Here is a 141,788-nt window from a genome sequence, read left to right as displayed (position 1 = left end):
ATGCTAATCATATCATCATCATAACTATCATTTATTCAACCCCTGCGGGCTGTGCTAGAGATAGCACTAGACCCTTGAAAATGTCCTGTCTTTCAGTCCTCATAACCACTGAAGTAGGTAATGTTATTCTTTTTTTGCCATTTTGCCAAAAATTAAACCATGGGTCAGAAAATTTAAATCACTAGCCCAAGATAAAGTTAAGCAGAAAAGCTACAGTTTAAAACTGTATTGGTCTTACTCCAAAGCTCATGGCCTTTCTTCTCTGCCAGAATACCTCCTGATAACATGCCACGGCCAGTCCTGTTGGCTGTCCACCCAATATCCCTTCTTGCTTTCTTACAAGCAGAACCTTGACTGTGTATGGAGTGACAACAGGTCAACCGAGGCAATGGACCACAACCCATCTAAACCACTCACGATGCTGTTCCCGCTTCCCCATCTCCCAGCATTGCAGCTGGGACTACCTATCCGACCAAGTTTTGGCCAATAAGATATACTTAAACATCATCTGAGGGGCGCCTGGGTGGCTCAGTGGGTTAAGCCTCTGCCTTCGGCTCAGGTCACGATCTCAGGGTCCTGGGATTGAGCCCCGCATTGGGCTCTCTGCTCAGCGAGAAGCCTGCTTCCCCCTCCTCTCTGTCTACTTGTGATCTCTCGCTCTCTCTCTGTCAAATAAATAACTAAAATCTTTTAAAAAAACAAAATAAAACATCATCTGTGGGTTAGGTAGCAAGAGGTATTCTCGGGAAGCAAAAAAAAAGACATGAACCCTTTATCTCTGCACACTCCTCACCTGGCGCCTCCCATCCCTGCCTTGAACCAGGGTGTGATGGCTGAAGCTTGCAACCATTAGAAAAAGGCCACTGACAGCTCAAAGAGACGAAAGCCCCGGCGTTACTATCTTACTTGAGCCAACTCAAGCAGCCACATCCCTCCAGACTTGATGCTACACAAGGAAAATAAGCCACTGTTCCCTTGAACACATAGTTGAATTTTCCATTTCATGCAGTTTGAAAATATTCTTCACAGACCCACATGCTGCCCTCCCGTATCATTTGCTGTTTGGACTTGATCATTATTTCACACCTATACTGTGAGCCTTGTCTCCCTAATCATGCAGGATGCTTCTGGAAGGCTCAGTCTACGCTGTATATTTTTGTTATCATGGGGTCATAGGCATGCTACCAAATTTTGCTTATCATCACGGTTTTCCGGGACGTTCCATGTACTGCTTACTTCAGTGTTTGTGAGCAGGGAGTTCTCACCATCAAACTGCAGAAATATGTCCCAATCTGTGGGTATTCCTCAGAGTGTCAATGTGAAAACATGCATCAAAACACTTGGGACTGTTTCTTAAATGCAGATTCCTGGGCCTTCCCTCTCCCCCCGCCCCCGACCCCCAGTCCCACCTGAATTAGAACCTCTGGGGTTAGAGGCTGAGAAGGCACATTTTTAATAAGTTCCCTTGGGCAGTTTTGATATACAAAATGTGATATACATTTTGATATACAGAAACATTTGGTTGATAAAGAACCTTGGTCCAAAACCTAGGCGAGGTTTGGCAGGATTTGGCTGTACCCAGTCACCAGCGCTTCCTCAGTGGCCCCCCGCCTTGCCCCAGGGGCCCGAGAAGCATAGAGCTGGCATGACTGCTGGAGACCCTTCCCTGCACAATATGTGTGAAGCGGTTGTGGGTATGCTCTTTGGCATCCTGGGACGAGGACACTGACAATCAGACGCGCTCCAAGTAATTGCAACCTCTTGCAACTCCATCCCCCGGTTTTCAAAGAAAACCATGGTGCAGGAAAGAAGCCACAGAGGCCAGGGTCCACTGTGACCATCGCCATCGTTCCAGAAGCTATCAGAGGATGGGCCATGTTGAGAAGAGGTGAAAACTAAACCAGGGGAACTTACACAGGGATACATAAATGAGCACTTGGGACTCCTGACCCAAAGGACCAGAAGAGGACTCAGGTGGCCCTTTTGGATTACTTATTTATTTACTGCCTGCCATTCTGTGAGTTCACTACTCACACAGAGACAGAAGGCTGGGCCAGGGCATCCCACACTTTTTCTTCCAGCCACAAAGTCCTAGCCTAGACTATTCTCCCAAAACTCCGAGAAAGCAAGTACCTGGTCTCCCAACAGAGTCCCCACTCCTCTGATCCCTCTTGACACGTATTTTATTTCATTTCTGAGGATCATTTTCCCACATGACAGGTGCACACAGACATGTATTCTAGGGGACCAAACAGCCTATCACACACACACACACTCTCTCTCTCTCTCTCTCTCTCTCTCCTTTCAAATTGATGACCTTCCAAACAGCCAAAGTTAAAATCATGGAAGGGGGGGGGGGGCAATTTTAAAGTGAATCAGAGAGTGGAACTTATCCAGGCAGGAACGGGGGCACAGGGCTCAAAGATTCAGCAGGGACGGAAGAGTTCGGGCCTTGGAAACTCCTGGAGTGGAAACACAGGGAAACTCCCAGCACCACACATGCCCACTTCTCCAGAGGGAGAACCCCTTTCCTATGCTCCCAGCCTGCACAGCCACTACCCTCAGCAAATGCCAGCTAATGGGAGTTCCCAAATTTAATCAAGCCATGTGTACAGCTGTTTTGAGGGAGAAGTGAGTGGAACCCTTCAGATGTTTCCAACAACGTGGATGCCCAGTGATTACGTGCACACCAGACATTTTCTAAAGCTCCTGAAACCTTCCTCCTTTGACCAAACTGCCTTGGGAAGAAATAATTTCTGCCATCTTCTTTCTGAGTAACTTTGCATCCAACCCCATCCCCCCAAACTGCTTCGAACTCGCCCTCAAGTTCTGCTGGAGACAATGTTACAACTCGCCAGAGATGACTCCTCCTCCGACCCCTTTCCCCGCGGTCCCACCACGGATTCAAGAGTATTTTCCCACACCGCTTGCGTGTGCCGATCCAGGCACATTTTCTCTTATCTTTTTACACGTTTCAGGCCTGCAACAGCTCCCTGCATCAAACGGTTTGATTGGAAACTCAATGGGGATTTTTTTTTTCCTCTTTACCCCCTGACATGGATACCACTGAACTAAAACAAAAACAAAAGAACAAAAACAAAATCCAAGGGGCAAAAGCGGGCCAGGGAAGGAGGCTGAGCTCGGAAGAGGTCTATATTTATAGGCAGCCCCATTCTGCGAGCAAAAACCACCTTTGACCACCTGCAGAATGCGCAAGGTCACGTGGGTTCTCTGCAGCGCCTTAATGCCTTACCCAGCACACAAGCCCCCGTGGCATATAAACAAACCCACAAGCGGAAAAAAGAGAGAACTCACTCCTCGGAGGGGAAGCGAATGATAATAACAGCCGCAAGAATAATAATACATAAGGAATTACAATTACTACTACTACTACCACCACCCAGCCAAGCGTAGACGACAGCGGTACAGTAAAGGGACACCCAGGGCAGGCTTTGCAAAGAAGATAAATCACAGGAGACCCAATCGTGCCCACCTTGATACCCTCCCACACCCTCCCGCCCCCCAACAAACAGAATCAAAGGAAAGGGGGGTGGTGGGGAGCAAGGAGAGGGAAGGAAAGATTGCTTTCCCCCCCCCCCCCACAGGCAACACCTACCTCCAGGGTCCGGATCTCTTTTTGTGTGAGGTCGTTGGAGGTGGCACATTTGGTCCTAAGCCCTTCCAGGTTGGAGATGCTCAGGTCTATCATGTTTTGGACCAACTCGCACTGCTGTAAGGCTTTTTGCAAACTCAGAGGCTGCTGCTCCTCGCTTTTCGTCATGTTTTCCTCATCCATCGCTTGCTCGGCAAGCCCCCTTCCCCTCCTCCTCCTCCCAGAGAGAAAAAAGGGGGGGGGCGTAGAGGTAGTCTACCCCCTACGCTCTCCAACCACTGCGACTTCTCAACAATGTCTCATGAAGAAGAAACCCAACATCTCACACAGGGTTGAGGGGGTGGGGTGGGAGGAGGGGACAAGAGCCAAAATTTATTATTTTATTTTGGGGTATCAAGCAGACTCCATTCGAATGTCTCCTCTTTTTGAGTCTCTGGTCCCTGAAAAGGAGAGATGCTGTTTCTCCGAAGCAAACCAGGTGATGTGATGCTGTCTGTACACTTAGGGAGGAGGAGGAGGAGGAGGGGGAGGAGGAGGAGGAAAAAGAGGAGGAGGAGGGGGAGGGAGAGGAGAGGAGAGGAGGAGGCGAAGGAAAACAGCGCTCACTCTTTACACACCGGCTCCGTGAAGGACAAATGTATATATTTTTGGCTGGCTGGCTTTTATGTCAAAAAAAATCTGCTTTGCCCCCCTCCCAATTGCAGTGACAGGGCATTGTCCACCGTTTGGAGTGCTTTAGCGCGTCCTCAAGATGCTGTCTGCATTGCTCCCGCGGCTGCGGCGGCTACTGCGGCTGGCTGCTGTCTCCTCCTCGCGCTGCTGCTGCTGCTGCTGCTGTTGCTGCTGCTGCTGTTGATGCTGCTGCTGCTGCTGCTGCTGCCGCCGCCGGGCTCCGGGGTTGACGGCTGCTGCATTCGCTCCTGCCTCGCTCCACACCGACATCTTGCCTGTCAATCAAAGGGCGGGGGGAGCGAGCGCCGGCGAGGGATGGAGAGCGAGCGAGGGACCTGCGGGGAGCGGGTTGGTGGAGCGGCGCCGTGCGCGCAGCCGCCCCGGCCCGGCGCGCCAGGGACCCGCGGGAGGAGGCGGCCGCGGCGCGCGCAGGCTCGCGCACCTGCCCGCGGAGGGGCCGGCCGGAGGCGCGGGCCGGGCCGGGGCGAGGGGAGGGGAGGAGAAAGGGAAGGGGGGGAGAAGGGGAGCGGAGGGGGGCGGGATTCGCGGGGATGCGGAGCTCGCGTGGCGGAGTGCAATTACTACCGGGCGTGCGTGCGAGCCGGCGGGCGGGGGCGCGGGGGAGGCGCGCGCGGCGGGGGAACCGGCGGGGAGTGTGCCCCGGCGCGGGGGCTGGGCGCGGGGGCGGCGGTGGGGGGAGGGGGGTGGGGGGCCACTACTACGGCACGCTCTCGCGAGATGAGGCCGGAGTGCTGCTCAGCAGGTGCGCTCCGGCTGGGAGCAGGTGTGCACCCAACTTTCAAACCCTTAGTGCGTGCTGGTTAAACGTCAGCGTGAACCTGGGCACGTCCTCTCTGGCTTTCTGGCTCGGGGTGTGTGTGTGTGTGTGTGTGTGTGTGTGTGTGTGTAAAACGAAACAAACCTGATCATCTTCCGTGAGCCCTGCGTGTGTGCGTCTGGCTGTCTCTGTCTTTCTATTCGTTTGTCCTTTCTTGTTACTGGAGAAAAATGAAACAAATCTGATAATCTTCCATGAGCTGTAGGCTGCTGCTTCCCAGGGTGCGTGCGTGCGTGTGTGTGTGTGTGTGTGTGTGTTCATTCCTTTGTCCTTTCTTGTTACTGGGGCAAAGTAAAACAAACCTGATCATCTTCCATGAGCCGTAGAATGCTGCCCACCCCCGGAATTGGTACCCCGGCCTGCAGTTACCCAGAGCGGTGGCTTTTCCATTTGGAGGGGGAAAGGGGCTTTGCCTTAATCTGACTGTTATGCCCTAGGTGTCCTGCACTATCTGATCCCCACCTACCTAAAGGACCTTACGCCAGCAAACTGTGGCCCCAGAGCTAAAAATGGTTTTTAAATGGTTGGGAAAAAAAATCAAAAGATTTTGTGATGTGCGGGAATTATAAGAAATTTTAATTTCAGTGTCCATACACAAAGTTTTATCGGACCACTGCCACCCATTTTTCTATGTCTGTTTACTGCTGTGTTGTCACAGCGAAAGTGAGCAGTTGCAACAGGCACTGTATGACTTGTAAAGCCTAAAATATACGTTATATGGCCCTTTCCAGAAAAGTCTGCCCACCCCTGACCAAATCACCAAACATATTCTTGCCTCAGAGTTCTTTGCTTTCTATATCCTCTCTGCCCAGACCACATTTCCCTCAAATTCTCTCCTGGTTGGTCCCTTGTCACTCAGTGTCGACTCAAATGTCATCCCAGAGAGGCTTCGTCTTCCTGATCATCTGAACTACTGGCAATCCCAACACCCACCGCTCAAAGGATGTGTTCAGGATAATTAGCAAAAGGCTCCTCTTTCTCCCGGTGAACAGAGCTCCATGCCAGGCAACTGGGTTTATGGAGCAGAGTGACTCAGAATACATGGTAAAATATGTGTCCCTTAAAGGAAGCCACTTGAAAAGTAAAGAGAACGACGCCAGTGATGGCAAGCTTTTTTTTTTTTTTTTTTTAAGACTGTGGGCCATGAGGTTTTACAGCTCATACAGAGCTGAATCAGCATTTTCTTTTCTTTTCTTTTTTTTAAGATTTTACTTATTTATTTGACAGACAAAGATCACAAGTAGGCAGAGAGGCAGGCAGAGAGAGAGAGGAGGAAGCAGGCTCCCCGCTGAGCAGAGAGCCCCATGCGGGGCTCGATCCCAGGACCCTGAGATCATGACCCGAGCCGAGGCTTTCACCCACGGAGCCACCCAGGTGCCCCTGAATCAGCATTTTCAAAAGCCCTCTGTCAATGAGACACTCAAGTGCGTTCTCTATGTCCTCAGTCTTTTGAACTAGGAAGTTCATGGATTCCAATTCTCTGGTAAAATTCACCTTTCAATTCTTTTCTCCTTCTTTGGCTTTGCGTCTCTTGAACATATTAATCATGGTTATTTTAAAGCCCTGATTTTATTTCAGGGCTTTGGTCACCTGCACACTCTGTTTCTATAGCCCGTTTTCTATTTGTTTTCAGGGATTTGGTCCTGTCTCTTGGTAGACCTTGTAATTTTTGTTGCATGCCATACAACATCTGTGTATGAAAAATACATACCAAGTCTCTGGGTGATCTCCAGGAGTCCTAGAGAGGGCTCACCCTTTTTCTGCAACCAGATGGCATGGGGACTGAGCATGTTAATCCAGTCAGGGGCTGAGCTGGGTGGAGGCAAAGCTGCAGTTCTTATAAGACTCCTATATAACTCTGGCTCCCACCTCTACGGCTTTGCCTTTCAGAGATTCCAAATGAGAACTTTTGGTCTTCACTGAGGTCCTTCCCCTGGTCCTGTGCTCTAATGCTTGTAGCCTTCGCATGGGAAGAATGCTGGATACACTGTTTTTCTTCAGGGGCTTTCTGTTTGGCTTCTAGCCTCTTGGCCTGCACTGTTGCAGAATTTGCCAAATATCTTAAGGGGAAAACCACTTTTCTACCCCTCCCATCTCTCTAGGATAGTCCCTAATTTTGTCTCTCCAGCCCTAAGACACCACCAGAATTCTGCCGGTTTCTCTGGCCCTCAGCAGCAGCATCCTTGCCTGGGAGAAGTCTAGATTTCAAGTGCCGAAATTTGCAAATGCCCCAGGAAAAAAGTGGCTGCAGTTTGTCAGCCCACCTCCACGTTCCAGAATCTTGGCCCCTCTAGTTCTGGTTGCTTTGGCAGCTCTCTGAACACCTTTAAGTAGGTGATGATGATGATGATGATCTGACTTGGCTTTTCTAGTTGTTCTCAGTGGAAGCAGAAGTTTTAAAAATGGAGGTAGCCCATAGTTCAGAAGTCATCAACAGGCAGGGCTGTAAGTAGCACACAAAGGCATTCCGTTTGCCCCCGCTTTCTCAATCCAATCACCACCAGCATGTCTTTCCAATTAATTGCAAGCGTGGACAATTGTTACACTTCAGATCCATCCAGCCCCCTTGAAGACCTTCCCTAGGTTTGAAAATGCCCACCTTATGAGTTCCACCTCTCCATAAGAGAAACCAAAGCACTCTTCGAGAACCTTCCTTGCAACCAAGTTTCATGTGATCTGGACTCTACCATTACACACGTCACATGAGATTTTTATACTTGGAAGCGAGCGACAAAGAGGAGCCAATCTGATAGTGAGCACGGCATCCAGTGCGTCGGTGTCGGGCTGTCCTGCCCCTGTGTAAGCATGGGATCTGTGCTGAGAGGCATGGCATGGCATTCACAGGGGCCGTCTGATGGAGCGGTTTGGGCGTCGCTCCCAGCTGGACGGTCTGAGCCCAGCACTGTCGTCTTCCTGGAGACCCCACCCGCTCTCTTAGGCTGCCTTGGCCAATGTAACAAAATACCATTGATGGGTGGCTTCCACGACAGAAATTTATTTGTTTCCCAGTTCTGGAGGCTGGAGATAGTGGTGCTGGCATGTTCGGGTCCTGATAAGAGCCCTCTTCCTGGATGTCAGAGGGAGTCTTCTTGCTGTGTCCACACAGCAAGTCCACACAGCTCACATGGTTCCTCTTCTTATAAGGCTCTCATCGCTCTTTTGAATTAGGGCCTCACCCTTTGGCTTCACCTAACCCTCATTACCTCCCAAACATTGTAAAGGTCCACTGAGGGGGTTAGGGCTCGAGCATGTGAATTTGGAGGGGACCCAATTCAGTGCATAGTACCCCCGTTAAAGCACTTGTACTTGATCCACCTGGAGTATACTGTGTCCTTTGCAACAAAGAACCCTATATTCTTACCAATAATGTTGACATCAGGAGACACTTCCAAAAATGGATCTGGGAAAACAGGAAGATGTGGCCTCATTGGGCAACAACTGGTAGATCTGAGAGATAGCTGTCCCTCTCAGTTGGGACACAAGCTCTCGAGTTCACCATGGACCCCACCTAACCCCCTTCATTCATTGTATCTCCTGCTTGGCCCCTGTTGGCATTTGGTTGCCCCTGGGATAGTGTAAGGTGGTTTGCACCCCAGAGCAACAGAAATCTCATGGATATCAAGGTTGGAGAACAGGAGTTGATGGCTGCACATTGTGCTATGGTTGCTGGGACTTCATTTTGGAACGTGCTTGGCACTCTGGATGCTGCATGTCTCACAGCACCTTTATCCTTTTTTTTTTTTTTAAAGATTTTATTTATTTATTTGACAGACAGAGATCACAAGTAGGCAGAGAGGCAGGCAGAGGAGGCGGGGGAAGCAGGCTCCCCGTTGAGCAGAGAGCCCCATGCGGGGCTCAATCCCAGGATCCTGGGATCATGACCTGAGCCTAAGGCAGAGGTTTAATCCACTGAGCCACCCAGGCACCCCTCACAGCGCCTTTATCAATAGCGGAAATAAATTCTTCTTACTGGGCTATGAAAGGAGCTGAGCTTGGAAATATCACATCAGATCCCATAGCTCTGAGTTTCAGCTGTAAGAAGAGGCTCATATTAAAAGTCCAGTCCAGTCCGATCCAAACTGTACTCTCATATGCAGTTTAATACCTCTTCCCCACCCCCTCAGCTCTGCTCCACAGTTGTCTCAGGAATCTGCAGTGGAGATGAGAGCAGGTGTGTCCTCTCCTGTCCCTTCCCAGCTCACCTTGCCGGAGCATAGGAGCAGGAGAGCAAGAGGAAAAGGGACCCTTTGCTGAGAATGGGTATAGTTCTCTTGGATGTCAGATGCCCCCACTGCCTGCCTTGGCCTGACAAGTGCTGGTTGCACTGGGAGATCTTTGGAGAACCCTGTCGGGAACTTGTGGGGGCCCAGTGCATTGCTGGGTGACCTCTTGCACACCTCGTTTCCATTCAGACCCTGGGAAGCACCCCCACATTCTTTTTCTGAGGTCCTTGCCAAGTCCTTTTGGGTGCGTCAGGATGACTCAGACCTACACACATACTCTGGGATATAGGGTGCACCTTTGCCCTCTGCTCTTGCTTCTTGCCCTATTGTCATGGACAGCCCCAGGCAACCTTCAGGTGGCACTGAGGTGCCAGTCACCGCCCCCCTCCTTGATGCTCCCAGTCTCATGAGTGATTTGCTTTGAGCTCTCCTCTCCTGGCTCAGAGATCAGAGGGGAGAAGAAAACCACCTACAAAGACCTGTCAGAGAAACGTCCTCTGGATAAAATCTGACCTTGTTTTATATAGGCTGGAAGCTGATGGTTACTGATGGTCAAGGGACGGGTCTGGTCACCTTTTGACAGGAGGAAGTATTGTTACACATTGCCTTCAGCTTTGAAGCTTTAGCTGAAGTTCTGGGTCAACAGGAAAAGTCTCATTCCACATCTCGTTATATTAGCGATAAGCTGTCCCCAATATTTTCTAAGTTGCATGGTGAATAGGGACCCAAATTGGAAAGTAGCACATTAGGAAGTAGCGGGGTGGCCGACGCCCCTGGAACAGAATGAAACTGACACTGACTTCTCCTTGAAGGGCTCGACATACCGCCTTCCCAGGGCATTTCTTGCTTTCTTGCTTTCTTGCTTTCTTGCTTTCTTGCTTTTCTTTTTTCTTTTTTCCTTTTTCCTCCTGATTCTTTGCTGGGGGATCAAGCTCAGGATGCCAGCCCCCAGGATACAACCGAATCTTCCATAGCTGCAAGAGGACGATTATTGTTCTGTTCGAACTCAGTGATCCCCAAAACATTAATGGCTCTTAAAAAAAAAATACCTTTGAGGAGTGTCGGCAGAATGCTCCTGTCTTTAACCTTGTGAAGTCTTTCCAACATCAGAAAATGGACTTTTTCTAGCGTTCTCCTCCTTTTGGCCTTTTGCCTCTTTGTTTCTTAATTTTCCAGTGCAGGCAAAGCAACAAGATCCCTCTCTTGATGGCAAGATAACTTGAGCTCGCGGTAATGGACAATTTAGTCTGGTGATTTATGCTAGCTTTACAAATTAAGCACTCAACAATGCAGTGAATTTTTCAGAGACAGCACCCTCAGGATGGGAGACGATGTATACTGTGACACCGGCCGACTCCTTAGTGTACATTGAAGGATATCGCTGAAAATTGCCGTAAAGTGAGGCCATTGACCAAATTTGCTCCTTTTTTTGCTTTTTAAGATTATTTATTTATTTATTTCACAGACAGAGATCACAAGTAGGCAGAGAAGCAGACAGAGAGAGAAGGGGAAGCAGGCTCCCCATGGAGCAGAGAGCCCGATGTGGGGCTCGATCCCAGGACCCCGGGATCATGACCTGAGCTGAAGGCAGAGGCTTTAACCCACTGAGCCACCCAGGTGCCCCCCAAACTTGCTTACTTCTTACACCATCTTGCACTCGGAAGAAATCATCTGCTCTGCTCGGGTACTGGGGGTCACGGCTTGTGGGGCAGATTGAGGCCATGCCCACTGCCCCCAGTCTGGGACCCTGAAGGAAACAACACACACGGGCATCCATCTGTGGCAGCCCCGATGACGTTCCAGATTCTTTTGTTTGGTTTCTATTGCAGCCAAATATACATAACATAAAATTTGCCACTGGTGACATTTATTACACTCAGGATTATGCAACCATCACCACTCTATACTTCCAGAATGTTTTCGTCACCCAGAGGAAAGTCCCGTCCACATTTAGCAGTCATTCCACATTTCTGCTTTCTTCGGGCCTCTCAAGACCACTAATCTTTCTCTCTCTATGGACGTTTACCTCTTCTGGATTTTCCGTAGAAGTGGAATCTTACAATATCAGCCCTTCTGTGTCTTGCTTCTTTCACTTAGTGAATGTGTTTGACCTTCGTCCATGTTGTAGCATGGATCGGTGCTCTGTTCCTTTTTACAGCTGAGTAATATTCCACTGTAGAGAAGACCATATTGATATCTGTCCGTCTGCTGGTGCATATTTAAGTTTTTCCATCATCTGGCTATTGTGAGTAGTGCTGTTATGGACCTTGTGTACAAGTTGTTCCAACAGTGTCATGCATTCTCTTGGGCATACAAGCATCCCTTGGAGATGGATTTGGTTCCCAACCACTACGGTAAATATTACAAATGTTGCAATAAAGCCAGTCACGTGAATTTTTTGGTTTCCCCGTGCATATAAGTTATGTTTACAGGGGACTGCAGATATTAAGTGTCATAGCATTATGTCTTTAAAAAGCAATGTACATACCTTCATTAAAAAATACTTTAATCCTGGGACGTCTGAGTGGCTCCGTCAGTTAAGCCTCTGCCTCCGTTTCAGCTCAGGTCACGATTTCCTGGGTCATGTGATTGAGTCCACATCTGGGTCTGTGCTCAGTAGGGAGCCTGCTTAAAGATTCTCTCCCTCTGGGACACCTGGGTGGCTCAGTGGGTTAAGCCTCTGCCTTCGGCTCAGGTCATGATCTCAGGGTCCTGGGATTGAGCCCTGCTTCTGGCTCTCTGCTCGGCAGGGAGCCTGCTTCTCCCTCTCTCTCTGCCTGCCTCTCTGCCTACTTGTGATCTCTCTCTGTCAAATAAATTAATTAATTAAAAAAAAAAGATTCTCTCCCTCTGTCCCTCCCCCAAATTGCACACATGCGCACATGCTCCCTCTCTCTCAAACAAATAAATCTTTTAAAAAATAATTGATTGCTAAAAAATGCTAGACATCATCTGAGCTTTCAGTGAGGTGTAATCATGGATCACAGATCACCATAACAAATATAATAATGAAAAATCTTGGGGCGCCTGGGTGGCTCAGTGGGTTAAAGCCTCTGCCTTCGGCTCAGGTCGTGATCCCAGGGTCCTGGGATGGAGCCCCAAATCGGGGGGGGGGGTCCTCTGCTCAGCGGGGAGCCTGCTTCCCCCTCTCTCTCTGCCTGCCTCTCTGCCTACTTGTGATCTCTGTCTGTCAAATAAATAAATAAAATCTTAAAAAAATATATTGAAATATTACAAGAACTACCCAAATGTGACTCGGCGACACAAAGTGAGCAAATGTTGTTGGAAAAATGGTACACACAGACTTGCTCAATGCAGGGTTGCCACAAACCTTCGATTTAGAAAAAACACAGTATCTGCAAAGGGATAAATAAAGGGAAGAGCAATTAAATGAGATATGCCTATATATCCAGGAGCAGGGATGATGGGTCATACGATAATTCAGTTTAACTTTTTGAGAAACTGCTAGACTATTTTCTATAGCTGTTTGCGCCATTTAACATCCCCCCAGCAACGTGGGAGGCTTCCAACTTTTCCACATCCTCCCCTCCTGACTCTTCTTACATCGACAGCATCTCTTGAGAAAACATAGCAATGGGACACCTAGCAAAGTCTGCACGCACACATGAATTTCTTGAGTGCCTATCATGTGCCAGGATGGTGCAATAATATGAGATTTAAATATAATAAAAAGAGAAGAGTGCATTCTTCAGTTTTCTTTTAGTTGGAAGAGATGAAAACCCAAAATGAGCAAAAAAGTGATTCATATAACCAGGAAGTAGAAGGGAGGAAACTCACTGCATCGTCCCATTCTGTCCCTGTCCCTCAGTCCTGCTTTCTTCCATGGTGGCTTCCCTTCAAGGCAGCTTTTCCCCAGGTCGTGGCTAAGATGGCCACCGAGAGCTTAGCAACCCTATCAGAAGTAGAGTTCCTTCCTCCTTACTTCTGATTTAGTTCCAGTTAACTTAAGTTGCAGGACTGATTGTGCACTAACCTGGTTCAGGCCACGACTTCCTGAGCCAGTTGTGTCAACCAAGGGGATGGAATGTGCTGACGGGCCAGGTCTGGGTTGCCGAGGACTGGTATCCACTCCACCCAAAGTGTGTTGTCTGAGACTAGGGGATGGCTGGCGCCCCCAAAGGAAAAGGAGAATGCTATTGTCAGAAGAGGGAATGGATGTTGGACAGACCAAAGCCTTGACAATATTCCATTATCCTTGAGGGAGTCATGGTCTAATGGGGGAGACCCATGCAAATGCATCCTGTAATTATACGATGCTTCTGGAATAAAGGAGAGGAATCCATTACCCCTTTGCAAGGGAAGGGATTCTGGGAATCTCTGTCATGGGCATGAGTCTGAAGCTGAGACTAAATAAGGAATAGGAATCCTCCAGGCGACATCAAGGAAGCTTGTGCCAAAGCCCAGCTTCCTGAAGTCACTGCCATTAGAGACAATTGCAAGAAACAGACTTGTCCCAATGATTTTTGAAGTCGGTCAAAAATACTAAAACTATTGGCCTTGACTTGAGAAGGCTTTTGCTGGTGGATGAGACCACTGCCAGACCTCCCTCTACTGGTTTACTAGATGTGGGGCCTTCCGTGTTAAAACCGGGACGATCGAAGGCAAAGTGGGACAGTTTGGTCCCCCTATTGTTAAGTCCCCGCCTCGTGGACACGTAAGAGCGGGCTCAGAGTTGGGATTAGTGCTGTGGGGGCAGCTGTTACATAAAGATGATCCCTCTGTTGAAACAAAACATGCCCACAAAAGTTCACAGCAGCACTATTCACAATAGCCGAAAGGTGGAAACCACCCAACTACCTGTCACCTAATGAGCCGGACAAACAGAGTGTGGCATATCCATACAACGGAATTGTATTCAGCCGTAAATAGGAAGGAAGCACTGAGGCGTGCTACAACGGGCGATGAACTTGAAAACATTATGCAAAGGAAAGAAGCTAGACACAAAAGGCCACAGCCTGTAGGATTACATTGATAAGAAATATTCAGAATAGGCAAATCCACAGAGAGAAAACAGGGGGGGTTGCAAGGGGGGGGGGGGAGGGGATTCATAGGTATGGGTTTTCTGTTTGGAGTAATGAGAAAGTTCTAGAACTAGATAGAGGTAATGGGTGCACAACATAGGAAAGGCTATTCAACTTTGGGGCCCAGAGTCTCCGTCCCATTCCAGTCTCTGCTCCCCCAGCCTTCTCCTAAGGTCCTCATCTGCTCTACCTGCTCGGTCCCATCCCTGTGGCACTACAGGGCAGGACTTCCAGTACTTGCACAGAACAATGAGAAAAGAGGCAGATGCTAAAATATGGAAATCAGGCAATCGATATGGTGATTTCCATTTTCATTCCTCCGGAAATGAGAGGTCAGTGAATTCCGTTTCCCAAAAGTGTTACATGACTTTCCAAAGGGTTAGGAAATTTCCCCTTCATGCAACGTCTGTGCATGGGAATCATCTGGGAAACTTTTTTTTTTCTTCAATGTTGGTGCCTAGATCCTACCCCCCACCCCAGAGATTCTGATTTATTTGGTCTGGGGCGGCATTGGGATTTTTAAAAGCTCCCCGGGGTAATTCTGATGTTGAGCCCAAGCTGACACCTACGGCTTTACATCTTCCTTTTCAAGAAGGGCCCCTCTTCTGGCCTCAGACATCACAGAGCAAACGACACACACATTGAGAATCTTTACAGCTTTTACTTTAAAGTAAGTGTCTTTTGTTGTTGTGGATAGCTACCCCTGCAAACATATGCTACCTTCAGCTGCTCCGAAGTTATCTTGACGGAGACAAAAAAGCATAGGAATTAAATAATCTACGTTTTGGTAAGGGACTCTGTGGCTTCCTTATCAACAACAGCATCGAAAGCACCACATAAAAACCTGAAAGTGAACCCTGCCTTTGTTTCACTGACATGAAGGGCTCCTGCCTATACATAGTGTGCCATAGACTAAGGAAACAGTCTGATAAAGGACACATGCTGGGGTGCCTGGATGGCTCAGTGGGTTAAGCCTCTGCCTTCGGCTCAGGTCATGATCTCAGGGTCCTGGGATTGAGTCCCGCTTCCGGCTCTCTGCTTGGCAGGGAGCCTGCTTCCCCCTCTCTCTCTGCCTGGCTCTCTGCCTACTTGTGATCTCTGTCTGTCAAATAAATAAATAAAATCTTAAAAAAAAAAAAAAAAACACATGCTGTTTACCTGGGCTGGAGTCTTAATGGCTTGTCGCGTGAACCTGTGTGCATTGTTCAAAGTGATCACCCCTTTCCAGAGTGCCACCGTGAGGCTGTTGCTGACATCCCAGCCGTTCATTTTCCATGGGCCCCTGCTTGTGAGCTCCTCCACCAGTTTCTCCCAACGGGACAAAAAAGCACCTGCTGGCAGGACAAACAAAACCCGTTCCCTAGTCTGGACATACTGAAGGTGTGCTACCTTCCCTGGCCCGCGCCATTCCCGCATTCCGCGGTACCCGGGCCAGAGAAGAAGCCCATGCCCTGCCCGGCCAGCTGACGCCGCAGGCCACGCCTTGTGCACCTGCTCCGCACACTGTACCACAGCTGGCCGGCTGCATCTTGTGGCCCAGGGTCGGTCCGAGTTCTAGCACCCATTGGTAACTTCAGGTGGGAGGTCGGGGGCGGGAGGGAAAAGAAAAAGAAGAAAGAAATGCATGTGGTAAATGACCAAAATTGCCCGCATTGTCCTGGACGAGCCTCAAATCCTCCACAATTCGATTGCCTTCTGGAAGGTACAGACCCTGAGTTCATTGAGCCTTTTTTTGTATTTGAGTCTGAACACGGGAGCTGATGGCCCTTTAGAAGTCTCCTCTGTGATTTCTCGACTTTCCTTTTCTTTGAAGAAATGGGGAAAAAATGAGAAATGCTGAGTGGGGCAGATCATAGGTTTTCCCCTGTCTTGGGCTTTTGTGCACAGAATTGGATAAATCAGTACCAGTTTAGTCTACCTGGTAAATTGAGAACACGTTTTATTTTTGTCATAGGAAGTACAAATGTTGGCTTTTAGTTTTGAAAGACAGGCCTAGTCCATGGTTTCGACTGAGCGGGAAGGTTACAGACCTCGGACCAGGGACACTCACCTAGTCCGTATTCTTGTATTCATTTAACTCAATGATCAATTAATTTCTGATTATAAGCAAAGAGTCTGATCTCCTGATAGGACAATAGGAATCTGCAGAATTGGAGGGGGTTAGGGACCTTCATCGTCACACATAGAGGCGGGTCCAGGGGAGGGAACTGACCACTGCAGGGAAAAATGTTGGCTCTGAGCATGAGCTGATGGTCAGGTTCAAATCCCAACTTTGCCACCTCCCAGCCCTATGACCTTAGGCAAGTGATTTCTCCTCTCTGTGTCCGGGTTTCCCCACCCATAAAATGAAGGTAATGTATCTGCCTCCTCAGATTGTGCTGAGGATGAAATGACTCAATGCGTGTGAAGTGCCTAGAACACCGCCTGAAAATTAGATGTGACCGCTTCTGCCCTGGAAACCAAACCCACTGGAGTCACACAAAGGCAGAAGCACACTGTGTCCTGCCAGACTTAGAGGCATGTGGCATTCTTCCTCATCTATTTCCAAAATATCTATAGTTTGGGCTCCTGGGTGGCTCAGTGTGTTAAACGGGGTATCTTGGTTTCCACCCAGGTCACAACCTCAGGGTCCTGAGATCGAGCCCCACGCGTGGGGTTCTGTGCTCAGTGGGGAGTCTGCTTCAAGACTCTCTCTCTCCCTCTGCCCCCCAAAAACAAACAAATAACCTTTTTTTTTTCTGATGTTGGGTTAAAATGGGAAGATCCAATTCAGAATTTCTGCAAGTGCCATGTGCTGACTAGTTCGCATCAGAACCACTTGGGTTGCTTAATCAAAATTACAAAGCCCAGGTCCTGTCTCAGACCTACAGAGGCTCTTTGGGGTTCAAGGCCTGGGTATCTGAATTCTTAACAAACATCTCATGTGATATAATGTACCCTCGAGTCAGGAAAGTATGATTAGCATCAACAAACAGGGATACCCGTGGAGCCTAGATCTTGCTCTTATGAATCTAGGAAAGCAGTGTCTCTCAAACGCCGTTCAAGCGTTACCTTTATTCACAATTTTGCCCAGTTATTTGATAACTGGTAATAGCGTATGCCTACAATTTTCTGTTACGTGACTCACTATTTTTACGAAAGCAAATTCATTTTAAAGGGGAAATTTATTTCATTAGTGCAAATGAGAAACAGACATCTTGTCATAACTAGATGATAACCGCAAGAGTAAATATCATTTTTTAAAATAACGTTATTAAATTCTACCTAGACACTGTTACTGGCTGGAGCTCTGAAATCTGCTGCAGTATTTGTTAAATAGGAAGAAATCAGCAAGCACCAGAGAAGTGTTCCAGACCTGGAAGCACCGCATACAGACTTTCTCCTTGATGACATGATTGAGAGGGACTCAAAGGAGAGTAACTTCCTCACCGGGTGATTCAGTGCCGTTGAACGTTGTGTCTAAGCACTACCTAAAGTCATTTCCTAGTGAGTCATGGCGCACTTGGTGCAGAACTCCAATAAAGCCTTCTCCTGAAGTCTACTGACTCTGGATTTGCAAGAGTAAGAACAGGGGCACCTGGGTGGCTCAGTGGGTTAAAGCCTCTGCCTTCGGCTCAGGTCATGATCTCAGGGTCCTGGGATGGAGCCCCACGTAGGGCTCTCTGCTCAGCAGGGAGCCTGCCTCCCCACCTCTCTCTCTGCCTGCCTCTCTGCCTACTTGTGATCTCTGTCTGTCAAATAAATAAATAAAATCTTTAAAAAAAAAAAAAAAAGAGTAAGAACAAAAACAAACACAATGGCCCAGGCTACTTGAAACACCAGTAAGCATGGTACGTGCGGTCCGTGAGTCTCCAGGACCTCCCTCAGATGTCCCTCTCAAAGGGTGAGGGTGTCACAGATTTGGATTCGGATCCAACAACCCACTGCCTGTGGTTTGTGACCCTGGGCAAGTCTCCAGAAACTGTCCTTTCTACAACATAAAATGACATGATACTTGCTCAAGCCAAGATGAAATCAAATGGTGTTTGAAAAGCCTTAATGCAGAGGATGACGCATGGTTGCTGTTCAATAAATGGTAGCTTTCAGAAATTACCAAGACTTCATATTTTTAACCATTTTTGATAGAACTCTTTGAAGAACGCTCTTCTATTTCCTAAATACAGTGAAACTTGATGACTCAAGGCTATCATTTTTTAACATCTCTGCAGTCATTTTATTGTCACTGGATGCATTTCTAACACCTTCCCATATTCACCTCTTGGGGCATTCCACATGTGCAGTGGGCTGATAACCAAGCCAAAAGTCCACCAGTAGAGAACGGATTAAAACACAGCAAAATTACATGGGTAGCCAATCAAAGTGCAAAAAGATACTCTAACAGTCATCAGAAAAATACCGAGATGCCCAGGTGGCTCGGTCAGTTAAGCAGCTGCACGCAGCTCAGGTCATGATCTCAGGTCCTAGGATCAAGTCTGCTTCTCCCTCTCCCTTTGCCAACCCCGCCCCCACCACTCAGGCTCACTCGCACTCTCTCTACCTCTCTCAAATAAATAAATTTTTAAAAAAAGAAAGAAAAATACAAATTCACACATTGAGGTATTTCTGGTCCATCAGCATCACAAATATTAAAGAGAGCAATATTATCCAAGATCAAGGAGAGAATAGCAGATAAGTACTCTCATACTCTAATGAGTGGTAGTATAAGTGAGTACAACTCTTTTGCGGGGCATTTACTCTTTGACCTAGCAATTCTATTTCTAAAAATCTATGCAACAGGGGTGCCTGGGTGGCTCAGTTGGTTAAGCGTCTGCCTTTGGCTCAGGTCATGATGCCAGGGTCCTGGGATTGACTAAGCCAGCCAGGCACCCTTACCACAATTTAAAAAAAAAAAAAAAAAAAAAAATGTAGAGCTAAGCCAACAATTGTCACTTTTGAGTAGAACTTTGATGCCCTGGCGACTTTTTTCTGTTTATTTCAGGTTCAAGATTATGTGTAATAGGGGGACAGGGGATATCACCAATCTTGTCTCAAAATAACCAGAATGTTCCTGAGTTTTTTCATTGTTTCTCTTATTCGTCTTCATTCCCATCAAAATACTAACAGAAAACTGCTAATGTTTATTGAGTAATTAGTAATTAAACAATTAGGTATTATGATACAAATGCTCTTCATAAAATAGACAGATTATGAAGATTCAATAAGATAATATGTACAGGGGCACCTGGGTGGCTCAGTGGGTTAAAGCCTCTGCCTTCGGCTCAGGGCATGATCTCAGGGTCCTGGGATCGAGCCCCACATCAGGCTCTCAGCTTGGCAGGGAGCCTGCTTCTCTCTCTCTCTCTGCCTGGCTCTCTGCCTGCTTGTGATCTCTCTCTCTCTCTGTAAAATAAATAAATAACATCTTTAAAAAAAAAGACAATATGTACAAAGTGCATAGGTTCCTTAGTTGTTATTTTTGTTATTTTTATCTCATTTAATTATGAAATCATTCTTATGACATAGGTATTATTGATATCCCTTCTGTATAGTCAAGAAAAATCAAGGTTCAAGAAGTTAAATAATTTATCCAAGATCACATAGCACATAGCAGTGTTGAAGATAAAAAGCAGTTTGAGACTCCAAAGTCTGTGTGCTTTACCACTAGGCTGAGAACACTTTGTCAAGTCTTCAATTTCATGAGATGATTCTAACTGTTCCTAAAAGTGCACCAAAGCAAAATTTAATATTTTAATTAATGTTTTAAATTTCAATATATCATTTACTTATTATTATAATCAAATACAGTATATACTACCATCTTCAAAGTATTTAATGATTTATTCTAAAGAATATAGTTGAAAAGCACATGGTTTAAAAGACCCCTGTATCCTACCCCTCCCCTATCTCAGCTTTCATGTCCTCTTCCCCAGAGGCAACCACCCTCAGACCATATAGTTTTTCCCCTGGTACTTATCACCGTCCTTCTAGATAGGAAACTAATACTACAATTTCTTGATATATCAGTTTTAGAATGCCTATTGATTCATTTCTCGCACATTAACACCACTCCTTACTTACCCTCCTCCTATCTCTCCAACATCATTATACAGCCATTTGGGAGTAGAAATGTTTGTATTATGACCATATAAATTTTGTTTTCTACCAAACCAAGTAAGATGAACTATGACCATGTTTCCTTTCTTATAAAACCCTTTGTTTTTTCCCTAGAGTTAATAATTGACTTGGTTTTTAATTTCTCCAAGTATTGTTTCTAAGTTATTTTTCAAGAGCTCCAACATCTCTGCTATAGGCCTATCAACAATATTTTCTACATTCTAAGAATCAGTTTCATGTTTTTCCTGGGGATCTCCTCTCAGAGTCTGTTTTCTTGCTCCAATCAAGACAAGTTGTTCTCTAGGGCCTACTGCACAGCTGTCATTTTGAATCATCTCCTTGCCATTGTCCTCTGAATTTCCTTTTCCTATTGCCCATTGTGAATCTACTCTTCCTTCGAGTCTTGTCTCACTCTTTCTTATTTTACTCTCATTTTGTTAGAGTACATTTGCAAAAGCTTATTGAAAGAGGGCAAATGGAAAGTAGTTTTTTTAAGTCCCTGCATGCCTGAAAATATTTTTTTGAAACAGAAGGCTTTTATGTTTATTTTTTAAAACTATTTTTATTAACATATAGTGTATTATTTGAAAATATATTTTTTCTGATGTTACTCTCCAGTGATAGTTTGGTTAGATATAGAATTCTAGATTGGAAAGCTGGTGACTGCTCTCCCCTCAGGTATGGCACATCTATAACTAACACATACATTTTTTTTTTTTAAAGATTTTTATTTATTTATTTGACAGAGATCACAAGTAGGCAGAGAGGCAGGCAGAGAGAGAGAGGAGGAAGCAGACTCCCTGCCGAGCAGAGAGCCCGATGTGGGGCTCGATCCCAGGACCCTGGGATCATGACCTGAGCTGAAGGCAGAGGCTTTAACCCACTGAGCCACCCAGGCGCCCCACACATACATTTTTTTATTCCTTAATTTTTTTAAAAGATTTTTTTTAAAGTAATCTCTATACCCAACATGGGGCTTGAACTTACAACTCAAAATCAAGAGTTGTGTGCTCTACTGATGGAGCCAACCGAGAGCCCCAACATTTTTTTGTCAGATTCTATGCCTGGCAGGGGGGCTTAAACTCATGACTCCAAGATCAAGAGCTACATGCTCTATGGACAGAGCCAGCCAGGTGCCCCTCCTTAATATTGTTTTAGTAAAGATTTTGGAAAAGGCAAAGACAAATGTACAGTATTTAGCTTTTCGTGTTTAACTGGAAATCCCTCCAACAACCTTTTTTCTCCCAATATTTGTTGAAATCTCTTATCCACTATTGTCTCTCCTCCCATTCTCTTTGTCCTGGTGAGTTAGTACATTCTCATCCCTTTATTGTGTTTTAGCCAGATTTGGGGAGGAAAAGAAAATAAAGGTGCCTCCCAATATGCTGGTTTTAACTGGAAATTCCACAATGACTTACTAAATAAAACTTAAATGTCTTGAACCATATCATAAAATATTCATGCATATGAACAGAGGTGAGGTCTCCAAAGGATGAATTTTGTACCCTCTTTTCTCTTTGCCTGAGGAGAGAAGACCACCTTTATACTCTCCTGTGAGGGCTATAGTCCTCAGCTTAACTTGGTTAACACCTAAACAAGGGAAATTGCTTCCTATGCACTTAAAATTACAAATGCAATTAGACTTGGTTTTCCTATTTATAGACAAAGCTTTACAAAACATTATGAACAAAAAACATTATAAACAAAGCTTTAAAAAAATAAGCAGGATATGTGGTCCCTGCTCTAAATCAGATTTTTGCTTTTATTTCTATTTTAGTTTATTTTTAAGAAAGGGATAGAAGAGTAGTGAAGTGCATTTGTGAAAGGATTATGAATAAAATACCAGTATTCTGTATTTTTATTTATTTACTTATCTATTTATTTTTAAGATTTATTTATTTATTTGAGAGAGAAAGAGAGGTACAAGGGGGTGGGTAAGAAGCAGAGGGAGAGAATCTTCAAGCAGACTCCCTGCTGAGCACAGAGCCTGACACAGGGCCCGATCCCACAACCCATGAGGCCACAACCTGAGCCAAAATTGAGAGTCTGGATGCTTAACCAACCAAGTCGCCTAAGTGCCCCTAGTAGTCTCTATTTTTAAAGAAATTTAAGAGTTAAAAAAAAAAAAAAACCAACCCAGACAGTTAAATAGTGGTCTACAATCTCAAAGGCACTGTCCTTCACTCTCAGATGGGTTTCTGCTACAGGTGGATTTTTCTGGAAGAATATGGAAACAGAGTTTGAAGAACAAGAGTTAGCATTCAACATCTGTGAAAAGAAGCAGGAGGAAGGGGCGCCTGGGTGGCTCAGTGGGTTAGGCGTCTGCCTTCAGCTCGGGTCATGGTCCCAGGGTCCTGGGATTGAGCCCTGCGTCGGGCTCTCTGCTCGACAGGGAGCCTGCTTCCCTTCCTCTCTCTCTCTGCCTGCCTCTCTGACTTCTTGTGATCTCTGTCTGTCAAATAAATAAATAAAATCTTAAAAAGAAGAAGAAGACGAAGCAGGAGAAAGCTTGTGAGATAATAGAACATATTCATGCAAGTCTCTCGCTCAGTTCCTGACACAGGGCTCCTGAAACCCTTTTTATTTTCCTAAGTGATAAGAGCTCTTGGAGCATTTTTTGATCTAATGAGGCGACTCTGGCCTCCTGGATGGGCTCCAGGATGGGTGCTGGTCACTAGAAAGACCAAGCCAGGATTAGAAGCTTGGAATTTTCAGCCCCACCCTCTATTCTCTAGAGAGGGCAGAGGGGCTGGAAATGGGAGTTAATAATTGGTCATGCATGAGGAAGCTTCCATAAAATCCCAATACTCTGAGGTCTGGAGAGCTTCCAGGCTGGAGAACACATCGACACACTGGGAGAGTGGCATACCCCAACTTCCTGAGGACAGAAGGTCCTACACTCAGGACACTTCTAGACCCCACCTTATGCATCTCTTCAGCTGACTTGTCCATCTGTATCCTTTATCGTGTCCTTTCATAAGCTGGTAAATATAAGTAGCTCTTTCCCTGAGTTTTGTGAGATGTTCCGGCAAATTAATTGAACCTGAGAAGGGGATTGTGGGAACTCTGATTTATAGCTAATCAGTGAGAAGTACAGGTGACGAGCTAGACTTGCAACAGGCATCTGAAGTGGGAGTTGAGGGGACAGTCTTGTGGGACCGAGACTTGAACTTGTGGGATCTGGTGCTATGTGCAGATAGTGTCAGAACGGAGTTGAATTTTAGGACACCCAGCTCGTGTTGCAGAATTGCTTGGCGCAGGGAAAACCCCCACATCTCTGGTGTGAGAAGTGTCGTGAGTGTGGTAGTCCTGCGAGAGTCAATGAGACACACTGGAGGGAGAACTGGTTTTTTTCTAAACAAAGCAGAACTGGGCAGAGAGAAAGGCCCAACTGTGACATGCACCCAATAACGCCCCCGCCAAAACCACAGGACACTCTACAGTGATGATTGCTTGTCGGGGTTGGTGGGAGTTGGGCCAAAGGAACAGGTTCCTGTAGCCCCATCCTACTCTTGCTTCCCACAGTCACTCAGTATGAAGTGCCCCAGAAAGGACGTGACCTTGGATGAACAACTCTCCACAGCTGCGGCTTGAAGCCCAAGGAGCTGGGAGCAGAGCCCATCTCTTGACTGTACTCCCAGCAATGGGAAAGCAAGTCTTTGCTTGAATAGGGTCTGAGCAGCCCCTTTCTTTGTCCACCATTACTGTCTGAGTCTCCTATAGCTGCTATAATAAATTAGCATAAACACTGTGACTCAAAGCAACACAAATTTATGATCTTACAATTCTGGAGGTCAGGAGTCCAAAATCATCCTGTTGGGCTAAAGTCAAGGTGTTGGGTCCAGAGGAGAATCCACTGCTTTACCTTTCCCCTCCTCAAAAGACTGTTCACGATTCCTGGCTCATGACCCCCAGACAGCAACACATTACTCCAACCTCTGCTTCCACTGTCACACTTTCACTATTCCCCTGCCTTCCTCTTTCCCGTATAAAGACCCTTGTGATGACACAGGGCCCACTAGGATAATCTAGGATAATCTCTGGATCTCAAGATCCTTAACATAATCCCATCTGCAAAGTCCCTTTTGCTCTGGGAGGTACCATAATCACAGGTTCCAGGGATTAGGGTATGGATATCTTTGGGGACATCATTCTGACTACCAAAATTACCAAAGACACATTCTAGAGTAGCTGGTTAAGAGTAGCACCAACCAGATACCCTAGTTTGATCCCTACATTTGTCTACAATAATATCTCATGTAAATCCAGAGATTCCTCTGACTCAAGTACTATGCTAAGTGCTTGATGTGAATATCTCACTTATTTCTCTCCACAGTTCTGAGGTAGGTACTATCATTATAATCTTTATTTTGCAGATGAGGAAGTGGAGGCCCATTGAGGTTAAGCTATTTGCTTTTGGTCAGACCACTAGTAAATGGAAGAATCCTGATTTAAACCCTGGTCTGCCTGACTCCAAAGCTGGTACCCTTAGATCATGTCTTTCTAACCCTCCTTTGCTTGTTGCTAAGATTAGGTCTTTAAGCTGCTCAACACAACCACCTCCCCTCACCCTACATGCCAGCTCAGGGCAGCACACGACAAAGGCTCAAATAAATACTTGTTAGATTGAATTCCCCAAAATTTAATCTCTTGCCAGTTTCCACACAACCATTAGGGTATTCTCCAATTCCCATATTCTTATTCTCACATCCAATAAACTTTTATTGGGCATTTATGTGCCAGGCACTGGAGAAATTCAAAGATGAATAAAACATGTGGCTCATTTCCAGGGAGCTCACTTTCCAGTGAGGGAGTCATGATTTTGACCTTAGAATCATTTTTTATTTCCCTCCTTTTCCATCCCTTTGGACCATCAGCAATGAATTTGAAAACAGGAAGCAGCATTATTATTGTTTTTGGACAATTATCTACAACAGGAATCTGAAGAACAAGAAGAGGAAGCTGGAAGCTCTTTGGGGCTTTTCTTCATATTAATATATATTTACTGTGCACACACACATATGTAGGGGTGATTTTAGGTTTTGTTTCCATTTTTTAAAAATGGAAGCGTGTTCTATATATATTCTTATGCTTGTCTTTCCACTTAGGAATGCACAGTAGGGTGCATTTCCAAACTTGCTTCCTACTAAATGTTTTGTTCCCTTATTGACACTCATCAAAAATAGTTTCAAGTGTTTTCCCCCAAAACTTACAGGATAAGAACTTCCTTTTGTTTTGGTTACAACAACCTTGAGGAGTGACAAGTCTACCTTGTACTAAACTATCTGGCACTCCATCCCCAGAATGGTCTTTCCAAAGCCTAAATTTGCTGGTCTCTTCTCTCCAAAATTTCCCCATTGCCTGCAGGATAAACTAAAATCTGCTCTGGTTGGCCTAGCAGACAAGGATTTTCAGAATCTGCCCCTAGAGCTATTCAGCCTCCCATGGTGGTCCTATACATACAAACCAGGCCCCCCCCTGGCTTTCTGTACTCTGCAGTAGTGGTCTTCTTGCAGGTTCTGAACTGCACCAGCCTGCCTTGAATCCAGGTCTTCCAACATCTCTCTTCTCTGCCTGGACAGCATTCTCTCCTTCCTCCATCAGGGTAAATTCCAATCACTCTTTGAGTCTCTGCTGAAGCCTCACTTCCTTAAGGTTTTCTTAGGCCCTTCTCAGCCTGCATCTTTTTTTTCTTTCCTTCATCCTGGTACATACGTTATGCTAGAATTTAACTGCAAGTCTGTTTTGCCTGCAGTTATCTCTGCCCCACTGGGAGGTCTGTCTTCTTCACCTGCTGAACAACCCTCCCCATGCCCCCATTCCAGGCACCACACAGTTAGTGGCACATTGCAGGTGTTGATAAATGTTTGCTAAACGAGTGATAATGAATGACTCATGGGGAAATTTTACTGCTTCTGGTTAATATACAATGCGTAGGTGCAGTCTCATGTTGAATATTTGGTTCCACTGATAATGATAAAGAGAAAAAATCACCAAGATGAAGACATCCTAGTTTCTTTTTCAAAAGCACTTCATCTATTTTAAGGGTTGTTCTTTTCTTGTGTTTATTCATTTGTGGCTTTAATCATTGTGAACCAATTTATTTTAAATGGGTCTTTAAGAAACCAGTTATCCAAAACATTTGGGATCTGATCTTGTGGTTTGTTGTTTCTGTTGACTCTTGCTCATGGTGGATTGTTTCCTTGTGTGTTTTGTAATTTCGAACACAGAGGTTTTATTTGTGGGAATCCAGGACATCTAGACTGAAGGTTTGCATTTAAGAGTTTGCTTAGCTCATTTCTTGGCTTAATGGTTTCCCAAAGTAAATTTGAACCCTGAACCTTACATGAGTAGAGTCCTACTGTGAATAATTCTAAGGGGGTGTTTCTTTCCCACTCAAGGTCCAGAGTAAAAGAAATAGGCTTCCTTGTTATCTCCCTGTGTTGGCTGGATGAATTTTTCTAGTCCTTCCACCCTTTCCCCTAAGGGTATAGCTCTTTGAGGGTCTTTGAGTGGAGGCCACAGTGCCCTTCCCCCAAAGTTTTGTACCCTGTACTTTGGGACTTTTACAACTGAAACCCCTCCCCTGCTCCATGCAGATAAACCCTACCAGTTTAGTTTTCACCATCTGTTTTTCTGACTCCTTGAGATTATTCCTGTTTTCTGGTGGTGTTATATTTTATCCAGCATTATCTAGATGACTATTAACTGGGGAAAGTTTTTACATTATCTAGTCCAAAATAATGCCCCAAAATGGAAACCCAGTAGACTTGTTTATAGGCCTTGCCCTCCATCTGTGAGCATGAGTCTGTTTTTTTTTTAAGTCACATTGTTCTCCTGTTATTTTCTGTGTATTTACCACTCTTCTCCTATTCTCTCCCTACTTTTACAACAGTTACATTACAGAACAAAATGCCTTATGCTAATAATGTCTCATGTATAAACTAGACTTTTCTTCCCTTAGTATTTGGCTCCTATTACTGGTTCTTTTTCACCTCCTTTCCTAACTATCCTTTTATGTAATTTTCTAGTGAACAGACACCAAATATAGCTAGTATCTGATCCATATGTCACCTGCTAATTTAAATGTTCTTTTCTTAAAAAAAAAAATCTATCCTAATTTTGCAGATAAAAAAAAAAATCCTGAGGTCGACAAAACTGCTAGCAATGTTTCCATACATACCATTGTCAAAACGCTGGCAAATTTGGTAACATGAGGTGGCCAAGTTTAAAAAATTCAGTACTAGTACTGCAAGACATATTTATAATTTGAATAAAAATTCTAACTTGCTTAAAACATGGTCTAGGCCTAGATAAATTTCGTTTGGTCTTAGGTCTAGGAATACATGTGACACAAGTATTTCTACTGATATGCAAGTACATCAAGTGTACTTTATACAGATAATATTTGCAGCCCCAGAGTGCTTCACAGAGGGTCTGGTTTGTAAGGCTCTTCCTTCTTACTCATAGCTTCCTTGGAATTTCTCATTTACATAACAACCAAGTAAAAATGAGATGAGTATTGAAGAAACTACTTTTGTCATTGTTCTAGTCAAGGTTACACATTAGCTGACTTATAATAAATCACTCTCCGTAACAGAAATATCAGCAACTGAGATAGTCTATAAGCGTAGCCACAAAACTTTTTCAAAAGGACTTTTAAAAAAACTCCCTTAGTTATGACAGCTTTGGTTAATGAATATTCTACTTGTCTCTTCCTTTCAACCTCCAAAATGTTTTAAGAGTTGGTAAATCCCAATTTTAAAAACTTGAGAAAATTGTCGCTGTGATGGTCCCTATTGCTCCCACGTAACAGACCACAGCTAAATGTAATGGATTAATATAACAATCGTTTTATTTGCTCGTGAATCTGCAAGAACTAGGGCAGGGCTCAAAGGGACAGTTCATCTGTGTTTCACATGGTGTTAGCTGAAGTGGCTTCATGTGGGGCTGGAGGTTCCAAGATGGCCTCACTCATAGGGCTTCCGCTGGAATGGCTTTAACAATTGAGTACTGCATAGGACAGCTGGGCCTTCTTCCTTGTGGTGTTAGCTGGACTCCCTTATGTCTCTGGGGCCCTCTGCTGTCACCTGAGTTCCTGGAGTCCCCTTTCTCCAGCAGAAAAGCCTTGACTTCTTGACACGGCAGATGGTATTCCCTCCAGCTAATGTGTAAACTTCCAGGCCTCAGCCTGAAAGTTCTGGAACAGCATTGCCGCCAAGTTCTCTTGGTAAAAGCAAGTCAAAGAACAGCCTCCAAGGAGTGAGGAAAAAGACTCCAGCTCTTGGGAGGGGAAGATGCGTGCACCCCCTAGGGATGGGAGAAATGGGGAGCAACCATCTTTGCAGACAATCTACCATGGTTACTTTATTAATGTATTTATAAATAACTGGCACCCATTCTGTTTAGAAAGTTGAAACAAATCAAAGGAGAAGTTTATCAACTATAGCTTAGTATCAGTATTGAGACAGTTTATAGTAGTTGGGACTAAAGATGTCAAGGTATTTTCCCAATATAAATAACCTTAGGGCAGGGCTTGAATGTCACTATTCTTTTTCAGCACTTAAAATTTCAAGTAAGAAGGTCTTGCTTGGTTAAAAGAGTAAAGCTTAAGCTAAAGTCACCTAGTCCTTAAGATCTGGGGGGATCTTTAGTTCATTGCCTCGGTGTGTGTCTTCTCCCTGGTGGTCACATTGGAGGGGTACAGGGAGACATGAATAAATGCTGTTGTTTTCTTGTTCTCATAACACCATATTGCAGGCTTGGACCAACTTTCTAATCCCACTAATTGTTTTTTAAAGAAATAACACGATTTTGATTTTGCAAATTTTATCACACCAAGTTCTTCACAATCGGGTACACCAAGATCTTACCATTGAAACCCTTCCTGGTGTTAAGCAGATGGATAATTTTGAAATATGTACGTATGGAATTAAGTTCCATGACTATCCAAATACGCCAACTATTTCCATGGCATTTGGAATTATGCAATGGAAAACATTTCCAGTGATGCCTTTTTATGTGTTAATTTTGCAAAATTTATTCTCAATTATAATTTCAAATCACCTGAACAACAGAAGAAAATTAGAAGCCATATCAAAACCAAGAACTTATTTGAATTTAGCATTAAGAAAACATCTTAAGTTAATTAATTGGCACAAACTGAAGATAACCCATATTTAACAAGCCAGTTCTGGTTGACATTTGTCAAAATATGACATACTGAATATGTTGTTTTTGTCCAATATCCCTTACAAATTTAAGAAAAAAATTAAAGCAGAGGGTACAAAATAATTTACTCCCATGAGATTCAGGAAACTTTAGTTAGATACTCCTTTAAGAAGGAAATTTGCTTTCGTTAATTTTTTAAAAATCTGTACTTTGAATGACCTTTAAATTTTAAGACTTTTGTCAAGACACAATTGTCCAATCTTCATACTGATGAACATGCCAGATAATTTAATTTCCTGCACATCTGCCAAGTATCTTCAGATTGGAATAAGACTGAATTCTAAGGTATCTCCTTTTAAAAAAAAAAATACACTTTCTCTTAAGTTGAAAGAATTTTTAAAAGTATATTTTGAACATCTATCTCTTTGAAACACTTAAAATATCTCCGAGTTTAAAAATTCTTCACGTTGACTTGGGACAGCCTTGGCTCTTCAATTTCAGTACTATTGTCTTGTTTTACTTTTCAGTATTGCATTTAATTTAAAATAAGTGTATTTTTAAAAATCACATTGCCATTGAACTTGGGCCAGATGCTTTGAAAGAGTGAGTTTAGGGGGGTTGGGGGAACAGGAAAAATGTCTATAAATAGTTCTTTCTGTAGCATCTACTGTATAATAAAGTGTTGTGTAACTCTGCCATGCAACGTAAATAATGATAGTAATTTGCATTTTCTTATTACTATTCATCCTCGAATTGAATCTGCAGTCTTTTGCCAATATTAAGGTCTATTTCTTACTTCGCTACATCCCCAGGGTCCCTGCTATGATGAGAGAGGAGAGAGAAACGGTCCCTTTGTTTTGCACGCAGATTGTACAGCAGGTAACACACTAAATGCTTTTTGCCTTGCAATTCTGTTCCATAGACCCAAAGGCAGTGTTGTCCATGCCTGGACCAGTACCGAACAGAGCCAGGATAATGGAACTACATTTCCATCCCTTCCTTATTAACACCTTTTCCTCTTTTTCAATCAAGATGGTCCCAGAGTCTAGTCCAGGGCAATGATGCTGGGCTCAAACTAGAGGGAAACAGGGAAGACTCCAGAAGAAGAAATATTTTTAAAATTTCACCAGCCCAGAGGACCTATTATTAGTGTGACAGTATAATGTGACAGAGAAATTAATGGACTTACTTTCCACTGTGGACTCATCACCAAAAACTAAGGGTTGTTGTTTTTGTTTGTTTGTTTTGTTTTTGTTTTGTTTTTTCCTTTTCCCCAAGCAATTAAGCCTCAGAGTCCTGGAGCATTGGGTTTGCCTGGCTCAGGGGAGCTTAGACGCCTAGGAACTTTTGGACTTGGAGTTGAATTATCAAAGTGCTAAGCCCCTAGCAAGGAGGAGGTTGGGAGTGTTATGTGAGAGGCCAGTGGTCCCGCTCCCTGAAGAATTCCGTACTTAGCGATGCAGAACAGTGGTGAGGAACAAGGTGGTGGGAGAGAGATACATTATGTGGTATCTGGGGCTTCTCAGCTGAAATCTGCACACCAGCTGCTTGGAGACCTTGTTAAAATGCAATTCTGATTGAGGAGTCCTGGAGTGGGTCCAGAGATTCTGCATTTCTAACAAGCTCCTAAGGAGTGTTGATACTATTGGTTCTGGAACCTCGCTTTGAGTTAGTAAGTGGGTGAGAAGGAGAAGGTGGCAGAATTTCAAAGGAGGGGCCCAGGGAAGTCTAAGCCTCAAACTTCATGACAAAGAGCATCTATTCCAACAGACTTTAGGAACAGCTGAAGACTAAAAGCCCTTCCTCAAATATTCTGGCCTATTTTCCTACAACCTCTTCGCCTTCTTGACCCCAGGGAATGGAAGGAACCCAACGCCCACAGAATGAATTTCCACGCTCCCTTGGTTTGAGGAAGAGACAGTGGAGGATCTTAAGCCATATTCTATGGAATTTAGAAAAATTAAGAAATGTGAAATTTTTTGAGCCCGTGGAGCAAATTAATATGAATCACCCTTTCAATCTCAAAGTTAAAGAGCATCAGATTTGGGAATCGAAGAAGAACCATTCCTTAATTATTCAACGAACACACTTTAGGGGACGATGAATGGATTTCCCTAAACCCTGATGTGGGGCATTCTGGGGCTTCCGACAAAGAGAAAGTCCTTGAAGGCAGCGAGTGCCCCCAAAAGAGCTGAGGAATTTACAGTCCTTATCAGTCAATGATTTGGCTGTGGTCACCAAAGAAAATGGCCCTTCCTCTACACAAACTCTTCAAATTCCCCTTTGAGATTTTTTTCCTCCTTCAAGTCCTTGCTCTTCATTTAAACATGATTTCACCAGTACAAACATGCTCAGGAGAAAGACCCAGTTTGATTTTCTTCTGCCAGCATCTTCCAAAGATAGCCTCGCATCCCATTCTCTCATAAGAACAAATCTTAAAAATAAACTAAGGCAGTAAGTGCTGTGTCCAAAGCCAAGTTTGTTCCAAAGCTGAGAGTAATAAAATCCAGGGCTCCCTTCCCCTAAGTCAATTTTAAGAGCAAATGCTTTTCGTTGGTAATTTTGTTTGTAACTTCTGATGCTGCCATCTCTAGGACCTACGGTTTTATTAAAGCATTTCCAAATCTGGTTCTGATTACATAAGAAAAGTTTGTGCCTATGCTCATCAGTGTCACAATTCACATGGAGCTACCGGCTTTATTTATCCTTATTTCTCCAGAATGTCTACAATCTAGGCAGAGGGTCAGAAGGAATGACTGTGTCTTCTGCCTGATCATCTGTATTTCAGAAAGAAAAAGTCACAAAATGATCCAGCATTTGTGCTTGACCAGCAGTTCTTTTTTTTTTTTTAAATTAGGTGCCAATGTTTAACATACAGTAATTTCACATAAAAATCTAAATTTTTGATGGCCCTTAAAAAAATCGTACACCCTGGCAACTTATGGATGCCATTCCTCATGGCTGAATATTGGCCTGCCCATTTCACAAATGCCAATACTGAGGACCAAAGACATATTAAGTAACTTGCCTTAAGGGCTATGCCTTTAATTAATTCAATTAATAACAAAACCAGCAACACACAAAACCGCACAGACACACATTAAATGGACACCTCTGTTTTTCCGGCGTATGCGTGTGAGTACCCATTCTCTGTCTTAGAAAGTGATGGCAAGCTCCAGGACTGAGAAGCGGTGGGAGTGGAGGGCAGTGGTTCTCAAACTCCAGTGCATCAGAATCCCCTGGAGGGCCTGTTACAGCACAGATGGCTGGGTCCACCCCCAGAGTTTCAGATTCAGTGGGTTTGGGGTAGGGACAAGAATAATTAACATTTTTAACAAGTTCCCAGGGGATGCTGCTGCTGCTGCTGCTAGTCCAGGGACCACACTAGCTGAGCTCGCTAAGAATTTGGGCTGTTGTCCTGGTTAGATCCAGTTGCGACCATTATACCAAGTCAGAAAACCTACTAAACTTTTGGGCAAGTTACTTAACAAGTCTATGAAGTGGAGCTAACGATAGTGGCTTAGGCTTATTGCAACAACTGAGTGAGTATAATAAATGTAAAGCAAAGTACATAGAACAGTGTCTGGCCCCTAGCAACTGTCTAAGAAGTATTAGTTATTATTGCTCATTCCTTCATGGAACAATTATTGATTGATTGCTTCCTCTGAGCCATGCACCAGGCACTAGGAATATAGTGGCAAATGAATCAATGCCTTGCCTCCCAATGAGCTTACAATCCACTGGGGAGGCACACAACACATGACCTTGTAAATATATAAGATAATGCCACACAGAAGAATTCTGCATTCCAAGCAAACCGAAGAGCAGTTGCACACAGAATGTTATGAGAACTCGGTCTAGTCTCAGTCACATCTTCCAGCTCAAAGAGCTGGTGGCACCGTGTTTCTAAGACAAAGGCCCCTTAGCAAAATGATTATATATACATCATTAATTTTTTATTACATAGACTTACAATATATTTTACATTGTATATGTAATATTGATATATATGTTTTATATATCAATAACATTTATGTATAATAAATATATTTTGTGTTTTAAATATGTTTTATATTTTTATATTCATATTTATATTTTACATATCCTAGGAATGGCTCCCATGATTATGGGGGCCAAGACGTTCCAGAATGTGCTGTCTGCAAGCTGGAGACCCAGGAGCCAGAGGTGTAATTCAGTCTGAATCCAAAGGCCTCAGACAAAAGAGCACTGGTGTCTGAGGGCAGGAGAAGATGGATACCCACCCCAGCTCAAAAAGAGAGCCAATTCGCCCTTCCTCTGCCTTTCCGTTCTCTTCAGGCCCTCCGTGGACTGGATGATGCCCACTCGCACCGTCTAGGCCCTCCTTGCTCAGTCCACGGATTCCAACGCCAACCACTTTCAGAAACACCCTCGGAGACACAGCCCCGGCATAATGTGTTACCAGCCCTCTGGGCGTCCAGAGTCCAGTCACGTGGACGCATGAAATCAGCCCTCGCGGGTATAGTCACACCAGCCGATTCTTGAGTAGGTTTTGCCTGAGAGGAAACATTTGAAACAAGAACAGGGTGGGTGGGGAGTGTGCTGGAAGGGGAGGAGAGAGTAAGGCGGCAATGTGCCGGCTGCTTTACACGTGCTGTTTGATCCTGGCAGGTACCTTGGAGTAGAGATTACAGAACACGCAGAGTCCCAGCTGGCCACGGTCATACCACAGGCCACAGATGACCCTCTCCGCTTCCGAATTTCCAGGCAGGGGCTAGCGTGAAGTATGACTTCCCTCCTGTATTTGCCTCACTGCCCCTCTACTCTGCTCCTAGAGCAGCCGCTTCTGATTCAGAACCCTTCTGACCCCAGGCCAGCCTCCTCTTTTCTCCCTATTGTCTTTCTCACAAGTTAAAAAAAAAAAAAAAAAAAAAAAAAAAAAGCTTTATTATGGATAAAGTATGTAATCTGTAAGATGCAATACATACTTGTCATACTCATGGCTGGGAAATACAGACCAGCAAAGTAGAAAAAAATAAAAGTGGTCCAAAACCATCTCATTGCAGAAAAAGGCACTAAAATGTCATTACTCGTTCCCCTATCTTCAGATCCTAGGGATCCTGTCCTCTGTGCTTAGTAGCTAGCCCTTTCCAGTTACACCTTATTAAACTAACTGGGAGTTTGGTTTTGGTCTTCAGTCTGGGGTTGCTCCTGGAGCTTGGCTCTCCGTATTGGGTTGGGTGAGGGGCATGGACTGGGAGGTAGACCGGAGTTGTGCGTGTTTGGAGTTGTTTATCGATTCGAAGTACTCACCTCCCAGCTTATTTCGAGCCTTTTTTTTCCTAGGGCATCTATATTCAAGAACTGGCCCGGTCATTTCGGGTTGTTTTCCCTCGGGGTTTTTCAGCGCTGGAGGCTCTCTGTTGCTTCGAACTCTAAGTGTTTGTGAACTTTGGGGGTAGCTGGAACTGGCTTTCGCCGTGGGACGTTAGTTTGTAACGATGACTGGCCGCTGCAGGGGGTGACCCGGCCTCTCTTGCTTCCCCCGGCCTCAGGAAGCCCGGCCGCACCGGCGAAAGGGCAGCGCTGGGCTGAAAGGGCCGATCAGGAGGGAGTCGGGCGCCCGGCGCCTCCCGGTAACCTAGTAACCGGCGCCTTGGCAACGGAGAGGGGGCGGGACCTAGGGAGGAAGTCGGAAGCTGGAGGCTACATCTCGCGAGAGTTCCTTTTGCGCGCGAACTCTAAGTGCCAGTGTGCCTGGGCCCGCTCGCGGCTAGTGACTGTGCAGGTCACCGGGCCCCGCGGCGACCCCAGCGGACCTGGACACCTTTATCACCCCGCCATGGAGACCTCAGCGCAGCAGGAGCAGCAGCAGCCCGTGGCGGCCAAGATCAGAAACCTGCCCTGGTAGGAGGAGGCCCGTCTGCCGCGGCAAAGGGGATCGGTGGCCGGGGTGGGCCAGCGGCCAGGCCGCCGCCCGCCGGACCTCGTCCTGCCGCCCCCGGCCTGGCCCGGACGGAGTCCCAGATTTTCGCCTTGACATCCCCAGCTCCCCAGCCCCCTCCGTTCTTCTAGGACGTTTGCCAGGTCTTCCCGCTGCCCTACTCCCATCGCCACCATTCCTTTTACGCGCTGCGGGTGACAGCCCTGGGGTTAGATCCCGCATCTTCTGACTTTGCATCGGCCTTCGTGCCAAAATGCTCTCTACTCTTGCCGGGATCTCCGATGCAATTATTGCTCAAATTCTAAACTGAAATGATCATGATGATAATAACGCTTCCCAGTTAAGTTGTATTTAAATGGCTTCTTATTAGATTAGCAGGGACCCTGTTAGATGTTCTATCTTTACAAAGACCCTAGAAGGGAGGTGGTTATTATTCTACTTGTAAACCCAAAAGGTTAAAGGACTTGCCTCAGGTCCGGAGCTAGAAACAGGTTGGGATTTGAACCCAGGCGAAGTGAGAGCTTGCACTCGTAACCATCCTACTTTCATGGTTGCCTCTGAATGTTGTTTTAGAAACTGATGGGATCCGTCCTGATGTCTTTGAAAGCTCCAAGTTGGTCTTGTCTAAGAAGGAGTTCAGTTTGTTTTTATCGTGGAAAAAAACACATAACATACCGTTTACAGTTGTAAAACATTGTAAAGGGTATAATTCCGTGACTTTAAGTACTTTGAGAATGTTGTGCTACCGTGTCACTCTCTAGTTCCCAAATTTTTCACTTACCGCAGATGGAAACCATACTTATGGGCAATTACTGTCCATCCCCACCTTCCCCTTCCTGCACCGCTAATCTGTCTCTGAATTTGCCCATTGTGGCTGGTCATATAAATAGAATCGATATGTGGCCTTTGGAGATGCGGCTTTCACAGCATCATGTTTTCGGGATTCATCATGTTGTAGTGGGTGTGGGTGCTTCATTCCTTTTTATGGGTGGATAATCCGTTGTATGGATCGACCACCACTTACTTGCCCGTTCATCTTCTGATGTATATGTCTGATGTCAATCTTTTTAAAAGATTTTATTTATTTATTTGAGAAAGGGAGAGCGAGCGCGAGCATGAGGGGGAGAAGCAGACTCCCTGATGAGCAGGGAGCCCAAGGCAGGGCAAAATCCCAGGACCCTGAGATCAGGAATTGAGCCAAAGGCAGATGCTTAACCGACTGAGCCACCCAGGTTCCCCAGTGAGTTCAGTTTTTAATTTACTTTGAAATAGTAGGTGCCCATCCAGGTTGAGATTATTTATAGGCAGATAGCTGGAAAGGTAAAATGAGAGCAGTGCTGTGGGCATATTGGGCTATAACCTTGCTGGGGCCAGGCGTGGTGGCTTCCCTGTGCATTGTAGGATGTTTAGTGACATTCCTGGTGCCTATCCACTGGAGGCCTGTAGCACCGTCCAACCAACTGTGACAACTAAAAATGTCTCCAGATACCACCAAGTGTTTTCTGGAGGATGAAACTGTCCCTGGTTGAGAACCAGTGGTCTGTATTCAAAGTTAAAGGACTTTATTTCCCTTTTTCTTTTCATTAGGATATGAAAGCGTTCTTTTTGCACATGACAGACAGCATGTTCTTGCATTCATATGTATTGTAATCCATGCTACATTCTATTTCAGGGTTGAAAAATACCGGCCACAGACACTGAACGATCTGATTTCTCATCAGGACATTTTGAGTACCAGTAAGCATCCGTGTGTCAGTTGCTGTCATTCTAGTTGGAGGACCTGTATAAATTTCTTGGTGATGTCTCTGCTGAGTAATAACCTTGAAGTATCTGACTGAGCTTTATGGAATGTTGCTGTAAGAGCCGAGTCCCTCAGATTTTTCATTGTTGCATCTGCCTCTCCTTTGAACGTGAAGTGCATTCAAGCCAACTCAAGGGCCCAGGTGAATGAGGCAACTCTTGGACACTGACGGGGTCTCTCTTTCTTCCCGATCCTCAGTTCAGAAATTTATTAGTGAAGACCGCCTGCCGCACCTGCTTCTCTATGGTCCTCCGGGGACGGGAAAGACCTCCACCATCCTGGCCTGTGCAAAACAGCTGTACAAAGATAAGGAATTTGGCTCCATGGTCTTGGAGGTAAGTAAGAGGATTTTTCGCGCTCTGCAAAGAACTCGAGTCTCTTAGTTCTCTTAGATTTGTCGCACTTTACAAGTAAGTTGCTGTGCTGGAGGTGGGGAAAGAAACAGACAAAATATCTCGAGCGGCTTTTGTCTAGAGTCGACATTTGGGCCTGGATGGGCATTAGCTAGAGGGCAGTGGTAGGGCTGGATAGTTTTCTTTGCCTTTGCCAACTTACACGCAAACACTCTGGGGTCCCTCAGTGAGTGGTCACTTGGTGGCTTGCTGTCTTTGACGTGCCCATCCAGAGTTCTTCTCCGTATGGCTCCCTCCCGTCCTTGCCCTGGAAGGCTGAATTGTCTTGACTATAGGCTGCCTTGTCCTTTGGCTCCCCCTGGTTACGTTTGGCCAATAGGGGCCCTGGCAGGAGTCGGGAGAACAGTGCCTGGTTCTGTCGGGGGGGTCACCACAGGCTGACAGCATCCCCACCTGCTGGGCAGATCCCACAGCCTTCTCCAGCTGCCAGCACCACTCCCCCACTCACCTCTTAAGACCTGGGGTTGGTAGTGGGCCCCAGCAGTTGCAGAGGAGTTGCACAGCTCTTGTGGTTTCCCCACCCCCGCACCGTTTCAAGTCTCTCTACATGTCATTCTCTTCAAATCCCTGAACTTGCGTATGCCATCTGTTTGCTCTGAGAGTAGACTGATGATACCCTTAGATTACAAAATTGCAAATATTGTCTATTGCAAGAAAAAAATGTCTAACTAACTTTTTCATTATAGATCTTAGAACCTTACTGCTACCAGTGTTCTTCCTTCAGTATGTTAAAGACTGGTAACTTCTGGGTTGCTCTGGGTTGTGGTGGCTCAAATCAGCATGATTCTGTTCATGCCAGAGGTGCTGTTCACTGTGGTCAGGCCAATGAGTTACTCCGCCAGAGTATGTCAGTGGTTGTCCTCCAGTGCGGAAGGAAACACAGTCATTTGCCTTTCAGAACGTAATGTAATGGTGCAGTGAGTTGTGAGTTTTAAATACAGTTGTGATCTTGGTTGTTAATAGTGTTTATTTCATAGCTGTCGTTAGACCTAGAGACCTAGCTTGCCGAGCTGGAGGGATGAAAAGATAAGTAAGTTCATAGATGACATACAAACATGTTTCTAATTTACTCTGGCTTCTCTCTCCCGCATTAGCTGAATGCTTCAGATGACCGAGGAATAGATATCGTTCGGGGACCCATCCTGAGCTTTGCTAGCACAAGGACAATATTTAAGTAAGAATTATTTGCATAATTTCTCTCCCTAGAGACTCTGATCAGTGAGATGACAGAGCTTTATTTTTTTAATCCTCCCCTTTGCTTGTCTGTAAAGGTACAAAATGACTTCACCAAAAGTAGCCATGAAAAAGAGGTACAAAGATGCTAGTAAGAAATAATTCCAAAATAAAATATGACCTAAGTCTATATTAGCAGGTTGTTTGGGAAGCGTTAACTTCATTTGATTAGTTAACCAAAAACTGTTTACATCCTAAGACCAGATGAGCTAGTTTGAATTTGAACAAAAATGAATTGAGATCGGGAGGGATCACGGGGAGGTGGTAAACAAAGGGAAAGATGAAAAGACAGGCATGCGCGAGGGCGAAGGTGGTGGAGAAAAGCAGAGCCAGGCCCGAGGAACAGGACACCATGTGTGCACAGAAGAAAGGTGAATGTGCCAGGGGGAGCAATGTAACAAAAATGCCCAAGTCAGACCTCAGTTCCTCTAAGAGCAGAGTGACAGGCACGTCCTCTGTGTGACCACAGATGCCTGCTTTGCTCAGGTCGAGGAGGAATGGACTCTCTGAGGCAGAGACTGATGGCACAGCCTGAAGGCACAGCTTCTGGTTCGGCCCAGAAGTGGAGGTGAGAATGAAGACCTCTTCAGATGGTGCCATTTGTTTTCCTAGGAAAGGCTTCAAACTAGTGATTCTGGATGAAGCGGACGCCATGACTCAGGATGCCCAGAACGCCTTGAGGAGAGGTAGGAAGCACTCCCGGAAATGGTGTGTTGGCTCAGGAGTGCCTTTGAGAGAGAATTAGGCTCTTGGGACATGAGACATGCGGTGGCTTGTTGACCGATTTCATCTTCTGGCCCAGAGAAATCTGCTGACCTTTCTGTATCCCACCTGACGATCTAGACCAAAGTTCTCGGTACTGGGGGTTTCCCTTTTCAGCAGCTGAAAGATAGAGGCCCTGGTGGGACTTTAAGTCTGACCAGACATTGGTGTCCCATCCTCTTCCCTGGGGTTCAATGTGGGGTTGGGAATTTGTAGGGGGTTTTTTTGTTTTTAAGATTTTACTTATTTATTTCTCAGAAAGAGAGAGAGAGAGAGAGCACAAGCAGGCAGAGTCAGAGAGAGAAGCAAGCTCCCTGCTGAGCAAGGATCCCGATGCAGGACTCGATCCCAGGACCCTGGGATCATGACCTGAGCTGAAGGCAGCAACTTAACCGACTGAGCCAACCAGGCGTCCTGAGAATTTGTAGTCTTAGAATGGGGGGTGGTAGATATGGAAAGTCTGTTGTTCCTAAACTCCTGGGTAGAACTTTCTGCTCTTGGTACCCTAAGGTAGATAGTAGCCAGGAAAACAATTCTGGAAACGTAGTCACACTCAGAAAGTTGACATGACTTCTGTATTTGCCGAGGGGCTGATCTGGCAGGGAAGGAGAGTAACAAATGAGTTGTCTATCTTAGGGCCCTGGTGCAGTGGATTTCTTTGAAAGGACACTGGTAATCTCTCTCGTTAAGATTCTGAGGTAATCAGCTAGGAGACAGGAACGGTCTTGCGGAGTTGGGAGAAGGAGTGGGTTTAAGGGGAGGAGGAGGACAGTTAGAGTGTCTTCTGATCTTAAAAGCTTTGGCAGCCTTTCTTCAGCATTTGCTCTGCACAGTGACTGTCAATCTGGGCAGGTCCCCGTGCGAGAACATTGGGTAACTACAGAACACACCCGGTGTTTCCTAAGCTTGCTGAATTTGACTGGCGCTCTGTCGAATGTTCTAAGGCTTCGAGACAGAGTCCACCGGGAAGTCCACAACAAGCCACCCCCTCGCCCCCATTAGAAGGTGGGGCGTCATCAACCTGCCAGGTGGAGTTTTATGCAAAAGGACAAAAATACTGGATTTCATAGCGCCGCAGAGCAGGATGGCAAGGATGCCAGAATCATGGCACCTCAGAAGGAAGGGACACATTTTATAAAATCTCATTGAAGTGGCATGTCTGTCAGCTTTGGGGAGGAGGATGGCTGGCTTCCAGTCCTGGCCACCCCAGCCACAGCCCCTCGCTCCCATAGCGCCCTGACCCGAGGACGGCCTCTGCTCGTACACGTGAGCATGGAAGAGTGCGGGGCCTCCAGGGCTCTGGAAGGCTCAGAATGGACAGGAGCTGGTTTTCTTTTCCCTTGCCAGTGATTGAGAAATTCACGGAAAATACCAGATTCTGCCTCATCTGTAACTACCTGTCAAAGATCATCCCCGCCCTGCAGTCCCGGTGTACAAGGTTCCGATTCGGCCCCCTGACTCCTGAACTCATGGTCCCCCGCCTGGAACACGTCATAGAAGAAGAGAAGTAAGTACAGAGGAAAGCAGGAAAGCCGAGGGCCTTGGGGACGGGGAGGCAGGGCCCTGGGCTGGCTGGCGGGTTTACAGTCGAAGGTGATGAGGCGTGTTAAGAGCTAAGGCGGGTGCCTGGCCCAGAGTCAGCATCGGGGTCTGCGAGCTGCTGGCCCCCCGGCGTCTCACGGACAGCCTTCGCAGGAGGCACTTGGTTCTTCTCTTGATTCCATCCTCCTCCCCTGGAAGCTGTCCCGACTTCCTCCTACTCTTCTTTTGTCATTGGCAACTGCGTGCTGCCAGAGTCCCTTCTGCTAAGATGCCTCCAGCCTTTTGGGACTAGAAGGGAAGGTACTGAGACATTACCTTCTGTCTAACCAGTTGCCAAGCCCGTAGCCAGCCCAAGCTGCTGCTTTTTGAAGCGGGGTGCTCTGCCTCCGTGACCACAGCTCTCGCCAGCGCACTTGCCTCTCAGAACAGAATTCAAGGCCAGTTGCTCAACACAGCAATGCTTGGTCCTCGGTGAGGGTCTTTCCCGACTCGGGGTGGGTGGTCACTGCTAATGTGAAGCCCACAGCCCTGAAGACCAGAGCGAATTCGAGATCCCCCACCGATCGGGAGAGTACTCTTAACTGTGTCCTTCCCTTTTCTCTTCATTATTTCAAAGCCTTAGTCGCTCCCTTGGTGAATGCTCGTGCTTTCTGAGGGCCTCTTACTTCCTCCTGCCTCGTTCCTTTCAGAGTGGACCTGAGTGAGGACGGGATGAAAGCACTCGTGACCCTTTCCAGCGGAGACATGCGAAGGGCTCTGAACATTCTGCAGGTACGGTGCCGCTGGGGCAGACCTCGAGCTGCCACTTTGGAAGTGGTTTTCGAGAAAGACAAAAGCAGTAGCACAGCCAACCTGTAAATTCAGAAATCGAGAAACGGGTAGGATCTCAATCTCATCATGTACCACTGATCTCCCCCCACCTTTGGGTTTTTTTTTTTTTTTTTTTTTCCAATTTCATATCCCATTTTATATTCCTAGATATAATCATCCTTTAGAATTATAGCTTGTGCTTAGTTTCTTAATTTCTTTGAGTTTCTCAAATAAAGATTATGTGCTATATTACAATTTAAAATACATATATTCAGAGAGAAAAAGTAAGAGAGTGAAGGAATGAGTTAAGGAATGAGAAGAGAATTCACTGTAACTTTTAAAAGGTCACTTGATGTATGTGGCAAATGCACATTCTTAGGCCTTGTCCCAGCATCCTACACATCTTAAGTTTTTCTGTTTTTGTTTTGTTTTGTTTTGTTTTAATTTAATTACCACCTTTGGGTTTTGAGTAACTGAAAGACTAATGTGCCGCAAACCAGGGAAATCGAGGGACGGGCTCTGGAGCCGGAACACCTGCTCGGCTGCCTCAGCTCCCTCCTGACCCGCCTGCAGCGTGGTGGCCGCTGTGAGTGTCACGATTCTCCCCCTCTGTCTGCACAGAGCACCAACATGGCCTTCGGGAAGGTGACGGAGGAGACGGTCTACACGTGCACCGGGCACCCCCTCAAGTCCGACATCGCCAACATTCTGGACTGGATGTTGAATCAAGACTTCACCACGGCCTACAGAAGTATCCTTTCTCACGTCGTGCTTATGGTGCACGTACCTGAGGCCCGAGCCTGGCCCAGGAGCCCAGGCCACAGCCAGCACCCATACCCCGCTGGCCAGAGACAGCGGCTGCTTGTGGGGCTGGTCCGCTTGCTGAGGGAACACGTGTCTGGGGGTGGAGCGGGTCCTCGTCTTTAAGGCCCTCACGTTCTTCCCGAAGGAGTCTGACGTGGGTACAGCTTGAGGCCCCCTTGCTTATGGATGCGAGCAGCAGGACAACCTTGGTGCTGGGTCTGGCAGATGTGCTCATTCTTTTATTTTTTTAAAGATTTTGTTTGACCGATAAAGATCACAAGTAGGCAGAGAGGCAGGCAGAGAGGGAGGGGGAAGCAGGCTCCCTGCCGAGCAGAGAGCCCGATGCAGGGCTCGATCCTAGGACTCTGAGATCATGACTTGAGTGGAAGGCAGAGTCTTAACCCACTGAGCCACCCAGGCGCCCCAGATGTGATCCTTCCTGAGTGGCAGCATTACTCTGGTTCTGCTGTGAGATTTAAAGCCAGGGGCAGTGAGAGGAGGCCTTCTGGGGGATGCATTCGGCTCTGTCCTCTACTGGGCAGAGACAGGTCTATCAGAAAGCACTTGTGGAAGATGAAAACCTAGGACAGGTTACAATTGGAGCCCACCTGACACAGCTAGATTCAGACATCACGTTGGGGTGAGAAGATTTCCCAGAAGTCCCCCCCAACGGGCTTGGGATTCAAATTGCCGTGCGGGGTGTTTGCTCCGGAACCCGGCCCTTTGCCTTAACTGTTCGTCTCTAGATATTATGGAGTTGAAGACGCTGAAGGGGTTGGCGCTCCATGACATCCTGACCGAGATCCACCTGTTCGTGCACAGAGGTAACTCAGTCTTCCCCAGCTGAGAAGCTGCGGGAGGCGGTGAGCGGGGCGGTTAAGGGCGGGAGCGAGGGAACACGAGGCTTCGCTTTTGAAGCAGAGAAACGGGAATGAAGCATAAACCTGGCCCCCCAGTTTTTGTTTTCTCTTGTTGCTATTTAAAACTTTGTTCCAAAAGGTATTTGTTCCAGGGTATTTTCCCCCAAAAGGGAAGAAAGAGGAGGAACGTGTGTCTAGGGCATAAAGCAGAGCAGTCTGAACTAAACCGTCCTTAAATTCCATACTCTGCCGTATCTTCTGTACAGAGACCTGGTTTTCAACCTTGGCAGTACGGAGGAATCACCCAGACCAATCACTTAGCCGTTTGGGGGCATCCGGATTTTCTCAGGCTCCCCGGGTGACCTGCCATGCAGCCTCCTCGGGGCAGCTCCCCCCCCCCCCCCCCCCCGGCAGCCAGCTGCCAACAGTGGGGTCCGTGAATGTCCTGCCCGTGCCTCTCAGGGCCTCACCCAGGCCAGCTGACCGAGAATGTGGTCGTTTGGAGCCCAGCTCTGCACTTGGATTGTGGACAATGAGTAGGAATAGATTTAAAGATCAATGATTTGTTTTTAAAATTGGCAGAACAAGTGAGAGCTTGGCTTTCCCGTTCATTCTTGAGCTGCCCCGTTCCTAAAGCAGCGTCCATACCTCTTCTGGGTTCTTGTGATCACTTTGGAACTTGCTTGCAAAATGGGTAAAAACTGAAGACTCATCCAGTGTTCACTTTCTTAGAGGTGGCAGCTAGTGACCTGATGCCTCCAGACACCTTTAGTGTCCCCTGATGTTTAAGCTCATAACTGTCGTGGGACTTTTTTTTTTTTTTTTTTTTTATTGTATTAGGGAGTGGCAGACCCTCACTCATTTGAATTTGTTTCTCCCCACAGTTGACTTTCCATCTTCAGTTCGAGTACATTTATTGGCCAAAATGGCAGACATAGAGTGAGTGCTTCCTGATTTTGATTCCTTTCCTTTTTTTACTCTCTTGTGCATTTTTTCTTTCTACCTGTCTGCTTCCAACTTTGTCATTCCTACGTGGCATAATCTAGTTTTTGGTGGGAGCACTGAAACAAACACGGGAAGGGTTTGATTTGCTTGTTAAATATACGAATGAACACAAGGACAGGTTCGGCTCAGTAACATGTTGGAGATAAAGGCCTCTCCTTAGACCTCAAAGGCTTGGTCCACATTGGTTCGAGAAGTGCCGTTACCTGGACGCCCACTTCAGTTCCAGCATCGAGGTCATTTGGGGACGAGCAGCTGCCCAGCTGTTATTAAAGCCTTTTGCTGTAACAAAGCATATTGGGAGGCAAAGTAAACACAAACTCCATGTTCCACTAATGCCATAAATAGTCATTAGCCCCCAGTGAAGCTGGCAGCAGTCATGTAAGTGCACAGAAGCATTGGGTTCAAAACAGACGCCAGCATGGGACCAACTGTGATTGGCTATCGTGGGCTCTCACATGCACACGAGGTCACTTCTCCCTACGTGACAAACATCATGATTTTGCTTTCACTGGCTGGGCCCTGGAAAGGTGGCAAGATGAATCACCAGTGTCCTGCTTTACTAACTAGGCCACAGAACCACAGTCCATCATTCTTGTAAGTGAATTAAGGAAACCTTCTCTCAGTGCATTTTGTGAGTGAAGAAATAAATCCTTATCACTTCAGTTCCGCTTATGTCTAGATAGCTAGCACAAAGTTCAGAACACTGCCATTGATAACTTTTTTTTAAATTCAATTTTTCCTTACCAGCTTGAGTGGAATTGATAAATGGAGTGTTCAGGGCAGAGAGGAAAATGTCAGGGGACACCGAAGGTGACCGGCCTATTCTCGTTCTCTTGTCAAGAGGCAGCTGACCACGATACTCTATTCTCACCTTTTGTTTGATTTCTTTTAGGTACAGACTCTCTGTAGGCACCAACGAGAAGATTCAGCTGAGTTCCCTCATTGCCGCTTTCCAGGTCACCAGGGACCTGATTGTCACAGAGGCCTGAACACGGGGCCTGTTCGCAGCCATTCGCGGGCCTCGCGGAGACCAGACGGTGGGACTGAATTAACAGCTGGGCACGAACACCACGATCGCCCCAAGCTTTGGGAAACTCTGTTCCCGGCGTGGTTGGGCCAAGGTTCAGAAAGTAGCATTTGAGGCCGGGCAGAGCAGGTAAAGAACAGCTGTAACGCCCAGCTCTCTGCTGCACTGCCCACTTGTGTTTTATAGGGAAGAAGAAAGCGCAATGAGCTTTTTGGGGTTTTTTTGTTTTTTTAAAGCCTTAAGGCTTTTACCTTTCAGTTGCTTGGAAGGCAGGAAATCGGCCTGTTCCATTTTGGTCTAGAACCTAGGGCTTCCCAACCGCCCGTGGGGCAGCGTCTTCTAACTCCAGGTGAACAGAGGAGCCCCACATGGAAGTGCACAGATCTTAATGGGGGCGCAGTCTCCGGATCTGCTCTGAGTAGGTGTCAAAGAAGAAAAAGAGACGTGCATCGATTTCTGGCCCAAACTGCTGTCCTCTTATAAATGGGCTCAGCTGTCTTACTTTAAAATTGTCTTTTTATTTCTGCTCTACTAGCACGTTCCTAATTGTGGCAGGGACAGCAGGGGTAGGGACCTGGGGCTTCTGTCAGTGCGGGCGGGGCAGGTGCGCTGGGGCTGGGCTCCAAACCCACCCCCCAACCAGCACCAATGCGGGAAGCACAGGGCCCTGTGGACGGGGTGGCAGTCTCTCTTGCAGCAAACAGGTTGCCTTTGTTGATCGCATTCTTTTCGGTAAAAATAAAGCAGCTTGCATGCTGGCTGTTCAGGAGCGATTCTTCCTTCCCCAGTCAGAAAGACGCGGACTTACTCAACTTGCCTGTATGTGAGATCCTCCCCCCCACCCCCATGTCAGAGATCACGCTTCCTTCAGAGGCTGCTGTCTCTGAAGGTGTCAGCTTCTCAGACTATCAAAAGGGAGAGGTTGGTTATTTCCCACATCCACGGACACCTCGCTCCCCGAGCAAAGTCTGAAGCTAACGGCCAGCGGGGGCCTCAGGGAAGCCACCCAGAACCTCCTGGGCTGTGCCGGGACGTTCAAGATGGCCCCAAGGAGTAAAACTGGCCCCAGCCGTTCCCCACTGTCCTCACTTGTTTTAAAAAGGTCGTATTTTTTTTTTCTTAGTGGAAAAAATGAAACAACCAAAAGCTTTTTAACTTTTCCTTCAACGAAAGCCTTTCATCTCGAAAAGAAATGTTTTTTTTCTCCAGCAACAAAGGCGGTAGAGGAGACGCTTGTACTTTTGCGACAGGTTTTATCACGTTAACACTGGCCTCCACAAAGCACCTAGTAAGAAAGCCAAAGGATAAGATGTTGCATTTCTTTTAAAATAATTTAAAATATATTAAATTTTCCAAAGGCAGATTTCATTGCAATGAGGTGTCTTGATCAGAGAACTACATGCCGCTGAAGGAGAACAGTACTTTCAAGGAGCTATTTTTGTTAAGGGGGAAGAGGTGAAACGGGCTGACTTGTCCGATGAGGCAAAGCAGCAAAGTCAGACCTCAGACGCGACAGTCGGCCAAAGGGGCGACAACACCAATTCTCTACGCCACGAAGAAGAGACATCTTCACAACCGTTCGACTTAAGAACTATGGTTTTTAGATACCAGGGGGGAAAACACAGTTGTACCTTAACATCTGTTGAGAAAATACAAATAAATAGGCTACCACCAGCAAACCACCGACAACTCAGTCTCCATTTTGGACAGTCATGCAGTTGAGGAATACGTCCTTGTGTAACCGGACACACGCGTTTGTCATCTCCTGCACATGCACACCACTGCTTATCCAAAAAAAAAAAAAAAGCCATTTATAGTGTATCAGTCAGGAGCACAGCCTCTGAGTCATCTGTAACTTAGGGAATACCTCACAGCGGACGGCTCCATGAAAACCTGGTCCTGCTGGTCAGAGGGGAGCTCGAGGAAGGAAAGCACTTGCCACCAGCAAAGCCACTCTGACACAGCGGGAGAGAACTTTCAACAAAGTCACCACCGCATCTGAAACACGACAGTGACAAGTACCAGGCAGAAGCCAACACTTGCCCACTTGCCAATCGAGGGAATGATCCACCCAGCAGAGAGGCTCTCGAGGCCTGGTTACTCTGCGGGTCAAATCAACATGAGTCACGCACTCTGGGTCGAAAGGATTTTAGAAAGTGTTTGACGCAGCCGTTTCTAAGTGGGCTGAGGATCTGGGGTTAGGCTCTGCCGCCACGGAGCCGGGATCCCCTCCACGACTGACTGCCACAGGCCACGCAGAAAACCTGGATGACTAGTCCACCGGAAGCTGCTTTTGCTCTACTCTGGTCACCATGTCAAAGAGAAATTCTATTTCAATCCAAGACCAGCCATTTGGCCCACTGTTCCCGCTGTTCCTCTGCCAGGAAGCTTGATCCTGCTACAAGAAAACAAGTAAGACTATGGCGCATGGCTTAAAAAGTCCTGTATGTGAGGAACTCTTTCATTTTCTTGGGGATCGGCAGTGCTAGCACTTGGTAGGTGGTCAGGAAACTTCGAAGGGCTTTCCGGCATAAGTGCTTCAGTGAGGACAGGACCCGAGGAGCCGTCCAGAACTGGACATGGCCGTCCCTTGTCCTGAAATGGAACAGAAACCGGCGCTTTAAAAGAGACCTTAGAAACACATGTTTTCCCAGTGAGGGATACTAATGTTTCTACTCTCACTTGCATTAGCAGGAGACACCCGGGGAGTGCGATGCGCGGCCATTAGATGCAATCCTGACGGTCGAAATCGATGTAAAGGGTGTGATGCTGAATAATTCAGGCCGCTGAAAGGATCAGAAGGACTCAAGACACCTCTAATACCCACGTGCTACCCGTGAGCTCGGCCCCTTCTGAATCACACCGTGAGTTCAAATGCAACAGAGGGAAGAGTGCCGCCTCCTGAATTATAAATGCTCCCCACCAAGGTGGTCTCTGCCCTAAATGGTTTCCCAGAAATTCTGCATCATCCCGACTCAGGCCTCCTTGTGGACGTGGCCCATTAAGTGGCATGAGTCTTAACTCTTTCATTACTCTTAGATTAACTATTAAGAGTAAATGATAACCTATCCTGGCAAAATAAAATATTAGAATTTTATGTGATTTCCTTAAAGGCTTCATCATAGGCAAGAACATTCTAGAGGCCTGCTTTCCTTAAAAAGCTAGCCGGTACACTCAGCAGAAACTGCTCCCCATCTGCTCAGCTATCAGACACATACCCTGTGGCGATAACTCCACCATGTGGAAAAAATGTGCAGCAAAGACCATTGGTCATAGGAGCAAATGCGATTGGAGTTTTCAGTTCCAGGGCCCAGATCCTGAGGAGTCTGGACGAGAGAGAAGAGAAACACTGGCACGTTAGTAGCCGTGGGGCCGGCTCCAGAGGGGGATGCTACAGTTACTTGCGGGGACTTGCCCTGAGGCCACACCCCCAGATGTCTCTTTGTTACCTGTCATCTGCCACCGTGGCGAGGTACAGGCCTTCGGGAGAGAAGCACACAGATCTCAGGGAGCTGATGTGCACATCACTGTCATCCATTGGGGGGTCAAGCTGGGCGTGGCTGTGGAAGAAGAAAGAGGACGGTTGGCCTGGGGTGATGGCTACTCTCCACCCTCCGCGTCCTCACTCCAGTGCTGGGGCTATGATAAGCTCAAAGACCCGTCCTCACCCCCTCTGGAAAACCTCGGGAAAAGCAGACTAGGAGAAAAAAAAAGCGCATTTCCTAAGTGTCTGGCAAAAGGGGCTGGAGGGTTACTCACACTCCCTGTGCTCATTTCCTTATGCAAAGTAGGTCAGCCCTCACTTTAATGCTGCGGTACAAACTGAAAGTCTTTTCTTGGCTGAGATACATGATAATTATAGGCTACCTATTATTTGCTTCAGAAAACAACAGAGACAAAGAGAAAAAGATGCAAGTTTGTAAGAACATTGAAAATTCATTTTGGAAATTCCAGTTTCGGTAAGAGGATTGTTCTGAACTTGCTACTACAGTTATTAGTAAATGGAAAGAAAGAGTCACTTTGAGGTTTCATGAACGCTGAATCCAGAGAAGTACACACAGCCTCCTACATCGGGAGCCCCGAAGGCCCTCGGGTCTAAACTGAGAATCTAAGTGACAAAGAAGCGCCACAGCATGAGCTCCCCATGCCTTTCACCCAGGAACGCCCCGCCCCTGCCTCCCCCGCCCTGGACCCTGCGCGGGCCATGCCTAACCCAAGGCAGCTTTCCCATCAGTTCCCCCGCAACAAGGTCCGAAGGAGAGACCCCGTCCTTACTGGAGTAACCTAAGCCTCTCGCCAGTATAGGGGTCCCACATGATCACGTTGGTGTCGTAAGAGGCCGTGACGAGCAAGGCAGAGTCGGGGGAGAAGTCACAAGAGACAACACTGCTTTGGTGGCCTTCTAGCTTCCGGATTAATGTGTAGGACCGCATGCTCCACAGAAACACCTGTGCAAGGGAACAGGTGCCCGATGAGGGGCAGCAACAACGAACAGTGAGTGAAGGACACGGCAACGCCAGGCGAAGCCAAGCTCTACCCGCCCTGCTTTCATACCGCTCTCCCAGAACGCATCACAGGGGCTTGGGGAAAGCTCCGGGTCTGAATTCTCCAGGCACCTGACCAGTGCACAAGTTTAAGGAGCCTGGTCTAAGGGAGAAGAAACCAGCCTCAGGAAGTCTATGGGCTGAAATGTATCCAGAGGCTTCTCAGTTCTGCTTCTGAGCCCTGTTTGCAAAATCACAGTGTGTGCCGATAAAGCACTATGTGGTCCTTTCAGTTAAAAGCAAAAACAGGGGTCAGAGGTGAGCTGCTGGGCTTCCAACAAAGCCGTGGCACCCTGCCAAGCCATTTTATACCATGTGTTCACAGAACGGTGGGAACCTGCCCCACAGCTGTACATACGTCTGACACAGTTCACCTGAAATCTTTCTGAGAATCATGAAAAATGGGATTTTATTTTGTTCCCTTGAAAACGCGCCGTCATGTAGTTCCAAACCCCAAATGAATGATTAACCACCCAGGCTGTCCCACACAGTGAACTCTTCACTTTCTGAGTCAGTCACAGCAAAGCGCTCGATGCAGATGTGAGATCAGACACACACACACTGTTCCCGGCTTGTTCTTGGGTTTATAATACTTTCTTAAATGACAGGCTGGATTTCAGCAAAGTTTAACAAGTAACCGTACATTCTGATTTGAAATGGAAATCCCCATTACCCCGGTTCACATTAAATGGTTCAAAGGAGGGAAATTTGGATCCATACAGGGGGCTGCAACTTTTAAAATCTGAGACTCCAAGGGGAAAGGAAATCTTAAAAGCACACCTTTACCATGTTGTAAAGGCAAGCAACCCTCCTCCAGTGATGAGGGCTTCACTTCTCTTGGTTTGTGTCCACACGCAAATCAAAAGGGGGACAGCCCTGCCCGACAGCATGCCTCCTGCACAGGCTAATCTGGAGGCACCGGCCTTATTTACCCCGTTCAGACCTCCCGGGCTCACTGCACTCGGGCAACGATGGAGATGGCACCCGGCGCTGGGCCTTACCGACTTCTCTCCAGCAGCAGAGCACAGCATGCTGCAGTCCGGAGAGATGGAGCAGCAGTACACCCACTGCAGGTGGCCCGAGAGCACCTGGATCTGTTTACCTGCACAGAGAGGGGCGCACGGTGAGCCAGTTCGAGAAACCACGTGGCTGCTGGACTGGAGGACCGGGAGCCATGGCCCACCCACCCAGAATCCCCACCGGGTTCCCTATCGGCTGAGCCCAAAGGCCCACCTTTTTAACATAGAGCAAGATGCCAGGACGTGTCATTTAAACACCTGAAGTCTATTCGTAGGAGAGTGTAATCCCCAAGGAGATCACTACCTTCTGTTTCACCAAAACCCGCAAGATGGGTGGGATAAAGGCTGTGCGCACATCACACCTGACAGATCCCTCTGATAGCAGAGAACATTCTTTTCTTTCCCCTCCCACCCCGACCAGCTCTAGTACTTTGGAGCACCCTTCCAAACGCTGAGAATGTTTTAGCTTCGCTTCTGTCGTTTACACTCCTGTAATGGTCTCCCCCTCTTCTCAGGGGTCCCACCGCACCCTCTCACTCTGACCAGGGTGTGTGGATGAGCAACAGTGCAGAGTAATGAGGGCCATGTGCTCTGTGGTCAGGCGAACCTGGCTTTGAACCCCGACTCCACTGATTACCAGCACCTGCCCCAGGGCCACTCACAAAATTGCTCCAGTTCTGAGTTTGAGGAAAAAATTAAAGGCCCGTCCATTAGCATAAAAGAACAGGTAAATATATAGAATATGTCTATCCCGTTGATTCAGATGGTATTAAGATTTAGATTTTCCATGTTTGGTGGAAAGAAATGTGAGGAATATGAATCATTTTTGTGGAACGATGACCCCAAATTTCATAAATATAAGTGTCTTAAGTGTCTGAGCAGGACACTGAGGGCAATATGGAAGGCTCTTAGCATGGGTCATGAGGCTGCAGAAGGATGTCAGGGAAGGCAGTGGAGGGGAGGATGAGATAGGAAAAGAGATCTGGCAGCGGGGTTGGGGGGACAGTGAAAACTAATATAAAAAAAAAAAGGAAAAAACTTTTATGAACATAACAGCCATGCAGATGCGTGTAAGTGTCTGTGTATGCGTGTATGTACGTGTATGTAGTATTTTTGTAGTAAGTCATGGTTTCTTCAGCTATCACGTTAGAGTAGTACCAACCCCTTCCCGGGAGGCTGTGAGTACTGAACAAATTTAGGCAGGATGGTGGGGCAGGGCCCGGTACCAGCAAACACTACTTTATCCCCTCCCCTCCCGAGAAAGCCCTAGTGTACTCGCCCTCCCCTGGTCCCCTTCAGCGAGTCCTGTCTTCCCAATCACCAAAAGATTTTAAAGTCACTTCCAGAATCTTCCTTACGTGGTGGCAAGCTGACTCTGGATACACATTACAAATGGTATTGCCTTGGAGAAGCCTTCCCAGTCAGCAAACCTATCTCATGACTTCAAGTTCCGCAGCTAAGGGCAGAAACTACCAGAGTTCTCTTGGTGACCAGATGCCATCAGAAGAGGACACCACAAGCACCTGCTTGACAGTGTGACAATCATCAGGCTGGATTCTCAGAGGGCAGGAGTTGGTCCCCTCTCGTGGCTGTGGGGAGCTGGCACAGTCACGGTTAAGGCAAGAGTACCAGTGCCTTCACATTATCGGAGGCAAGTGTGCCTCTCTACCAACCGTCCACATTCCCATTTCCCCCTGCCACCCCCCTCCGGCCTCTGCATCCCTGCCAAGTTGGGGAAGAAAGGGTTGGCAATAAATTCCTCTTCCCTGTGTCACCTTTCCGGTTAACAATCAGTACCAGAAAAGTATGGGCCACCTCTGCATACAGTTCTGCTCAAAGAAGAATTCCACAAAAGTTGACCCTCTCTAGCTAAGAGAGTTTTTCTGGGTAAAGAGTCCCCTTCACAAACTATTTCTAACAGGAAGTAACCAACATGGACGACTTCCTCTAGACTGGTGGTTCTCAACCCGGGGAGACTATGCCCTACACGTGGATGGCGGGGCAATGTCTGGAGACATTCAGGCTGTCACAACTAGAGAAGATACTTCCGGCATCTAGTGGGCAGAGGCCAGGGATGCTCCTCAACATTCTAGAAGGCACAGGGCAGCCTGTAACAAAGAACCAGCATGCCCAGAAGGTCAACCGTGCCACGGCTGAGGAAAGTTACGCTGCAGCATGTTTTCAATAGGAGTGGTTATCAGCCACGGTGAAAACTGGTTCTCAGTAACCAAAAAAAACCTTACTTTTTTAAATATACAAAGCATAAATATGCATTCAGCGCATAAATGAATGATACATTTTTGGTATTAGTATCTCATGGGGATGAGCAGGGTGTGTGATTAGAGAAAAATGTCTTACAAGCGTCCTTAGGAAAATCAGGTTGTTCTGGATAAAAGTGAGAAATGGGCAGAGAGAGTACTTTTGGAGCTGCCCAGGAGTTCCGTCACTTGCATACCATGTTTATTCAGGTCCCAGATGCGAAGAGTCTTATCCCGAGATGCCGAGACCAAAATCAAACTGCCACTGGGTGTGAAGCTCAGATCTCTCACGACATCTTGGTGGCCGGAAAGATTCAAAAGCAGGAGCCCTGGTGTGGGAGCAGGAGCACTTGATCAGTGGGAGAGGCGGCACCGGGTCTGCTGGACATGGCTACACCCCTGAGCCAAGTGGGGGGCTGGTGGCCTCTCTGGTCCCTGATGAGAACATGCATGCACCCTGGGACCTTGTCCCAGCCAGAAATGACCTACCTGTCTGTACCTCCCAAATCTTGATCTGCCCATCATTGAGTCCCGTAGCAAGGATCAGGCAAGAGATATCTGGCACTTGGGGATGGTGGCGTGCCCAGAGCTTCCTGCTGGGTGGAGAAGACCACGGGCTAAAGGCCAAACCCCAGACAATTTGCCCACAATCCAGAGTCTTCTCCTTCGGGCTGCCTCGCCCTTTTGTATCATTTTTGCTGCTTCGGCTTTTGGCTTCAAACCCTTTAGGGATGCTGGAGGAAGCAGAGATTCCTTAATGAGTTAAAAATCGTCACCAAGTCAACCAACTATTCAATCCATGATATCTAAGGTATTAAGGCTCTAGAAATAAATTGGGTTTTGGTGAATTCTGGCATGACTTAATTTTGTTTTAGAATTCATGTAACAAAGACTTCATTAGCCTTGATACATCCCATTCGTGATAGCCCTGCGAAAGGGTGACCTGCCTTGTCGGGTAACTGGATCACAAAAGCTCCAGGGAGCCCTCTACTTCCTCAGAAATTTCTCTCAGGTTTGGTGCATGGAAAGAAAGGTGCACTCGGTTTTTCCCGTGAGGAAGAAAGCCTGCTGTGGGTTTGAAACTAGGACAGAACTTAGAACTTGAACACCCATCTGCACTCCCATGCCTGGCGAGTGCCTAGCTTCGAAAAGCCCAACGAGCAGGAAAATAAATCCTTTTCTGGCCCACACAGTTTGCTTGGTACAAGCTGATTTCCACCTTCACTTGCTATGTTCCAACCTATTAGTGAGGCTCTCTCCCTTACTTTTCTGGGTCCATGCAGCACAGGAACCGACCAGAAGAGAGATCCAGGAGAGAAAGCCCACAGAACTGGGCAGAGCTGCACTGACCTCAAAGACCCCGGAGGCCTATTTTACATTCTATTTTACATTCTACTTACGGTGAAATACAGGCCCAGATAAGCTCCATGAGACTCACTTCCTGAGCTCTAGGCCCTGCCCACCACTCTCCTAGCAGACCACATCTCAGAGGCTTGAGCAGTTGGACAGCCCTGGGATTCAGCCCACACGCTCCCAAGTTTCCAGTCTGCAGTTATCAGTGCAAGTATTAAGTCCTACTTTTCTGTGTGACCCTGACCCCACGCTGGGGTGTATCAAACTCAGGGAAATGAAAACACTGAAGCTGGCGCCCAGTTCCGTGAAAAATCCTATATTCGATGTGTATGTAACTGGACCTCATTTTGCATTAGACTTGTTCCCCCAAAGTTGGAAATAAGTCATATTTCTGCCAAATGTGTGGCTGAAATATATTGAAGAATTGTAACCAAGCTCACCAATAAAATTAGAAGGGAGGAAGTGAGGCAAACATAGGCTCTATCAGCTCTAAAACTCTATTAGTCCACATCAGAGCTTGGCAAGCTATGTCCAGGCTAGCATTCTGTTTTTATAGATAAAGTTTTATTGGAACCACGTTCATTTGTTCACATGCCATCAACGGCTGCTTTCACACTGTAAGAGCAGAGGGGAGGAGGCTTGACAGAGACCGGGTGGCCCTCAAAGACAAAAATCTCTACCATCTGAGCCTTCAAAGGAAACACGCTAACCCCAGGTCTCAATGGCCCAGTGGAGTTTGAGAACTTGTTGTCCTGACAAACATATGAATGTGACAATGACTGTCTCTTTAACTGACTCTGCTAACTCCCCACACCTCACAGAGCTGCAAGGCCTTGGCACAGGGGCCTGAGTGGGCCATCCCTGCAGGGAAAGCTCTGTAGGACAGCAGGGTGCCAAGAAGATACAGTTCTTTTATTTTTTTTTATAAAATCCTAAATTCTGCATTTGAATTAAAGAATGATCTGGAGCTACTTTATGCCACAGGAATTAAGGCACCTCTGCATATTAATTAATTTTCATATCAAAAATTTCATTTCTCTAGAAAGAGACACTAAACCCTCCATTTTAGGGGTAGAGTTAACTTTCCTAGGGTCACGAAATCATGGGCCGAACTGGAACTAGAACTCAAGCCTTGGGTATCCAGGCATACGGCTCGCCAGAACCCCTGGGCCTGTGAGTTTGCCAAAGAGTCAAGGGATGAGTTACGTGGGAGGTGGGGTGTGTACACACGGGGACAGAACAGCTAAGTGCAAGGCAGAGTCACTGGGGGAATTTAAATTCAAGTTTCTAAAAACTGTATTTCTAAAAGTAGTACAATTATTTGGTTAGTACGAATTATTCGCTCAGTACCCAAAGCACTATTATTTTTTTTTTTTAAATGTGTAACAATCCAAACAAGAACCTAAGGACTTCAGATTTCTCCTTTTATAGGACTTTAAAAATAACAGTATTTTCAATCATAAAATTAATAGAGAACTGTGGGAAAAGTCTGGAAGTAAGACAAATAATAAAATGAAAATTACCCATAATCCTAACACCACTCTAACCGCAATAAGTATTTCACTGTAAGTTTTTATTTGTGCACATATACATATATTTTTAAAAGACAAATCTGGGATATTACATATATGGCTTCATAGCTTACTATTTTCATTAAATCTTATAAGCATTTTCCTAAGTTATTATTCTTTAAAATGTGTGATTTTTCCCTAAAACAAGTAACTTTTCACATAACACACTGAACAGTAACACTTCTCTCATTAAATAAAGCAACAGATACACAAAAAGGATTAATACTCAAATTTCCATTTTCTTGAGTTCATACTGGACAAATACATTTACCTATAGTCCTACAGTGATGTATATGTTTGAATATAAGGGCGATTTTTAGGAAAACAGAATGCCCATTTGTATGCTTTTTGAAAGATTCTTTTTCAGACCATAAACTTGGACCGGACTGGATATAAAGTCGAGGCTCTTGCATTTAGAGTAGAAGATCAATAAAATAACGAAAGCCCTTGGCATTCTCATTACACTGATAAGAACGAACTGAAAATCATGATTTAAAAAAAAAACAAAACAACAAAAAACTCTCCGATGGCTACAAAAAATGTCCTCTGGCAATGCCGTGAGCTCTTTACTGTCCTCTCATCACCGGATTCCAAGGGATTTCTGGTTTTTCACTACTACAGAGCTAATTCCGTGATGAAAATCAGTGTATGGAAATAGATGACCCCATTTCCGAGATTCCTAGTAGCGGGAGGAACATTCTCAAGGTCCCTGATGCACACTGCCGACAGCCAGATTCACACTCCGCACCCCAGCAGCGCCCGGAGTGCCCATCTCGGCAGGCTCTTGCTGGCCAGACCTCTCATCACAGCGGCTTTCAGACTGAACTGACAAAACACTTGAATCTAACGTGCAATTTATAAGAACTGCCCAAAGCAAAACAAAGGAGACCCTCAAGGGCAGGAGCCGTGTTTGATTTATTTCAAGTTTCCAAGCCCCTAGGCTCCGTGTCGGGCAAAGATTTCCAACAGATGCTACCTGAGCCCTGTTCCGGCTGGGCCGTCCGACCTGGAGCTCACAGCACTCGGACACGGGGCCCTGCCCAGCCCAAAGAAAGAAACTAGTTAATAACAGAAACTAAATTTGGTCCATAAAGGAAAAAACAAAAACCAAACTTCAATATGGGCAAAGGATATGAACGGATGTTTCTCCAAAGATACAGGAGAGGCCAAGAAACACAAGGTGCTCTGCTCAGAAGCCATTAAGAAATGCAAACCCAAACAATGCGATGCCACTTCCTACCTTACAGGATGGCTCCGCCAGAACCAAAAAGCCAGGCAAGTGCTAGTGAGGCGTGAGGGTATGGGGGATATGGAAATCTCACACACCGCTGGTGGGATGCACACTGGGCCAGCCACCTTGGGCACCAGTCTGTTTTCCAAGCACAGAAACACTGCAAGCCTATGTCCACGCCAAAAAACCCCCCAAAACAAAAAGACCCGTATGTAAATGTGCACAGCAGTATTACTCCTAACAGCCAAAAAGGGAAAACCGCCTAACTGCCCAGCAACGGACAGATGTGTACACAAGGTACGCGGTCTCCGTACAATGGGATATTATTTGGCAGTAACGGGAAATGACATTCTGATTACAGGCTGTCAGAGGGAGGACTGAAAACATTCTCCTAAGTGCAAGAAAGCCGTCAGAAGAGACTCCACCGTGCACAACTCGACGTATATGAAAAGCCCAAATAAGCAGACCTATGAAGACAGAAAGGGGATTCGCGGCCGCGCAGGGCTGCAGAGAGAGACTGGAGGGTAACAAGTGAGGGGTGCCCGGCTGCCCTCTGCGGCACTGCCAGTGCTTCTGAGATTAATCATGGTGAGAGCCGCCCAACTCCCTGAATGAACTGAAAGCCACTGAACTGTGCACTTCAAAGGCGTGGATTGTACGGTATGTAAATTACATCTCAATAAAGCTGCTAAAAAGTAACAGCAGGGCTAACACGATCTCCACAGAATCACCTGTCCCACATACCAATCGTGGGGCTCTGGAAACCCCCATGATCCATTTCTGAACTGTTGGCAGCCATTCTCCCACTCCTGTTCCTGGGGGGAGGGGGTCCGGGGGGAACCCCCGAAGGGCAGGGAATCCTATGGGAAAGCGCTCCAGGTCCCCCATCGCGAGGACTCCCTCCAGGCTTGGGGGTACAAGAACTTACAACTGCTCCTCCAGCGGCCAGGGGATCAGCTTGACGATGCAGTGTCCTTGAGACCAAGCGAACCAGGAGCCGTCCGGAGAGAAGGCGACGCTCCAGGTCTCACAGCTGGACTTCCAATCGAACTGCTGGGGGCGCCCCGGCTTGAGCTCGGCCAGCAGCAGCGGTTCCTCTGAGACAGGAGACATGCTTCAAACGCACGCCTGCCCAGGGCCGGGGCGGGGGAGGGGGGGGTAAGCGGGGAGCCAAGCTCCAGACCACCTTGCTGACTCAGAACCCGGAAAGCCGCTGTCTCCCCAAGGCTAGGGGTGATACTCTGGATTCCGGGAGGGAGTTGTCATTTAAATGACCTGTGGCAATAACAGTAGCCACAGGCCACATTCCAGCGCGGTTACTCAGCCCTGGCTCTGGCCACTGCTGGTTAACCATGACTCAGAGTAACCTTTGTGCGAGTGAACCCAGTGAATGGAGGCCTCATTTTCCTATGAATGCCTGAAGAGGAAGAAAGGAAAGCCCGCCCAGGCTGGGACCTGGCTAGATGGTGCAGATAAGGAGGCCTTCCAGTGTATTTAAGGTCTCCTCAAAAGAACCTGCCACCGGAGACCGGTGGCAGCAGGCACGTCAGAAACTCAAAGGCTCCCTGTTGCTCACCAGCCTCCACCCCCATCACCAAGGCTAAAACGTTCAGCACTTGCCCTCTTCTCCCTGCCGCTCAGACCTCTGGATCTGGCCTCCCATTTCCACCTCTGTTCCGGTTTAAACCTTCATCCCAATCTTGCCCAGATCTTTTATGAGACTCCCCTGATTTTCCTGTCCCCAGGAACCCTGATGAAACTAAAACACGTACCACATCCCCTCCAATGCATTCCAAGGCTCCCACCTGCGTCCACCGTAAGGGCAGCGAAGCCTGGGCCTCCTACCCCATAGCATGGGCCTCCCCTCCTTCCCGTGACTTCTGCCCATGGGCCACACTCCAGCTGTGGGGGTCACCTGGCCATGCCCCAAGTAGGTTGGACTTAGGAGACTCCCAAGCACGTATCCTAACCGCTACGGAAGCAGAAATGAAATCCCACCCTGCTGACTTTATTTTCTGCTAGAGTTATGATGAATTTCCTTCTGGCCCGCCAGAAATTAAGCACACTGTTCATACACCAAAGTGACTTCATTCTCATTTTTCTTAGGGCCTAGCAGCACCTCGTGAAGAGGAGGTGCTGGATTGGGGTTTCTTCTGCCACCTGACGGGCAGTTCCTTGTTCCAGTCTCTACTCCAATGGAAGGTTCTCAATGGCTGACAAAGCTCTTAGGTTAAAGGCATTCAGAATCTATTTTTTGTTGGCACTAATTATGATACTAATATAAAGACTGGCTTCCACTCTGAAGGAGGTTGTTTCCTGATGTCTATGTTTCCCATCAGTGGTTTTGTTCGCGACCTTGACCCTTTTATACCTTTAACCAGATAGATACTAATTTAAACAACCCTATTTCATTTATTGTACGACACACATTTATAAGTCTTCTCACATTTTGACCTTGCCGAGATCAGGATGTGTCTTACAAACGATGAATTTTTTAGAGTTAAATAAGCAGTATTTTTTCTCGGTGATAAGAACGAACCATGGTATCTTGGGTTTAATGAAACAGATGGTAAACATGCATATATAGCGAGATGCCTATCTGTAATACGATATTTATATATGTATATATATAATACCTCCTAGAATATGCATTATAAGAAGATGTGGGTATTACCTTGTTTTATAAAATCAATATGTTGCTGAAGAGTCCGTCTTTAAATAGAATTTTAATCCATCAAGACTTTGGTGGCTTTGCTATTTCGAGAAAAGTGAAGTTTCCTTTGCAAAGAGAATATTCATTTCCTGAGGTTCTATGTATAAATCTGGGTTTGAATACCTTAGGTCTGTCTAAACTGGCATTTCTATAGGCCCAGGTAATTCTCCTGAAATCTGTACATGTTTGTACATGGGATCTTTTCATTTATAGAATTACTTGTCTCTTGGGACGTCTGGGTGGCTCAGTTGGTTAAGCAGCTGCCTTCAGCTCAGGTCATGATCCCAGCGTCTTGGGATCGAGTCCCACATCGGGCTCCTTGCTTGTCGGGGAGCCTGCTTCTTCCCTCTGCCTCTGCCTGCCACTCTTGTCTGCCTGTGCTCGCTCTAGCTCCTCTCTCTCTGACAAAAAGATAAATAAAATCTTTAAAAAAAAAAAAGAATTACTTGTCTCTAGGAACATACTCCTTTGGATGGGAATATCTGCATGGTAAGAAGTTATTTTACATTTTAAATCCAGAACACGTCTCTCAATGTTACCCAGCAACCGTGTGGTGTTGTCTTCATTCTCATTATTCCTAGATATTTTCTTGCGGTGACCTAGCCCTAATCTGTCAATGAATCCAGTGGTTCTCAACTGGCTGTGTCCCCTGGGGACACGTGACAATGTCTGGAGACATTCCTTCTGCGTTGTCAAGACTAGGGGTGGCACTACTGGTGTCCAATGAGAAGCAGCCACAGATACTGCTGAGCACCCTACAGTGTGCACAGGGCAGCCCCCCACAATGAAGGATTATCTTGCTTAAAACATCGGTAGTGCCAAGGCTGAGAAATTCCGATGTAGTTAAACATTAAATGACATCGACTGATCCTGAGGTGCATTTTTATCTACCGTCTTTATTCCACCCTGATAATACACTTGGTTCACTACCTCTACAACAGGCACATCATTATCTATCCTTTTGATACCACGGAGGCCCTGAGCAATATAAAGAGGGGTTCTCCCCACTTTCCTTCTTTTCTTTACTTCCCAAACCAAATCCATTCACAAGCCTATCAAGACTGTCTCCAAAAGGCCTGGCAAACCTAACTTCTCTCCATCTCCATGGCTACTATTCTGATCTATGCAAACCACCTCACCAACATCAACTCTAGCTAAGCACCCTTGCGACTGCTCTCCTAGCTTCCAAGCTACACCCCAACCTCCAATTCATTCTCCTAACCTCCTAGAGTGATCAGTTTCAACCACTCTTAGAATAAAATTCAAGGGTGGCTCAGTCACGTGAGAGTCTGCCTTGGGCTCAGGTCATGATCTGAGGGTCCTGGGATCCAGCTCCGTGTGGGACTCCTCACTCATCCAAGAGTCTGCTTGTACTCTCTTTTTCCCTCTCTCTCAAATAACTGAATAAAATTCAAGCTCCTTACCATGTCCTTGATGTCCTGCATAACCTGGCCTCTGGCTTTCATCTCCCACCTGGGCTTGTAACTCTCCCTTCCCTGCTCCTGGCTCTAGCCTTCACTCCACCCCTTGACTGCTCAATTAGTTCCGACCTCAGGGCCTTTGCACCAGCTAGTCCCTTCACATGGAACGCTCTTCCATGACTGACACCTTCTCTTCATTCAGTCTCGGCTCAAATAACAACTCCTTCGAAAGCCCTTTTCTGACCCCAAGACAATTTCCTTCACAACCCCTCCTCACATCATGTTCTTTACAGCACAATCACCATTATGTAGCTATCAGTCTCCCCCCAACGAGGACATCACTTCCACGGAGGCAGGGACCTTGTATGTTATCCTTAGTGCCTAGCAGAGTTTTTGGCAGAGAGCATGCAGTTGGTATTTGCTGAATAAATATACATGGTAGACCTCTTTATATATAAATAAAATGAAGCCCCTTAAACTATTATGTTTCCTATGCCAAACATTTCACATGAAATGCTTCTTAAACATGAGCCATACCCAGATTTCACACTCTATTTCTGTGATTTGGAGATTTAATCCCCTGCTATTTCAGGCTCAGGAATCCAGGAGCTAAAAGAAGAAAAAACTCAGTGACTCCTGTCTCTTCATTTCTAGAACTAAGAAAATTCTGAAGAGAGTCTGGGCCCAAACTAAACTTGGTTGCTGGCCGAGGGGGAGAGGGGTGGAGAGAAGCCATAATAAGTGCAGAACTTAAAGAAAACAAAACCCAGAACTTAAAAAAACAAAAACCAGAGCTGAGAATCCAGCTTTCATCTTGGATTGTACCTGCCGTGGTCCTTTGTGGGGAAAAGGCCCACAGATCAGGGTGCTGTAGTTAAACACTGGGATGTGTCTGGAGGACCAGGCTGAAAGGAAAGATATTATCAGCTTCTTCTGTGCAACGAGATTCACTTGAACACAGACATGGAAGCAACTGACTCCAGCCAGCAGGAAGCCCGGTGATTTGTCCTGCCTCACAGTCTTGACAGTGGCTGTTCCATCGGCCGGGAAAACTGCCTGGGAGGCCCCAGATCCTTGTCTGACTGCTCCATCTCACCGTCCAGGTCTCAGTTTGATGTCACCTTCTTGGAGAACTTCCTCTCCCTCCCAGTTCAATGTTCTTTAGGGGTGTACCACTCACTCAGCTTGTCTTGACTGCTTACTTGCTTTTATACATTTCCTGTCTAGCTCTTCCCCACCCTCGCGCCAAACCTCCCTCTCTGCCCACTGCAACTGACCTCCACGGTCCAACACAGTAACACCAGCCACCCTTGACCGCTGACCGTTTGTTTGCAGAATACCAAGTCTGAAGGGAGATGGGCTGTTAGGTATATACCACACACCATATTTTGAATTTAGTACCAAAAAAAAAAAACTAAAATAGATCAATAATTGTGAGTCCATGTTGCAAAGATAATATTTTAGACAGGTGGGATTGACGACTACAATTTTAAAATTGGTTTCACCTGTTTTGCTTCTTTTAATGCAGCCACTAGAAGATTTCAAGTTACAGATGTGGAATTATTATTTCTATTGGCCAGCGCTGGCCTAGAGAGTGCCTGGCACACAGTAGATACTCAATAAATATTTGTCCAAAGAATAAAAGAATTCTAACCACTGTGCTGAAGATATCTACTGTTGGCCATTGTAATCCCATTACAATGGCCTTTATTCAGTTTCAAAAGAATGTAAAAGTCTCTGGCCTCTTTTTTTTTTTTTTAAACAGCAACTTGGCAGCTCTCAACAGCTCTGCCCACACCCCAAAACACAGCCGTCAATCATTAGGGAAAACTCAGAACTGGAAACAGATTCCAGCTAAAAAGGGAGGCTAGCTACAGATCGCTTTCAGTTTTTAACTATAAGGAGTCAATGGAAACAACAGCGGAAGCTATAAAAAGATTCACATAAGATTCAGACAAACAGTAGGGGCCATTTAAAAAGTGGTAACACACTCACTGAAAAGAGAGCCCTTATCTAGATGGGAAGCCTGAGAGAGTTGCCTCCACACCATTTACTGAATGCCTGACTACAGCAAACAAAGAAATGTCATTTCCCAAATTAAAAAGTTACACCACCCCAGGGAATACCCTGATCTCAACCTACCCACCCACAATCCCCGGTTCCATCAAACTAGCCAGGGAAACGCAAACATCAACAATCAGAATTCTCCGGAGCAAGATGAAGCTTGAAACTCACTGGAAGAGTACCAAGAGATTTCTGGAACAATTCTGAACCCTAGGCCTTGACCCCTTCTGAGAATTTTCCCTTAAGAAACTGCCTTTAAGGGACGCCTGGGTGGCTCAGTTGGTTGGACGACTGCCTTCGGCTCAGGTCATGATCCTGGAGTCCCGGGATCGAGTCCCGCATCAGGCTCCCGGCTCCGCAGGGAGTCTGCTTCTCTCTCTGACCTTCTCCTTGCTCATGCTCTCTCTCACTGTCTATCAAATAAATAAATAAAAAATCTTTAAAAAAAAAAAAAGGAAAAAAAGAAACTGCCTTTAAGCATGGACGTATATTCAAGAGTTGGAACTCCCAGAATAAATCCCGAGTCCACCCCCAAATTCCTGTATAGGTAGGGTTTAGAGGCTAGGTGGTTGAACGGGAGAAGACGGAGGGATAGTCTGGAGGTTTTGTCTTTGCCTAACAAGCACACTGAGACTACACGTTCATTCGGGCTGGCTCTCCAAGTATATCCGATAGTCTCAGACTTCCACAGTTTTCAGATGACAGCTGTTAACAAGGACAGAGGCATGCACCTCACCCATCAATGTCTCCTAAACTTGCCCTATCAGGCATGCCAGCACGGATCAGCATCCCCAGCCCCACCCCACCCCTACGAATGCGTCTCCGCGGGGAGAGGTTCGCAACAGATTTTTTTTTTTTTTTTAATAGGGACCCTTGCCTTATGAATAGGCAAGTTTGGGACGCTCCCCACCACCCACTGGGGCACGTACTATTATTATCCCATTTTGCAGATACAAAACAGACTCGGGTTAAGTGGCCCGTGCGCGATCACACCGCTGGTAAGAGGCAGACCTGACTCCCACCCAGACCTGCAAGTGCGTCACCTGGCACCTGGGCACCCGCACCCCGGGTTATCACCCCCTCAGGGCCTGGCGCATCCCGCGTACCCCACCCGGGCGGAGGAGTTGGGTCCCGGGAGCCCCCCACTGTCCTGGCGGATGGGGATCCCCGGCAGGCAGTGGCCCGTGCTCCCCCGTCCTGTCCACCGCGGGCGGGAGACGTGGTGGCGGCCGCTGACAGCGAAAGTGAAACAAAGCTGGGCGCCGGGCGCGCCCCCCGCCGCGGGCCCGCGCGGATGGCCCAGGCCCCCGCGCCCCCGCAGTGCCCCTCCCACGGCCGAGCCTGCGCCCCCGCCCGCCACCCCCCCCCCGGGAGAACGGGCTCGGCCCCGCCCGGCGGGAACCCGCGCACCCCCAGCCCGCTCACCTCCGGCCTCCATGGAGGACGCGCGCGGCCCCGCGGCAGGCGGCGGGCGCCTCAGCCCCCCGGGCCGCCGGCCCTCATGCCACCCCCACGTCGCCCGCCCCCGCCCCCGCCCCGGCCCCGGCCCAGGCCCCCGCCCTGGCCCCGCAGCCGCCGCCGCGCCCGCCGCCGCCGCCCGGAGAGGCCATCAGCTGCTTCCCGTCACATGGCGGCGGGCGCGGGCGGGGACGCGCGGGAGGCGGGGCGCGGCGAAGGGGCGGGGCCGAAGGGAACCGGCGGGGGGCGGGGGGGATGGTTGCTGAATAAAACGCGGGAGGGCGGAGGGGAAAGCGGGGCGGAGGGGAAAGCGGGGCGGTGGGGAAGATAACACCGGTGCAGGGGAGGCACAGTGTATGGCTGAGAGGAACGCGGGGGCGGGCGGACAGGACAAGACGGGGGAGCGGGGCCAAGGGGAAAATCGGGTGGGCGGGCAGGTGAGCGCCGACGGGATACAGTTCGGGGGGCGGGGCCAAGCGAAAGCCGGGGGCAGGTGAGCAGGGCAGACTAAAAACGGGGGGCTGCGGGGACGAAGAGAAGCGGGGGAGGGGTGAAAACGGAACGGGGTGGAGGGGGAAACCGGGAGCGGTGGGTGACAACGGGGGGCGGGGGTGGGTGCTGGAGGTGTGGGCAGAAGAGGGGGTGCGGCGGGCCGAGGGAGTCCGAGGGAGGGGAGCGGAGGGCTGTGGAGAGAACGGGGGCAGATGGCGCGGGGAGAAAGCCCAAGGGGGTGGGAACCAGGTGAAGAAGGGGGCAGCGAATAGGGAGGCGACCGTCTCTCGAGAACGAGGACCTGAAGACACTGGGGACCAGAGGGACTGTGGGGACAAAAACGGGGGCCGAGGAGAGAACTGGGGGGAGGGGGTCCGGGAACCCCTTAGGCCGGTGACAAGGCGGGAACGAGCCTGGAGAATAAAATGGGGGCGCTGAGGTCGGGAGCTCAGAGGTTAAATGGGAGCCTTGGTGGAGGAGCCCAGCTCAGGGGCTGGGAATGAAAGCGGAGGACGGGGCAAGCCGCCGGTTTTTAAAAAATGGGAACCAGAGAAAGACAAGCCCGGCGGAAAATGGAGGGTGAAAACGAGCGTGTCAAGGTTAAAATGGGCGGCGAGAAAGGGGCAGCGGGCCAGACAGAAAAAGGGGGGGATCCAAGAAGAGTGGGGGTCCGAATACGGACAAGCTGGATAAACATAGGAGGACGGAAGTTCGGGGAAAGAGGTGTTGGGGACCACAGGGAGAGAAGCGAAACAGACAGGGGTCCAGTGGGGGCTCAGAAACCAGCTTGGATTCAACCCAAGAGTCTTCAAAGGGAGGGGCTGGGTGGAAAGTAACACGGGACACTGAGGTTAAGGTAGGAAGCATGGGTTTGGTTAGAAAGGATGTAAGTTAAGGTGGAGCCGCCGTGATAAAAGCCTGAGAGCAAGGCCAGGGCAACCTGGAGGGAACCTGGAGGGAGCCTGGAGGGCAGTAAGGAAAGGGGTGGGAGGAGGAATGACCTAACAGGGAGACTGACTTGAAGCTTCCTCTAACAACTGCGGTTTAGCCTGGGCCTAGAACAGGAAAGTGGGAGGCACCGTGAGATCTTGTGGGGGTTACAATTAGCTGAGCCCAGTAAAGAACTTCCAAGGCCACCCACAACTACAGGACAGCTGATAGAATTCATCTTTTCAGGCAGCCCAGCAGATCCCCATTCTCCCTGAAGCCACTACCCCAGCCCTTTCCTGTTAGAAAGCATGCAGTCTGACCAAAAAGAGGCATAGACAGGGAGGGGGGAAGAAAAAAAAAAATGGAAGAACGAGTTTCTCAAGGAGATCAGGAAAGGTGCGGGAGTCTCAGTGTAAAAGAGTATCTACAAAGAATAAAATGGCCACAAGAACTTTGTGATTACCAACAGAGGGAAAGCTGCTAACAAAACAAAACAAAACTGGGGAGGCAAACCCATTTCTCCAAATCTTTGTTTACTAATCAAGTCTAAATCAAGATCATTAAAGCATTTATTTAAAAATAACTTTATTCCATAATCTTTAAAAAAAATCCATATTTTAACCTCAGAATAAATTTCTCTTACTCCCCCCCCAACACACTGCACACCAAATATGAAAATGTAAATAATGCAGAGGGATCTGCTAAAATTATTCTTTGCAGCAGTTCCTGGTCACTCCCACGGTGAGAATTACCAGTTGGCACTTACTGCATCACAATGAATTTTACCTGGCCAGGATGATATCACAGGTTCCGGTGAACCTTCCATCATGGGTTGTCTGCAGTCACAGGGCCTGTATGTGCTTATGACAATCAGAACTAACATCAAAGCCACAGGATTGGCCGAGCCCTTTCCCAGTGTCCCCTTCTGAAAGGTCGGTTGTGATAGCCGTTAAGTATTTATCTTCCTGGTTCTGATAAGTAGATCTTAAGAGTTCAGAACACCTGATAAGATTGTGTAACAGCATAATGTAACAATTTGGACTTTGCCACAGAGTTTGTAACCCACCGCCTCATGCTTGTAGTTTTAAGGATAAGTCATCTTAAAATAGAGGAAAGCCCTAATTTCTTTAACAATCCTTAAGACATGAAGACTGCCAGTTCCTGAACTCTGAACTGACCCAGGACTCAGATATGAGTGACGGAAGTCTTGGCTCAGCTAACACAGGGTGTATAGTGTTTGGCAATAAGATCTTGAAGCACACACCACACCACACCACACCACACCCTCCACCGCCATTGCTAGTGGAAAAACCCTGCCCCAAAGATTTCCCATCATCAGGGAGGTGTCCCATCTCGTGCATGTGCAAGAGAAGAAATTCTGGAAAGCATCTCAGTGATCTTGAAGATCATTCTCTGCGTTCCTAGTTAGGGATTTTTTTTTCCTCTTTCTTTTCTTTTCTTTTTTAAATATGGGTGCCTCCGCAGAGTGAACTCTCAAAGTCAGGAATTTAATCATGGAAGATTCCAAGGGAGACAGACTCTGAGCTCAGTGACTTTAGAAAGAACTCAAGTCTCCTGTTCTGAAACACTAACTTGGACTGGCCAGAGTGGCTAAGCCCAGGAAGTCCTGGGCAGCAGCAGCCCCAGCAAGTAAGACTCGCAGTTTGCACCTAATTCCTGAGGAGTGGAAACTGCAGGCAGCTCCTGCAATCCACGCGGCTGAGCTGGGGTGATGAGCTTCTCATCTTACTGGAGTCCCGGTCCGTGTTATTTGGAGAAAGGAAGCTCTCCCTTAAGCCCTAGCTCTTGCCCGGCAAGTGGGATGTGAACATTAAAGAACACAAACTCAAGTCAGACTTTCATGCTCCGCACAATCTTTTGCACCCTCATTACGTCTCTGACACGGAAGGGGTTTGGACGAAGTCAGAAAAGAACCATCTGCGGACTGCTCGGGGATCGGGAAGCAGCAGCTTACGTGCATCAGATGTCACTTCCTTCAAAACTTTGCCTTATTGATCAATGCATCCTCACACTCTCCTTAAGAAGGAGGAAGGAAACAAGTTTTCCCATCCCCATTTCCAAGACCGGGAAGCTGAGGCCAGATGAACTAGTCGGCCCAAGGAGTACTTCTATCACCCTACTCCACTGCAAAACATTTCCCCTGCCTTCTTTCAAAGCCACAGGAGAAAGAGGAGGATGGGGACATCGGCAAGCTACTCGGGTATCATCTAAGAGGCTTTTGTACCAATAGGAAACTCTGCAAAATGAGAGGTTCTAATGAAAGGCACTTCCTCTTAGGGGCCCCTGCCTCTTTTGAAAAGAACTACACCTCCAGGGAAGCCAACAGCATCAGGAGAGCTCCGATAATGCTCTCCTCTGAAACCATCCTACAAAGAGCCGAGAGGCCCAGGCGGCAGCTTGGAACCCACAGTTGACATAGTGTCTTCCACTAGAGAGGGTGGGGGAGAGGAGAAAGGACATCTGCTGAATACCCGCTGGGCACTTTCCCATCTGCAATACCTCCCTCAGTCCTCACCATACCCTGTAAGGCAGGTAGGATTTTACCTATTTTACAGATGAGGAAACTGAGGCCCAGGGAGAGGTAAAGCAACGTGCCCAAGGCCAGGAAACCAGTAAGGAGCAGGGCCCACATTCAAGCCCAGCTGTTTGCAACTCCAAAACCTGAGCCAAACTGCCTCCCTCTGACTGGCACCAGTAGCAGACACCTCCTCACCTTCTCCAGGGAGGTGACATCTGCCTGGTCTTCCGGCTTACCCGGGCATTGATAAGGGAGGTGTCCCTATCACCCCACACTCTTCCCTTGTGTGTATGGGGCAAGCTGGTCACGGACATCTAATAGTGTACTGGGAGCACTGAGCACGGAGGCCAGGTGCTCCCCCCAACTAATGTCCCCTCCAAAGCGGCATCAGTCAACCTGGATAAAGCCAGAGTCACAGTGAAGGAGGCACCTGAGATGCCAAATACACCTGGCCCCCCCACACACTGCCCGTTCCCAACACATTTAACATCCATGAGAAAAACAGCAAATCAAACCAATTTAGGGAGAAAGAAAAAATGGGAGGAAATCTGTGTGTGTGTTTCTTTTTTGCTGAGCACCCCACACCACTTTCAGCCCTCAGACGGGGGTGCGAGTCAAGTCAAAGCAGAATGAAAAGCTCATCTTCAACGCAGCCTTCCAAGCTTGTAAGACGGGATCATGGAGGACAGTTCTTTCTTCAAACTGGTCTGTCTTCTTCTTGAATGACGTCAATCCGCTCCTGACTGCTGTCGTCTGGACAGGAGGGAAAAGCAGATCCAAGTCGGAGAGGGCTCATCGAGAGGTCCCTCCGTCCCCACCATCTGTTTTCAATCACTGCCCTTCCTAGTCCTTCACTGGCGAGCCTGGGAACTGGAATTCATGGGGGAGCGAGTGGGGCAGGTGCGCGTTCCCCTTTTCTCCTGTTCTCTTCACTCAAGCTCCTCTAGACGTGCTTGATCCGGTCTACCCAGCATCAGCCGGTTGCTGCCATTCCCCTCGCCTGGATACTCCCTCCCCTTTCTGCTTATTCAGACTGGACCGTCCTGAAAGACTTGCCTCATATCCTCCTCCGGCCATTAAGTGTCTCCCAACCAATGCACCCCTCAAGGCATCTCACCTCTCTCTGAGGTCCTGTGATTTTTAAGCCTGTCATTTATCTGGTAATAATCAAATTCCTCCCTGTGACAGCTCCTCTACTGCTCTCTCAAAGTCAGGGTTAAATCTTGCTTCCATTTTAAGTGTTCCTCAGTACACTCTGACTGGTCTTGTAAAGCTCCCTGACTAGGGTTATGATCGTTGTTTTGTTTTTTTTTTTTATTCCCCCAACAATGCCAATAGTGTGCCTTTCCCAGAACAGGTCCTTGGTACAAGTCTGTCAGTTTAATTGTAGTGTGGGGCGTTGACAGTCGATCCTAGGTTAAACTACCTTCCCCACCCTTTAAAAAACTAGACTCATGGGGCGCCTCGGTGGCTCAGTGGGTTAAAGACTCTGCCTTCGGCTCAGGTCATGGTCCCAGGGTCCTAGGATCGAGCCCCACATCGGGCTCTCTGCTAGGCAGGGAGCCTGCTTCCCCCTCTCTCTCTGCCTGCCTCTCTGCCTACTTGTGATCTCTGTCTGTCAAATAAATAATAAAAAAATCTTAAAAAAAAAAACAAAAAAACTAGCCTCACCTCTTGGGGATTCTTACAGGGAATCCCACTGCCCCCTAGCAGAGTGCTTGGAAGGAGAAAGGACTCACCTTGCAGAGCCTGGAGTCCGTTGCCCATCCAGTCGACATTCCCATTCACCAGTGCGGTCACTCTGTGAATGTGGCCATGCTTACGGATTTCTTCTGGTGACTCCTCCCTCTCATTTGTTTCTTCCTCTTCTTCTTCCTCTTCTTCAGCACCATCGTCCTCCTCTACCTGTTCCTCTTCTTCTGAATCCACCAAAACCATGACATCACCCATGTCTTGTCCCCTAATTTCCAAAAGGGGAGAAATAATCAAGAAGTTACCCCATTCTTTTTCCGCCCTAATATCAGCTCTCACTGAACAGAAAACACTAGATTTATGGCAACCTCTTTGGTAACATGGAAAATTCTTTGTGTGTTCACCTCGTTTAAGAGAGGATAGTGTGTAGGGGCGCCTGGGTGGCTCAGTGGGTTAAGCCTCTGCCTTCAGCTCAGGTCATGATCCCAGGGTCCTGGGATCGAGCCCCACATCGGGCTCTCTGCTCGGCAGGGAGCCTTCTTCCTCCTCTCTCTCTGCCTGCCTCTCTGCCTACTTGTGGTCTTTCTTTCTCTCTCTGTCAAATAAATAAATAAAATCTTTTAAAAAAAATAGAGGACAGCATGATTGTAATGTCAGAGATATTGACAGATTCCTGTAGACTATGCACATTTTCCCGGTTTTATTACTTCCCCCTGCTCCGTGGGCAGGTGACTCTTTATCCCAGGAACCTACCATTTTAGTTCCCCTCACAGCACTCTCTCAAAGTCATGGTTAAAAGTCATGGTTCCGTTTTAAGTTTCCCCAAGTTTTCTTCCGTGCACTCTGATTGCTCTTGTAAAGTTCCCTGCTTACAGAGTACACGAAGGCTACATTCCTTTCCTGAAATACCATTTATTTCTGCTCTACTTACTGAAATGTCGCCTCCTACTCATCCTTCAGGGCCCAGGTAAAGTCCTCTTCCACCCCGCAAGCCCTGAGCTGTGACTGCACTTGGAGTCCATGCCCAGCAGTTACAATGAATTCTTCTCTAGTTCATTGCTGGTTCTGCCCACCTGGCCAGCCTGTACATTTCTTGAACATGCCCTGGGCCAGTCACAGTGCCAGGAGCCTTACATTTTCATATAATCTTCAGTCTCCTGCTGGGAAACGGATGAGGAGACAAAGGCTCAGAGAGATTGAGGGATTTTTCCAGGAGCACAGGGCTCGGGAGTGTGAGAGGTACAATCTGAACCCAGGTCCCCTAGTTCCAAAGCGTTTTTCCATGATGCTTGCTGCCTCCTCCTGTGAGAAATAAGTCTGGGGAACGAAAGACTCACTGGGAAGATGGTGCTCGAATATGGGGCAGTAAAGGTAACATTTTCCTGTGAAAGATCATCCCAGAACAGCAATATCCCTTCATAAACTGGTTAAGAGGGACAAAGAGAAGAGTTCTTTGCTCCAACCCAGAATCTCTTTGGGAAATGATGACACACGTTCCATTTAGTCACCTTGCCCCTACTGAGCTTTCCCTTTTTTTTTAAGTGGGTTATTTATTTTTTATTTTTTTTTAAGATTTTATTTATTTGACAGAGACCACAAGTAGGCAGAGAGGCAGGCAGAGAAAGAGGAAGGGAAGCAGGCTCCCCACTGAGCAGAGAGCCCCACGTGGGTCTCGATCCCAGGACCCTGGGATCATGACGTGAGCCGAAGGCAGAGGCTTTAACCCACTGAGCCACCCAGGTGCCCCTAAGTGGGGGTTTTTTTTTTAAAGATTTTATTTATTTATTAAAAGATTTTTGGGGTGCCTGGGTGGCTCAGTGGGTTTGGGCCTCTGCCTTCGGCTCGGGTCATGATCTCAGGGTCCTGGGATCGGGTCCCGCATTGTGCTCTCTGCGCGGCGGGGAGCCTGCTTCCCTCCCTCTCTGCCTGACTCTCTGCCTACTTGTGATCTCTGTCGAATAAATAAAGAAAAATGTTAAAAAAAAATATATATATATATATTTGAGAGAGAGAGCGAGAATATGAGATGGGGGAGGGCCAAAGGGGAAGCAGACTCCCCCCTGAGCAGGGAGCCCAATGTGGGACTCAATCCTGGGACTCTGGGATCATGACCTGAGCTGAAGGCAGACACCCAACCAACTGAGCCACCCAGGTGCCCTAAGACTGTATTTATTTTAGAAATAGAGAGTGTGCAAGCATGGGAAGGAGCCGAGGGAGGGCAACAAGCAGAATCCACGCTGAGCGCCAAGCCTGACTTAGAGCTCAATCCATGACCGTGAGATCATGACCTGAGCCCAAATCAAGAGTCAGACGCTTAACTGACTAAGCCATCCAGGTACCCCCTGAGATCTCCTCTTGGGAGGGACTCCTGGCCATGCTCAGACTAGTCTTCCAAAACATGCTGTGAGACCAAGACTTATTCTTCCTTTCAGCTCTTTTTAGAAAATTAAGTAAAATAAATGCACCCATGCCTGGGCTCACACTCACACCGCGCCTTTATGATTCAGTGAGAGCCTGGCAACGTGCCCCACCCTGAGGTCTGGCATTATGACAAGAGCATAGACTTTGCAATCAGTGAGACATGGATCTGAACGCAGGCACTGCCATTCATTTCCTGGATGAGCTTGCAGAAACTACTCTACTACCCTGAGCGTCCATCTCCTTATGTGGCAAATGGAGGTGCCACCACTACCCTGAAGAGCTTATGAAACAGTCTCTAACGAGGCCTAGCGAAGGCCCTCACCCAGGGTCTGGCCCATGCAGGGTCCTCCACAGTGGCTGCCATTACTGCTCTTGCAAAAGAAAAACACAGCAGCGAACACAGACCATGGAAATGGGTTTTTGACTCGATTCTAGGAACACTCACCTGAAAGTGTTTCCTACTGAAGGGAAAAAGGAAAAAAAAAAATTAATATCCAATAACATCCACTTCAGCCTCCCAAAAGTTTTTAATCTGACATTTACAAAAGAATGGAGAAATGAGAAAACTGACCCAACATGACAGGTGACAGGGTGGTCAGGAATGGTATGCTTAATTTATTCATTATTGTACATCTGGACCCAGTCAAGAAGCCTATAAAATGGGACCTCAGGTAGGACTACAACAGGGGCCTCCTTCCCCCTGCCACACCCTTTCAAGAAGCCTCAAAAGTAAACAAAGGGGCCCAAGAAATCCTTACCTTTCCAGCAGAACACAGGGCTGTAATACAAGATAAGCCCTGAGATAATGGCCAGTCCCAGCAGCAGGAGGCTCACAATGGTTCCCACAATTCCCCCGATATTTAAAGGTTCTGCAAAGACAAATCACACTGCTGATTCTTCCATCTGATACATGTACTGGTCAAACAGCGACGGCTCCCTTCCTCTGCCTGGATCTTGGTCTTGTTTTGGTTCCATCATCTTCGGCAAGGCACGTGACCTCTCCATAAAGCAAGATAAAATCTCATTTCCCAACCTCAGAGAGTTTGTAGGGAAGCAAATGAAGTGTGTGATGCAAAGGAAGACTGGAAAGTTAAAATCTCCAGACATCGAGACTGTTTACAAGGCCATAGAAATGAAGAGGGGGAGCTTGAGCTATTGCCGCTGTGATGAACAGTGATGAAGGGAGCAGATGGAGAATCCGAAAACAGACCACACATAAAAGAAAATCTGATAATGACACATTAGTGAGTAAAAGAGGAATTACTCAAGAACGGTGCTGGAGGGGCGCCTGGGTGGCTCGGTGGGTTAAAAGCCTCTTCCTTCGGCTCAGGTCATGATCTCAGGGTCCTGGGATCAAGCCCCGTATCGGGCTCTCTGCTCAGCAGGGAGCCTGCTTCCCCCTCTCTCTCTGCCTGCCTCTCTGCCTACTTGTGATTTCTGTCTGTCAAATAAATAAATAAAATCTCTTAAAAAAAAAAGTGCCAGTTTGATTATTTAAAAAAAAATTTTTTTGATTATTAAAAAAAAAAAAAAAGAATGGTGCTGGAATCCATGGCTATCCAAATTTGGGTGAGGGAGAAATGAGATCCCCACACCTCACACCATTCACAAAAATCATTTCTAGATAGAGTACAGATTTAACTGTAAAAGGCAAAACATTAAAACTTTTCAGAAGTATAGGATAGTATCTCTGTGGCCATGGGGGAGATAAGATTTTTTGAGACGTAGAAATTGTTAATGATATGATTCATAAAATTAACTGCATGAAAGTAAGAATGTCTGCTAATCAAAGGATAGCAGAAAGAAAGCAAAAAAAAAAAAAAGGCAAACAAGCTAAAAGGAGGTATTTGTAACACGTAAAACTAACAAGGGATTAGTATGCAGAGTTTCTAAAGAACTCCTACACATGGGGCGCCTAGGTGGCTCAGTGGGTTAAAGCCTCTGCCTTCCGCTCAGGACCATGATCCCAGGGTCCTGGGATTGAGCCCCGCATCGGGCTCCCTGCTTCCCCCTCTCTCTCTGCCTGCCTCTCTGCCCACTTGTGATCTCTCTCTCTGTCAAATAAATAAATAAAATCTTTAAACAAAAATTCTCAAAAAAAAAGAACTCCTACATATCTACAAGAAAGGGGAAGATGTCAAAAGATACAAGTGAGTATTTCACAGAAGAAACACAAATAGCAAAGATATGAAATAATTCTCAATCTTCTTAGTAACCACAGAAGGGCCAATCAGAATGACAGTAAGATTCCATTTTACAGGAGTGCCTGGGTGGCTCAGTGGGTTAAAGCCTCTGCCTTTGGCTCAGGTCATGATCCCGGGGTCCTGGGATCGAGCCCCACGTCGGGCTCTCTGCTTGGCAGGGAGCCTGCTTCCCTTCCTCTCTCTTTGCCTGCCTCTCTGCCTACTTGTGATCTCTGTCTGTCAAATAAATAAAATCTTAAAAAACAAAACAAAACAAAACCAACAAAACCAACAAACAAACAAAAAAGGTTCCATTTTACACGTACTTAATGGGCAAAAATCACAAAGCCGGAAAGCGAAAATGTGAAACAATTCAACACTCTTAGATACCACTGTTGTGAATAGAAATTGGTATGACCGGGCGCCTGGGTGGCTCAGTGGGTTAAGCCACTGCCTTCGGCTCAGGTCATGATCTCAGGGTCCTGGGATCGAGCCCCGCATCGGGCTCTCTGCTCAGCAGGGAGCCTGCTTCCTCCTCTCTCTCTCTCTGCCTGCCTCTCTGTCTACTTGTGATCTCTGTCTGTCAAATAAATAAATAAAATCTTTAAAAAAAAAAAAAGAAATTGGTATAACCACTTTGGAAAATAATTTGCTATTATCCCAGAAAGATACAAATGTGCAGAACCCTTCCTTTCTCTTCCGTCCACATATATCCTAGAGAAATATTTGCCTGGGGATCTGCTATATATACGTACACACGAGCTGGGTAAAAGATTTTCATGGCAACATTTTTTTGCTCATCAGAACAATGACAACAAAATCAGAAACAATACAAAGGTCCATCAGCAGGAAAATTAGTAACTTAGTTGTGGAATCATGACACAGCAGGAAATCCTGCAGGAGTGAAGAGGTACAACATATAATTACAATTACAGTAAGAACAAAATGTGGAGTGGAAACAGCAAGCCTTTCACTAGGTAGTAACATTTTTCTTGAATAAAAAAATTCAGAATAGTGCTTACCTTTTTCAGGAGGCCCAGGATGAGACTGGAAAGGGGTCTAGAGGTAGGGTTGGCCGAAAAAAATATAGCATGCCCATTTAATTTGGATTTCAGATAAACAATGAGTCCTATTTTAGAATAAGTATATCCCACGGAAAATGTGGGATATACTTACACTAAAAAATGCCTTGTTTTTCTGATATGTAAATTCAAGCAGGCATCCTATTCTTTTTTTTTTTTTTTCTTTTTTAGCTTTGTTGTCATTTTCTAAATCTGGCCACACTACCTACAAATAACTAGCATTGTAGGCACTGCTCTGTATCCTAAGCAGGATGGTAATTCTCAAATGTTCATTTCGCTATTATGACTTACATTTTTCATATTTTTAATATATATATTTTATATTTATAATATATATATATTCTTTGGGATGCAATTATTTTTTAAGTTCTATTTTATTATTTTTTAGTAATCTCTACAGCCAATGTGGGGTTCTGACACACGACGCTGGGATCCAGAGTTGCACGCTCTCCCAATGGAGCCAGCTAGGCGCCCCAACGTAATTTTTTTTTTAATCCCCATGCAGTGTTAGAGATTTACAACTGGATAATAGTTTTTCCACCTTGTCAAGTCACAGTCAAGCAGGTACACCTTCTCCCTGATGGCAGTGACCCACGTATGGGGAAGAACCAAGCTGTCCCCATGCTGGTGCCTGGTCCTCTGAAGCCCTCCACCATCCTCCTTTGGGGTCCACTCCCTCACTCACCTTTCACGCTCAGCCAGATGTCCACCTCCCGCACCCCCACTGGGTTCTCCGCCCGACAGACGTAGTAGCCCTCATCCAGTGCCTGGGAGCAGTTGCGGATGGTGAGAGTGGAACTCTGGCCGTCCTGCGTGATGAGGTAGCGGTCATTGGGCTGGATGGCCACCTCGGGCTGGGTGAGGTTCCTCAGCCACAGGATCTTGGCAGGCGGGTAGGCTCTAGACACTTGGCAGGTGAGTGTCACACTGCCCCCCACAAAGCAAGTCTTCATGGGCTCGGAGAGAAGGGAGGGGCTTCCTGGTGACCAGAAAGTAAAGAAAAACAAATGTTCAGGGGGATTCAAGCCATGGCCTGAGCTTTTCAAGAATGTTATTACCTTCCTGATTAAGCCACTCCAGGAATTTCTGTCCTGCACTTGGACTCATGTAATAATAAAAGCTAACATTTATTAAGCATCTACTATGGTCTAGACACTGTTAAACGTATTAACCCCATTTTGCAGATGAAGAAACTGAGACCCAGAGAAAGTTAAGTAACTTGCTCCAAGGCACACAACTAAATTAAGTGGGGCACCTAGGATTTGGGGTGAAATCAACATTTTTATTTTGGTCCTAGTTTGATGAAGCGTGAGGGGGTTCCTGGGACATGGCGCTTTCAGTGAGAAAACTGGGAAAGTCTTGGGCAAACCAGGATGAGTTGGCTACTCTTAAGATTTTATTTACTTAGTTGAAAGAGAGAGAGGGGTTGAGAGAGAGAACATGTCGGGAGAGGAACAGAGGGGGAAAGACAGAATCCCCATCAGACTCCTGGCTGAGCACCGAGCTGGACACGGGGCTTGATCTCACAACCCTGAGATCACGACCTGAGCCAAAATCAAGAGTCAGACACTCAACTGACTGAGCCAGCCAGGAGCCCTGAGTTGGTTTCTCTTGTAAGCCCAAGTTGCCAGACTTCTGTAGCCCACATTCCCCATCTAAGCTCTAGGCTTCCCTGCATCACAGCCACGCTGCTCATACAAAGAATGAGCGCACAACCTGCCAAGAGCGCTCTACGAGACAGTAAGGCAGCTGCATTCGTTTCCTTTTGCTGCTGTAACAAACCGCTACAAACGGAGTGATCGAAAACAACACAAATTTATTCTTTTCTAGTTCTGGAGGTCCGAAGTAAGAAGTGATCCTAGGGGGCTGGAATCAAGGTGTGGGCAGGGCTCATTCCTTCTGGCAGCTCCAGGGGTGGGGGTGCAAATCCATTTCCTCGCTCTCACAGCTTTCCGAAGCCACCCGCATTCCCTGGCTCCTGGCCCCTCCTTGCATCACTCCAACCTCTGATATCTGTCATCACGCCTCCTGCTACTGAGTTCAACCCTCTTGCCTCCCTTTTAGGAGGACCCATGTGATGACATGGGGCCCATCCCAATAATCCAGGATAATCTCCCCATCTCGAGATCTTAATCCCAGCAGCAAAGTCTCTCTTACCATGTAAGGGAAAGCCCCAGGGATTAGGACACGGACATCTTTGTTGGGGGAGCATTAGTTTGTCTATCACAGGTCTGTCCTAGACAGATCCCAATGCAGTGTCCCTACAGCCTTGGGGTCTGCTCTAAGTGGGACACGGAGAACTGTAAGGTCTCCAGTAGCGATCCGTTTATTTTCTTTGCAGCAGAAGCCTTTTCCCCAAACATACGCCCTCCTGGGAAAGGTCGCAGATTTATCTTGGGTGATATATTAAGCCTATATTTTCAGCAGCTGAAGGATACAGAGTGGCATGTTGGGTTCCTGCCCGGGAGAGCAAAACCCTACACTTTCCATCCACAGTTGTTCCAAGGGAGATCTAGGGTTTCACGGTTGGCGCCCTGGGAAGAAGGAATGGGGGCATGGATGTGGGGGGGCAACGTGGGGGTGTGGAACAGCCCAAAGCCTCTCCCTCTAAATCAGGTCAGCAAAAGAGAAACCCCAAACCCAGGTTTGCTCAGGAAACTCACGTTACACCCCTTTCTGGATCAACCATCAGGCCCCTGCCCATTATTAAATCCCACCTTCCCCCCTCTGCTTAACTCGTATCTCCTTTGGGGTCACAAAGCCAGCAGCACTGACAAGCCTCATCAGTATGTTGGAATTCGGAGGCCCCCACAAACCAAAGCTTGAGAAGTGCTCTCCTCATTCTGTATAAAAAGCAAAGCGAGCTATCCTCCTGGGATCCCCCCCACCCCCTGCAAACAAAGGTCATATATATATATTTTTTTTTAATCTTTTTTTTTAAGATTTTATTTATTTACTTGACAGACCGAATCACAAGCAGGCAGAGAAAGAAAGGAGGAAGCAGACTCCCTGCTGAGCAGAGAGCCCGATGCGGGGCTCGATCCCAGGACCCTGGGATCATGACCTGAGCCGAAGGCAGAGGCTTAACCCACTGAGCCACCCAAGAGCCTCAAAGGTCATATATATTAATATGCTTTTGTCAAACACAGCATTAACCCTCAAAAATGTGAGTCACCCCCACAGCAGGTGTGGCACCTAGACATTCAAATAGTTTCTTTCACTTAAGAGGATGCTCCGTGCAAAAGTGGGTTCAGGGGTGGAGGGGGGGGAGCAGGGCCCTCAGAGATCTCTAAGAGATCACAACACATCAGCCTTCATACCATGGGCTGGTTAGGGCTTCAGTCTCTCCCGATTTGAGCGGTCTTCTTCAGTGTAGGGGCCTACAAGGAATTTAAAGAGAGATGTGGGCAGGACCAGTCCCCCCAAAGTGTCACTTCTCATCGTTTTGGGAGCTGCACTGTTCTGCATCCCAAAAGTGGGCATTAACATTTTGTTTCTAGTTTTTTTTAAGTATGCTCCATGCCCAATGTGGGGTTTGAACTCATGACCCTGAGATGAAGAGTTGCATGCTCTACAGATCGAGGCAGCTAGGCACGCCTACCACTGCTTTTCAATGGCTTACTGCTCCCGCCAAGTGAAATGATCCAGACTCTCACTCCCCAGCTATTCAAAGTGCAGCGCCCAGACCAGCGGCATCAGCACTTCCTGACAGCTGGTTAGAAATGCAGATTCTCGGGTCCATCCCAAGCCCACAGAATCAGAATCTGCCTTTTTACTAGACCCTCAGGAGACTGGATGGACATCAAGGCTGAGATGCCCTGGGCTCACGTGACCAAGAGGGAAGAGGGGAGAACTGTTCAATGTCAGGGTCAGGAAGGTTCTAGGCTCTTGTACCTGCTTCCTCTCCAGTCAACTCTTTTCTCCAGACACATTTCTTCATCCTGAGCTCAAATCAGAATCACCGGCCCAGTCTCAGGGGCCATAGGAATGGTGACTGAGCTAGAATCTGCATAAAGAAATGAAGGGATGGGCGGGGGGGAATCACACCAAATCTGTCACCTGCTGCTGCCATTTCCCCCCTCTGTCAGGGTCAGTCCGTTACTCAGCTGTTTCTGGGGTCTTACTGTCCACACACGCTTCGGGAGTCCTCACTACACACCACTCTGAACGTGCGTCCTGCTTCCAGCTGTAGGGTCAAGCCCAGTGCCTCTACTCCATCATCCACGAAATGGAGTGCTGAGCATCTGCTCAAAACTCATGTCCACCTGGAACCCCAGAATGTGACCTTATTTGGAAACAGGGTCTTTGCAGATGTGACAAGCTAAGGATCTCAAGATGAAATCCTCCTGGGTTTAGCGTGGGCACTAAGCCCAGGAGCTGGTGTCTTGGGAGAGGAGGAGAGGACACAGAGAGACACGCATAGGGAGAAGGCCACCAGCCAAGGAAGACCCGGCAGCTCTCTAAGAGGCATGGAAGGATCCTCTCCTGGAACCTTCAATGGGAGCATGACCCTGCCAATACCTTGATTTCGGACTTCTAGCCTCCAGCTCCCAGGGTGACTGACCGTGTGGAAAAAACACTGAGCACAGCACCTTGCACATGCTTTGCACTCAGTAAATGTCAATGTCACTATTACTATGATATTACCTGTTTCATGGTTCTCAGACTTCTCTCTCCCGGTAAATTTTAAGTCCTTCAAAGGTCAGGACCCGGTATTTCCTCCATAGGACCCAGTGCCCTGCTGAGTACATAACTCTTGCTCAAAAAGATTTGCTGGACTAGGTCCTGAGGAAGGAGGTCCCCAAGGGAGGCAAGGGTTCTGGGGTCAGACCAGCCTGGGCTAAGTGACGGCTTCAGTCACTTACAAGCTGGGTCACTCTTGGGTAAGGCAGTTCACACCGTGTCACATCTGCAACTTACAAACTGTCCTGTCTAACCCACAGGCTATTGTGAGGTCTACAAACAACATGTTGGATGATCTGGAAACAGGCAAAGAACTTCCGAGCCCAGAAACCCTAAAAGAGCAGGACTGACAGAGGGAACCCCTTCAAAATCAGAAACTGTGAATCACTAGCAGGGATGAGGCACAAATGTAGTATAGGGGCCAATGGGGACAGAAAAATACCTATGACAGGCCTGACAGTTCTATGAAATTAGTTGACAGTTAATATAAAGTGTTCTTAGGGAATAACAGGAAAAGATGAACTCAATAGAAAAATGGACAAGATATGAACAGATAAGTCATGCATAATATATAGAGACCCAAGAAACATATAAAAATTGCCAACCTCACTAGGATCAAAGAAACCCAAATCAGAACAGTTATGCCATGTCCTAATGAACAAATAGGAAAAGTCTTAAAAAATTAATGATTTAATGGTAACACTCCATGTCAATGGAAATACCAGGAATGGAGTACTCACACATAGTCTTTTCAGACAGGAGTCACGCCCGTGGGTAGGGGTCTTGTGTGGTGATGGAAATGTTCTGGAAGTACACAGCAGTGACGGTAAGTACAACAATGTGAACGTCCTAAAAGCCACCACATTATACACTTTGAAATAATGACGTTCATGTTATGTAAGTTATATCTCATCGAAAGTAAAATTGCAAATTACCAGTTGGGCTGGATTTGGCCCGTGGGCCATCATGTGCCAAGCCCTGTTGTAATGCAGAAAGTGAGTCTTGGTCCCTTCTGTTGCCCAAAGCCGGCCAGGCACTGGACACAGATGTGACCGCTGGGACATGTTTGTTGAATGAGTCAGTGGGGAAGAGACGACCATGTGAATGCCACTTGCCTGAGAAAACGAGCAACTCCTAGAACACCAAGGCTCTCTTCTCAGCAGGCCAGCGCTCCATGGCCGCCTCTCTGAGGATTATCCCGACGGGCCGAGAGGACCCTCACCGTGGCCAGCAAAGTCTAACACTAGAGAGTGTGGCAAGTGTAAGCAAGAGTCCTTGCTCACTGTTGTATTAGATCCCCGGGGCTGCTATCACAAAATATCACAAACTGGGTAGCCTCAAGCAACGGAAATCCATTCTCTCACAGCTCAGAAACTCAGAAGTCTGAAATCAAGGTGTCAGCAGGCTTGATTCCTTTGGAGGCTCCTGAGGGAGACACCATGCCATGCCTCTGTCTTGGCTTCTGGGCATCGCGAGGAATCATGGGCATTCTGGGCTTGGAGGTGCATCACTACAGTCCCTACCTCCCTTATCATGTGGCATTCTCCCCGTGTGTCTGTGTCCAAATGGCCCTCTTCTTGTAAAGATACCAGTCATGGGAATAGAGCCCACCCTAACCCAGTATGACCTCATCTCAACTTCATCACATCTGCAAAGACTCTTATTTCAAATATGGCCACGTCCACAGGTACCTAGGATTAGGACTTGAACAGATCTTTTTGGGGGAGACCCAATTCAACCCTCAACAGCCATCTAGCCTTATGGGTACCTCATGCGTGACACTCCGGCTACCGTGGCTTTCTCTCAGCTCCTCAAATGCCAGGTACGTATCCACCTCAGGGCCTCAGCATTTGCTGTTGCCTCTGCCAGGAACACTCAGCCCACCTGGCCAGCTCCTTCTCATCCTTCAGGTCTTAGCTCAAAAATGCTACCGCCACAAGGAGACCTCCCTGCCCCCTAGGAAGAGTGGCCCTCTTCCTAGAAGAGACTCTTGAACACACCCCGTCTCACCCTCCTCACAAGTATTGTCATGACCTGAACCTACCTCACTTGTGTTTGGACTTTCTGTCCTCCCCTCGCCCCCAACCCCACATAAGAGCTTGAGCTCTATGAGAGAGGGATGGTCGTGGTTTCAAAAACATGTCCAGGAATCATGTGACCCTCTTCCCTTCAAAAAGTGGAGCCCAATTCCACCCACTCTCCTTGAAAGTGGAGCCAGACTGAGTGACTCATTTCTAATGAACACAAGAGGCAGTCGGATGCCATGTGACTTCTGAGGTCAGGTCGTTCAGAGAAAGGATAGCATCGGCCTGGCTTGCTCCCTCTTGCATCACTTGGTCTGGGGAAAGCCAGCGCCACGTTGTAGGGACGGTCCAGGGGCCCTGTGGAGAGGAAGCAACCTGCCCGGCGTGTGGGTAAGCACCTTGGAAGTAGGTCCTTCAGACAATTTCAACACCCACCCCGCAACTAGGGCTTGCAGCTGAGACCCAGGAATCACAGAGCCAAGACAAACCATCCCCACCGTGTCCTGTCTGAATTCCTGGCCCATAGAAATCGTAAGATAGATGAATCATGTGTTGTTTTAAGCCATTAAGTCTGGGGCATTTGTTACATAACAGGAGATGGCTAATAAAGGAACTATGCCCGTCCTGTTCCCTCCTCCATCTCCAATACCTAGAAACGGTACCTGGCACATAACAGGTGCCTAATTAGCATCTGTCAAGTGGAAAACAGCTTGGATGAGAACCAAGAAGCTTGGTTCAGCATCTTTAAAGTTTGAAAGGAAGAAAACACAAAGCAAAAGAAAAGAAGAAACAATTCAGTTCACTGCGACATCTTGGGATTTCTTTCCCAGACCCTGCAAACGGTCCTCTCAGAATAAAGACGGGTGGACCCCAACCCCAGCAAGCCAGACTCACTGATCTGTACCACGCAGCTGGCTCCCAACTCCGGCCCCACTATGTGGCTCCCAACGCACTTGAATTTCTTGCCGTCTGACAGCTGAGACTGGTTCAGCATCTCCACTCCCAGCTTTGACGTCCCCACGACCACACCTCCTGGTTCTTTGGTCCACAGGAAGTCCGGGTCTGGGTACCCCCCGTCCCAGCGACAGGTGAGCTGCAGCATGAGTGATTCCTGTGACATCTCTGCCTGGCACTGAGGGGCCGATGGAGGGGGGACTGCAAAACACCAGAGGACATGGACTTAGTCGCAGACTCTGAGATCACCATCGGGCTGGCTCTCAGGATTACAGAACTAGGGTATTAGAGAAACATCATGCCCAGTTAGTGTACCTGGAAATAGCTCCTAAGCACAAAGTAGCGTGTGACAATAGTCCGATTTCCTCTGCTGAGTGTAAAATCCCCAAGGTTGTGGACCTCATTCATCTTTGCACTTCTGACTAGCCACAGTGGCCTTTAAATGTGGCTATTTAAATTTAAACTAATTATATTATATTACAAATTTAGTTCTTCCATCACACCACCCGCATTTCGAGGGCTCAGGAACCCTATGTGGTGGGTGGCTATCGTACCAGACCACAGAGAACAGAACATTTCCATCATCATGGAAAGCTCTACTGGACAGTGCTGGTCTCTAGGGGGAGGTACAGGTGGGATTCAAGCCCCCCTTAACATATACTTCCTTTTTATTATGGGCACGGCATGTATTACGAAAAACACATAAAAACTTAACAAGTTACAAACCTGGAAATCCAATGTAACCCATGTGTTCATAACTACATATGAAAATCCACACATATTATAGATGTATATTATGTGTGTGTATATATATATATGTACATTATATTGTATAGATTATGTGTATATATACTACATGTTATACACATATATGTATGCAATACATGTATATATTATACATATATTATACATCTATACATATAAAAATGCATATTTTACATACATTATATATGCATATGTACAAATGTATATTATGGATATATATGTATATTGCATCATGTATTATAGGGGCGCCTGGGTGGCTCAATGGGTTAAAACCTCTCCCTTCGGCTCAGGTCATGATCTCAGGGTCCTGGGATCGAGCCCCGCATCGGGCTCTCTGCTCAGCAGGGAGCCTGCTTCCCCCTCTATCTCTCTGCCTGCTTCTCTGCCTACTTGTGACCTCTGTCTGCCAAATAAACAAAAATCTTTAAAAAAATCAGACGTATTGTGTATTATATATATATATATGTTTTATATATTTTATATAAATATAACACATTTATATTTCATATAACACAAATAGAAATAAGCTTGGCTCTTACATGGATGAGTAGATACATGTCATCCTCAAGATAAATTATTGATAAGACACCAGAATGGTGGTTAGAATATCCTTTTCTTCTATACACTCATCTGTTTCCTCTAACAAGCACCTATGACTTCATAAACAATGTCATTTATGACAGAGAACACAGAGACTCGTACAGGCTCTGAATAACGTATGAATTAAGAAAGGTGTTATTATCCTGTTCACTAATTTGTTGTTCTGAAGCTCCCTTTCATTAGCATGGATTATGAGCACACTCTGCATGTCTGCAGTGGTTTTCGTCCAAGGAATCTGCTGTGTTCTCACCCCCGGAAGGTTCGGGAACTGCTGATTCCTAGCAACGCAAGAGGTCCCGAGTTCATAGATAGAATGAGGATAGCCGATCGGATAAACAAACTAGTCTTTCCCCACAGTGGGATATTAACTCGGTCACAGAAAGCAACGAAGGGCCAACACCTGCTACGACATGGATGAACCCTGAAAACACGATACTATGTGAAAGAAGCCGGTCCCGCAAGCCACGTGTTTCAGAAGTCGACGACACACGCAGAACAGGCAAATGCAGACAGGACATAGGCTGGCGGCTGCCAGGGAGTGACAAAAAGAGACGAGGGAGTAACTGCTCAGTGGGGATGGGATTTCCATTTGGGGTGATGGGAATGTTCTGGAACTAGACAGAGGTGGAGGTTGTACAACCCTGTGAATGTACTAAATCCCACTGAGTTGTAGGTTTTAAAATGGTTGTTCTGTACTTTCACCTCAATATAAAAAAAAAAAGCAAGCATGAGGCTTGGCATTAATTTCCTTCTGTGGCTCACAGGGACTCTCCTGGAACCCTACTTAGCAGCAAGCTTCTAGAAGTGACTCCCTCTCTGACACAGCCCTGGGTGTGTACATGTGTGTTGAAGGAGCCGCAGCAGCACGTTAGGGCCCGTACAACAAAGGCATGCCTTGTAGACAAAAGGAAGAGGCACAAACATACAGTCTATGAGGGTCAAGGTGAGGGCGTGGGGGAGGGGAAGGGGGAAGGGGAGCGCTTCTTACGCACAGTAGACCAGGAGCTCGGTGGTCACCTTTCGCTGTCTCCCACTGCGCATGTTCGTGGCCAAACAGGTGTAGTTTCCTTGGAGGTTTTGTGACATGAGCAGCAGAGTGAAGCAGTTGACAGTCAGGTTATTTCCAAAGGGCTCAGTTCTGGAATCTGGGGCCCGGAACTGCCATTCAACCATTGGTGGAGGCCAGGAGCTACTGCTGCAGCTGAAGGCCACCTGGGAGCCCTTGGCTGCATAGACGGTGCCGTTGGGGAGCTTGCCAGTGCTGGAGATATTGACCTCGACCTCATAGGGGCCCCCTGGGAATGACAGGGGGAATGGAGAAAGCATTAATTACTTAAGAGTTAACTGGAACTCCTTACCAGATCTAGCAGACACAGAAATGATCAGGAAGCAGCCAATGAGGATGACAACATCCATCAAGTACTAATTATGTGATAAATGCTATGCTAAGTGCCCTTCTGCATTAGAATCCTGAGATAAAGGTAGATTTTGGGGGGATGGGGGGCTCAATCCTTAAAAGGGAAACATGCAAATCGCTCCTTTTCAGACACGCTGGTGAGTGGATCCGCTACCTGCGCAGAGTTAACACAGCAGGCCTGCTTGCAAGGCTGGCCTTGGCTGGTGACGGCAACAAGGATTTCAGGAGGGTTCCGGCCATTCCCAGAACTGACTAGAGCAAGGCTTACTGGCGAACCATTTGCACAAACCGTGTGGTTTAAGTTGAACACCTGCTTCCCCTCCCTCTGGGAGTCTGGAATTTTGGTACGTGCTCAGCAGAGGGTGCCTGTGTGACTAGCTCCCAAGAAAAATCCACGGTGCTCCGTGTCTAAGGGGCTTTCCTGGCAGACATTTCACATGTGTTGCCACAATTAGCTCCCAGAGGAATTAAGCGTGTCCCATGTGACGCCCGGGGAAAGGACCCGTGCAGGCTTGTTCGTGGCTTTCCTCAGACTGAACCCCATGTGCCTTTTTCCTTTGCTGATTTTGCTTTGTAGCCTCTCTCTAATAAATTACATGCTGAGTCCTAGGACTTCTCCTAGAGAATCACTGAACCTGGGGGTGGGCCTGGGAAGTCCTAATCCAATTACACACCGAAAGACAAGAAACATTGGCTCCAGGCCCCACTCTGGACTCCACTCACTAGCTGTGTGCCCTAACCTCTCTGAGCCTCCATTTCCGCATCTGTAAATTGGGGGCCATGGGGCGCCCGGGTGGCTCAGTGGGTTAAGCCTCTGCCTTTGGCTCAGGTCATGATCTCGGGGTCCTGGGATCGAGCCCCACATCGGGCTCTCTGCTCAGCAGGGAACCTGTTTTCCCCTCTCTCTCTGCCTACTTGTGATCTCTATCTCTGTCAAATAAATAAATAAAATCTTTTTAAAAAATAAAAATAAATTAAAAAATTGGGGGCCATGCTAGAACCCACTGTGGGGGGCTGCGGTGATACTTCAGTGAGTACTCAGAACACTCAGAATAATGGCGGTCACGTTGGAAGCACTTGGAAAGTGCTGGGACTTATCTGGGTCCCCCTGACATTTCCAAACTTCTTCTCATTCCCAGGAATGTCCTCCCACAACTGGTACCCAGTGCACCCAAGATGCCACATCTCTTTTGTTGAAAGAAATATAATTAACACCTATTTATTTATTTATTTATTTATTTTAAGATGTTATTTATTTGTTTGTCAGAAAGAGAGAGAGAGAAAAAACAAGCAGACGGAGTAGAAAGAAGAGGGAGAACCAGGATCCCCGCTGAGCAAGGAGCCCGACATGGGACTTGATCTTAGGACCCTGGGATCATGACCTGAGCTGAAGGTAGATGCTTAACCGACTGAGCCACCCAGGGACCTTGAGACTTCCTCTCTTAAAAAGAAGAATCCAGGAAGGGCAATGCTTAACCAAAGGAATACATCTATGACTGTAGAATTTGAATAGAAACAGGCCAGTTGGAAAAATTATTCCAGGAAGGAAAAGGCTCTCCCAGAGCCCCTTAAAGTACAACATCTACTTCACCTATGTCTGGAGCCATTGTATAACTATGGGAATGGTGGGTTTCCCAGGACACTATTCTTGACCATAGGCTGCTCAGGCTGGGGCTGGCTCCCAATATTTGCACGGACCTGCTGGAATCGTGTCATCTCCCATAGAGGGTCTGCGGAAAAAATTATGCCATTAGTTTGGGAGGTACCATTTACTGTTGCTGGCTAGTTGGTTAGGTATGCAGACCAACAGGTAATAGGGCGTGCCCAGGTTGGCAGGCATCCAACGAAGCAGAGGGTATCTCTGTGGCACTAACAGTCAAAGCCCGGGCGTTAGATTAGACAGCCTGGGTCTTCTGAACTGTGGTCTGGAGGGCCGCAGGAGCCCAGCATGGACAGTGTGGACCCCCCAGAACCTGGCTGGGAGAGGCTTTTTGAGCAGCACAATTCTCAGCAAGAAACAGCTTTGGATACAGGGAATAGATAAGAAGGAACAGGTGGCAGGATTAGAAAAATAAATCAAACGAGAGAACCTTCCGAGCCTCCTGAATTAAGTGTTCAGAGGTTACAGCTCGCATAAACCCCTTGGGTTAAGTCTGCTTTCTTAATTAAAGCTGACGCCATCTTCCTGATTCCCTGGGGTTCCTCCCCTGCTCTGACTTTACTACATAGAAGGAGGTACCCATTTCCTTCTCTTCCACTGTTTTCTCCACCCATGTAATATTTATTCTTAAACAGAAGCCCACCCGTGCCTTTTTTTTTTTTTTTTTTTTTTTTGTAGGGTGACAGTGGCAATCACTCAAAGAGGCAGAGAGATGGGAGAGGAGACAAAAATAAAAAAGGAAATAAATAAAAATAGAGAGCGGTTACAAAGGTTTGAGATCTAACTGACGCCTTGGTTACTGTACTTTGAGTTCTCAGCTTCTTCCTGGATGGATGCCTCAGCCTCGTGGTCATGAGCTTATACTCTGAATTCACAGACCTGGGTGTAAATCCAACTGAGGAACAACCTTGGACAAGTGCCCATTGCTCTCATTCCCTCGTCTTTCCTATGAAATGAAAAGAACAGATAGAGGGGCACCGGGGTGGCTCAAATGGTTAACTGTCTGCCTACAGCCCAGGCCATGATCTCGGGGTCCCGGGATTGACGCCCACACCGGGCTCCCTGCTCAGCGAGGAGTCTGCTTCTCGCTCTGCCTCGGCTCCCCCCTGTCCCTGCTCATGCTCACACATACTCTCTCTCAAATAAATAAAATCTTTTTTTAAAAATGTGGAAGTGTGTTTTCACTCTTGTTATATAAGTCTTTATATAACATCCTCGACTTTACCCGTCGGGCCATACCATCTAAAATATTTACCATCTGGCCCTCTACAGAAAAAGTTGGATTCCTGTTCTAGAACAATCTACCAGTGCCACTGCCTTCCTCTTCTCCGTGGACATTCCTGACATGGGAACAACTCGCTTCTTTCCTTCCCCTCCATAAACGTAGTTTGGCCAGTCAAGGGTCTCACAGTGTTGACTTATAACTCAGGTGGGAGATTCTCATTCCATGTCTTGGGTTCCCCGCCAACAGGAAGAGTTGTCATCAGGCATCTGCTTTCAGACTAGCATTTTGATTTGAAAATGACCTAAAAATGTATCAGGTAGTCTGTGCTAATGAGTGGGCATACCTATAGTTCTAGAGTGGGATAAGATCCTTGGGGAAACTCACAGAGACTTTTTTTTTTTAAGACACTAGTTTATTATTATTATTATTTTTTTAAAGATTTTAAAATTTATTTATTTGTCAGAGAGAGAGAGGAAGAGAGAGGGAGTGAGCACAGGCAGACAGAGTGGTAGGCAGAGACAGAGGGAGAAGCAGGCTCCCTGCTGAGCAAGGAGCCCAATGTGGGACTCGATCCCAGGATGCTGGGATCATGACCTGAGCCAAAGGCAGCTGCTCAACCAACGGAGCCACCCAGGCGTCCCTAGGTTTGTTTGTTTGTTTTTAAAGATTTTATTTATTTATTTATTTGACAGAGATCACAAGTAGGCGGGGGGGGGGGGGAGCAGGCTCCCTGGTGAGCAGAAAGCCCCATGCAGGGCTCGATCCCAGGACCCTGGGATCCTGACCTGAGCCGAAGACAGAGGCTTTAACCCACTGAGCCACCCAGACACCCTTCAAAGAGACTTTTTTGATATCACTTTTAGAGACTGAACATAGAAACACATACAACAACCCCACTGCGTCCCGATTTCCCAGGTGACGGCTGTTCCTGTCCAAAGAGCTGGACCCCAGAGGTCTTCAGCTTCTTAAAAGCACCCATCTCTGCTTCAGATGAGCTTGGCAAGACTCAAGGTAATCAATCTCTAGGCAAGGGTCCTCCATTTTCTGAAGGGAACCAAAAAAATCTTTCTTCAGTGCGGCCCGAACACTCTTTCCTGAGGACCTTATGTTCTGAGGGGGCACAGCGTCACCCTCGGCATTACAGGATGAGGGCAAAGAGATGAACCCAGTTAGTCAGGGAACATGGCACTTTCCTGAGGCCCCTTCCTGGCCTCTCCTGATGTGACCGCCACATCACTCGCTAGATGGGAGCACTCCCCAGCTGACTCCAAAGAGATTCTTGGAGTTCGATACCAACCAGCTTCCTCACAGTCCATGTGCCATCCAGCTCAAGTGTCCCCTCAACACTTGAGTGGCCTGAGAAAAACTGACACGGCGAGAGCCTGGCACCACGTACCATGAAGTCTGACTGCAGGCTTCCATGGGATCATCTGATCCCTCCGCTCACTAGTGCATGAGAGCTGATATCTTTAAAGAAGAACAAAGTCTAGTGGCATGTGTTCTGGTCTGTGCTACCTTGCCCATCCCTCTAGCCTTCCTGCAGGTAAACACAGCAGTTCTAACCTCCTGCCCACCCAAATTTGGAGGCAGAAGAGGGTGCGTAAGTCCATGAAATAAAGTTGGCAGCCCCGAACTGCTCTAGACTAAAGGATTCCTGTCTTCTCAGGAGCAGCGGTCCCAATCCAGAGGACAAGATTCTTCAACTGCAACATTAAATTAGCAAGTAATATAGTACAGTCTCGTATCCTGAGACAAATAACAAAATCACATCGCAGTGCCCATCCCAGGCATATTAAATCATCCCGGCGCACAGAAAACCCGAGTCCCTGGAAGGCAGAGACACCAAATGTCCCCCGATCAACAGCCAGTGATCTCAACGGTAGGGAGGAAGAAGCTACTGGCCCGTATACAGCCAGCTTTGTGTCTCTCTGGCACCTCTGGCCACACATTCAAAGTCACTTACAGATAACAACTCATCACATCTCAGAATTTTTTTCCCTCCCTTCCAAGGCCATGTTCAAATGTTTCCAAACTTTTCTCCTTAAGAGACTCAGTTATCAACCACGTCAGTGAAAAGACGGGAAAAGCAAGATCAGGACACGCAGAATCCCTGACCCATAGAAGGTCCCTGTTCCAAAGGGTTGGGTGTTAATGGATTGCTGGGAACCCGAGAGGCATTTTTCCCACAGGAAACCCATCACTGGTTCAACAAGGTGGTCAAGGGTAACATGAACCAAGTGCATACAAGTGAGAGGAGTTCAAGGGACTTTCTCAACGTCACCAGGACAACAGCCCCCAGCACTTGAATTTGAATGCAGGCAGCTGGACCTCAGTGTATGCTCGCAGCCACCCAGCAGTACCATGGCCATCCCCTCCCAGAAATGGATTAGGCTTAATCCATATTCCAAAATCTTCCATGCAAAATGAAGGCCGAGTCCCATCTGAGATGTCAAGGCTTCCCCTTCAGCCACTGTCTAAGGAGGAGCCGCAAGGGGCTCCCTGATACCTGGAGGGGTCTGTGTTTGCCAGGGTTTGTCCTAGAATGGGATTAAGACCTGAGATTCTGGAGGGCTCTGGTATGTGGGAAATCACAGGACATCTGTGCTATGGACTGAATGCTTGTATCCCCTCCAAAATTCATGTTGAAACCTAATTCCCAATATGATGATATTTGGAGTTGGGACCTTTGGGAGGAGGTGATAAGGTGGTCATGAGAGTTGAGTCCTCATGAATGGGACTGGAGCCCTTCTAAGAAGAGACCCCTCCTTCCTCTCTCTCTCTCTACCTTTCATCAACTGAGGACACAATGAGAAGACCTATCTACAAACCAGGAAGTGAGCCCCACCAGACTCTGTATCTCCCGGCACCTTGATCTCGGACTTCCCAGCTTCCAGAACTGCCAGAAGTGTTTGTTGTTGAAACCACGCAGCCTATGTTACTGTGGTTATGGCACCCCAAACTAGGTCTGCATCCAGTTTTCACAAATAAGCCCACACCAGCTGGGGACACCGTATGTGTCCAAATGAAGATGTTCCGTAACACGAATCACATCACAGTAACTCAGGGAGCCCCAAGAGCCATTTGAATTTAGTGATTCTTTTAAGATTTAAGTTCATGTTCATTATAAAAAGGTCTTGCATTTATGTCCCTACAGGGCAATAATGAAACTAATCCACCCTCCAATAAACTTAGCCAATGATTAATCAATGTCAGATAAAGTCACCATAAACCGGAGAGTGATGATTTAAAAAAAAAAAAAAAAAAAGCAACACGTTGTAATGCTATCTTACTCTGTGGTCAGAAGAGAAGGCCTTTATTGCGGAGACCGCCATGAGGAATTATTAATGACTGACAGCAGGAGTGAGTGGCCCATGGGCTCACAGTGGGAATTGAACAGAGCTGGGCCAAGATGGGTGACATTTTTAATACACCCACATTCATTCTTGGCAATTCAGCCATTCAACTGTGGCATCTCCAAAAGCAAAACCACTGCAGTCCCAAATTCCATAAGCCTTCAGAGTTGGCAGAAACCTTAGAGACCATCCAAAAACCCAGACACGTCCCTGAAGCCTCGCTTTTCTTCATCCTCCACTTCCAATCCACCAGCATGTCTTACTGGTCTACCTCCAACATCATTTCTGAAGCTGTGCATTTCACCAAGGCCACTGCCACCACCCTGGTTCTGGCCACCAACCTCTAATGCCACCAGTAGGCTTCCCTACTTTTATCAGTCCTTCCTGAGATCACACACATACAGCCTGCATGTGTAATTGAAATCATGCCACACCCATGCTTCAAGCTCCGGGAGTTTTCCTCCGGCACCCACCACAGCAACAATAAAAATCTCAATTCCTTGCTGGGTGTATTAGTTTCTTGAGGCTGCTTTTACAAAATCCCACAAGTGTGGTGGCTTAAACAACAGACATGGGTTCTCTCACAGTTTGGAGGCCAGAAGTCTGAAATTCACGTGTTAGGAGGGCAGGGGAGAATCCTTCCTCGCTCTTTCCCCGGCTTCCGGTGGCGGCCATCAGTCCCTGGCATTTCTTGGCTTCCAACAGCATCTCTCCACTTTCTGCCTCTGTTGTTACGGCATAGTTTCCTGGGTGTCTCCATATTCACGTGCCTTTTCCTCTCCTTAGAAGGATGCCAATCAGGGGCGCCTGGGTGGCTCAGGTCATGATCCCAGGATCCCAGGATTGAGCCCCGCATCGGGCTCTCTGCTCAGCAGAGAGCCTGCTGCCCCCCCCCACCCCGCCTGCCTCTCTGCCTACTTGTGATCTCTGTCAAATAAATAAATAAAATCTTTAAAAAAAAAAAAAGAAGGATGCAATCAGTTTGGATGAGGGCCCACCCCAATGACCTCATCTAAACTTGATTCCATCAGCAAAGACCCTATTTCTCAATAAGGTCCCATTCACAGATATCAAGAGTTGGAATTTCAATATTTTGGAGGGATATAATTCAACCCATAACACAAGTACCCCCCTCACACACACAGGGCTCCCACCACACCAGTCTTCTCCCCATCTGTACATGCACCACACTCAACTCATCTGGCCCAGGAAATAGTTCTTCCTATAGTTACTCTTATCTCTGCACAACGGGCTCCTACTCATTGTTCAGCTGAAATGTCACTTCCTCCAAAAGGTTCTCTCTGATCCCCCTCATTTAAAGGGTTTCAGAGAGGGCGCCTGGGTGGCTCAGTAGGTTAAGCCTCTGTCTTCGGCTCGGGTCATGATCTCAGGGTCCTGGGATCGAGTCCCGAATCGGACTCTCTGCTCGGCAGGGAGCCTGCCTCCTCCTCTCTCTCTCTCTCTCTGCCTGCCTCTCTGCCTACTTGTGATCTGTCTGTCAAATTTAAAAAAAAAAAATCTTTAAAAAATATTTTAAAAAATAAAGGGTTTCAGAGAATCACCCCACATCGACTCTCTGCCCTCATCACTCTGGTACTGCCTGGACGCATTCATGTACTTGCTTACTGGTCCATCTTCCCTCATTAGGATGTGAGCTCCATGCAGGCAGGGGCCCTGTCTGTCCTGTTCACTCCTGTGGCCCAGTGCCTTGACCAGTGCCCAGCACCAGGCTTTCAATGGATATATACTGAATAAAGAAATAAGTAAGTTATCTTACAGATGAGGAAACTAGGGAGCGGTAGGCATCACGCGTCTTTTTCTACTAAATGACACATTCTGAATCTAGAACATGGATATCCGTCTAAACCAGTATGCAGCACCACCTTCTTTGCAAAGGGCCATCAAGTAAATATTTTAGGCTTTGCAGGTCACCCACCCCGCATCACTGCCACTCAACTCTGCCATGACAGCACCAAAGGCAGTCAGAGCGTGGCTGTGTCCCAACAAAGCCTTCTTTATGGGCACTGGAATTTCATATCATTTTTACATGTCACAATTATCATTCGTCTTTGGGGTTTTTTCCAAGCCTTTCAAAATGTAAAAAATATTCATAGCCCACAGGTCAGATAAGACCCACAGATATGGCTCGAGTTTGCCAACCCCTATTCTAAATTCATGCATGTATATCCACTGATAATATACTGTTTGAGGAAAGTGCAGCATGTTATACAATAGTAGCTCATGCCAAGCCCTACAGCGAGCACCGGAGCATAAGAGCACTAGACCTACCAAGGTCCATGATGTATTATCCTCAATTAACAAATAAGGACAAGTAACGCTCTGAGATCTTAAGCTCCTAACTCAAGGTGACACAACCCCAGGACTGGAACTCAGGCTCCATCATGTTATATGCTCTGACTACGGTGCATAATAAAATCATATTCACAGCAAGGACGGCACTAACCAGCTGAAAGTAATCGCTAACTAATGTGCCAGGAGCCATTAACAGCAGTTTATTGACATAAACCAGAATCCAGTCTTCACAGCAATCCTAGGACATGAGAATTCTTTTCACCCCCATTTCACAGATGACAACATCCAGGTACGAGAGGTGACTGGGCTTGCAGGTAGTAGAGCCCAGGACGAAACCCGGGCATGCCTCCAAAGCCTTCCTCCCGCCTAAGGCTCTGCGAGCCTGGCCAGCCGGCCCCAGGCCCCTGCCACCACACTTACCGGCCACCTGCAGCCACACTCGGAACCACCGAGTCTCGTTCAGGACCTCCTGGCAGGTGTAGTTGCCCTCATCCTGCAGCCTCAGCGCCCTGATGTGCAGCGAACTGGCATCTGCCAGAGAGAAGCGGGGCTCAGCCGGCGGGAAGCTGGAATTGGAGGACAGGAGGAAGACAGGCTCCGAGTCATTCCGGTACCAGGTTACCGGGCCCCTTGGTCCCGAGACGTTGCCACAGTGCAGAGTAATGTTCTCGTGAACCTCTCCAATGACCAGAGCCTCCAACCCTGCACGAGGAAGGTCAGGCTGTTACTACATCTCTTCATCTCTGAACACCCTCCCGGTGAACCATCCCTCTGCATTAGGATTAAAAAAATAATAAAAATAAAAAAATAAAAATAAATAAAAATCAGGTGTGTGTGTGTGTGTTTAAGATTTTTTTTGTCTTTTAATTTGTTTGACAGGTATCACAAGCAGGCAGAGGCGGGAGGGGAAGCAGACTCCCCACCCAGCAGAGAGCCCGATGGGCGGCTGGATCCCAAGACCCTGGGATCATGACCTGAGCCGAAGGCAGAGGCTTTAACCCACTGAGCCACCCAGGCGCCCGCAGGGGTGTGTTTTTAAGCACTCTGTGGAGATTACTGCCAGGGCTAATGATGAACCTGCCGTGAATGGCAACCACAGAGATAGCCCCAGATCTCCCTCTCCCCGCACCATCCGCACCCGGCACCGCAGGACTGCTCTGCACTCCCACCCCGAAGCCCCGCTGGATCACGTGGCTTGCTCTGGCCAATGAGGTGTTAGCAGACGCGATGCTCACAGAGGCTTAAGCACTTCGTTTAACTGGTCTTGCTCACTCACGCCTCCTGCCATCACCTGGAGCAGGACATGCCCGTGATAGGACCCAGGAGGAGGATGAGAGCTACATGTGCAGACCCCAGGTGTCTCAATCATCTGAGCTGAGGCCCGTCCAGATCAGCCGTCAGCCACCCAGTGGATGCCCAGATACGTGTGAGCCCAGGCAAGATCAGTACAGCCGACTAACCCCAGCCTTCCAGCTGTAATGAGCACTTACGGTCATCTTGTGATTGTCATGCAGTACTAATGTGGCAGTAAATAACCCATACAGAACCCAAGTGGTTTTATTTGCCTGGAAATCCAGAAGGGGAATGCAGGGAAGAGGGCCTGGGCTTTGTTCCCACCTTCCTACTGCTGGCTCTCGCCATCGCTGGTGCAAACGATCCTGGTAGTCAAAGCTCTCTTGCCACTCCAACTTTGGCCATGCCCTGTGTTAGGCACTGGGGAGCCAGTAATGGGCAACACAGAGACAGACCTCCAGGATCTCACAGTCTAGCGGGGGAAACAGACAATAAACTGGCAATCATCATCCAGGGTGATCAACACCATGACACGGCCTCAGAGAAGGGGATCCTAAGCCCAGCTGGGGTGACTGCCAGGGAAGGCTTCCTCAAGGAGGCCACAATGAGATCTCCTGGACAGGTAGGAATTAGCCAGGTAGACAGGAAGATAGGGTTCCCAGGCAGAGGGAACAGCGTGTTCAAAAGCCCAGATCAGCAGCAGCAGCGTCACGTTAGAAAGTGCCAATTATCAGGTCCCACCCCAGAATATTTAAATCAGATAAATCCCCTATCTAGGGGTGGAGGTGAAAGGTAGCACTGCATTTTAATAAGCCCTCCAGGTGATTCTTTTTTTTTTTTTTTAAGATTATTTATTTATTTATTTATTTATTTTGAGAGATCACAAGTAGGCAGAGAGGCAGGCAGAGGGAGAGAGGGGGGGAAGCAGGCTCCCCGCTAAGCAGAGAGCCTGATGCGGGGCTCAATCCTAGGACCCTGGGATCATGACCTGCATCGAAGGCTTATCTCCAGGTGATTCTGATGCTCACTCATGACTGACAGGTATGAAGGGCAACCGATCTGGCACAGACTGTCACCAGGTAACAAGAAGCAAATTTGCTTTTCAGCCCAGTTGCTGAGAGGTGTCAAGACATAACAGCCCCCCTCCACAATCAATGTCCAAATACAAAGAGGCCGCAGGCACAGAACTAATGGGCAAAACCTGTTAGGAGTCTTCTACTCATGTTGTTGCACTCAGTAGATGGGAAAGGTGTGACGCCAAGAAGGAACGTGGGCTAGATCCATGTTCTACTGTGAGAAGGTAGCAGGGTGGGACCAGAAGCTAGACTTCTTGCTGTCCTCTTAAATGTTCTCTTTCCACCACATCAGAAGTTTTCAAAGCATGTGAATACACTGGGGTTTGTGAAAGGTGGTATTTCATTAAAAAATAAATTGCCGTTGACAACTGGGCATCCGCGTACAAAAGAATGAGGTTAGGCCCCTTACCTCACATCATATATAAAAATTAACTCAAAATTGGGGCACCTGGGTGACTCAGTGGGTTAAAATCTCTGCCTTCGGCTCAGGTCATGGTCCCAGGGTCCTGGGATTGAGCCCCACATCGGGCTCTCTGCTCAGCATGGAGCCTCCTTCCTCCTCTCTCTCTGCCTGCCTCTCTGCCTACTTGTGATCTCTCTCTGTCAAATAAATAAATAAAATCTTAAAAAAAAATTAACTCAAAATGGACCATAGCTCTAAATGTAAGAGCTAAAACTATAAAATGCTTAGAAAAGAAAAAAGTTATAAATCTTTGTCACTTTGGGTTAAGCAATGGTTTCTCAGGACACTAAATTCACAAGTAACGAAAGAAAAATGACTAAATTGGATTTTGTCAAAATAGAAGTTTTTGTGCATCCAAGGATACCATCCAGAGAGTGAGAAGAGAAACTACAGACTGTGATAAAAATGTTTGCAAATCACCTGATGACAGGTTTGTATCCAGAACATATGAAGAACTCTCACAACTCAAAAATAAAAAGATAATACCATTTTAAAAATGGGCAAAGGGGGAGCCTGGGTGGCTCGGTGGGTTAAGCCTCTGAGTTCGGCTCAGGTCATGACCTCAGGGTCCTGGGATCGAGCCCCGAATCAGGCTCTCTGCTCACTGGGGACCCTGCTTCCCACCCTCTCTCTGCCTGCCTCTCTGCCTACCTGTGATCTTTCTCTCCCTGTATCAAATAAATACATAAAATCTTTTAAAAAATTAAAAATAATAAATAATAAAAAATAAAAAATGGGCAAAGGATCTGAATGGATATTTCTCCAAAAAGATATACGGAAGGCCCATAAGCACATGAGAAGATGCTCACCATTAGTCACTAAGGCAATGAAAAGAAAACCACAATAAGACACATACCACTTCATACTCACTGGAATGGCTAAAATCAAAGACCACAGCAAATGAATACTGGCGAAAATGCAAAGAAACTGGAATCCTTACGCATCGTTGGTAGGATTTTTTTCATTGGGCTGCTCCTTTGGAAAACGGCGTGGCATTTCCTCATAAGGTTAAAGTCACAACATGACTCAGCAATTCCACCCCAAGGTGTAGATCCAGGAGAAATGAAAACCTAGGTCTTCACAGACTTTACATGTGCATTCACAGCAGCATTATTCATCACTGCCAAAAGATGGAAACAACCCAGGATGCCTGGGTGGCTCAGTGGGTTAAAGCCTCTGCCTTCGGCTCAGGTCATGGTCCCAGGGTCCTGGGATCAAGCCCCACGTGGGGCTCTCTGCTATGCAGGGAGTCTGCTTCCCCCTCTCTCTGCCTGCCTCTCTGCCTACTTGTGATCTCTGTCTGTTAAATAAATTAAAAAAAAAATGATGGAAACAACCCACATGCCCACCAGCTGATGAATGGACAAATAAAATGTGGTATATCCATCCAGGGAAATATTATTTGGCCGTAAAAAGGAATGGAGTGCAAACCGCAGCATGCATGAATCCTGCCAACATTACAGTAAGTGAAAGAAGGCAGTTCTAAAAGACTCCATACTGTGTGATTCCATTTATATGAAAAGTCCAAAATAGGCAAATCTATGGAGATCGAAAGTAGATTAGCAGTAGTTGTCTAGGGTTGGGGCAAGTGGGTTGTCGGGGGTTGGTGGGGGGGAAGTAGTGAGGAGTGACTGCTAATAGTGAAGGATACTGCGATACTGCTTTCTTTCTTTCTTTTTTGGAATGATGAAAACATTCTGGACTCAATTAGTGGTGACAGTTGCACAATCTTGTGAATATACTAAAAACCACGGAATTATATACTTTAAAAGGGTGAATAAATGATATCTCAATAAAGCAGTTAAGAAAATAAATAAACTGCCACCTGCCTCTGAAAAGCCTTCCCTATTATAAACAGTAACAATGATATGCTTTTGATCTTTTGTCTACTTAGAAGGGGCTCCTTCTAACGCTGGAGCCTGGAGCAACAGGACGTTCCAACTATCACCTCATCTTGGGTGCCACACCACTCCCAAATGCCAGGACAACATGAGAAACAAACAAAAAAAGAAACCAAAAAAACCAAAAAACCCCAAAAAACCACCCCAAAACCAAAAAACTCTAAGCCACTCACTGGAAGGCAGACAATGTCATGTAATGCTAGAGATTCCAAAACAGCAGGAAAGGCTTCTGAACAATGACTTTGAAAAGCAGGTGAGAATTCTTTTTAAACCATTAAGGCCTGAGAACCCAAGTTCTCAGAGGCAATGCGTACCGAGGAGAGAAGATGAACTGTAGAATTACAGACCTGCCCCTTCCCGGCTCCCTGGAAGGTGAATAAAGAAAGAACCTGGAAAAGCCCTGGCAAAAGTCTCATTCTGGAACTTGAGCGAACATTGTCTTCTCCTCCAAGGAGCAGAAAGACGCAATCATAAAAGAAGCCATTTCAAGGCATTTCACTTTGCTTTGCTCACTCCATTCTTTTTAACCACTGAAGCTGAAGGTGACCTTGAAGGTCATTTTGTCCTGACATGTGGCAAGTCCTGAGGGCTGGGTTCAAGATGAGGCAGGCTGAGCCCCAGCTGAGTGGAAAAGAATTTGGTCATCTGTTAGTGACCTCTGTCGAACAGGGACACCCAGGGGCAGTCCTCGAGGGTGCACTGGTTCCATGCTTGATCATTCCATACTCCCTAATTTCACAGATGAGAAAACTGAGGTTCAGAAAGCTTAAGTGAGGGCGCCTGGGTGGCTCAGTGGGTTAAGCCGCTGCCTTCGGCTCAGGTCATGATCTCAGGGTCCTGGGATCGAGTCCCGCATCGGGCTCTCTGCTCAGCAGGGAGCTTGCTTCCCTCTCTCTCTCTGCCTGCCTCTCTGTCTACTTGTGATCTCTCTCTGTCAAATAAATAAATAAAATCTTAAAAAAAAAAAAAAGAAAGAAAGAAAGCTTAAGTGATTTCCCTAAGGGCCCACAAAAGTCATTAGGAGAGCTGGGACTGTCACGGAGGTCTTCAGTCCTTTGAGTCATAGGGATTTATCCTGGTCTCCCGATCAGACAGGATGAGACAACAAGACATCCTAATAGTTTGTGTTACCATAAGTTGTCCACATGGTATCCACAGGGTCCCTGAAGGCCTCCCTTCCCCCACCTTAAATTCAGAATATGGACCTAAGGAGGGAGCGATATAAGCAACCATTTCCCAATGCTACCCTCCTACTACCACTCACAGAGTTGGGATTGTACCCCAACACTTATTTTTTTTCCTGCCAACTTTTCCCCAAGAAGGACCGGAGATTTACAAGCTGAGGGGACAGTGCAGGCGTGAACACTGTCGGAGTGAAGTAACAGTTTTTTTCCCTAAGATAACTCCCAATTTGAAAACAAACAGCAAAAACACACCCAGCTAGGGAAGCCCACTGGCACTATCCATGAAGGTGAACTTGGCCTGATAGCAAAATGACCGGGCATGGCAGTGAAGGAAGCGTCCCTGTGTGGTGAGCTGCAGCCAGGCTCAAAGCTGGTTCATTCCAGAATGATGACTGTCACCCAGGGTTCTGATGTCCCAAGGCCCCTGATGTTCACGGAGCAGTAAATACAGCAGACAGCCGGTGAGAAGGGAACAATAGTCTTTAACTTCTGGGGAGAGCCAACTGGAGACTGTCCTCTCCTCCTCCCCATAGCACAGTGACCACTACGTGAAACACCAGCAGGGACCCTCAGGTAAGGTCCCTAGAAGAGGGTCAGGACTAAGTACTACAACAGGAGAGGTGGAACAAATCTGGGGTCACAAGCCCTAGAGAGAAGGTGTAACCACTGCTCAGTTCCAGGTGGGAAAGCCGGGGCGGCCCAATCATCACATTTTTCCAGATAAACTGGAAACCTAGATTATGGGAAATTTTACTGTTTTTAAATGATTGCCGAAAACAAAACAAAATCTTATGACAGCCTAATGGTTAGGAACTTTTGGCACTTGCTGCTAGGAAGCTGGGGGCGGGGGACAATTCCTGTTACAGGAATCGGTCAGCAGTGTGTGCAGGCATGGGCTACACAGAAAATAACACCCCAGGGCGCCTGGGTGGCTCAGTGGGTTAAGCCTCTGCCTTCAGCTCAGGTCATGATCTCAGGGTCCTGGAATCAAGTCCCGCATTGGGCTCTCTGCTCAGCGGTAAGCCTGCTTCCCCCTCTCTCTCTGCCTGCCTCTCTTCCTGCTTGTGATCTCTCTCTCTCTCAAATAAATAAATAAAATCTTATAAAGGGAAGAAAGAAAGAAAGAAAGAAAGAAAGAAAGAAAGAAAGAAAGAAAGAAAGAAAAGAAAATAAGAAAGAAAGAAAATAACATCCCAAGTATTCTGACAAGGTACACCACCTCCTGGCCCCATCTCGTTTCCCTCTACCTGAGTACTTGCTCTCACTACTTGTCACGCTGCCCTGCACACAAAATACACACATTCACTGGTGCATTAAATTCAAAAATGTTTTTTCAATATTTCTGTATCCTATATATTTTTGTAAACAACCTGTAAACTTAGTGTTACAAGGGAGAGCACAGATGAAGCATTTAAGGCCTTCTGCCAATCATGTCAAGTGGAAGAGGTCATGTCAAGTGGAAAGGCGAGTTTTCTGAAAGTCTAAAATTACTTCAAAATAAAAAGGATTTGTTTTGTGTTTCTTTAAGGCGAAGGACGGAAGGCATGGTTTTTGAATGTGCTAATCCGCACAGGTTGGCTTGCAAGGGTGTGTAGGGAAATCCACAGGTTACAAGTGCAAGGCGAATTCAACCTTGGGCAGAGGAAGGAGAGAATAAAGGAGCCTGGAGTTTGAGCCCCAGCGCAGCAGGTAAAACCAGAAAGCAAATTTACATCCGACGCTTAAAAAAAAAAAAAAAAAAATCAGCCCACAACAAAATGCCACTTTCCCCCCTACACGCGCCTCTCCAATTTTCCCATCTTCAAAATTTCCATCTTCGAATTCCCCAATTCTCCCATCACCTCTCTGCAGGCCCTCTACAGCCTCGCTGGCTGCCCACTCCAAGACGCTGGGGATATCTTGCCCTCCATCAGGCGCCCGAGAAAATTCCTTCCTGCAAAAGGAGCCGGGCAGCTAGCAGGAAACTCAAGACCCTCCCGGGGCGGCTCCGGGGCCGCGGCCACAACTGGCTCCCGCGGAGTCGGAGGGAATTGGGTCCCTGGCTCTCCTCTTTGCCTGGCAAAACTCAACTTTTCCCTCCGGATCGCGGCCCCTTACCTGCGGCGACCCAGCGGGCCAGCAGCACCCCGAGGCAGACAAGGACCTGCGGCTGGGACGGCCGGACGCCTGCGGCCATCTCGCCCCAGATGCGGGCAGGGACTCCTCAGGAATCGCAGGCTCCGGCGGGGTGGGGGTGCGTCCCCACCCCCAGGGCCCCGGCCCCTGGGGTACTGAGTGCTCCTCCCAGGTCCTCGGAACGACAGAGGAGCCCCACTCTCCGCAGTCCCCGGGAAGGATGCTAGAGCTGAGCCCGATGTCCGGCGGTGGGAACAGCCTGGGGCTGCCGGCGCGGTTCTGTCTCGGGAGCGCCCGGCCCGGGGTGGGAGGGCGCACCCCGCCCTCTGCGCCCGCCACCCACTCCGGCTCGCGGAAAACAACAGGCGCGGGACTCCCTCCCGCCTCCCATCCAGGCGGGAGCCCAACTTCCTCTACCTTGGCTGGGGAGGAGGGCTTTATGCAAAGGGCGCGCGGCCGGGCGCGCCGAGCCGACTCCGGCCCGGCCGGGGGTGGAGCGCGAAGGCCGGTCCCTCCCCAAGCCCACTCCGCCCGGGACGGCCGCCTGGAGTCGCGGGGACAGCTGGGCCCGGCCGAGCTCTGCAGCTGCCGCAGGACGGCACCCCCGCTCCGGCTCGCCGGCTGCTTCCCCCTCCCGGGCGCTCCGGCTGCAGCACCCGGAGGAGCGTGGCCAGCCGGAGGGGCGGGCTGCCAAGCTGCAGAATTCAGGGTCCCCTCGGCGTCCCTGCTTAGCTCTTCTGGGGTTCTCGTGTGCTGTCCCGTGCTCAGGGCGGCTGCCAAGGCCGCCATGGCTGTCTTCTACCCTTTGCCCAACGAAGAAGACAAGTCTAGAGCAGGAGAAAGATGATCCCTTAGACCTCCAGCCAAAAGCGCCACGAGACTCCTGTACTCCTGTGAACGAGCTGAGACCACACAGCAAGATCGAGAACCCAGGGGTCAGCAGAACTCGTTCTCAGAGCTCTCTGTCCCCTGCGCCCCCCAACCGCAACCCCATTCAGTCTGATTCCCAGAGAGCCGAAATCCCTCTGTCCTGCCACATCCTCGCCCCATCCTGTCCGAGGAAAAACAAGGTTACCATATCCTCAGGAAAAGCTGATACTTGAAACTGCCCTAGGCGGAATTTCCTTAAAAAAAAAAAAAATGCAATTAGTACAGTAAAATATTACTTGCAGACTCTAAGAGGTGGGTACAGTGGTGTTTGCCTTCTTACAACTTTTCTGCATGTTTGAAAATGTTCATCATAAAATACTGGGGCAAAAACCCAAAAATTGCTATTAAGAAACATCACTGAAAAAAAAAAAGAAAAAAGAAAAAAAAGAAACATCATCTGTTCTGTTGCCCAAAAGGCCCCTTATTGAAATACTTCTTCCATGATGAAATCCTTTTGAAACGAATAAAAACAGTGTGTTTTGCCTGATGAACTGAGCCATAAAATTGCATAAAATGGTTCTTCCCTTTTCCCTCTTTTGCAAAGTGATTTAACTCTTCAGCCGGCTCTCCTTTCCCTTCAGTTTCATGTTTCATCTTTTACCTTGTGATGGAAGGTAAATTCTCTCCTAGCTGGCCTCTTCCTGTTTCCTCAGTGCTTGGCACCATGTAACCACCCACGATGTATTTGTTAAGTAAACAAATGAGAGTTCATTGGTTTTGATACTGTAGCTCCCCAAGCTTTTCTGGCAAACTCCTAACTTCTTACCTTACATTCCCCACCTGAAGCAAACAAGATAGAAGTCAAATCAATAGCTGGCAAGTTTCCCGCTGAGGATCTGGAATTTTCTGTGATCCTGGTGGTACCTCAGGTGGGGAATTGCACAGGACAGCCCATGCTGATATATTTGCTGAGTCGAATGCAAGGTGCTTATGACCAGTTCTCCAACCCCCAAGAAGGATCAACTTCCTTCAGGATGGTTTACAATGCTGACTAGTTTGCATGGCTGGGGCCTTTTAGAAACTTTGTCTCATTAGGCCCTCCCTACAACCCTTGTACCCAAGAAATCATGCAACCCCGCTGAATAAATGAGCTCTAGAAGGGTAAACTCCGAGTCACTGAGCTGGCTGGTGGCAAAGCCAGGACTGGGGTCCATCTCTGTCCCACACAAAGTCCAGCCAAACAGAATAATTTTGTTACCTATAAAAAGGCTACCATGGTCTGGATGCTTTGGGGGGGTCACTGGGCCGGCAGACATGGGCATGCCCCTGAGCAGGGCTCCCAGGACGGCTGTGTGGCCCAGGAAACACCCACTCTCTCTGGTTTGGGTATGGGCTGTGGCCAACCGTGAGACAGGAGCTGTCAGGAAATGCCCCACCCTGATGTCCCGTAGCTGCTCAGGCTGCTCTGGACAGTAGAAAGCACCCTGTCTAGACCAGTGACCAGTGAGGGTTCACCGTGGGGTCCCTAACAAAGTAGAGACCTTTTAGAGCCTTAGTTCTATGATCTGTGCCTCACGGGTTGTTGGAAAGACACAGTGACTTGATTTGCAGGAAGGCACTCAGCAAAGAGTTGTTAAAGCATCAACCCCAATCTATAGTCATATATTGTATTTATTTGACAGAGAGAGAGAGAGAGAGAGAGATCACAAGTAGGCAGAGAGGCAGGCAGAGAGAGGGGGGGAAGCAGGCTCCCTGCTGATAAGAGAGCCTGATGTGGGGCTCGATCCCAGGACCCCACAACATGACCCAAGCCGAAGGCAGAGGCTTAACCCACTGAGCCACCTAGGCGCCCCTATAGTCATATATTAATCCTAAATCCCATAGGCACATATTAAACATGAGGCTCAAACCCCTCTCTGCTCAGGCTGCTACACAGTCCTGTTTTTATTTTGTTTTGTTTTCACCTCCAATGAATTGACAAAACGTCCTCTCGGCTAAGTGCTTTACCTACCTGAACTCATTGACTCCTCAACACAACCCTGAGATCGGGAATTAGAGAGGGCTCAGAGAAGCCAGGTGACACAGCAAGGGAATGGGTGGGTGGGGGTGGGGGAGTTGATCTGACTCCAGGTCCAAGGCACAGTTGTCTTATTCAGTCTTGGAGGGAGGGACAGCATGGGGCTCCTGCCTGACTCCGTAGCCAGCCCTCCTACAGACTGGGTCTCTGAGGCCATCAAGCTACCTATTATTTCTGCCCGGCTACTCCTCTTCTCCTGTCCTCTCCCTAGAGGTAACGCTGAAAGGTTTCTTAGCAACAACCTGCTTCTCTGTTAAACCTAGAGATATATTCTCCTGGGGGCTTCGGAAAGAGCAGGTCAATCAGGAACAGCTGGGGTAGCCGCCTGGCTAGTCAGTAGGCTCTGTACCCCAACACTTCCAGAAGCATAAAGAGGGGCATGACCATCCTGCCTGTACCCCCATGGAGAGGCCTGGGACCCACAGGCTGGCACCTCAAGGGACAGGGACAACAAAACCAACCTGGCTTGTTCTCTGGAAAAGAAAGCTTGCTAAGCCGTCCCCAAACACCACCTCCTCCTACTTCTCCTCTGCCTTCTGCCCAGAAGAAACAAACTAGCATACAGAGGCCATAGCAGGAAAGTTCCTAAAATCAGGCAAAGTTCTAAGAAGAAGCTGGCAGGATGAGATAACAAAGTGGAAAAAATGGAGAGTTGTCAAATGAGTCTACTATTTTGGACCAGAGCCTCTCCTCTCTGGACTGGAGAACAGGAGGGTGAAGTTTGGTATCTCTGAGCGGCAAGAACCACAGAACGTGGAAGGTGGACCCAAACCCAGAAAGCAAAATGGTGCATAAAGACAGATCAAGGATGGGGCGCCTGGGTGGCTCAGAGGGTTAAGCCTCTGCCTTTGGCTTGGGGTCCTGGGATCAAGCCCCGCATTGGGCTCTCTGCTCAGCGGGGAGCCTGCTTCCTCCTCTCTCTCTGCCTGCCTCTCTGCCTGTGATTTCTGCCTGTCAAATAAATAAATAAAATCTTAAAAAAAAAAAAAAAGACAGATCAAGGAAATGACCAGCCAGTTCCCTGAAAAATGGGCAGCTGGGGGGTGGGGCTGAAGGGAGAGGGATGGCTCACCCACCTAAGAGATGAATGCAGCCTAGCAGGTAAGCTGGTTACTGTCTAATCGCAGACTCTCCTGCTGGTGGTGACTGGGGGGCAGGGGCGGGGCTTGACTTGTAGTATTTGCCAATTTGCCTGGTGTAAATACTTCCACGATTACCAATTCCAGGCTGTCACTGGGAAGTGACTTTACTGGATGTAGAGTCAGTTCTCCCAAGCCAGCACCCCCGGAATACACCACTTTCCCCCAGTGGCATAACTCCAAGGTGGGAAACTTTCGACTAGATGGCCCAGGAGCCGAACAGATGACTCAAGTAGAAAACATTCTTTGATCGGTCTCCGGTTCTTTGATCTCACACTGCTGAATGTCATTTGTTGGCCAAAATAAATGTGATTTTCCTATCTTCAAATTGGAACATATGGGTTGATAGCAGCAAGTGTATTTATTTAATTTACGGCAGTAGAAGAAGTTAGTAAACTCGGGATTTCCAGGGAAAACTTGGAGGAAACATATTTCCAAAGTTGACACACTTATTCTTAGATGGCATTTGCTTTTGCCTGATTATAAGCATATCAATCTCACTCTAGAATAATGAAAAACAAAACAACAGGAAATAAAGTGTAACTATAACCCATCTAGAAATTGTCAGTAACGTCACTAGAAACCTCTAGTCATGTCTGCTGAGTTCCAGTGTGTGTATGTGTGTGTTTAACAAAGCTGGGATGACATTTTTATACGAAGTTTTGTCTCCTGCTTGTTTCTTTAGCAGGGATATACATTTCTTTTTTTTGAAGATTTTTTATTTACTTATTTGACAGAGAGAGAGATCACAAGTAGGCAGAGAGGCAGGCAGAGGGGCTGGGGGAAGCAGGCTCCCCGCTGAGCAGAGAGCCCGATGCGGGGATCGATCCTAGGACCCTGAGATCATGACCCGAGCTGAAGGCAGAGGCTTAGCCCACTGAGCCACCCAGGCGCCCCAGGAATATACATTTCTTTAGCACAGATATGCATTGCGATTTTTTTTTTTTTACAAGAAACTAGACTTTAACTGGAAAAGTAATAAAACATGAATGGTAAAAAAAAAAAAAATTTCAAATGCACCTTGCTGACATTGTGCTAAGTGAAATAAGCCGTCACAAAAAGAAATACTGTGTGATTCTACTTATTTGAGGTGCCTCATGCAGTCAAATTTCTAAGAGAGACTTAGAAGTCTGGTTGCCAGGGGCTGGGGGGAGAGGTGTGTGGGGGAGAGGGTATGGGGGTTTCAGTTTTGCAAGATGGAAAAGATGGGTTCTAGAGGCAGATGGTGTGATGGTTGCATAACATTGTGAATGTACTTAATGCCTCTGAACTGTAACTTAAATAGGTAAAGATGGTAAATTTTATGTTATACATATTTTACCACTATTTAAAAAACTTTTAAATGCAGAAGAAAATGGGGAAGCAGGAGAACAATGAGAAAATAATAATACACACATGGGACAGAGAACAGAGACACTTCACTGGTATTTGTGAACTGAGTCATACCGAAAAAATCCAAGCAATTTTACAGTGAAATTCTTTTTTTTTTTTTAAGATTTTATTTATTTATTTGACAACAGAGATCACAAGTAGGCAGAGAGTCAGGAAGAGAGAGGAAGGGAAGCAGGCTCCCTGAGGAGCAGAGAGCCTGACAAGGGGCTTGACCCCAGGACCCTGAGATCATGACCTGAGCCGAAGGCAGAGCCTTAACCCACTGAGCCACCCAGGCGCCCCTTACAGTGAAATTCTATCTGAAAAGTAAGTCTTCTGTTCAACTTCTCCTTGTCTCAGTCCTCTTCCCAGTAACAACCAGTCTCACCACCTTCTGGATATTACAGTTTTTGCTGGTTATCTAATATGCACCTGTTGGAATATTATAAAGCCATCAACAGTTGTATTTTCAAAGTTTATGTAATGATAGAAGATTTGGTTATTATGATTACCCAGATGTGTGAAATTCAATGAGGATTTTTTTTTCCCCAATAGCTTTATATACTATGGATTCATTCATTTATTATTTTTTTTAAGTAGGATCTACATGGGGCTTGATCTCAGATTCTGAGATCAAGACTTGAGCAGAGGGGCGCCTGGGTGGCTCAGTGGGTTAAGGCCTCTGCCTTCGGCTTGGGTCATGGTCCCAGGGTCCTGGGATCAAGCCCCACATCAGGCTCTCTGCTTGGCTGGGAGCCTGTTTCCCTTCCTCTCTCTCTGCCTCTCTCTCTGCCTCTCTCTCTGCCTGTCTCTCTGCCTACTTGTGATCTCTGTCTGTCAAATAAATAAATTAATTAATTAAAAAAAAAAAAGACTTGAGTAGAGATCAAGAGTCAGATGCTTAACCTACTGAGCCACCCAGGCACCCCTGAATTCACTCATTTAAAGTGTATGGTTCAGGGGTGCCTGGGTGGCTCAGTGGTTTGGGCTTCCAACTCTTGATTTCTGTTTAGAGCGTGATCTCAGGGTCATGGGGTCAAGCTCTATGTCAGGTTCCATGCTCAGCAGCTTAGGATTGATCTCTCTCTCCCCCTCTCTTCCTCCCCCCTGCATGCTCTCTCTCCAAAATAAATAAATAAATCTTTAAAAATAACTAAAGTGTACGGTTCAGTGGGTTTTGGTTGTCAGAGTTGTCCAGTCGTCCTCACAATTTCTTACATTTGCCACCCCGAAAAGAAACACCTCACTCAGTTATCGCCCTCAATTCTCCCCACCTCCAGCCCCTGGCAACCACGAATCCACTTCCCATCTCTGTGGATTTGGCTGTCCTGGGCATTTCGTATAAACGGAATCAAATGACGTGTGTGGACTCTGGCTGCTTTCACTCAGCATAATGCTCTCAGTGTTCACCGGTGTTATGGGATCTATCTGCACCCCATTCCTTGTTGTGGCCAAATTAAATTCCATGGTATGGAGATACCATATTTGTACTCATCCATTCATTAGGTAATGGACATTCAACAAACATTCAGGCCACGGAGTGACCCTGAGAACTCAGGGCACCTCTTTGCTTGTTTCTTCTCTGCCTTATTTACCCATCACTCCATGAATGTCTTCTGGAAAGAAATTGTTCTTGCTTCCTTGCTGCTCTATGGAGAGCAGGCTGGCTCTCCATAGAGCGGCATGCCCTTCTTTACTACCTTTGGGCTCTGTGTTTGCCTAAGGCCCCGAATGGACATTCAATCAATCAAGTAGCATTTTATGCCATTATTTTTCCTCCTTCTCAAGATTTTAATCAAACTCCTTGGGGGATCTATTGCCAAGAATTCCCAACTTTCTAGGGTTCCAGCATCTGACCACTGCTTGCTTAGTTCTTTCTCCCGAACCTGCAAAAGTTCCCTCCCACTTCTCAAAGCTGAATGTATTAAGCTTAATTCAATTTTAAGATTTTTGCATTCCCTGACCAGGAGAACTTAGTCTTGCTGAATGGTAGAGACATTGTACTACTGGCATCCCATCTTTTTCCAGTGGATGGCTGACTTCCTGTAAGATTTCCAGAAAGTTCCTTCAGAATATATACTGTTTGCGCTTGCCAGCCCCACTGTCCTTGGAGCGTCTCCTTCCGTCTTCTGAGTAAACTTCTGAAGTAGGTACTCTTTCTTACCTACATTTTACTAATAAGGATGCTGAGGCTTGGCAAGGTGAAATAACTTTCCTAATGAGGGCACAGCCTCAAGCCCATGTTTAGTAAGTAACTCACTTCTGCTCTGGGCCTCACATTTTCTTGGAGAAGTAAAAGCTTGGATTGGGGGGACACTTCAAGGATTAAGAACCTTGTGATGAGGGACATCTGGCTGACTCAGTCAGTGGAGCATGCAACTCTTTTTTTTTTTTTTTTTAAGATTTTATTTATTTATTTATTTGAGAGAGAGAGTGAAGGAGAGAGAGCGAGCACAAGCCGAGACAGGGGGAGAAGGGGTAAAGGAGAAAGGGAGAGGAGGAAGCAGATTTCCTGCTCAACAGAAAACCCGAAGCAAAAGCCCGATCCTGGAACCTGGGACCATGACCTGAGCTGAAGGCAGATGCTTACCCAGCTGAGCCACGCAGGCACCCCAGAGCATGCAACTCTTGATCTCCGGGTTGTGAGTTCAAGTCTCACCTTGGGTGTAGAGATGACTTAAAAATAAAATCTTAAAAAAAAGAAAAAGAAAAAAGGAACCTTGTGATCAGAACTTTGTACCCTCTTCCTAGAAAAATGCACATATTCCCAACATTTTAAAAGCAATTTCAAGGAGTTAGGAAAACTGCAAAACCGAATAAGCGTGAAACTCTGAAGCGGAATTGTTGGCTGGGCCCAGGAAGAAGGGAAAAACCTCACTTACAAGCTTGAAGCACCAGGTGGCGCTCTCGGCCCTGAATGGACTCAGGGTTCCACAGCCAAGGTCTTCCGAGAGATAAGAGCTGCGCCAAGCTGCCTGGAACTCAAAGAATTTCAGAGATTATTGGTTCAAACAATAACCCTCACCATCTAGAGGAGGAGAGGAGGCGCAGAGTTGTTAAGAAGCTTGCTCAAGGTCACAGCTCATGGACAAAGCCAGGACTCACTCACTTATGCAAGTTCACACATTTCTGAAATTATCACATAGTTCCCCTACTCTGAACGGAGCACAGTGGACACAATGCAGTATTTTCTCATGACGATTCAAGCAATGAGCTTTTGTGTGTGTGGACATTGTGAGCATTGGCTCCTGCGCTGCGTTATCTGTAAAAACGAGAGGGGCTTATGGCCCTAGCCTGCCATTTCTTTGTTAATTCCACTTGTGGGTGACACAGGTGTTGGTCCTCTCACGCGTCAGGTTTTCTTATGTTTCTATGTGTCCTTAGGAAAGTTATCTTCCCCTTTCTGAGCCTCAGTTTCCAGGGCTGATGAGTGGATTTCATGAGGCACATGTCAGTCAAGTGCCCAGCAGGTAGTAGAGACCCAATAATTGGTAACTGTTAACATAATCATGTTTCTTGCTACTGTCAATATGCTACTTTAATTTGCTACTTGAACTGCTACTTATAGAGCGTCAGCTGGGTGCTTTCACAGGATAGAGGGCATTGGTGGAAACAGAAGGGAGATGGGAGATTAGACTCCTAGAAAAGTAAGTTGCCCTGAGGTTCACTATCCCTAGATCTCCTCTTTCCTTTCAACACGTATTTCTGATCAGAAGGAATGTGAAATTTCAACTTTCAGCAGATTTGTTCATTCTTTGAAGGATGCACACCTTTCAGGGCTCACACACTTTAATGCTGGAGGCCAGCCCCACCAGGGAACACACACAGCCTCAATCGACCCCGCCTCGAGGAGCTCACCTGTATCCCCAAAGCTCCAGCCACATCAGACAACAGCTGTTCCAACCAAACCATGTTCTCACTACACCTCTCTATCCCTCAACCACGTTCTTGCTCTTTCCATTACAAGGGCTGCCCTTTGTTCCCTCCTTCATCTGGATGATTGCCAGCAATGCTTCAAGCTCAAGTGTCCACCTCTTCCAGGAAGTCTTCCGTGATGTATTCAGGAGGCGCAGGTGCCCTTCCTCTGCATTCCCCTAGCGCCCTGCAGAAATTGGTATCCTAGCCCTTGCCATGCTGAGCTGTAATCATTGCTTTCCATGACTGCCTTTCCCACTCCAGCCTGGAGCCTCCTTGAAGGTACAGAGAGTGTCTCATCTATTTCTGTATCCCCAGGGTCTAGCATGAGGCTTGCTGCATAATAGAGGTTCCCAGTAAATGGCAAGTGAACAAATAGAGTGTTGGCCCCAACCGAAGTGGACATTGAACGGAATCCTCAGGAGAGGATTTATTCTGGAAACTCTTCTCACAAAACTCTAGAATCTGGCAGATGGTTCTTCTTTGCCAGAAACTATCTTCTTCTTCTTCTTTTTTTTTTTTCTTAAGATTTTATTTATTTATTTGACAGAGAGAGATCACAAGTAGGCAGAGAGGCAGGCGGGGGCGGGGAGGGGTGAGGCAGGTGAGGGGGTGGAGGGGTGAAGCAGGCTCCCCGCTGAGCAGAGAGCCCGATGTGGGGCTCTATCCCAGGACCCTGAGATCATGACCTGAGCTGAAATCAAGAGTCTAACGATTAACCAACTGAGCCACCCACGAGCCCTTAAAAAACATTTCTAAATGAACAACAAAAAAGGAATGAGGTCTTGATATATGCTACAATATGGATGAATATTAGAAATGTTAAGTGAAAGAAGCCAGACACGAAAGGCCAATGTTGTTTGATTCCACTTACATGAATATTCCAGAAGAGGCAGATCCATTGAGACAGAAACTAGGTTAGTGGTTGCCAGGGGCTGGGTGGATGAGGGGAGGACTATCCCTGGGCATGGAGTTCGTTTCAAGGGGATAAAAATGATCTGGAATCAGACTATGGTGATGGTTGCACAACTTGTGAATATACAAAGACCCACTGAATTGTACACTTTATGTAATGGGTCTTTCTTTTTTTTTTTTTTTTTTAGATTTTATTTATTTATTTGACAGACAGAGATCGCAAGTAGGCAGAGAGGTGGGCAGAGAGTGGGGAGGAAGCAGGCTTCCTGCTGAGCAGAGAGCCTGATGCGGGGCTCAATCCCAGGACCCTGGGATCATGACCTGAGCCCAAGGCAGAGGCTTAACCCACTGAGCCACCCAGGCGCCCCTGTAAAGGGTTTTTTAAAAAGCAAGTGTCTTGGGATGCCTGAATGGCTCAGTTGGTTAAGCCACTCCTGTCGACTCAGGTCATGATCTCAGGGTCCTGGGCTCAAGTCCCACATCAGGCTCCTTGCTCAGCAGAGAGCGTGCTTCTCTCTCTGCCTCTGCCTGCTTCTGCTCACTCTCTCTCTCTCTCTCTGACAAATACATAAATAAATAAAATCTTTTTTTAAAAAAAGCAAGTGTCTTAAGAATATAGACTGTGTGATCTTATCTATGGTTTTTAAAAAAGCTGTATCTTTATATGTTGTCTATAATGCATATGCATGTAAATGCATAATTGGAAGGATAAATAACAAACGGTTAAATGCGGTTTTCTTCAGAGAGGAATACAGAATTTAAAATTTGTTACAGGAACTTTCACTTCCCACAAAATGGACCCAATTGTTTTAAATTGTATTTTTGCAAATTTCCCTTTTAAAACAATGAACATACTTCTTCTGACTTGACTAGCAAAAAAGAGTTTCAAAGCTAGGAAACTAAACTAAGCCAAATTAGTCTAACGACACTGATTATTTGACATATAAAATGTAGAGAAACCATAATTTTTATAATTCTAATGATCAAGGACCATAAATTATAATGAGCCGTAGTATAATTAATATAATACATTTATTACATTATATTTTATTAATATATCTTCAAGTGATTAAAATATAATGAAGTATAAAATAAAATAATATGCATGCATATTCTGCATGTCCCGGGGGCATGGTGATATTTATTCAGCTCTCATCTTTATCAGGTTCCATGCTAACAGGTAAGGGCCATCACTATATACCATTCCCATTTTACAGTGGAGGGAACTGAGGCTCAGAGAGCTCTTGTAGCTTAGAAGCAGTTAAATCCAAGTGTGTCTGACCCAGAACCCAGGCCTTATCCTGTAGTTGGTTAGAAAAGGCCGGAATGCAGGCTGGGAAAGAGCACATGAGAAAATGAAGTCACTAAGGAGGTAGATGTTGAAGACAAGAGCCGTGGACCCTGTGATCTGCAATGTACTTAGGTGAAGATGCCCCCAAAAGGTGGGCTGCACCCTGAGGCGGAGAAGATAAGCAACGGAAGGGAGGGGAACCTGGGTGGCACAGGCAGTTAAGCCTCTGACTCTTGGTCACAGCTCATGTCCTGATCTCATGGTGGTGAGACTGAGTCCCGAGTCGGGCTCCCTGCTCAGTGTGAAGTCTGTTTGAGATTCTCTCTCCCTCTCCCTCTGGCCCTCCCCTCCTCATGCTCTCTCCCTCTCTCTAAAATAAATAAATAGGGACGCCTGGGTGGCTCAGTGGGTTGGGCTGCTGCCTTTGGCTCAGGTCATGATCCCAGGGTTCTGGGATCGAGTCCCAAGTCGGGCTCCTTGTCCAGCAGGGAGACTGCTTCCCTTCCTCTCTCTCTGCCTGCCTCTCTGCCTACTTGTGATCTCTGTCTGTCAAATAAATGAATAAAATCTTTAAAAAATGTTTTTTTAAGTGTATTAGAAAACATATAACATAAAACTGACCATCTTAACTATTTTAATATGTACACTTCAGTAACGTTAAGCACATTCACCTTGTTGTGCACATCAAAAGATGGTCACCATCACAAATCATTAGAAAAATGCAAATCAAAACCACAATGAGATGAGATAGCACCTTGCCCAATAGGAGCCTATTCCAACCCTCCCCCCTCCCCCAGAAAATAGCAAGTATTACAGATGATGTGGAGAAACTGGAGCCCTCATGCACTTTTGCTGGGACCTGTAAAAGGATGCAATCGCTATGAAAAACAGTATGACCGTTCCTCAAGCAGTTAGAAATCGTAGCACTCCCACACGATCCAGTAATCCTACCTCTGGGTATATATATCCCAAAGAATTGAAAGCAGGGTCTCAAAAAAAGATTTGCACACTCATGTTCATAGAAACATTGTTCACATTGGTCTGCTGACAGATGAGTGGAAAACAAAATGCAGTATATACAGACAGCGGAATATTACTCAGACTCAGAAAGGAAGGAAATTCTATCGTACACTACAACACGGGAAGGTCAGTTAACCAGTTAGCCAATATGCCAGTTATGGGTGCCTGAATGCCTCAGTTGGTTAAGTGTCTGTCTGCCTTTGGCTCAACTCATGATCCCACGCTCCTGGGATAGAGCCCCACATGAGGCTCCCTGCTCAGCGGGGAGCCTGCTTCTCCCTCTGCAGCTCCCCCTGCTTGTGTTCCCTCCCTTGCTATCTCTCTCCTTCATAAATAAATAAAATAGAAAGGAAGGAAGGGAGGGATGGATGGAGGGAGGGAGGGAGAAGGGAAGAAAGAAAGTCAGCCTGGGGGCTTGCCTCTGTTTTTGGATTTCCACACTGACATTAGATCCTAACTTCTATATAAGATATGTGAGATCTGCACTGTTCTCATGTCCCATGACATTCCTTGACTGTGATTGTTTTTTCAAGATTTTATTTATTTATTTGACAGAGAGAGGCACAGTGAGAGAAGGAACCCAGGCAGGGGGAGGGGGAGAGGGAGAAGCAGGCTCCCTGCTGAGCAGGGAGCCCATTCTGGGCTCCATCCCAGGACCCTGAGATCATGACCTGAGCCGAAGGCAGATGCTTAACGACTGAGCCACCCAGGCACCCTCCTTGACTGTGATTTTATATCTCAACTCACTATAGAGGCAAATAAGATGCTGTATTTCCCTGAAGTATATTCCATCTGTCGAGCTCAACCCCTCCCACCGGAAAAGTGCAAATAAACCCCCAAGTCATCAATATCCTTGAGTTCAAAGCAACTAGTAACCTTGACTGGGTTCATCTGATGGCAAAACAGATGAAGATGAATATACGTATTTCTGTAAATGTGACATTTGCCCTTCTGGGACTGTGACTCAACCAAAGAGAAATTGTTCCCTATTCTCTCTGTTCCCTTTCCTTGGACTCCTGAAAAGCGAAAACTAATTCAAATGAGTCGGGGAAGTAAAAATAAACTCTAGGCCCATGTGTTTTATTTTATTTTTTTATTTTTATTTTTAAAAAAGATTTATTTATTTATTTGACAGAGAAAGAGAGATCACAAGCAGGCAGAGAGGCAGGCAGAGAGGGCGGGGAAAGCAGGCTCCCCACTGAGCAGAGAGCCCGATGTGGGGCTGGATCCCAGGATCCTGAGATCATGACCTGAGCTGAAGGCAGAGGCTTAACCCACTGAGCCACCCAGGCGCCCCTAGGCCCGTGTGTTTTAATAAATATAGTTTCTTTTTTTTTTTAAGATTTTATTTTTTTATTTGACAGAGACACAGCGAGAAAGCGAACACAAGCAGAGGGAGAGGGAGAAGGAGGCTTCCCCAAGCAGGGAGCCCGATGCGGGGCTCGATCCCAGGACCCTGGGATCATGACCTGAGCCAAAGGCAGAAGCTTAACAACTGAACCACGCAGGCGCCCCATAAATGTAGTTTCTTAATTTCTGGAGCACGCGGAACATTCTAGTAAGCTCATAAAATTTTGAGAAGTAGAGAAGGAGTCTAATAAGGTGACTGATAGCATATGTAATTAGCATGAGATGTGGACTCACTCGAGGCACTTGCCGAAGCAGAGCTTACACATTGGTCTGTCCCGAGCTGGTTCATCTCCATGAGAGTGTACGTTACTCATTTGCTCCCTGCAGAGGACATCTCTTGATTTTCTTGTCCAATTTCTCTTCTTTCGGCTATCATTTGGAGAGCTGCCCCCAACCCTAAGAAAACATGATTGGGATGGAGCTACGGGGGTGGGTGAGGACCCAGGCGTGGCAGAGGTGAGCTGATGAGGGCTGGGCACACAACCCAGTCCAGATTCGCGAGGAGTCGTCCCTGGATGCTGCTGGAGGTGTCGAGCAATGGGAGCCTTCTTCCTGCTGGGGTTGCCAGCCTGAACGAATGTGAGCCTGAAGCCATCGGTGGTTACCGGTTATCTATCGCTGCGCCACAAATGACCACAAACTTTGTGGTGTAAAACAATGCACATTTCTTATCTTACAGTTTCTGTGGATCAGGGAGGGGCTGGGCATGCCCGAGCTGAGGGCTGTGAGTCAGGGTCTCTCAAGCTGTCAGATGTGGCTGGGTCTCATTGTCAGGAGCCCGGTCAGGCTGAGAGAGAGTTCTGCAAAGAAAGTGTCCAACCTCTCATCTAAGGGTGATGGTAGAAACAAGAGGCAGAACCCAGCAAATGCACCTTGTCTCCCCATTGCATTTTCCACCATGGAATGGCACAGAGCGATCAGCACAGATGTGGGGGGTCATCTTGCTGTTGAAAGAACCCCGAAGACAAGGCTCTAGTGGTTTTTTGGATCCTGGAGTTTGGCGGGGGTGGGGGGGATGCAGAGGATGAGGGAGCAGGAGTGGAGTGGAAAATCACTGGTACTGAGGCAGAGTGGGGGAAGTGTCTTCAAGGTCCTGTCCTCCCTCCAGAAGGCCTCCTTGGTTCAGGCAGCTGGAGAAGGATCTCTGCCCGAGACCTCAGATAAAGAGACCTGGGAGTAAAGGTGCCAGGGCTCAGAATACAAATGCATACAAGAGCATGAGTGGTCAGAGGGATATGAGTCCTTGATGAGTCTCCCTTCAGAGCCTGCCGTGTGCCTGCTGTGCCCCAGGGCTGGTGTGGGGAGGACAGCTTTCTCCTCTGAGCTCTTCCAGGTCCAAAGCCGTTGTCACTCATTGCCTCTGGCAGGCCTGGTATGTCCCACATAGGTTTTGAACCAGGAACTGGACACCCCATTCATCAGAAGCCTTGACTGGGGAATCAGCGGCTTCCAACCTCTCTTGGTGGACATTGGTAGGATTCAGCTCCTTGTGGGGCTATTGGATGGAGGACCTCAGAGTCTCACTGGCCATTGGCCAGAGGCTGCCTTCAGTTCCTCGCCATATGCCTCTCCACGTGGTAGCTTATTGCATGAAAGGCTGCAAGCTGAGAAGGTTGTAGAGTGTGTGCGCTAGCAAGCCGTAAGCCACGATCTCTTGTAACCTAATCACAGAAGTGACATTCCATGGGGCTTGCTGTATGCTATTCGCTAAAGTTGGGTTACTCAAGGGGAAGGGATTATACAAGGCCATGAATACCAGGAGGTGGGATCACCAGGGCTTTCTTAGAAGCTGCTGCCACAGTGGCTTTCTGGCAACATAAAGGGAAGGTCTACTTGAGATTGAAACCAGCTCAGAGGCAGACAAAGCTGAGAAGCAGGAGGGAGACAGATACTTACCGCACCACTTATGCCCCTGGATCCAGACCCTTCTGAAGCCAACCACCCACGGGCATCCCAGGACCCAAACTAACTACTTTTTTTTTTTTTTTAAAGATTCTGGTTTACATTGGGTTTTAGTCACTTGAAATCAAAAGAATCCTGATTAACATAAAAATAAATTGGCCAGATTCTTGGGGTTTCATGGTACAGAGAGGTGCCATGGTCATGTCAAGGACAAGGTGTTTGGTGAAAGGATGCTGGTGGCGTGGCCCCCACCTGGAGCCCTGATGTGGAGGAGGTCAGTTCTGGTGGTCAGTGGTCTCTGTCTCTCCAGGTGCCTGTTTCTCTCTGTGACCCTGTTGTTTCTGCACTGTTGATGGGCCATTTCTCCTCTATTCTATATAAATGTTGACGCAAACTCCCCAGTGCCTCTGATTTTCAGCCTGGGCAAGACTCTCAGTACCCCCTATGCACTCTCTCTGCATCTTCTCCTTTTTGTATCAGTTCTTGACATGTACACCTGCCTGTCTCTCCTGAGAGATCCAGCGTCTAGAATCCAGACAGATTCTAGACACTGGATCTGATTGGTCCCCGCCATCCGGGGGAGCACTTGCTGGGTCCGTTTCATAGGTGGTTTGACAAGTCTGTGGATTGGTTGTCAGATGGATTGGGGTGGATTCCTGAGGGCTTTCTAGGGAGCTGTGGGCTTGGCAGGCACAAAGACACAAAGCAAGCCATTTTTCATGAAGGTGGTAAAGATTCCAGCTTGAATAATCACTAATTTGATAGCACTAAAGTCTGAATGAATGAGGCTTCACGAGTTTCAGCATGCTTTGGGAGAACTGATTTCTATTTCTAGCTCCCTTTAAAAAAATTTTATTTATTTATTTATTTATTTGACAGACAGAGATCACAAGTAGGCAGAGAGGCAGGCGGTGGGGCGGGGAGCAGGCTCCCTGCTGAGCAGAGAGCCCGATGCGGGACTCAATCCCAGGACCCTGAGATCATGACCTGAGCCAAAGGCAGAGGCTTTAACCCGCTGAGCCACCCAGGCACCCCTTCTATCTCTTTTTTGATGAGGAGATCATCCGCATTAACTAAGGACTCTTTCTGTTGCAAGTGAACAACCCCCAATTTAAACAGGCACAGGTCCAATATGGAATTCGCTGGCTCATGTATCTGCAAAGTCCAAGGGTAGCTCTTGCTTCATGCTTGGCTCCATCCAGAGGTCAAACATGGTCAATGTCATCATGTCATGATGACTCTCTCTCTCTCTCAGAGCCACCTTCCACTGTGTTGGCTTATTCTCAAGCAGCCTCTTCTGTCTTGGGGACAGGTGATCTCCTGCAGCCAGCCTGACATACCTTCTCTTCAGCATCACGGGCTGGAAGAGAGATTCCCTCTTCCCAGTGGTCCAACCCAAGGTCCCCAAACAGAGTCTCATTGGCCTGGCTTGGTCACCTATGCATCCCTCCCTGAGCCCATGGCCAGGCCAGAGGGATGCAATGCTTTGACTGACCAGTCTCCAGTCACGTGACCATCCCTGGAGCCGAACCTAAACCACACACTGAGAGTAACAGAGGAGTGGTTCCCCAAAAGAAAAGTGGGGAGCTACTCCTTGAAAGAGAAACGGATGCTGGCAAAACACCACTAGAGTCTATACCTGTTAATCTGCTCATTTCTGTTTCCCAGTCTCTCAAAGCATGTGCTATTTGGGGGGTAATCCTACAAACAACCTCTGAGCCTACCGACACATTTGCAGGTGAGTTCCTGTAACATAAACTTAACCACTTTATTATTTTTTTTAAGATTTTATTTATTTATTTGACAGAGAGATCACAAGTAGGTAGAGAGGCAGGCAGAGAGAAGAGGGGGATGCAGGCTCCCTGCTGAGTAGAGAGCCCGATGCGGGGCTCGATCTCAGGATGCTGGGATCACGACCTGAGCCGAAGGCAGAGGCTTAACCCACTGAGCCACCTGGGCGCCCAAACTTAACCACTTTAAAGTGAACAAGGCAATGGAACTCAGTAAGGTCACTATAGTGTGGAACTACCACCTCTGTCTCATTCCAGAACATTTGTGTTCCCTCAAAATAAAGCCCCGTGCCCATTAAACAGTTGCTTCTCAGTCCTTCCTCCTGGTACTCCTGGTGACCACCCTTCTGGATTCTGTGTCCGTGGATTTAACTATGCGGGATATTTCCTATAAATGGACTCATCACATACGGGGCCTTTGGTGTCTAGCTTCTTTCACTTAGCATCAACTTTTCAAGGTTCATCCACATTGTGGCAAGTATGGGGGCTTCATTCCTTTTTATGGGCTGAGTAATATTCCATGGTGTATATATACCAGGATTTGTTTGATTCTAATTTAATATACGTAACACAAAATTTATCATCTTAACTATAATTCTTTTTTTTTGAAGATTTTATTTATTTATTTGACAGAGAGAGAGAGATCACAAGTAGGCAGAGAGGCAGGCAGAGGGGAAGAGGGAAGCAGGTTCCCTGCTGAACAGAGAGCCCAATGCGGGGCTCAATCCCAGGACCCTGAGATCATGACCTGAGCTGAAGGCAGAGGCTTAACCCACTGAGCCACCCAGGCGCCCCACCTTTTTTTTTTTTTTTTTTTTTTTTTTTGAGAGAGAAGGTGGGTCAGGGGGAAGGGGCAGAGGGAGAGAGAGAGAATCTTAAGCAGGCTCCATGCTCAGGGCAGAGCCCGAGGTGGGTCTCAATCTCACGACCCTGAGATCATGACCTGAACTGAAATCAAGAGTCGGAAGCTGAACTTGCTGAGCCACCCAGGTGCCCCTACCGTCCTGACTGTTTTTAAGCACAGCTCTGTGTCATTAAATACACTCATATTGTTCTGCAACTACGGGCACCGTCCGTCTCCAGACCTTTCCATCAGGCAAAACTGAAACTATATGATTAAACAATTCCTCATTCCCTCTCCTTCCCCCTCCTCCACCCCTGGGCAGCAACACTCTACCTTCTGTCTCCAGGAATTTGACTACTTTTGCTGTTTCATGTAAGTGGAATCTTACATATTTGTCCTTTTGTGATGGACTCATTTCACTTAGGTTCATGTCGCCAAGTTTCATCTATGTTGTAGTGTGTGACAGGGTTTCCTTTTTTTTTTTTTTTTAAGATTTATTTATTTGCCTGAGAGAGAGAGAGAGAACATAGCAGGCAGGAGCAGAGGGAGAGGGAGAGAGAAACGCTAGCAGATTCCAGGATGATCGTGGAGCCTGACTCGGTTCTTGATCTCATGACACTACCTGAGCCAAAACCGAGAGTCAGGGGTTAACTGACTGTACTACCCAGGCAGCCCCGGGGCTTCCTTCTGTTAAAAGGCTGAATTCTGTGTACGGACAGACCACATTTTGTTTATTCGTTCGTCCATCAGTGGACATTTGGGGTGCTTCTACCTCTCGGTTATGGTGAATAACACTGCTTTGAATATGTTGTGCAAATAATCTCTTTGAGATTTTGCTTTCAATTCTTTTGGGTATATATCAAAAGTCAGATTGCTAGATCTTGATAATTTTATCCTAAGTTTTTTGAGGAAAGAGAATTTGCTTGCTTTTAAAATTAATTTTCACATCTTTTCCTAAAGATATTTTATGCAGAAGATGCCAGTGAGAACAGAAAGGGTGTTTTAAAATGCGTGGAGGGCGCCTGGGTGGCTCAGTCGGTAGAGGGTGTGAGTCTTGATCTCAGGGTTGTAAGTTCGTGTCCTACATTGCATATAGAGATTACATAAAAATACAATCTTTTAGGGGTGCCTGGGTGGCTCAGTCATTAAGCGTCTGCCTTCAGCTCAGGTCATGGTCCCAGCATCCTGGGATTGAGCCCCACATCTGGCTGCTTGCTGCACGGGCAGCCTGCTTCTCCCTCTCTCACTCTCCCTGCTTGTGTTCCCTCTCTCACTATGCCTGTCTCTCTGACAAATAAATAAAATCTTAAAAAAAATTACAATCTTTTAAAAATAAAATAAAATGCTTTGAAATTCTCATTGCAGAAAAACAAACATCTCAATATAAAAAAAAAAAAAAAAGAAAAGAAAACCTAACGAGGGGAATCCTGGAGACCAAGATCCTGGTCAACTTCCAGAACAACTTCCAGTGTCTTGGTCCAGGTTCCACGGCCAACGGCCAGTTCCTGGGTCCCCTGGAGTCACAATTCCAAATCAAGCATGGCCTCAACAATGGTTTCTAAACCGTGGCCACAGGACAGAGCTTTTTTTTTTTTTTTTTTTTTGGTCTAGGCCTCTCTAGTGAAATGCTTTCTCTAGTAGAAGCATGACTAGCAACACTGGAACGGAGCCATTCCACCAAATAACCACATCAGGGAATTTCCTCCCCTCACTCAACAAACAAAAACAACCTGTGGTTTTTCAGACTCATTCATTTGAGTCGACCCAAGGGCAGCACATACAGGAGATCCCTGTCTAGACACACACACAGACAAGTTAGAATCCAGAAAGGCAAGTATGTAGTCAATAAATAGAACATTTCTCATTCTCTTCTTTCTTCTTAAAAAATTGCTTTCTCCACCTCCTTTAATCCATGAACAGTGCTTTGAGTATCAGCCCTTTGGGCATGTGCTGTATGCCAGGAGCCTCCCCACTGCCCCAGGGCTGGGTTTTTAACCTGAATTTCTAGGGCACTTGTTGGTTTCTGGGTGAAAACAAGGCTTTCTGCAGGCATTTTCAGGAGCACTCGGCGCCCCCCATTCTGACTGAGGGACGATCTCTCTCGGGTGCCTTCCTCTCTGCCCAGACCTGCTCCTGAGTCCGCAGGCCATTCCCCACAGAACCAGATGGTTCTGTCAGCCTTTTTGGCAAGTCCCCAAAATTTCTGAATTTCTTGTGCTTCACTTTCCTCAGCTGTCAAGTGAGGGGGGGAAATGAGAAACAACGTCAACGTCTACCAACAAACACCTGATTAAATAATCCACAACACTGTGGTATTGGACAGCCATATTAAAAAAAACAGTTTTTGAAATGTATTTACTATCAGAAAATGTTCAAAATAAAATATTCAATGAGAGGTAATGCAGAATTATGTATGCATTCTTAGGTAGGTCATATGCTCTACGTATATTGTCAAAACCATGAAAATAAAACGTTGTGGAAATGGAAACATTTGAAATAAATGACAGGGTAAACCTGGTTGATCACTACGTTCCCTTTCCACTTAAAAATTAGCCAGTCACGGGGGCCCTACCCAGTTTGGGACGTGGTATCTCAAACTTAAAATGTCAATGTTCTATGACCCACTTTTAGGATTTTATCCTCGAGAGAAAACAATCAGCCAAATAGGTACCTTGAAGGTATATGCAAAAGGATCCGAATCACAGAGATCTTTCTAGAGCATCGTAGTGAGAACGCCTTACATGTTCCCAAAGGGGGGTTTGTGTTCACAAACAAGGGATAATCCATACAATAGAATTCTGTGCAGCTATTAAAATTTTACTGTATTGGGATGCCTGGGTGGCTCATTTGGTTAAGAGTCCAGCTCTTGGTTTTGGCTCAGGCCATGATCTCAGGGTCCTGAGATCGAGCCCCTGTTGGGTTCTGTGCTCAACACTCAGTTTGGAATCTGGGGGGGGGGGTTCTCTCCCTCTCGCTCTTCCTTTGCTCCTCCCCTTGCTCATGCTTTCTCTCTCTTAAATAAATAAACAAATAAAATCTTTTAAAAATGTTACTGTAGGTAGGGGTGCCTGGGTGACCCAGTGGCTTAAGCCTTTGCCTTCGGCTCGGGTCATGATCTCAGGGTTCTGGGATCGAGCCCCGCATTGGGTTCTCTGCTCAGTGGGGAGCCTGCTTCCCCCTCTCTCTGCCTGACTCTCTGCCTACTTGTGATCTTTGTCAAATAAATAAATAAAATCTTTTTAAAAAGTTGCTGTATTTATAAACATGACTGGAGAAAGTGAACAGAGGTAAATTATACAACAGTATGTTTGTCATATTGAATACTGATATTTGTATACAAAGAAAGAAGCCTGGACAGGGGCACCTTGGTGGCTCAGTGGGTTAGGTGATTTTAGCTCAGGTGGTGATCTCAGGGTTGTGGGATCGAGGTCTGTATCATCAGGCTCTGCACTGGGCATGGGGCCTACTTGAGATTCTCTCCCCTGCTCTCCCTCTCTTAAAAAAAGAGAAAAGAAGGGGCGCCTGGGTGGCTCAGTGGTTAAAGCCTCTGCCTTCGGCTCAGGTCATGATCTCAGGGTCCTGGGATTGAGTCCCGCATCGGGCTCTCTGCTCAGCAGGGAGCCTGCCTCCTCCTCCTGTCTCTCTCTGCCTGCCTCTCTGCTTACTTGTGATCTGTCTGTCAAATAAATAAAAAGAAAAGAAAAAAGAAAAGAAAAAGAAGTCTGGAAGGAAATACAGCAAATGTTCATTGCCTCGGGTGGTAGGATTACTAATGGACTTTATTTAATTAATTTTATGTTTGTTTATTTATGAATTGTATTTATTTAAAAAATTTTAAAAGATTTTATTTCTTTATTTGACAGAGAGAGAGAGAGAGAGAGACCACAAAGTAGGCAGAGCAGTAGGCAGAGGGAGAAGCAGGCTCCCTGCTGAGCAGAGAGCCCAATGGGGAGCTCAATCCCAGGACCCTGAGATCATGACCTGAGCCGAAGGCAGAGGCTTTAACCCACTGAGCCACCCAGGCGCCTCTATTTATGAATTTTATATAATGAACCTGTAATAAAGTAATAGCTTCCTCCTTGGACATGCCAGGCTATATGTGAAGCACCTTATAGGAGTTTCATTTGATCCTCACAATGATCATTTCAGGGGTGCTGGTAAACCCAGTTTAGAGAGGGAGAAACTGAGGCTTGGTGAGTATAAGTCGTAAGCTAATGAGTTTCCTGTGGCTACTGTAATAAGGGACCACAAACTCAGTAGTTTACAACAACACAGATTTGTTTATTATTATTTTTTTAAGATTTTATTTATTTATTTGAGAGAGAGAAAGAGAGAGAAGGAGGGAGAGCATGGACCTGGGGGAGAGGCAGAGGGAGAGGGAGAAACAGACTCCCCATTGAGCAGGGAGACCGACTCAGGTTTCGATCCCAGGACCCCTGGATCACTACTTGATCTGAAGGTGGACACTTAACCAACTGAGCCACCTAGGTGCCCCTGACAATACAGACTTATTATCTTACTGTTCTATATAGTAGAAGTCTGAGGTCTCAGTGAGCTAAAATCAAGGTGTCAGCACGGCTACGTTCATTCTGGAGTCTCTAGGGGAGAATCTGTTTCCTTGCCTTCTCTAGCTTCTAGAGGCCACCCAGACTCCTTGACTCATGGCCCCTTCCTCCATCTTCAGAGACAGCAGTGGCTGGTAGTTTTCTCACATGACATCACTCTGCTTTTGACAATCCTGCCCTCCTGCTCCCACGGAGGGACCTTTGAAAATATCTTGGGCTCCTCCTCCCCCAGATAATCCGGGATAATCTCCCAATTTTAAGGGCATCTGATTAGCAACCTTAATTCTATCTGCAACCATAATTTCCCTTTGCCATGTAATATTCATAGACTCTGGGGTTAGGATGTGGGCAGCTTTGAGAGGCCAATTCTGCCTCTCACCCAGAAGGTTTCACAGGTACTGGGTGAGGGATTTGGAATATGAACTTATTCTGTTTCCCGTATCTATCCCCTTAGATTATACTATGTTGTATATTGAAGAAAAATTTAAACTTTGTTTGGTTAAAAAAATAGAAGGGTATTCCCTTTCCTGTCTCTTTAGCCTTATTCAGACTTATTGCTATGCCATCCATCTTCCCCTACCTAAATGCCCCACTCCAGCATAACCCATCTGCCCACTGTTCCAAAACCCCAAACTCACTTCCACTTCAGCTTGTCCTCATGCTGTCTATTAAACCTGGGAGCTTCACTCTTGGTCATCTGAGAAGTTGTGCAAAGAATTTATTAGGGGAAACGGCTGTGCAAATAAGCGAGAGGGAGTCAAGAAAGACTGGGAGAGCAATCTTACCCTCAGAGCAGGTGACAGGGAAGGAAGCGTCTACCCAAGGTCCAGTTTCAAGGAAAGCAGGCAAGCCCGTCCTGACTACAGAGGGGCCCGGTCTCCTGGCTCTGCTTTAGTACCTCTGCAGAGCTCAGTCATTCCCTGGGGGGAAGCCTGCCAGAGCACAGCAGGGGAGACCCTGGCCAAATTCTCTCCCAGCACTCAGAGCTGACAGGCACATTCTCATGTTTGCCAAGTGGGGTCTTGGTGACACCTTTCCTAGAGGAGGCTTTCTGGACTCGAGGTGGTGACTGTGTCACCGCTATGCCCTCCCTGCACTCCCAGCTAGAGTGTGCCTAAGGGCTTTGTGTCTGGCTTTTGTTTTCAGCCAGGCACGCTTTCACTGGGTTTTGTCACTTACACCTTCCCAAGCCTCAGTTTATTTATCTATGGAATGGGGTAACAGCAGTGCCTCCCACATTGGGTTGGTGTGAGGATGAAACAAGATGTGGAGCTTCAAGGCCTTCCTTGGGTCAGGGCCTGGCACAAGGCAGTGGTGATGGTTAGTAAATGGTAGGCATCCTCCCTTGAGTACTCTTTGGCCTAGCATGTCCCTAATAATATATTCCTGAAGCTATCTATCAAGTTTTTAATATACGTGTAGGAAGATGTTCATTTCCTCAACATTTGAAAAAGGGAAAAACCAACAAAGAGCATAAATGTCCAACATCAATAGCATTGTTGAATAAACTGTGGTGCATCTGCAACAGAAGCCCTTAAAATAATGATCTATTTTTGATATAGACATTCTGTAATGGTAGAGTTTAGTTGTTTTTTTCCAGAGAGGGAGAAAGGTGGGGGAGCAGGGGGAGAGAGAGGTGTTTTCTTTTTTTTTTTTTTTTTAAGATTTTATTTATTTGACACAGAGAGAGACAGAGATCACAAGTAGGTAGGGAGGCAGGCAGAGAGAGAGAGAGAGGGGGAAGCAGGCTCCCTGCAGGACCCTGAGATCATGACCTAAGCCAAAGGCAGAGGCTTAACCCACTGAACCACCTAGACGCCCCTAAAAGAAAGAATCTTAAGCAGGCTCCACATCCAGCACCAGCCTGACCACAGGCTTGATCTCAGGACCCTGAGATCATATCCTCAGCTGAAACCAAGAATCCAAAGCTTAACCAATTGAGCCACCCAGGCTCCCCTATGATCGTAGAGTTTAATGCAATTGTTTAAGTGAATAAACAGAAAGAAATTGTTTATTGATGTCCAAGTAGTGGAATGGAGATGATTGTTTACCTCTTTGAGTTTTTTTTCCCTCCGAATTATCTACAATGAACTTGTATTACCACTAAGAAAACAAAAGGATTTTTTAATTCCCTGGGCAGGGGCGGTTATCATTGTCAATGGCTGTTCTAAGGTCAAACAGGGCAAGGACTATTAAATAGTACCCATTATATTTAGTAAAAAGAAAGCATTAGCGGCCCCCTTGGGAGCAGTTTTGGTAGAGGCAGAGCCCCTTGTCAGCAAAACAGGAATAATAATTATAGCTTAAAAATTTAACTTAAAAAAAAATCACTTCCCCGGAATCTTGTTTGCACTAACTGGGGACAGAGAGATCAGATATATGTGCAAATACAGTTGTCCGCTGAGAAAAATGCTCAAAATTTCCACCGCACGTCCTTTCAAACGGCAGTTAACCAAAACAGTGAGCATGCGCAAAAATACAGGGCTGGGAGGGCAATCAGGCTTGCAGTAAGAAGCGGGGGAAAAGGCAAGGCCTTACCATTTCTGCATTTAGAAAGTAAAGAATCATGCAAAATGTTTAAAAAAAATAATAAGAAATGCAAAGCTAGCTTAATTGCATTTCTTGAAACAATGGTCTTGCAAATCGGGCCACAGCTCCCCGGAACAATGCAGCCCCACGTAGCAAGCACGCTCAGCGCAAAAAGACAGGCAAAGACTACTGCATTGATCTGGGAGCGCGAGACGCCCCGCGCTACCGATTTTGACCAATTAGAGAGCAGGATGGGCCTGGCCTGGCCTATGATTGGAGGATCGGGGCGAGGCGGGGCTGCGGCTCCGACGCGTGCGCCTGGCCTGGCCTGGCCTATGATTGGAAGATCGGGGCGAGGCGGGGCTGCGGCTCCGACGCGTGCGCCTCCCCAGCCGCTGGTCCCGCGCCTCCTCTGGCGGGTGTGCAGACTGCTGGGAGTTGGCTCCGCTCGACTGTTCTCAGTCTGCAGAGACTCTTCCCCGTTGTGTGCCCAGCTCGGCTCCGCAATGCCGGTGGACCTCAGCAAGTGGTCCGGGGCTTTGAGCCTGCAGGAAGTGGACGAGCGGCCGCAGCATCCGCTGCAGGTTAAATACACCGGGACAGAGATCGACGAGCTGGGCAAAGTGCTGACGCCCACCCAGGTACCCGAGGGCGTTGGGGGTGCAGCCGCTCCAGGCTTGGAGGCCGGCGGAGAGGGGGAGGGTGATCCGGCCTCTCTGCGCCCGGTGCTCCGAGGGAAGGGGGTCGCGGGGCCCACGCCGCAGGCCTGCGGACACCTGCGGGCACCGGGAACCCTGCACGTGGCGGGCGGGGCTCGGCCTGCAGGAGAAAGCGATCTACTTTCTAGCGGCTTCAAGGCGTAGGCTGGGGCCTAGGCCCAGAAACAGCCTGGGCGGCGGGCACGGGGGCGGGGCGGTGCCTGAGATGTAGTGGGCCGTGGCCGCCCCTTGGGCCCCAGACCTCTCCTAGGGTCTCGGGACTTTAGGCCCCAGTTTGGGGAGCAAAAGCCCCACCCGAGGGCATGTGACGCATTATGTAACCGGTGACCAGCATCGCCCAGCGATTCCTCCTTTTGTCTTAGCGCGCAAGAGCATGAAGCTGTGCAAAGGTAAGTGCGTTCTGCAGCTGGAAGGCTCGAGGGCAACGGCCGCGGCCTTGTTTTACCGTTTGCCCTGGGAGAGCAGATCGGGGCCTGGACACCGGAACTGGCGGAACTGGAGTGCCCCACAGTTGGCAGTTGTTGGTCGTGAAGCTCCGGGGCAGTGGTGTGAATAAATTGCTCCGACAGTTTATTGTTGTGGATGTGGAGTGACCTTCTAGAAGCCTCTGTTATCCCGGACTCACTGTCCAGTCCGGCCATTTTCTGTGAACAAAGTATCCAGTTAATTCAGATGTCACTTTAGCAGGCCCCAGCTAAGCTGCTGGTCACCAGACCTAGACACTCCCCACCATATGAGGTTGTAGTTCAGAGGACTGAGTCGCCTGCTCCAGGGTGGAAATCCTGACCCCACGTCTTTCTGTTAATCACATGCTAGGACACCAGTCCTACAGTGTCCTTTGGAGTAAAGTAAATAATGTGTATTAAACGTAAGCTCCTGGCTCTTAGCAGAGTCCATACACTTTAGCTTTTATTAATAATTTACTGTGTTTTACCTTTGAGGAACCTGAAATCAAAGAGTGTTGGCTTCTTCAGCATTTCTGACTTTTTTTTTTCTTTTTTTTTCCATTTCTGACTTTTTTAACAACGAAGTGGTTGCTTCCTACAGGTTAAGAACCGGCCCACCAGTATTGCGTGGGATGGCCTTGATCCTGGTAAACTCTACACCTTGGCCATGACAGATCCAGACGCTCCCAGCAGGAAGGACCCCAAGTACAGGCAAGTTAGGGAAAGGTTGGCAACACCAGGTCATCCAGACAGGACCTGATGCTTCTGGCCCTGTGTACGTACGTCCCTTGCTGGACATGCTGTGCCAGGAGGATGGACACCCAGTTTGGGATGCTCACACACACGCTTCAGCCAGAGTGTGCATTTCCTACCCCTTCAGTCCCTAGACCAGGAGTCTAGAAACTACAGCTGAGAGAGCCCCATCTGCCCGACACCTGTATGGCCCCACGAGTAAGAATGGTTTTTACATTTATCTACTTTGGAACATGTGAAAATCATACGACATTCAGATTTCAGTGTTCATCAATGAAGTTTTGTCGGGACACAGCATGAGACCTTCTTACATCTTGTCTGTGGCTTCTTTCACGCTGTAGCCGCAGAGTTGAATAGTGGCAGAGACCACTATGTGAACTACAAAGGCTAAAATGTTTTACTGCCTGGCTCTTTGCAGAAAAGTTTGCAGATAACTCCCGAGAGACTCAGAGGGTGGGAGGGAGGCACCGGGCGCTCTCTTCTGCAGACCAGTGGGGTTTGTGCTGGCCAAGGAAGCAGGACTGTGTGTCTCCTTCTTCGCCACAGCCTGGTCTGGAGCACGTGCTGCATGCACATTTGCTGGCTGTGCCGTGAGCGTGTGCTTAACTTCTGCACCGCTGACTGTTCTGTGTTCCTCGTCTCAGGGAATGGCACCATTTTCTGGTGGTCAACATGAAGGGCAATGACATCAGCAGTGGCACAGTCCTCTCCGATTATGTCGGCTCTGGGCCTCCCAAGGGCACAGGTCAGTAAAGGCTGCTTTGTCAGGGAGGTGGGGGGCTGGCAGTGGGTGCACATCAGGATTGGCCCCAAGGGCTGCAGATTTTAGTCTGGGTTCCCCGAGATCCCTTAGCCTAGTGGAGCTTCCTGGCAGTGCAGTTCACCTCCGAGGCAGTTGCCTGCCGGAGACATTGAGACCTGGAGTAGCAGTAGCATCAGGTGGCCAGAACCTTGGGTTCTGGTCAGGGGGACCCTCCGTTAGCTTTTTTGCCTCTCAGCTGCTAGGCCTTGCTATGCAGGGCAGTTGGGGAGAGGATTCCAAGGAAGCAGTGTGGCAGAAAGCTTGGAACAACTTCTTGGGGAGGCGGTGGGGGTGGTGATTGGACACATTTAACATGATCAGTTCTATATTCAGTCTTTGCCCCGTGGGATCTTTGGCTTTCCAGTTCTCGTGAAAGATCTCAGAAATGATCATAGTTTCCTAAATAAATATAAAAAATTGGCTTCTTCATTTCTTTCTAGCTCCTTTCGAAAATCTAGGGTGGTATCATCTCGAAAAGATTTGGAAGGCTTTAAGAAGTATAGCGAAGATACACATGTTCTGCATACAGAGGGGGAGAACACTGTATTGAAAGTCTGAGTGGGATAAGCTAACAGTGGGAGATGCACTGTTAGTGCTTGTTGTGCATTACAGGATGCTTTCATTTGCTGGAACAAAGTAGTAGTCGTGGGTGGACACGGTGTCAGGCCCTGTTAGTCTGAGCAGGTACAGGAAGGTCCCTGACAAGGACAGTTGTCCATAGAGTCATGATTTGTCTGTAGATCCCAAAGCTTCAGATGGCCTCAAGCCCTCTCATGAGTTCATAAGAAGAAGGTGAAGGTACGTCCTTCCCAGGGATCTATTAAGTTCTCTAGGGCAGTTACACAATTAGGCACTTTAATTATGGGAAGTACACACATGAGAATAAAGCAGGTCTCTCAAGTAGGACCTCATTAACAAAAAAAGCCTCTGCGACTGACTTTTTTCCCCCTTTTGCTTTTAAAAATTATTCTTTTCGTATAACTTGCCTATAATAAAATGCCTAAATCATCATTGTTTTAGTCCATAGAAATTGACTGACAGATGAAGGTGACCACACGAGTGACTTAGAAAAGAAGACGTTTTTCAGCATCTTTGCTACTTAGTCGGTCAGAGTGAATTTTACCAGGCACTAGGTAGGGTAGGTTCTGGGTCAACGAGCAAACACTGTTGCTTTTTGGAGTTCTCTTTCTAATGAGGAGACTAAACTGAAAAGGCAGACTTTTTTAGGGAAGTGTTACTGTCCCAAGTGAAAGGGGTATGGAGATGCGGATGGTGGAAAATGACTAGCGGTTGGGGCCCAGGGGAGATGGGCTGGGAGCCCGGAGAGGATGAGGGAAGGGCAAAGGTGATCGGGTGAGCGAGGGCCTTCGAGGCTGTGAAGGTGGGTATGGACTTGACCCCAGTTGCAGTGGGAAGCCACTGGGGGATTGTCAGCAGGAGAGTGATCTGACTCCTTCCACCTCTGCGGGTCCTCAGTGCCCCTCTTGTAAACGGGGTGGCTGGGGCCCTCCAAGTTGGCGCTTCCGTGAACACGGGGGACGTCTCCATTCCCATGGCCTAGCTGTGTTACATCTTCCTTCCTGCCTCTCCCTCCAGGCCTTCACCGCTATGTCTGGCTGGTTTATGAGCAGAACGGGCCACTGAAGTGTGACGAGCCCATCCTCAGCAACCGATCCGGAGACCACCGTGGCAAATTCAAAGTGGCATCTTTCCGCAAAAAGTACGAGCTTGGGCCCCCACTGGCCGGCACGTGTTACCAGGCGGAATGGGATGACTATGTGCCCAAACTCTATGAGCAGCTCTCTGGGAAGTAGGGGAATGCCAGGAGATAGAAACCATCCTGGAAACCTCAAGCAGTATTCTCAAGTTCAGTGATGCATGTAGATTTCTCTGCTTCCCCGTTCCCATTCTCACAGGTGAGGCCTGAGCAATCAGGTAGTGGTTTAGAGTGACCTTTCCTTCTGTCTGTCCTTTATAATTCTAGAGGGTCACACTGCCCATTTATGTTTTGGTCAAATTTGAACTCCATTTTGGGGGATATTTTGGTACTGTGTTGGGCTCATCAAATTGTTACTATAAGAATAGCAATTCAGAATTTTAAGAAATAAAAATTGAGGTAAAAAGACCAGGTCTTTGGTAGTAGAGCAGAGTGTCAAAGAATCTTTAAGGTAAAAAAAAATAAAAAAATAAAAAGATTGATTGCCTCTGCCTTTGCGAGCCTGAGTCCGGAATTGTGCATGATGGCACTTCTGGGTCGTGTTTTCACGACCGTGTTTCTCACCAAGACAGCCCGAGGCTGGTGTGTCCACGAATCCCCATGGTACATCTCAGACTGTTTACTAGGGGTCAGTGTTCTGCTCTGGCTCCTTGGAAGAGCAGTACTGGAACAAGCAATAGGAAGAGTGGCTTTGCGGTTAAGGCACAGCCATCTAGATGCGCTGCAGGGCTGGGTGAGGGGTTGTCAGAAACCCCGAGGTCTGTGTCTGTTGAACTGGTCACTCTCTGTGGAAAAGCCGATCTGGAGTTGCGGAATATTGTGTTAATTCTGCTGTTTGCTTATAGTTGAATAAAAATAAAAACATTGCGTGGATGATCAAGGTCTCCAGATATTTTGCCCTTTTTGGGAATGGGGCCTCATAAATGTGGGAAGTCAAGAGACAACCTCAAAGGGTGAGTAGCCCCTTTCCCTGGCTGGGATTGATTCAGGTCCCCTGTCTGGGACTTGATTCAGGGACCGTAGAGAGGATCCACACCTGTACACGTGCCATCAAACTACAGCAGGAATAACCATTCCAACTGGAGGGTTTGGGGAAAAAAAAAAACAAAACAAAAAACAAAACCCACAAAGTTTTAGGCCAGCTCCTTTGCAGAAAAGGTACCTTTGCTTTTCACAAGTGGTCCTTTTCCATCTGAGCATGAAACCAGTGGGAAACCTCCCCACTGGGTGGTGTTGCGTGGAGGAACAATGACTTGGAACATGACTTGGGCTACACCTCTCCCTGTCCTGACATACAGCCCATATAGAATCCACACCCAAAAGGCGCAAGGGTAGGTGGGGGAGATTACAGTTGACCCTTCAACCGTATGGGGGATAGGTGTACTGCCCTGTGCAGTTGAAAATCTGTATAACTTTTCATTCTCCCAAAACTTAATTGCTAATACCCTACTGTTGACTTGGAAGCCTTCCCAGGAACACATAGTTAACCCATGTTGTGTGTTACATGTATTGTATGCTGTATTCTTACAATGAAGTAAGCTAGAGAAAAGGAAATGTCATTAAGGAAATGATAAGGAAGAGAAAAGACATTTATAGCCTTGTACTGAAAAAAAGTCCACACGTAAGTGGACCCATGCAGTGGAAACCCCTATTGTTCAAGGATCAGCTGTACTTTCACACCCTTTGATGCACCAAAAAAGAAAGGAGGTGTTTGAAGGATCCTATCACTGACCTGGTTTGTGTCAGAGAAGGGATCATGGCGGGAGCTAATTAAGCAAGGCTGGGTCTTTTCCCCACCTTTCATTGTAGTTGCTTCTCTGGAGACGTTGCTGGAAATGTTGCTTTGTGTAATCTCTATGGGGGGGCGGGGAGTGGTAGAGAGCAATTATTTTCTAACTTCAGGGTTTTAAAATTCAATTTTTAAATAATTTGCAAAACAAAAGTTATATAAAGAAAATAACTACCCCACCGACTATTTTTTATTTTATTTTTATAATTTTTTTAAAAGTAGGTTCCACACCCAACTTGAACTCAAGAGTCACATATTCTGCCTTCTGAGCCAGCCAGATGCCCCTTACCCTGTTGCCTTTTTTTTTTTTTAAAGGTTTTATTAGAGAGAGGGAGAGCACAAGCAGGGGGAGCGGCAGGCAGAGGGAGACGCAGGCTCTCCCCCGAGCAAGGAGCCTGATGTGGGACTCGATCTCGGAACCTTGAGATCAGGACCTGGGTTAAAGGCAGATGCTTAAGTGACTGAACCCACCAGGTGTCCTTACCCTGTTGATTTTAAATGAAGAAGCAATGCATGCGTGTGGTTAGGCAAGGTACACAGCCCAGGAACCAGTGCCTTCCACTTTCACTTTCCTGGCTCTTCAGCAGCGGTTTGAAAAAAGACACAGGGCACCTGGGTTGCTCAGCTGTTAAGCAGCTGCCTTCAACCCAAGTCATAATCCCAGGGTCCTGGGACTGAGCCCCACATCGGGCTCCCTGCTTGGCGGGAAGCCTGCTTCTCCCTCTACCACTCCCCCTGCCTGTGTTCCATCTCTCTCTCTCTCTCTCTCTGTCAAATAAATAAAATCTTAAAAAAAGAAAAGAAAAGAAAAGAAAAGACACAAACATGAATATCCACATAAGCATATATCTGGCATAGATCTACATATTTCTTCCTTAAAAATTACGGTCTTGCTATACACACCAGGTTTGCACAGTGTATCTTAAGTTAACAGGGCCCTACAATTCATATTGTCATTTTGAACAAATACTCTATTTTCCGGATGTTTCATAATTAACCAGTCTAATCCCCTACTGTGATTAGATTATATGTATACATGCTTCTGCAAAGTAATTTCCTGGAGTAAAATTCTAGCATTGAAATAATTAGGTCAAAGGGTATATACATTTTCAATCCTGATACTGACAAACCACCTTCTAAAAAGATCACATGGTCATATTCAAGTCCATGGTTATGAAAGTATTTATCTTCCCATACCCTTAAGCAGTTTTCTCAAACTCTGAACATTCTGATAATTTGAAATTTATGTGTACTTAAAATCTTTCACTCTTTTTTCTCTGAACTGTTTTCTTTGAGACTTGTCTGCTGACCACAGCACTTTGTCAGACATAGAGACTGGAAAATCAATGAGGAATTATGATGGTATGTTAGTTTTCTGGTCTAAAATAGGCATAGACTCAAAAATGATTCAGAAAAAAGGTCAACAACCCAACCAAAAAAGGTGAAGTGTATATGTAAGAAGTTCACAGGAAAAGAATACATAGGAGCTATATTAGGAGGCATAAAAGCAAGGGGATAGCCTGTCTCACCTATTAAACTTGGAAGGTGGGTTGCCTGGGTGGCTCAGTGGGTTAAAGCCTCTGCCTTCTGCTCAGGTCATGATCTCAAGGTCATGGGATAGAGCCCCACAGCGGGCTTTTTGCTCAATAGGGAGCCTGCTTCCCCCTCTCTCTGTCTCTATCTGCCTCTCTGCCTACTTGTGATCTCTGTCTGTCAAATAAATAAATAAAATCTTTTTTTTTTTTTTTTTTTCCTAAAGATTTTATTTATTTATTTGACAGAGAGAGATCACAAGTAGGCAGAGAGGCAGGCAGAGAGAGAGGAGGAAGCAAGCTCCCCGCTGAGCAGAGAGCCCGACGCGGGGCTCGATCCCAGGACCCCGAGATCACGACCCGAGCCGAAGGCAGCGGCTCAACCCACTGAGCCACCCAGGCGCCCCTAAATAAATAAAATCTTAAACAACAACAACAACAACAAAACTTGGAAGGTGAGGGGAATTTGCCCCAGGGCATCAAGTTGGGAAGTGGGTGATCCGGATTCCCAAGCTTATACATGGCGGCCCATGGCCTACATCCTCTCCTGGGTCTGGGAGCAAAGGACTTCTGTTCTTAAATTGATGCTAAGTCAACGGCCTCAGCATCCACTTAAAACCTGTGAGCTGTTTGAGTTGCTCGGGGCTGTAGACCAGATCCTTAAATGGCCTATGGATAGGCTCTGTATGTTGTGACCCCCATCTGCCTCCAGCTCCCTGCGGTTGTCTGCTCATTAGGCCCCAAACTTGCCGGCTGCCTCTCAGTTCCCTGACAAGCCAGATTGGTCCTTTACAAATCCTGCCTGGAACCTTCCTCTTCCACGTTCTCTGACCCTTTCTCCCTTAACTGACCTTCAGGGCATCCCGACGAGGCTGGGTTCTCCTGCACCATTCCATTGTAATATTAACCACTGTAATTTTAAAATCTGTAAACTTGTGTCATTTATTTGTTTAAATGTTTATCTTCTCCCTTAGACTGGATCCTTCTTGAAGGCAAGGACAAGCAGTGTCCTGCTCAGTATCTGTAGCACTGGACATAAGAATCTAATGACCATCTATTGAATGAATCGTTGTAAAGAGGTTCTTAAGTTTAGGGGGTATGGACGTCTTTATATCCATAGACCATATCATAAAGGTCCTTCTCCCTTTCCCCAGATGTATACTTCTCACACACAACTAAGTTTTTACAGAGCTCTCTAAAGCCCATTCATCAGCTCCCTAATTCTGATGGACATGAACATCAGAAAGCTGGTGTTAGTCTGGTGTCCCCTCCACTCAGGAATCTGTATCTTTCAGATTATTATTATTTTTAAAGGTTTTGTTTATTTTAGAGCGGAGCTGGCTGGCAAGGAGGGCAAAGGGAGAGGGAAAGAATCTCAAGCAGACTCTATGCTGAGTACAGGGCCCCACGATCTCACGACCCTGAGATCATTACCTGAGCTAAAACCAAGAGTTGGGACTGAGCCATCCAGGCATCCCTGTAATTAATTTTTTTAAATGTTTAAAATTATATCTTCTTGACATCTCTTTATTCATGAATGTCTTTTATCTTTGATAATGCTCTTAGTTTTGAAGTCTATTTTAGTTGATAGACCTCTTATGCCTATTTGCACGGCGCTTTTCTCCCCCATTCATTTACTTTGAATTTATCTGTCTTTATTTAGTTAGTCTCTTATAGGCAGCAAATAGTTCTTTTTAAAAACTCACTCTGGGGGCGCCTGGGTGGCTCAGTGGGTTAAAGCCTCTGCCTTCGGCTCAGGTCATGATCTCAGAGTCCTGGGATCGAGCCCCACATTGTGCTCTCTGCTCAGGAGGGAGCCTGCTTTCTCCTCTCTCTCTGCCTGCCTCTCTGCCTACTTGTAATCTCTGTCAAATAAATAAAATCTTAAAAAAATTAAAAACTCACCCTGTAAATATTTATGTAATTATCCCTATGGTGGATTTAGGTCTACCATTTTTTTTTTTAAAGATTCTATTTATTTATTTGACAGAGATCACAAGTAGGCGGGGTGGGGGGAAGCAGGCTCCCGGCTGAGCAGAGGCCCGATGTAAGGCTTGATTCCAGGACCCTGAGATCATGACCTGAGCCAAAGGCAGAGGCTTAACCCACTGAGCCACCCAGGCACCCCTAGTTCCACCATTTTATGTTTTCTGTTTGCTCCTCTTTTTCTTACCTTTTGGATTATTTGAATATCCAATATATCTATTGAATTTTTGGCTATCACACCTCTTTTGGTTTTCTTTTTGGTAATTACTCTAGGAGTTACAATATACATACTAATTTCTCAGAGTCTGCTTAGAAGAATGGTAAATTCTTCATGTAAAATGTAGAAACATGGTAACCATATGGGGTCCTTTAGCCCCCAACCTTGGTTATAGTTGTCATCTGGGTTGCATTTAGATACATCAAAACCCTCCCCAATGGTATAATTTTTGCTTTCAATGAAAAATATATTTCAATATATTTTAAAGAATATAGGAGAGGAAAGGGGTTTTTTTTAATATTTATCTAGACATATACTATTTGTTGCTCTTCCTTCATTCCCAGAGATCCAAGTTTCTTTCTGTATCATTTCCCTTCAATATGAGGAACTTTAGCATTTCTTGTAGAATAGTTCTCTGACAGTAACTTCTCTTAAATTTTCTTTATCTGAGGATGCTTTATTTCACCTCACTCCTCTGCATACATGGCTTTTCCGTAATCCACCTGCTCTTATGTTTTTCGGTGTCCTCAAGTAGTTGCTTTTGCATTTGGTCTAGTTTTTAGCTGTAATCAGTGGGAAAGACTTATATGCTGCTAGGCCAAGCTAGGGAAAAAAAATGTATTTTTTATGTCATCATTTCCATGGCAAAATACATTACCGAATTAAAATCATACGGGGATATGGAGTTCTTACATGGGCATGTTTCCAGATGCCCCAGAATATGCTTTTTCAACAGATAATAATTGCAGATGGTGATAAATTCAAGAAATAAAATTTTTTACACAATTAGATACGACTGGTAAGTGTTCTCTGGTATTTCCTGTGACTGTAATTGTCTCAGTTCCTGTGAACTCCTGGTAGTGCCCACCACTTGCATTGTCATGGCTTGTCTACTGTTGGTTAACTCAGTCCCTCAATTTGCTTGTTCCAGTGGAGATTTAAACCGTGAGCTCCAGCAGAGTAGTGGCCCCATCCATCCTATTTACTCCTACACCTCCCTGGCGCATAGTAGCTGCTCAATAAATATTTCTGGAATGAATGAGCAAAAATATGCTGATCTTGGCACTTCAGATACCTCCTCACCCTTCCCTCTTTCCTTATAGCACTTAGAACCATGTAAGATCATTTATTGTTTATAATTATTGTGTCGTCATCTTCCTCCTACCCCTAAGGTAAGCTCCAGTAGGGCAAGGATTTTTACTTAAGATATACGGATGCATCTTAAGCACCTGGCATTGCACCAGATTTAGAAGGTACCCACTGAGTGAATAGTTACAAATCAAACATAAGCAGCCCTTGCCAACACATATGACAAACCTGCAACAATTCTGTCCTTTTTAAACTCAGGGGAGATTAGTATGTGCCAGAAGAATAAAGGACACAGGCTCTTGGCTGCTGTCCTAGTACCTCTTTTGAACCCGTTCTTTTGCTGCCATTCTGGTTCCTGTCTACTCTCACTGCCTCCTCATGCAGGTGCTAGGAGTTGGAAGCTCGTCTGTGGCAGGTGTTAGGAACAGGGACACACGTTCCTCCTTTCTGGTAACTCTACCTTGGGGTACATCACTAACAAACTTGTGGACGGGGCACTTTCCTAAAGATCACTACCTATAACCTCACAGAAATAAAGCCTTTTCACAAGCCAGCTAGATGTTTTCCACTACAGAGAGAAATGAAACAAACTATAGGAATGTTTTCTACCTTATTGATGATTTAATGTCCTTCTGAGTGACTGTGTGACCTATGCTTAGGAGTGTGGGTTCTGAAATCAGACCGATCTTGATTCAGACTTCACTGCCACCACCTACCCTGGTCTGAGCTTATTTCCTTATCTGTAAAATGCTTAATGTAGTGTCCCATCAAATGGTAAGCATAACCACGCAGTATCTGTTTTCGTGATCTGTTTCTCGTGGACAACTATGAGTATTCTTTCCAGCCCTTTCCAGTGTTATTTTCAGATGCACCTAATATAGAAACTTCAGTGAACTAAGCTGCTTAGGAAACTTGGTAATTATTTTGATAATTATTCTGTTCGTACTTTATAATCTTTCGAGTGTATCTTCCTGCTTTAGTCTATCACAGTGAACGTGACTGGTCCTATTCATCTATGATGACTGAACATCCTGTAAGATACAGGAATGATTTTTAGGTCATCATGCTAAAGATAAATCTTCAATGTCCAGGACTTAGAACCCTAAAAATAGGAGATCTTACTGAAATTGTCTTGACCCCCAAACCTATCTTAGAAGTTACATATTTGGGGCACCTGGGTGGCTCAGTTGGTTAAGCAACTGCCTTTGGCTCAGGTCATGATCCTGGAGTCCCGGGATTGAGTCCCACATCGGGCTCCCTGCTTGGCAGAG

General features: G+C 47.0%; 5 protein-coding genes and 1 long non-coding RNA gene across 9 annotated transcripts in view; 3 read left to right on the top strand and 3 right to left on the bottom strand.

The window, feature by feature from the left end:
• Nucleotides 1–4,462, bottom strand: part of KSR2 (kinase suppressor of ras 2) — a 409,167-nt gene extending 404,705 nt beyond the window's left edge. For both annotated transcript variants that reach the window (XM_032876184.1, XM_032876185.1), the window contains exon 1: nucleotides 3,617–4,462. In XM_032876184.1, the coding sequence (XP_032732075.1) occupies nucleotides 3,617–3,796 (180 nt within the window). In that variant the 5' untranslated portion in view covers nucleotides 3,797–4,462. The remainder of the gene's footprint in view (nucleotides 1–3,616) is intronic.
• Nucleotides 4,463–35,473: 31,011 nt separating this feature from the next.
• Nucleotides 35,474–45,824, top strand: RFC5 (replication factor C subunit 5). Its single transcript, XM_032876187.1, has 11 exons — nucleotides 35,474–35,538; nucleotides 37,248–37,312; nucleotides 37,575–37,711; nucleotides 38,884–38,963; nucleotides 39,635–39,708; nucleotides 41,132–41,291; nucleotides 42,016–42,097; nucleotides 42,758–42,887; nucleotides 43,687–43,764; nucleotides 44,685–44,739; nucleotides 45,698–45,824. The coding sequence occupies exons 1-11, from the start codon at nucleotides 35,474–35,476 to the stop codon at nucleotides 45,792–45,794; spliced, it is 1,023 nt and encodes a 340-aa protein (XP_032732078.1). The 3' UTR covers nucleotides 45,795–45,824.
• Nucleotides 45,825–47,068: 1,244 nt separating this feature from the next.
• On the bottom strand, nucleotides 47,069–65,547 carry WSB2 (WD repeat and SOCS box containing 2). 2 transcript variants are annotated; one of them, XM_032876183.1, is made up of 9 exons: nucleotides 65,432–65,547; nucleotides 58,737–58,905; nucleotides 54,143–54,387; nucleotides 53,851–53,982; nucleotides 51,378–51,478; nucleotides 50,108–50,280; nucleotides 49,282–49,392; nucleotides 49,051–49,158; nucleotides 47,069–48,427 (listed from the first exon to the last, which is right to left on the bottom strand). In XM_032876183.1, exons 1-9 carry the CDS (start codon nucleotides 65,442–65,444, stop codon nucleotides 48,265–48,267), a joined length of 1,215 nt encoding a protein of 404 aa, XP_032732074.1. In that variant the 5' UTR covers nucleotides 65,445–65,547; the 3' UTR covers nucleotides 47,069–48,264. The 2 variants fall into 2 exon arrangements, with proteins under 2 accessions (XP_032732074.1, XP_032732073.1); XM_032876182.1 differs by lacking the exon at nucleotides 65,432–65,547 and having other exon boundaries at nucleotides 58,737–58,921.
• A 3,083-nt stretch (nucleotides 65,548–68,630) lies between these two features.
• On the bottom strand, nucleotides 68,631–104,258 carry VSIG10 (V-set and immunoglobulin domain containing 10). 2 transcript variants are annotated; one of them, XM_032876181.1, is made up of 9 exons: nucleotides 103,812–104,258; nucleotides 96,218–96,499; nucleotides 86,822–87,124; nucleotides 84,405–84,665; nucleotides 77,489–77,782; nucleotides 74,297–74,407; nucleotides 73,984–73,996; nucleotides 71,165–71,385; nucleotides 68,631–70,178 (listed from the first exon to the last, which is right to left on the bottom strand). In XM_032876181.1, exons 1-9 carry the CDS (start codon nucleotides 103,888–103,890, stop codon nucleotides 70,123–70,125), a joined length of 1,620 nt encoding a protein of 539 aa, XP_032732072.1. In that variant the 5' UTR covers nucleotides 103,891–104,258; the 3' UTR covers nucleotides 68,631–70,122. The 2 variants fall into 2 exon arrangements, with proteins under 2 accessions (XP_032732072.1, XP_032732071.1); XM_032876180.1 differs by having other exon boundaries at nucleotides 73,984–73,999; nucleotides 103,812–104,257.
• LOC116878563 lies at nucleotides 95,025–115,813 on the top strand. Its single transcript, XR_004384854.1, has 3 exons — nucleotides 95,025–95,247; nucleotides 109,121–109,124; nucleotides 115,795–115,813. It is a non-coding gene; the product is annotated as an uncharacterized LOC116878563 (long non-coding RNA).
• A 14,060-nt stretch (nucleotides 115,814–129,873) lies between these two features.
• On the top strand, nucleotides 129,874–134,780 carry PEBP1 (phosphatidylethanolamine binding protein 1). The gene is made up of 4 exons (XM_032876179.1): nucleotides 129,874–130,108; nucleotides 131,234–131,343; nucleotides 132,030–132,130; nucleotides 133,784–134,780. The coding sequence occupies exons 1-4, from the start codon at nucleotides 129,974–129,976 to the stop codon at nucleotides 133,999–134,001; spliced, it is 564 nt and encodes a 187-aa protein (XP_032732070.1). The 5' UTR covers nucleotides 129,874–129,973; the 3' UTR covers nucleotides 134,002–134,780.
• The last annotated feature ends 7,008 nt before the right edge of the window (nucleotides 134,781–141,788 follow it).

The sequence above is a fragment of the Lontra canadensis genome, unplaced genomic scaffold, assembly GCF_010015895.1.
Source record: "Lontra canadensis isolate GAN:19392208 unplaced genomic scaffold, GSC_riverotter_1.0 scaffold58, whole genome shotgun sequence".
NCBI lineage: Eukaryota > Metazoa > Chordata > Mammalia > Carnivora > Mustelidae > Lontra > Lontra canadensis.
Note: the sequence above shows the minus strand (reverse complement) of the source record. Positions and strands in the feature narration are given on the sequence as shown.

Bases quoted from the DNA above. Each gene is read 5' to 3' on its own strand.
- RFC5 (XM_032876187.1), top strand. From the start codon at position 35,474: ATGGAGACCTCAGCGCAGCAGGAGCAGCAGCAGCCCGTGGCGGCCAAG. The intron at 37,712-38,883 runs GTAAGTAAGAGG...CTCCCGCATTAG, and splicing joins TTGGCTCCATGGTCTTGGAG to CTGAATGCTTCAGATGACCG. The intron at 41,292-42,015 runs GTAAGTACAGAG...CGTTCCTTTCAG, and splicing joins CACGTCATAGAAGAAGAGAA to AGTGGACCTGAGTGAGGACG.
- WSB2 (XM_032876182.1), bottom strand. From the start codon at position 58,921: ATGTCTCCTGTCTCAGAGGAACCGCTGCTGCTGGCCGAGCTCAAGCCG. The intron at 49,393-50,107 runs GTAAGGACGGGG...CTTCTTCCACAG, and splicing joins GAGAGGCTTAGGTTACTCCA to CCACGCCCAGCTTGACCCCC. The intron at 49,159-49,281 runs GTAACAAAGAGA...TCTCTCGTCCAG, and splicing joins GCCACGGTGGCAGATGACAG to ACTCCTCAGGATCTGGGCCC.
- VSIG10 (XM_032876180.1), bottom strand. From the start codon at position 103,890: ATGGCCGCAGGCGTCCGGCCGTCCCAGCCGCAGGTCCTTGTCTGCCTC. The intron at 87,125-96,217 runs GTAAGTGTGGTG...TGTCATTCCCAG, and splicing joins AGTGTGGCTGCAGGTGGCCG to GGGGCCCCTATGAGGTCGAG. The intron at 84,666-86,821 runs GTGCGTAAGAAG...GGTGTTTTGCAG, and splicing joins CACCGAGCTCCTGGTCTACT to TCCCCCCTCCATCGGCCCCT.
- PEBP1 (XM_032876179.1), top strand. From the start codon at position 129,974: ATGCCGGTGGACCTCAGCAAGTGGTCCGGGGCTTTGAGCCTGCAGGAA. The intron at 130,109-131,233 runs GTACCCGAGGGC...TGCTTCCTACAG, and splicing joins AAGTGCTGACGCCCACCCAG to GTTAAGAACCGGCCCACCAG. The intron at 132,131-133,783 runs GTCAGTAAAGGC...CTCTCCCTCCAG, and splicing joins TGGGCCTCCCAAGGGCACAG to GCCTTCACCGCTATGTCTGG.